The sequence below is a fragment of the Metarhizium brunneum genome, chromosome 2 (genome assembly GCF_013426205.1).
Source record: "Metarhizium brunneum chromosome 2, complete sequence".
Taxonomy (NCBI): Eukaryota; Fungi; Ascomycota; class Sordariomycetes; order Hypocreales; family Clavicipitaceae; genus Metarhizium; species Metarhizium brunneum.
In genome coordinates, this window is record NC_089423.1 from 6,171,145 (window position 1) to 6,273,624 (window position 102,480).

General features: G+C 53.3%; 32 protein-coding genes across 32 annotated transcripts; 18 read left to right on the top strand and 14 right to left on the bottom strand.

Annotated features, from left to right (window-relative positions):
- Window positions 1–3,355: 3,355 nt before the first annotated feature.
- On the top strand, window positions 3,356–5,491 carry MAL13 (Maltose fermentation regulatory protein MAL13; the record flags this gene model as incomplete). The annotated part of the gene is made up of 2 exons (XM_014689458.1): window positions 3,356–4,585; window positions 4,649–5,491. 2 exons carry the CDS (start codon window positions 3,356–3,358, stop codon window positions 5,489–5,491), a joined length of 2,073 nt encoding a protein of 690 aa, XP_014544944.1.
- Window positions 5,492–6,422: 931 nt separating this feature from the next.
- G6M90_00g048300 (uncharacterized protein) lies at window positions 6,423–8,206 on the bottom strand (the record flags this gene model as incomplete). Its single annotated transcript, XM_014689459.1, has 2 exons — window positions 6,423–7,374; window positions 7,440–8,206. The coding sequence occupies 2 exons, from the start codon at window positions 8,204–8,206 to the stop codon at window positions 6,423–6,425; spliced, it is 1,719 nt and encodes a 572-aa protein (XP_014544945.1).
- Window positions 8,207–9,306: 1,100 nt separating this feature from the next.
- On the bottom strand, window positions 9,307–10,398 carry G6M90_00g048310 (uncharacterized protein; the record flags this gene model as incomplete). The annotated part of the gene is made up of 1 exon (XM_014689460.1): window positions 9,307–10,398. One exon carries the CDS (start codon window positions 10,396–10,398, stop codon window positions 9,307–9,309), a length of 1,092 nt encoding a protein of 363 aa, XP_014544946.1.
- Window positions 10,399–11,129: 731 nt separating this feature from the next.
- Window positions 11,130–12,865, top strand: G6M90_00g048320 (uncharacterized protein; the record flags this gene model as incomplete). The annotated part of the gene is made up of 3 exons (XM_014689461.1): window positions 11,130–11,396; window positions 11,472–11,513; window positions 11,576–12,865. 3 exons carry the CDS (start codon window positions 11,130–11,132, stop codon window positions 12,863–12,865), a joined length of 1,599 nt encoding a protein of 532 aa, XP_014544947.1.
- Window positions 12,866–13,640: 775 nt separating this feature from the next.
- Window positions 13,641–15,788, top strand: bbp-1 (Branchpoint-bridging protein; the record flags this gene model as incomplete). The annotated part of the gene is made up of 5 exons (XM_014689462.1): window positions 13,641–13,972; window positions 14,029–14,246; window positions 14,483–14,706; window positions 14,774–15,079; window positions 15,171–15,788. 5 exons carry the CDS (start codon window positions 13,641–13,643, stop codon window positions 15,786–15,788), a joined length of 1,698 nt encoding a protein of 565 aa, XP_014544948.1.
- Window positions 15,789–16,992: 1,204 nt separating this feature from the next.
- On the top strand, window positions 16,993–20,259 carry PFF1 (Vacuolar membrane protease; the record flags this gene model as incomplete). The annotated part of the gene is made up of 4 exons (XM_014689463.1): window positions 16,993–17,315; window positions 17,371–17,637; window positions 17,691–18,608; window positions 18,663–20,259. 4 exons carry the CDS (start codon window positions 16,993–16,995, stop codon window positions 20,257–20,259), a joined length of 3,105 nt encoding a protein of 1,034 aa, XP_014544949.1.
- A 139-nt stretch (window positions 20,260–20,398) lies between these two features.
- On the bottom strand, window positions 20,399–22,614 carry RSP5_0 (Flagellar radial spoke protein 5; the record flags this gene model as incomplete). Its single annotated transcript, XM_066130440.1, has 8 exons — window positions 20,399–20,824; window positions 20,940–21,026; window positions 21,102–21,278; window positions 21,347–21,547; window positions 21,620–22,142; window positions 22,265–22,436; window positions 22,497–22,528; window positions 22,601–22,614. 8 exons carry the CDS (start codon window positions 22,612–22,614, stop codon window positions 20,399–20,401), a joined length of 1,632 nt encoding a protein of 543 aa, XP_065986362.1.
- A 464-nt stretch (window positions 22,615–23,078) lies between these two features.
- On the top strand, window positions 23,079–24,161 carry G6M90_00g048360 (uncharacterized protein; the record flags this gene model as incomplete). Its single annotated transcript, XM_014689465.1, has 2 exons — window positions 23,079–24,021; window positions 24,088–24,161. 2 exons carry the CDS (start codon window positions 23,079–23,081, stop codon window positions 24,159–24,161), a joined length of 1,017 nt encoding a protein of 338 aa, XP_014544951.1.
- A 2,885-nt stretch (window positions 24,162–27,046) lies between these two features.
- G6M90_00g048370 (uncharacterized protein) lies at window positions 27,047–27,683 on the bottom strand (the record flags this gene model as incomplete). Its single annotated transcript, XM_014689466.1, has 2 exons — window positions 27,047–27,381; window positions 27,458–27,683. 2 exons carry the CDS (start codon window positions 27,681–27,683, stop codon window positions 27,047–27,049), a joined length of 561 nt encoding a protein of 186 aa, XP_014544952.1.
- A 2,068-nt stretch (window positions 27,684–29,751) lies between these two features.
- Window positions 29,752–30,648, bottom strand: G6M90_00g048380 (uncharacterized protein; the record flags this gene model as incomplete). Its single annotated transcript, XM_014689467.2, has 2 exons — window positions 29,752–29,854; window positions 29,945–30,648. The coding sequence occupies 2 exons, from the start codon at window positions 30,646–30,648 to the stop codon at window positions 29,752–29,754; spliced, it is 807 nt and encodes a 268-aa protein (XP_014544953.2).
- Window positions 30,649–31,895: 1,247 nt separating this feature from the next.
- Window positions 31,896–33,040, top strand: G6M90_00g048390 (uncharacterized protein; the record flags this gene model as incomplete). Its single annotated transcript, XM_066130441.1, has 2 exons — window positions 31,896–31,936; window positions 31,993–33,040. 2 exons carry the CDS (start codon window positions 31,896–31,898, stop codon window positions 33,038–33,040), a joined length of 1,089 nt encoding a protein of 362 aa, XP_065986159.1.
- Window positions 33,041–33,397: 357 nt separating this feature from the next.
- Window positions 33,398–35,569, bottom strand: LYSLP (Lysophospholipase; the record flags this gene model as incomplete). The annotated part of the gene is made up of 3 exons (XM_014689469.2): window positions 33,398–34,734; window positions 34,820–35,380; window positions 35,485–35,569. The coding sequence occupies 3 exons, from the start codon at window positions 35,567–35,569 to the stop codon at window positions 33,398–33,400; spliced, it is 1,983 nt and encodes a 660-aa protein (XP_014544955.2).
- Window positions 35,570–36,790: 1,221 nt separating this feature from the next.
- On the bottom strand, window positions 36,791–38,233 carry pos5 (NADH kinase pos5; the record flags this gene model as incomplete). Its single annotated transcript, XM_014689470.1, has 1 exon — window positions 36,791–38,233. One exon carries the CDS (start codon window positions 38,231–38,233, stop codon window positions 36,791–36,793), a length of 1,443 nt encoding a protein of 480 aa, XP_014544956.1.
- Window positions 38,234–39,408: 1,175 nt separating this feature from the next.
- Window positions 39,409–40,909, top strand: G6M90_00g048420 (uncharacterized protein; the record flags this gene model as incomplete). The annotated part of the gene is made up of 4 exons (XM_014689471.2): window positions 39,409–39,608; window positions 39,692–39,935; window positions 40,011–40,459; window positions 40,537–40,909. The coding sequence occupies 4 exons, from the start codon at window positions 39,409–39,411 to the stop codon at window positions 40,907–40,909; spliced, it is 1,266 nt and encodes a 421-aa protein (XP_014544957.2).
- A 779-nt stretch (window positions 40,910–41,688) lies between these two features.
- Window positions 41,689–42,324, top strand: G6M90_00g048430 (uncharacterized protein; the record flags this gene model as incomplete). The annotated part of the gene is made up of 1 exon (XM_014689472.1): window positions 41,689–42,324. The coding sequence occupies one exon, from the start codon at window positions 41,689–41,691 to the stop codon at window positions 42,322–42,324; it is 636 nt and encodes a 211-aa protein (XP_014544958.1).
- Window positions 42,325–45,767: 3,443 nt separating this feature from the next.
- On the top strand, window positions 45,768–47,547 carry G6M90_00g048440 (uncharacterized protein; the record flags this gene model as incomplete). The annotated part of the gene is made up of 5 exons (XM_014689473.2): window positions 45,768–46,052; window positions 46,121–46,367; window positions 46,441–46,520; window positions 46,591–47,445; window positions 47,512–47,547. 5 exons carry the CDS (start codon window positions 45,768–45,770, stop codon window positions 47,545–47,547), a joined length of 1,503 nt encoding a protein of 500 aa, XP_014544959.2.
- Window positions 47,548–49,549: 2,002 nt separating this feature from the next.
- NT5E (5'-nucleotidase) lies at window positions 49,550–51,375 on the top strand (the record flags this gene model as incomplete). The annotated part of the gene is made up of 2 exons (XM_014689474.1): window positions 49,550–49,670; window positions 49,754–51,375. 2 exons carry the CDS (start codon window positions 49,550–49,552, stop codon window positions 51,373–51,375), a joined length of 1,743 nt encoding a protein of 580 aa, XP_014544960.1.
- A 493-nt stretch (window positions 51,376–51,868) lies between these two features.
- On the bottom strand, window positions 51,869–52,732 carry G6M90_00g048460 (uncharacterized protein; the record flags this gene model as incomplete). Its single annotated transcript, XM_014689475.2, has 1 exon — window positions 51,869–52,732. The coding sequence occupies one exon, from the start codon at window positions 52,730–52,732 to the stop codon at window positions 51,869–51,871; it is 864 nt and encodes a 287-aa protein (XP_014544961.2).
- Window positions 52,733–56,543: 3,811 nt separating this feature from the next.
- On the top strand, window positions 56,544–58,394 carry G6M90_00g048470 (uncharacterized protein; the record flags this gene model as incomplete). The annotated part of the gene is made up of 3 exons (XM_014689476.2): window positions 56,544–57,850; window positions 58,042–58,183; window positions 58,239–58,394. 3 exons carry the CDS (start codon window positions 56,544–56,546, stop codon window positions 58,392–58,394), a joined length of 1,605 nt encoding a protein of 534 aa, XP_014544962.2.
- A 922-nt stretch (window positions 58,395–59,316) lies between these two features.
- Window positions 59,317–60,983, top strand: PHO8_1 (Repressible alkaline phosphatase; the record flags this gene model as incomplete). The annotated part of the gene is made up of 3 exons (XM_014689477.1): window positions 59,317–59,544; window positions 59,616–59,715; window positions 59,794–60,983. The coding sequence occupies 3 exons, from the start codon at window positions 59,317–59,319 to the stop codon at window positions 60,981–60,983; spliced, it is 1,518 nt and encodes a 505-aa protein (XP_014544963.1).
- Window positions 60,984–61,760: 777 nt separating this feature from the next.
- On the bottom strand, window positions 61,761–62,173 carry G6M90_00g048490 (uncharacterized protein; the record flags this gene model as incomplete). Its single annotated transcript, XM_014689478.2, has 2 exons — window positions 61,761–62,030; window positions 62,087–62,173. The coding sequence occupies 2 exons, from the start codon at window positions 62,171–62,173 to the stop codon at window positions 61,761–61,763; spliced, it is 357 nt and encodes a 118-aa protein (XP_014544964.2).
- Window positions 62,174–62,842: 669 nt separating this feature from the next.
- G6M90_00g048500 (uncharacterized protein) lies at window positions 62,843–65,518 on the bottom strand (the record flags this gene model as incomplete). The annotated part of the gene is made up of 4 exons (XM_014689479.1): window positions 62,843–64,381; window positions 64,444–64,845; window positions 64,917–65,299; window positions 65,377–65,518. 4 exons carry the CDS (start codon window positions 65,516–65,518, stop codon window positions 62,843–62,845), a joined length of 2,466 nt encoding a protein of 821 aa, XP_014544965.1.
- A 2,185-nt stretch (window positions 65,519–67,703) lies between these two features.
- On the top strand, window positions 67,704–68,610 carry G6M90_00g048510 (uncharacterized protein; the record flags this gene model as incomplete). Its single annotated transcript, XM_014689480.1, has 2 exons — window positions 67,704–67,842; window positions 67,958–68,610. 2 exons carry the CDS (start codon window positions 67,704–67,706, stop codon window positions 68,608–68,610), a joined length of 792 nt encoding a protein of 263 aa, XP_014544966.1.
- A 533-nt stretch (window positions 68,611–69,143) lies between these two features.
- On the top strand, window positions 69,144–69,859 carry G6M90_00g048520 (uncharacterized protein; the record flags this gene model as incomplete). The annotated part of the gene is made up of 3 exons (XM_014689481.1): window positions 69,144–69,171; window positions 69,266–69,528; window positions 69,689–69,859. 3 exons carry the CDS (start codon window positions 69,144–69,146, stop codon window positions 69,857–69,859), a joined length of 462 nt encoding a protein of 153 aa, XP_014544967.1.
- Window positions 69,860–75,505: 5,646 nt separating this feature from the next.
- Window positions 75,506–81,825, top strand: mak1 (Peroxide stress-activated histidine kinase mak1; the record flags this gene model as incomplete). The annotated part of the gene is made up of 2 exons (XM_014689482.1): window positions 75,506–81,547; window positions 81,607–81,825. The coding sequence occupies 2 exons, from the start codon at window positions 75,506–75,508 to the stop codon at window positions 81,823–81,825; spliced, it is 6,261 nt and encodes a 2,086-aa protein (XP_014544968.1).
- A 1,051-nt stretch (window positions 81,826–82,876) lies between these two features.
- On the bottom strand, window positions 82,877–84,440 carry DET1 (Broad-range acid phosphatase DET1; the record flags this gene model as incomplete). Its single annotated transcript, XM_066130442.1, has 3 exons — window positions 82,877–83,763; window positions 83,854–84,300; window positions 84,386–84,440. The coding sequence occupies 3 exons, from the start codon at window positions 84,438–84,440 to the stop codon at window positions 82,877–82,879; spliced, it is 1,389 nt and encodes a 462-aa protein (XP_065986359.1).
- A 1,263-nt stretch (window positions 84,441–85,703) lies between these two features.
- Window positions 85,704–86,309, top strand: Prkrip1 (PRKR-interacting protein 1; the record flags this gene model as incomplete). The annotated part of the gene is made up of 1 exon (XM_014689484.1): window positions 85,704–86,309. One exon carries the CDS (start codon window positions 85,704–85,706, stop codon window positions 86,307–86,309), a length of 606 nt encoding a protein of 201 aa, XP_014544970.1.
- Window positions 86,310–86,746: 437 nt separating this feature from the next.
- On the bottom strand, window positions 86,747–88,788 carry cct3 (T-complex protein 1 subunit gamma; the record flags this gene model as incomplete). The annotated part of the gene is made up of 6 exons (XM_014689485.1): window positions 86,747–86,839; window positions 86,898–87,535; window positions 87,608–88,198; window positions 88,281–88,489; window positions 88,573–88,639; window positions 88,764–88,788. 6 exons carry the CDS (start codon window positions 88,786–88,788, stop codon window positions 86,747–86,749), a joined length of 1,623 nt encoding a protein of 540 aa, XP_014544971.1.
- Window positions 88,789–90,588: 1,800 nt separating this feature from the next.
- G6M90_00g048570 (uncharacterized protein) lies at window positions 90,589–92,124 on the bottom strand (the record flags this gene model as incomplete). The annotated part of the gene is made up of 4 exons (XM_014689486.2): window positions 90,589–90,969; window positions 91,021–91,126; window positions 91,185–91,505; window positions 91,547–92,124. 4 exons carry the CDS (start codon window positions 92,122–92,124, stop codon window positions 90,589–90,591), a joined length of 1,386 nt encoding a protein of 461 aa, XP_014544972.2.
- Window positions 92,125–93,095: 971 nt separating this feature from the next.
- On the top strand, window positions 93,096–94,619 carry mis15 (Inner kinetochore subunit mis15; the record flags this gene model as incomplete). Its single annotated transcript, XM_014689487.1, has 1 exon — window positions 93,096–94,619. One exon carries the CDS (start codon window positions 93,096–93,098, stop codon window positions 94,617–94,619), a length of 1,524 nt encoding a protein of 507 aa, XP_014544973.1.
- A 135-nt stretch (window positions 94,620–94,754) lies between these two features.
- Window positions 94,755–96,097, bottom strand: pi038 (Deoxyribonuclease Tat-D; the record flags this gene model as incomplete). The annotated part of the gene is made up of 3 exons (XM_014689488.1): window positions 94,755–95,707; window positions 95,782–95,959; window positions 96,041–96,097. The coding sequence occupies 3 exons, from the start codon at window positions 96,095–96,097 to the stop codon at window positions 94,755–94,757; spliced, it is 1,188 nt and encodes a 395-aa protein (XP_014544974.1).
- Window positions 96,098–97,158: 1,061 nt separating this feature from the next.
- On the top strand, window positions 97,159–100,068 carry rnr-1 (Ribonucleoside-diphosphate reductase large chain; the record flags this gene model as incomplete). The annotated part of the gene is made up of 4 exons (XM_014689489.1): window positions 97,159–97,177; window positions 97,242–97,399; window positions 97,465–99,961; window positions 100,025–100,068. 4 exons carry the CDS (start codon window positions 97,159–97,161, stop codon window positions 100,066–100,068), a joined length of 2,718 nt encoding a protein of 905 aa, XP_014544975.1.
- Between the last annotated feature and the right edge of the window lie 2,412 nt (window positions 100,069–102,480).

Here is a 102,480-nt window from a genome sequence, read left to right on the forward strand (position 1 = left end):
GACGGCGGAAACGACACTGGGCCATGAAAAAGCACGATGGATGCTCTAAAATTGGGGGTTGCCATGCCCGTTATTCTGAAAATAGACTGGGGAAACAGAGAACTGCTGCTGACAGACTAACAGGAGTCTGGTGTTCCTACGGCGCACAGCAGCAATGTTTAATGAAGAGGACGCAGGGGAAAGCCGCAACCACAAATGCATTAACGAACGCCAACTCGCTTATTAGAGCGCCATGCTACGTAGCAGCATTTTGTTCCTTTCCTCTTCCCACCAACCAACATACGACAAACAAGAAGCCATTGCGGGGCATGAGCATGACGAAGGACAAGGCTTGCGAAATGAGTGTCAGGCAAAGCAACTTTAGTACCGACCTTGCTTGGTACCGAGCCAAAGTCGACGATTGCAAGCATGGCCTTCTGGAGCGCCGTAGACTCTAATCTCCCTGGGCATTGTTCAGAGTCTAAGGCATAGGCATTGGTGCGACCAAGTGAGGCTGTCAAAAGAAAGCACGTCAGTAATCAGGTCATGTTTTGCAGCATGTCCTACAAGGGGCCTTTCCCCCTCGGCTGCTTTGTCAGTCTGTCACACTGCTGCGTGATACTTGACTGAAAAGAACCTGCAGACTTTGGGATGAGGACGAAGCGACTCAGAATCTAGCTCATATTACTGTCGATGGGCAAGAGGAGTGAGTCTCAGAAAATCCTGTCTACTCCGTACGCGAACCTGACTGCATGTGGATCTTATCCCAAAAAGAAATGCAGAACCAAGGGCAGAGGCCAGTTGACACCAAGGGCGGATGCCATTAATTTAAGGGGAAAAATTACTCCGTACGGAGTAGTATTACAGTGACTTACACCAGAGCCAACAAGGCAGGCATGGGATTCAGATGTTGCTTTTGGGACTACTCCGTAGAGACATACACAGATGGATGGAGTCGGAGAAGTATTGACTACTCCGTAACATCCATAGGTAGGGGTTAGTGAGTCTCAGATCGGCTACTATGTCTCGACTGATCAAAGAGGGCGATTCGTTCGAGGTTCTTCTTTTTTCAGCGTTTTCGATGGGATTGAAAATGATGTCTGAAATGCCAGCTGGGAACAACGACAAGTCCATTCCTGCCTCTAATCAAGTTGCTTGGCCCCCAATGGGCTACGACGACTCAAATGGGGGCGAGAGCCGCAAGGGAGACAAACAATGCCGTGGGGCATAGCATTGCTATTCCCGCTCTGCCTACTCCGTGCAAAGTCTGTTCCAAATAAACTCCCAACACTACCACTAGTACTAGTACGTACGGAGCGTCTCTCGCTTATTTGTCGTCAAGCGAGGATGGAATGGAGAGAGACGGGATTGAGCAGGGCCCACTATCACCCGAGACCGAAGGAAAGGTTGGAAACGCTCCCATTTCTTCTCAAAAGCATGGAGAGGTCTGTAGCAGTGGGCAGTGAGTTATGGGAGGGTAGGAATGGGGGCGGTACTTGTTAGAATGGTACAGTCCCAAGCGGCATATTGAAGAAAGTCGCATGACCAATGGGGATATTCAGCTTGGCTATTTGACTTGACACTTTGTTGCCAAATCTCGGCATACTACCTGTTGCACACAGCTATGGCAGCATCGACTTGGAATTGGACGAGGCTGACCAAGATTTAGACAAATGAGGAACGCACATAAACTATGTGTACGGAGTACGTGTTAAACAGGTGGATGGACTGACTGCATCGTCTACCGTCTCAGCGAAGTCATGACGAGGAATAAAGCGCATGCTTTCGAGGTCCATTAACGGAATACGGCTATTCCGTAAGCCGAGAAAAATCACAGAGGGAGTCAAGGAACTTGCCAAATGCATGAGGAGGATGAGACAATGGACAGCGTCTGTGTGGTAGTAAGGGGATAGCAATGACTCCGTAACCGTACTCGGTACCCAAAACTGCGAGAGCCGTGGCTGGCTGGCGATTTCGCGACCTGGATGAGCCTCTCGGAGTCGCCGGTGGGGCGAGGTCGCCCAATAGTGTGGCACAGAACAGATGAGTATTCGCACCGTGGAGCGTGGGTAAGACTGTGATGATGTGACGGTGCTAATGACGACACGACACCGTCGGTGGCTAACACGAGATGCTGACGAGAGAGGCGTCCGCGAAGGCCGCTTGAGGCCACCAAACTTGACGAGTCGACAGGTCCTGGCCTGCTTCCCACAAGCCTCGTCACTACTGGCCATTGAATTCATCTCCACCCCCTGCCCACCCATGTGCGGTTGCTTCGATTTAATTTCTCCTTGGGAACCAAAACCGGGGCCCGGTGCCTGTTCTGGCGTCGCTGGCCTGTCGAACGCATTCCGCAGACTCCAGATGTCCGCCCTGTGTGCGCTTGGCCGAGCCAGCGCACACCAACCCCAAGCCTTCAAATGTTGTGGTCAACGGTTTCTCTCTAGGCTGCGCCGGTCCCCCAGCAAGTCTGCTCACGGTCAGCCAGGTGGCCTGTTGGCGTGTCTGGGCCTGTGCTGCCCTTTCTTTTGTGTGTGTCTCCTGTGGACAAGGTTGGTTGATTGGTTGCTTGGCTGGATCAGTCTGCCACACCAGACTTTTTTATGCCAAATTGTATGTACATACATATGGAGTACAGAGTCGGCACTCGCAGATTTATGCATTGTGTCCAGAGTACGTACCCTGTCCTTCCCACCCCGGAACCCCGTCCAAGTAAAAAAACCCCACTGGCCCACGCTCAGCCTGTTGCCCAGTCTGCTCGTCCCTCTCGTGTTCCGACTTCGACTGCCAACCCTTTCTTTCCCCTTTGCCATCACCGTCGCCGTCGCCGTCACCGTCACCACCAGCATTTGGTGTCTCGATATCACCCGCAACTGCGCTGCACGGCTCATACAACTACGACGACTTGGTCAGCCCAATTCCCCTGGATATCGTTCTGCGGAGGTTTCTGGCCTTCCCCGGACTCTGCTCAATCAAACCCCAAGAGTCCCCCCGCGAGGGCCCGCTTCGAAAGGGCCGAATAACACCTGCAGGCCTGAAGCCACCACCACCCTCTGCTCTGCTCTGCTCTGCTCTGGTGTCCATTTCCTGCGGCTGCACCCATCGACACCCAGCGGCACGCGACAGACCTTTGGCAATTTATTTGCCCTGCTCAACTCTCCCCGCAATATACCCCGAGATCCGCCATCTTGTCGACGTTTCATCACAACGACATATCGATACAACGACTCTGCCCCATTCCATCTGTTTTCGGCATTCTGCGATTCGCCTGATTGTCGGTGCTTGTCCTGCCGCCTGACGACCTTTCAACGACGAGGCATCGCCTCTTGCTCCGCCGTATTGATTCTCGTCTCCCGCTCTTCCGCCATTCGCCATCATGTCACAAGCCGTCAAGAGAGCCTGCGATGCCTGCCATCGTCGCAAGGTGAAGTGTGACGGCATCAACCCGTGCCGAAATTGCGCCTCGGCTCAGTTGTCGTGCACATACAATGCCATCCCACAGAAGAAAGGCCCAAAAGGCTCACGAGCCAAAGTAATCAGCGAACTTCGCGAGACGCAGCGTCAGACCAGCCTGTCGGCCAAGGTGCAAAGCCGGATGAATGGCATCGCTTGCCCGCCCACAACCTCAGGCTTGGCTCCTACTCCAGGCCTCCTTACCAGTGAACTTGTCAAGGAATGTGCTCAGTTCTTCTTCGATAATCTTTATCCACAGGCTCCGATCCTCGACCGGCGACAGATTGAACAACAAGTTCTGTACATGGAGCAGAACCGCGATGCCTACTGCTTAATGACATCTCTTTGTGCCTTCATCATGCTTCAGCCAGGCATGTCTATGCCTGCGGGTGACCCATACAGCCTGGACATGGTCCCTGGGGCGAATATTGTTTCCAGTCAGCTTCTTCTCGAAGAATGTCTCCGTGTTCGAAAAGGATACGAGTACCTTGACTCTATTACTTTGAATTCACTGGCTACCAACTTCTTCCTTTTCGGCTGTTTCTCTGGCCAGGAAATGCATGACAAGGCCTGGTACTATCTCCGCGAAGCTACCACCATGATCCATATGGCTGGCATGGATAAGGAGGAGCACTACATGCAGTTTGACGCCGCCGAGGCTTCCCGACGACGACGCTTGTTCTGGCTCCTCTTCTCCGTTGAGCGGGCTTATGCTATCCAGCGCCGACGGCCCATTACTCTTCAAGCAACCATCAATTTGCCTACTCTAGGCGACGATCCTGCCGATCCCCAAGCACATATGCTCAACGGCTTCGTCTTGCTAGTCAACATGTTTCGGCCGTTCGATGATGCCTTCACTGCTACTTGGAACAAAACTCGGGCTCAGCTGACTTCTCAACATGTCAACGGTCTACAGAAGCAACTCAATGAAGTGGCTCAATCCTGTGCTTGTCAGGACTCAAATTTTCAGGACCTGCACACTAACCAACAGTGGTTGAAGAATACCGCCTGGCAGCTGACCAGTGGCGTGGTAAATGGCAACTCAGGTGATTCCATGTCATTCCAGTATCCCATGAATATGTCACGAGAACTACTGGTCAACATGGCATCACAATTCCCTGTTCAAGTTGTTGATCTTATTGGCACCGGACTGGTAAGTGCGAACTGAGAGCGTATTGATATATAATATCGACACTATTTGCTGACGTCTCCGAAGATTGAGAAGCTCTTGGAAATGTCATCATCGATGGCCGAATACCTCGCCATGCAGCCTGCTTCGCGAGACCCTTTCGCCATAGGCCCGCGCGAGCACCTGAGTCAGATTCTTTCCCTGGCTGCTGTTGCCCGAAACGGCGACTATCGCTTCCTGCCTTTGCTCCTGAATAAGCTCGGCGAAGTCCTTCCTCGCATCACGAACCCCATGCTTCAGAACGCCCCCGAGAACTCCAACCTTGCCAATATCGATATCTTTGATGGTTTTGGCACTGCTGGAATGGCCCAGCCACCCAGCCAGATGCACATGGCCATGGACAACGACTACGACCGTAAATTCTCTGTCGAGGAGTACGAGAAGAAGTATGCGATGGAAATGAACGGCAATACACCGGAATCCGCCACTCATTCCAACCACTCCCATAGCTCGCCGTCAATTGCGCAGCAAGGCTCGGACATGGGCGGTTCTTTTATTGGTTCTCCAAACATCATGTCGCCGGGGATGGACTACTCTCATAACATGAATGGGTTCCCCTGCAATCCGATGAACGAAATGGTGATGAGCCCCATGGGAAGCTCTGGGCAGTCGAATGGCATGTCACAAGGCCAACACATGGGACATGACCACATGCCACAGCGTATGAACGGAATGGCAGGCCAAAACATGCGGCAACAAGGCATAAACGTAATGAATCCTCTAAGCGGCATGGGTCATATCCAACAAAGACAAAGTAGCTTCCACATGACAGGTCAACCGCACATGGGGGATTTCCATAATCTCCCCCCAAGAGGGAATCCAGACACAAGCAATCCAATGGTTGGCATGAATACAATGGGCGCATATTAGCCGCTTCTGCCATAATGCCGATACGAATTTATATACCCATCTTTGTCGAACGACTGGAGCGACGACCAAAGATCTCCTGATACAGTGCAGATTCTCTTCTGCTTATATTCTTGACCAAGGTCACCCTACGATATCTACTTTGTCTCATTTTCCTTGGTTTTGTCATCCCATCACCAAAGAGCACGGCATTATACTTGTAAGTTGAAGGGGCAATGTGCCGTGCTTTAACTTTTGCCGAGGTGAGAGCTTAGCGGCGCTGAGCGAGCACATGAAGCATTTTATCATCTAGCATTGGGTCTGATGTCTATGTGTTTGCTTATCTTTGATATATATTTGTCTTTATCTGGCTTGGTGTTTCGTTAGTTATCTCTTGAGACATTTGAGCAACACGGCGTACAAGGTGTGGGACTATTGCCATCCAGCTTGCCATGGCGATAAATGGCGTTCGTTTAGCGTTTCCTTTGTTTGGAAGATTTCGGGTTTGGATATAAGGTGGCGCGGCAATTTGGATGATTATTACGCAAGATGGGTTGATGCCATCTGAGCTTTTGCAGTAGGGCCCAGCCAGTATGGACAACAATTGATTGTATTAGACCACATTTATCTTTTCAATATTGTGACGGTTTATTTCGACTCTGGACGCGATTCATCTAACTACTCTGCATTACCATATTGAGTAAAATATGGCCGTATTTCTGGGCCATTGTTCCCGTGCTGCTCTAATGATTTGCCTAGTAGTATATTCATTTCTTTTGCATCATGCTTGTATTATGATTTGCCATGAGAGGGAAATAATAAACAACTTAATATTCATTTCTTCGGTATCCCAATGACAAAGAGGGGGGGTATCTAGGCTGCTCCGGAGACACAGGCGCCCCTCGAGTCAGGTTTTCATTACGGCGTCATTACAGTCATTACCATGATCATCACGTCACACCACCCTCGTCTTCCCCGTCACCGCTCCCACGGCCAAAAGCTCTATCCTCCCCGCGTACAGACTCATCATGTGCGCCACGGGATCTCCCCATATCACGCCTCGCAACTGATGCTCCCCGCACGTCACCGCCACCACGCCCTCGTCCAGCCTCTCCCTGACGGTCTTGTGCTCCGTCACAGGAGCGAGCGGATTGCCTGTCCGCAGAACCGCGATCGTCCCCGCGTTGCTGAGCTTCGAAGGCGGCACTTTCCACTCCGGCCGACCGTGGACCGGGTCCGGCGGCGGCGGCGGCGGCGGGTTGGCGAGCAGCGCGACAAGAGACCGGACGTACGACTTGGACGCCCGCGCCACGGGGTCGCCCTCGTTGACGAAGCTCAGAAACAGGCTCTTCCTGAGCTCCCTCCTCCTGGGCGTCTTGAGCGGCAGCAGGCTGACGGGCGGGGCGCCGAACGTGACGCAGTGTATGCGCCTGAAGCGGCCCGCGAGCAGCGCCAGCTCGCTCTCGATGCCGCTGAGCATGTGGCTGTACAGGAGGGCCGCGACGGCGCCGCCGGCCGAGTGGCCCGTCAGGAGGAGCGAGTACCCTGCCCGCCCGGGGTTCTCCTCCAGCAGCTGCCTTAGGCGCGCGGCCACGGGGCGCACCGTCTGGCGGGCGACGGAGAGGAACCCGGCGTGGCAGTGGTTGTCGTGGTCGTCGAGGAAGTTTGTGGGCGGCGAGGGCGCCATGTTGAGGTTGACGGCCCAGTCGGAGAAGGAGGCGGTGCCGCGGATGGCGAAGACGATGGTGTTTGCGTGGTCCATGGAGACGGACTTGATGCGCATCGCTTTGGTGTTGTTGCGAAGGGACGAGGGGATGTGCGTGTTCAGCTCGTCGGCTTCCGGGCTGGTGTAGACGCGGTGGGAGTATTGGGCGGCCAGGCAGAGGAGGGGCCACGTCGGCATGTATCTGGGTGTTGTTAGGTTTTGTTGAAGGAGAGGGAGGGAAAGGAAGAAGGGGAAACCGGGACTTACAGACGAAGAGGGGGGAGGTTCGTGGGCAGTTTTGAATTGGCATATAGTTCCACCTTGGAGAAATAGTGGCCCGATACCACAGCAGTAGCTGTGTGAGCGACTTGTGAGGGCTGTCCTTTTTCCTGCTGTCGAAAGGGACATGTCTCTTTGAAACCCAGGGTTTGACAAGTGTGTTTGTCGTGAGTTGGCCATGGTTGAGATGGATCATGTGTGTAAGGTTGGGGTTGGGGTTGAGGTCTATACTGGACGAGACTGTTTTGAGAAGCGGGCTCCCGGCATAGGAACAAATTCCTTTCGTGGCCTGATAGGCTCTCGGAATCAATCAGCGTCATGACATTGTCGAAACGGTGCTTGATGTCATCGTATGCCGCGTTGGCAACGTTGGTGGAGGGTGTAAGTTGCTTTCGGGGCCCAGGGGTATGAGTGCATATCCATTCCAGTGCCAGGTCGACCATGGACTCGGAGAGGCGGCCGACGTCGAGGCCTTTCTGTTTCCGAGGTGCGCGCAAATCATATTGGGGATACGATGCTTTGTGGGTTGAGCATGGAGCTGGGAAAGGTGGATGCGGCAAGTTTGTAGGCGGGCTGTAGTTGAACTGCGGCTGCGAGGCTTTGGAATCAGGATAGAAGTTGTATTGTGCTGGGACTGGTGCAGGAGATGATGTATACATGTTGGGAGGACATGTAAACGAGGCTGGCTTGAGGTTGGACGTGGACGGCCTGGAGCCCCTGGACGGCCGTTCTGGTTTGGAGCTGGAGAGGCCCATGGCGAAAGACAGTCAGTCATTGAACGTTGCTCAATGACGGCGATGGAACTTGTGCATTCTAGCCGAGACAATCTTGTCGGTGGCGAAAACCTTGAAATAAAGCAACTGGGAATAGAGAAATTGAGTGACACTATTCACGAGTCACAACGTTGAGGGGAAAGTGGTGTTGTACAGGTTGTTGTGCAGATTGTGCAAGTGTACTAGTTGTACAAGTTGTAATACAGGCGCTCACATGCCGCGGCATGTCTCACAGCCCTACTCTGTAGTATTGGATGTTGCATCACACCAGCGCTGTCGACTTTAACTGATTGCCAGTACTCCGTAGTATTCTACATAGTAAGATGCTGAGCACACGCAGATGACAGTGACAGAGCCGTCGATTGATCCTTGAACCTCGTCGCATGCCATGTGATTTGCTGTGCCTCGGGCAGCTGCAGCTACGGCTGTGTCTGGGAGTCTGGGGATGGCGAATGGCAGTGCAGATGTGGTGCGTCGCGGCTATGGTATACATTGTATGGATTGTCTTGGCATGGGCTGCATGAACGATGTGAAACTGCCCTTGGAGCATTGGCTAGCAATGCGAGGTATTGAATACGTGCAGTGTTTTAACATTGGTTTACTTCCTACTGTACTCACCGGTGAGGGGTGGTGAGATGGACGGTGTAATGAAGAATCGAGTTGCTTTTTTTTTTCTTTAATTTTTTTCTTTAAATTGACACGTCTCTTTCCTCGCTTCTCCTCTTGCCATGGCTTCCGTTGAGCCTCAAAACGCGTTGGCTGCATCGTAACACTAGGCAGGAATGGGCAGCTGTTCCGTGTCGCCTCATCTTGGCACGATGAGGCCTCTCGTGCTTGTCACAAGACTCACAACAGCGGCGAGGACGGACGCTCGCATTCCCTCGGTCAACAGATACGTGATGCGTGATGCATAAACAACTATCCGGCAACGGGAGGGCCATTTCGCTGGCGCCAGTGCGGAGTTAAACACCGACTTTGATCACGACAGCGTCTGGCAATAGTGGTGAGCCTCACTTGGACGCCCAACGCAAGTCATGAGAGTGCAAGAACTGGTGATACGTCTCAGCATGCAGACTTTTACCTTATCCTTCGGTATCAATAGCATCCAACTCTGCATAAATGCTCTTCTTGACATCCTCATCGGCCCAGCACATATCTACCGCATTTCTCCCTAACTGCACCATTTCCGCCTTGGACAACCCGCCATAGTTATATGCCTTCTCCTGGTTGCCATCGATCCACACGTCGTGCATATACACAGGATCATCGCTATTAACGCAGTACTTGACTCCCTTGTCCAGGAGCTGCCGTAATTTAGGAAACAGGGCTTCCGTCGCCGTGCGTCGGTGATAGGCATGCGGGCAAAGGGTCAATCCGATTCCCCTTGTTCTGAGGCCCTCAACCAGCTCATCACGATCGAGGGCGTCCAGTCCGTGGTCTATCCTTTCAACGCCCACGTCGAAGATAGCCTGTCGGATATGCTCATGAGTATCCTTCTGGCCGAAATCGCAGTGCGTTGTGAGGTGAAGCCCATCCGCCCTGGCACGGGCAAACGCATTCTTGAACAGAATCGGCGGTCTCTCGTAGGCATTGCTCGCCAGTCCAACAGCGTGAAACAGGCCGAGTCCTCCGTTGCACGTGGCCCACGGCAGAGCAGTCTCGTAAGCAGCCTCGCCATCCTCCACGGGCTCGTCGCGCAAGAAGCAGAATATCCACTGCGACTTGACACCGTACCGTTCTGCGCCGTCCCTTTGTGCCTTCAGGTAGCCGTTCAGAACGGCCTCGGCGGCAACCCCCCTCCTGGTGTGAGCCTGAATATCGAAGAATGGCTCGACGTAGCGCACCTTCATCTCCTGGCAGCGCTTCAGGTAGTCCATGGCGAGGTCGTAAAAGTCTTCTTCTTGAAGGAGGACCTCGCAGCCGGCAAAGTAGGCTTCCAGGAAGGTGGGCACATCTTTGCGGCCGCCCAGCTCGGGGCGGTGGTTGTATGTGACCTGGTAAGATTCAAGCAGCTCTTCGTAGGTCTTGTAGGTCTGGTCCTTGAACCGTAGTGGGATATTGTTGCGTTGGGCAAGGGTCCAGCGGAGAGGAGGCCGGAGGGTGCCTTCGATGTGAATGTGCAATTCGACCTTGGGAAGGGAGGAGATGAAAGGGGATATCTGTAGGTTGTTCATTGTGGTGGTGACGATATTGGCGGTGGTGTTGGAAGGAGGACAAGCTGATGGCACAATCTGTTCCGCTTTCCGCCCTGTACGGATTCCACCAAAATGATCAACTACGACAGGTCTGCGCCGAGTAGGTCTGATGAACCTCGGCCAGCTCCGGTCACGGCTACTGTATCCTTATCATGCCCGTCGTCATTTGCGGCCAGGCAACGCGCTCTTTGCGGCGGCCAAGTGGAGAGACTTGAGGTCACAGGTCAAACCAGTTGGACCTGCTTCCGTGCTGCGTACTCGCCAGATTTCTTTCCAAATACGCCGGATAAGCTGCATTGGCCGCAAGAAACTTCATGATCCCGGCGTTAACGTGTGGAAATGGTGGCAAAGAGTGCTGATCCGTGGCTATGGATTTGCAATAGTCGTTGTTTGATGGGGGCAAGTTCGGATGCCTAATGTCGCTATTCAGTCTGCACATGTGGTCCTCCTGACTCCTCCATAAGACCCCCACACTTGGGACTTGGGAGGCTGAAGTTCTGAACCAGCTTGCATCTCACTTGCATCGCATTCCACACGCCCCCGCGACTCGCTACCCCAATCTGGGATTGGCAGTTTTCCTTTTGCCCATGCTGGCTAGTTGGCCTGCCATTCTCTCCTCATGGAGAAGGCGATAGACGTGCGAGCATTGGGTCTCCCGAGTCCCGAGTCTGTAGAATCCGTTGTGCCGCTCTCGTCTCCTTATTGAGAGAATGGCCCTCCCCTCCGACGATAGCAACCCTGGCATTTCTCATCTGCACGCTTCAGAATCCGATGCTCTGCTCGGACTTCGCACTATGGCTGAACTCTCGCAGGATCCGTCTCGTTTGGAGCCTGCGCCTGATGCGGCTGTGGCTCGTCGTGTGCTGAAGAAGATTGATCGAGCCATAATCCCGGTGCTATTTGTCACGTATATGCTCAACTTCATGGATAAGATCATCCTTTCGAGCGCGGCTGTTTTTGGCCTTCGAGACGACAATGTGAGCCCCTGATTCTCGACACCTCGAGCAGCATGAGCCTACATTGGAGAACGTATTGCTAACATTATCTTGCAGCACCTCAAAGGACAGGAGTATAGCTGGGTGTCCAGTATATTTGTACGAGTTTTCTATGAGGCTCTACCAAACATCCTTGAAATACTGACCCCAAAAAAATCTAGTACTTTGGCTACCTTTTTTGGGAATATCCTACCACAATTTTGATTGCCCGTCTGCCCACGGGTAAATACCTCACCGCGAACACGGTGTTTTGGGGGGTTGTCGTCACCCTGACGGCTGCCTGCAAGAACTTTGGCGGCCTAATGGCTGTTCGCTTCCTCTTGGGTGTGGCCGAGGCCACCATCACGCCTGGTTTCATGTTCCTGACGTCGACATGGTATACCCGTGACGAAATGCCCACTCGTGTAGGCATTTGGTTTGCAGGCAACTCTGTTGGCGGCTTGGTGTCAAGTCTGCTTGCCTTTGGGATTGGGCACATTGAGGATAATGTCCACCCTTGGAGGTGGATGTACATCATTCTTGGGCTGGGAACCTTTCTCTGGGCGATTCCCATGTTCTTTCTTCTTCCAGATAACATTTCAAAAGCCAGATTCTTGACACCCGACGAACGCCAAATCGCAAAGAACCGCGTCATCGTTGCTGGCACAGGTTCCACAGAGAACTCATCCTGGAGATGGGATCAGGTGGTAGAGTGCTTGATCGACCCCAAGTCCTGGCTGATCTTCTTCATCAGCCTCTTGACACAGATTCCCAATGGCGGAACCCAGGGCTTCTCCAATATTATTATCCAATCCTTCCATTTTACCAACCTCCAGTCAACGCTTATAAACATACCCTACTCCCTGATTACAGCCGCTGTGATTGCTGGCACAGGCCATCTATCAGGTCGCTTCCGAAAGCTAAACTGCCTCCTCATCGTTACGGTAGTGATGCCCTGCGTCATCGGTGCTGCCATAATATACCGCAGGACCGCCGTATCTCACGGTGTACAACTCTTTGCTTACTTCCTCCTGTCCACTGGCCCTGCAGCAATGCCACTCGCCATGTCTCTTGTACAATCTAACTTTCGCGGCGTCAGCAAGAAAATGACAATGACGGCCATGCAGTTCATCGCCTACTGTACGGGCAACATTATCGGGCCACAGCTCTTCCGCCAGACCGAAGCGCCTTCGTACGAGTCCGCTTTCCAGGCTATCATGATTTGTTATGCATTGGCTATGACTCTGGCGGTATCGCTCAGATTCTATCTGCAGTGGATGAATGCGAGGAGGACGAAGAAGGAGGGCTTTGACGGTAGTGCTGGTGCGGCTGGAGCGGTTGCTGATGGGAAGATGCCGATGCAGCTTACCAGTAGAGATGTTGCTGAGGTGGTGACGGAGATTCAACTACAGCCTGAGGATTACGAGGATGTGACGGACTGGAAAATGGCGGGCTTTAGATATCGTCTGTAACTTACATGTAAAAGGGTAGGTGATATATATATATATATATTGTCAATTTGTTTTTTTAAAAAAAGGCAAGATAATCATGGAAGACATCTAGTAACCTTGTATTTTAGCCTGACCTAGTCCAGGGAACCACACCTAACCACGTAATACACCACGAACGCATCGCGATACGTCAGTCACACTAGCAAAAGAGCTAGCTAATAGAAAGTAACACCATGTGCTAGTTTATCCTCATCACGTAGGGATATATGCACACACACACACACACACACACACACACACACATATATATATATATATATATATATATCGAAAATTGGCGGCCAACGGGAAAATTAATCTTCGACTAGCCCGTCAAAGCTACTTATTTAAGATTTATTGGATGGCTATAATCTGAATGCGTCTAGAAGCTGCCTGGCCTCAATAACTTGACCGTATTCGGTTGCTGGTGCGTTGCTGGACGGCCACTCCCAAGTCGTTGCGCCAAAAAATGGGCGTGGCCACGCCCATTTGTGTGCTGATCCCCCCAACGTTGAACTATGTATGTACGTAAAAGAGTGGAGCCTTTCCACGCTACGGAGTAATTCGAGCAACAAGAGCTGCGGTGGCGGTGGCGGTGGCGCTTAGAGATCCGCCCGGAATAGCCTTAATCCGAAACATGCCAGAAACCAAGATCTGCGTGGAAATTCCGATTCTGATTTCGCCATCGTATGTTCATCAAAGAGCCTTGTTCCCTCAAGTCGCGACAACACAATTTAGTCGCCAACGAACATTCACGATGTCGTGGAGAAATCAAGGCATCACTGGCTCGAACAACATTCCTCTTGGGAAGCGCCGCTTCGCTGAAGAGGATGGGGTTACTGACGAAGAACCGAGTCGGGGTCGCGACCCAGAACCCAGAACTGAAGCAGATGGTCCTCGCCGACGCAAGAAGCGCAACCGATGGGGCGATGCATCCGAAAATAAGGCTGCAGGCCTTATGGGGTTGCCTACTGCCATCATGTCTAACATGACGAGTGAACAGTTGGAGGCCTACACTCTGCATCTTCGTATCGAGGAGATCAGTCAGAAGCTGCGCATTGACGATGTCGTCCCTGCCGATGGGGACAGGTACGTGTCTTCAAACTGCCAAGTAAGCATTGTCATTATTCTAATAATCTCGTCAGATCGCCTTCGCCCGCTCCTCAGTACGATAACCACGGCAGACGTATCAACACGCGAGAATACCGGTACCGCAAGAAGTTGGAAGACGAGCGACACAAGCTGATTGAGAGGGCTATGAAGACGATTCCTAACTACCATCCTCCACAGGATTACCGCAGGCCCACTAAGACCCAGGAGAAGGTCTATGTGCCTGTGAATGACTACCCGGAAATTAACTTCAGTATGATTGCTAACCCTTTAACCCTAACCAATGTTTCTGCTCCCCCCGTTTTGGTGTCCCCTGTTTGGAGTTTGGCCAGTATCGCTGCGACCTTGCGAAGGCGCTTTGAGATAACTGGTCCATCATCGAAATGGGCCTTGACTTTTTTCCTTTGCGTTGCCCTATTCCCCACGTAACATCGAGTGTGAAACAGATTTCTTCAGATACTAACACGTAGCTTTTTTCCCCTCATAAAGTTGGCTTACTTATCGGACCCCGTGGTAATACACTCAAGAAAATGGAGGGGGACTCTGGTGCCAAGATTGCTATTCGAGGCAAGGGCTCCGTCAAAGAAGGCAAAGGCCGGTCGGATGCTGCGCACTCCAGCAATCAGGAGGAAGATTTACACTGTCTCATCATGGCCGATACAGAAGAAAAAATCAACAAGGCGAAGCAGCTTATTCACAACGTCATTGAAACCGTAAGATCCCGAACCATTCTTTCTATATATACTCTTGGTTGATGATTTGCTAACTGACCCATCATAGGCGGCGTCTATTCCTGAAGGTCAAAACGAGCTGAAGCGTAATCAGCTGCGAGAACTTGCTGCACTCAATGGTACTCTCCGAGACGATGAGAATCAAGCTTGTCAAAACTGCGGCAAGATTGGCCACCGCAAGTACGACTGTCCCGAGCGTCAAAACTATACTGCCAGCATCATCTGTCGTGTTTGCGGCAATGCGGGACATATGGCCCGTGATTGTCCCGACCGACAGAGAGGTGCTAGCTGGCGAAATGATGGCCGGCCTGCAGGTAGAATCAATGGCGGTGATGCCGTTGACCGCGAAATGGAGGTATGCACATGTCTTTCTCCCATGTCCCCTCGCCCTTCCCCCTCCTCTTTTTTTTCTTTAAAAAAAGCCCCTGTGCTAACTTTTATTATAGCAACTTATGCAAGAACTTGGAGGAGGCTCTGGACCTCCAGCCCGAATCGAAGCTGGCCCCGGTGGCGGCGCGGATCAAAATGGAGCGGATGCCAAGCCTTGGCAACGTGGACCAACTGGCGGCCCTGCTCCCTGGAGATCCCGTAACCACGACTCCAACGACGGAGAGTCTCGAGGATCTGGTGCTGCGCCGCCTTGGGCCAGGGAACGAAACCGCGGCGGGCATGACCATCATGGGGACCGTGATCGTGACAGAGACCGTGATCGTGACCGTGACCGCGACCGCGAAAACGGCTACGGCCAAGGTTACGGTTCATCTGGATCAGCAGCTCCTCCCCCATGGCAACAGCAGGCTCCTGGAACCCAGGGTGGGTATCCTGGATATGCTGGGTACGGCGGTTACGCTCCTCCTCCTGGTATGGGTGCGCCGCCCGGACTTTCCCAGGCTGGTGCCGGACTGGCAGCTCCTCCCGGCCTCGCCGGAGTAAATGCCCTCATTCAACAGTATGCCGGAGGCGCTACACAAGCTCCTCCACCTCCTCCACCTTCAGGTGATGCGCCGCCTCCGCCTCCGCCTCCTCCCGGAAACCAGCCCCCTCCTCCGCCTCCTGGCGCTTGAGCAAGCTCATGATGGAGTTCGGAACGCAGGCGATGGTGTATTTACTGCTAACGAAGAGCGGCTTCCTTATTGGGAGCAATCAGTTTGTTTATTCACTTACGGGTACAGGACAGTCTGGCGTTTTGAACAGCTTGGCCTAGGAGGTTCCGTCCTAGAGAGAATGGGAACAGTCGGGCAGGTTTTTTACTAACAATTCTTGCCTTCCAACTCGATTCTTGAGACAACTCGACAAGTAATTTGATATAACCTAGCATGTAGGAGATGGTACGACCGAGCTAATGCAGCACTTTATACCGTATGCAGTGTAGCTGAGTGTTTCTTTTTAATAGGAAAAGTTGGTAGTCGTAACTGAGACTCTCGTGAGATGTGAAATGGCCACGGCCGTGATGACGTTGCGACGCTCGGGTCTTGGGCTCGGCTTAAGATGGTGAGTGGCCGCATTCGGTCGTACGAGATGACGGTCTTGGCATTAAGCCGACCGTGGGTTTCGAGTGGCCATGAACGTAGTATCGGCCATTGCGCCTTTGTTTATGCTTCACAAGAGGCAAATATTGTTTCAGAGACGTGCATACAAGACGGCCTGTGTCATTTGCCTTTGCTGGAAATCTAAATAGAAAAAAAAGGCAAAGACTGTCGGCGGTTATCATTGGCATGATGGGCCTAAAACATGACACCAGACATTATCCAGTCCCCCGTTCATATCGGTTGTGCGGGGTGACGGCCACTGGACGGACAGTCGAGGTCGGAGACATGCAGCTGCACCGGCCGACGTTTTTAGCAAGCTCCAAGCTCCAAGCTCCCCGAGCTCCAAGTGGACATGGAAGCTCCATGTCACGTCCTGTGCACCACCACCTCGACATGCAGTCTGGACATCTGGACCTTTCAACCTGCCGCGCATTCCATCTTCCCGCTCCGGCTCCAACCATCTCTCCCGTCCCATCCTGCTGCAGGTTTATTTTTCCATCAATCAACCCTATAGGCGGCCTTTTTTTCTTTGCAGAGGAGGATATTTTCATTATCCTGTGGCCCGGCGCTTCGTCCTAGTCTCTTGTCCTAAAACGCCACCGAGCGCGCTTCATTTCCAAGGTCGCTTTCGCCATGTTCTTTGGCACCGCGTAAGGGCGCCTCTCTATCCAACGTCTCGCCTTTGCTTATCGTGAATACGCTTTCGCCTGCGTTGCACAAATTCGTAACTAAGTTCGCCATGAAGCTCGGTAATCCGTTTGTTTTCCGGCCAGGCCCGGTCAGCTTCTGGACAACCATTGTCTATCTCGCCATTATCATACCCTTGATTTATGTCCAGGAAACGGTGCCGCCTGCGCCGTCCGAAAAGGAGCTGCCGCAGGGCGTCAATTTGACAGAAGCGTGGCTGGATTTGGAGGTCATTACTAGATCATACCATCCTTTTAACAGCCACTCGAACGATATAGTTCGCGAGTATCTCATGCGTCGATCCAGGGACATTTTGGAAAGAAATGGGATTGACTATACTACGGATTTAACAGGTGGTGTGCCCTGGGAAAGCAGGTTCGTTCGGAGCTGCTCTGATGATGGAAGACGTGTTGCTTACCAGCGTGAACAGGTATTTGTCTTCGGCTGAGCATCCCGTCCAGGCCGCCGAGGTCTCTGCTCGCCCGCGCGGGGCCACGCTCTTTGATGATCGCATTTCAAACGTGACAATGACTAATCCTCAGCCGAATAATACCATGGGACGGTACTTTGAAGGCAACAATTTTTACGTGTATATTCATGGTTCTGAGGACCCGGAGGGGGATTGGTGGACCTCTGACAATGTTCAACGAGTTGCTCGCAATGGCGCTGGCGTTCTCGTGAATTGCCATTTTGACTCGTGAGTCTTCGTTAGGTTTCGGGCATGTCAAGCTTGTTACTGATAGATTCAAGGGTATCTACCGGCTATGGCGCCACCGATGACGGCATGGCATGCATCTCCCTGCTGCAATTGCTCAGTCACTTTACCTCCGAGGGCCATCAACCGAAGAACGGCATTGTCTTGCTTTTCAATAATGCCGAAGAGGACGGGCTACTCGGGGCCCAAGCTTTTGGATATAGCCCCTTGGTGCAGTTTTGCAATACATTCGTCAACCTGGAGGGGGCGGGAGCTGGCGGTCGAGCCATGCTGTTCCGAACGACGGATCTCGAGGCCGCTGAGGCGTACTCCAAAAGCCCTCATCCCTTCGGATCCGTTGTAGCGTCGAATGCTTTCGAGCGAGGTGTGATTAAGAGTGGCACGGATTACTCGGTCTTTGTGGACAACTACGGCCAACGCGGTCTCGATATCGCTTTCTATTCGCCTCGGTCCCGATATCACACAGAAGAGGATGATGCGCGGCACACGTCAGTCGACAGCATCTGGCACATGTTATCAGCTGCTCTCGCCACGACCGAGTCCTTGGCAAGGACCACCAGCACCCAGTTCAACGGTCCGCGCTCTGATGGCAGAAAAGATCTGGTTCAGAGTGGCCGCCCAACGGCTGGTGTTTGGTTTGATTGGTATGGCAGTAGCTGGTCCGCGTTTGCGCTTAGAGGGCTATTTGCGTGGACTCTCACCCTTCTTATTACTACGCCACTTGTTCTTTTTGTGGTGACATATCTGCTGGTTCGCGATGACAAATGGTACTTCTTTGCTACCAAGGTTGATTCTACTGTAGGAGACGGTGAAGAAACCGTGTCATTTGGCGGATGGAAAGGATTCGTCCGATTTCCGTTTGCTCTAGTCGTTGCCACTGCCTTGACAATTGGGTCGGTGTTTTTGCTGGCCAAGGTCAATCCATTGATTATTTACAGCAGTGAATATTCTGTGTAAGTGTTCCGCGGTTAATTTCTAGGCAGAACGATTTTACTTACTCTCTGCAGGTGGGCCATGATGATTTCATTGTTTTACTTTGTGTCGTGGCTTTTGCTTCGTGGGGCTCACTTTGTGCGCCCAAGTGCTCTTCAACGGGGCTTTACGCTGATCTGGCTCTTCATCATTACTTGGGTTCTCTCAGTTTTCGCAGCCGTTGCTGAGGATCGCATGAATATGGGTGCTGTATACCCTTTGGCATTCCTCCACACCTTCGCCTTTGCAGCAGTCTTGATTTCACTCTTGGAACAATATGCACTTCCGGCCAAGCAAGATTTTGCGCGACAAGTCAGCGGCGAAAACGAAGAGGAAGAGGAACAAGAACAAGAACAAGAGAACCTATTAGGTGATGGCGGTAACGACGCTAACCAGCAAAATAACGAGGAGAGAGGGGACACAGATATTGCTGCTACTCCAACAGAAACGACACCTCTCAGGGCTGGCGAAGAAGGTCACGGATCTAGCGAGCAGACCACCACATTTGCCAACACATATAGGAGACCCGTGCCAGAAACTAGAGTTGAGACTCGTAGCGGCAACAACAGAAAACGCAGCTTTCCGCCTTACGAAAACGAGCAAGCTTGGTCCGGTCGACTTCCCACCTGGACCTGGTTTATCCAACTCCTTCTACTCGTTCCCCTATATGTGACTGTGCTCGGCAATCTGGCACTGGTACAAACCACATCCATAGGCAAGACCGGAACAGATGGTAGCAGCTTACTTGTTCCGCTGATGGGGGTTGGCATCTTAGCAATCCTCCTTCTCCTGCCACTCACGCCGTTTATCCATCGCGTCAGCCACCACGTCCCGCTCTTCCTTCTCCTCGTATTTATCGGAACGCTTATCTACAACTTGACCGCCTTCCCATTCTCCGACAACAATCGTTTCAAGTTTTACTTCAAGCAAGTTGTCGACTTGGATAAAGGCTCCAATGTTGTCACCCTCAATGGGTTGGAAGAATTTGTACGCCCTGTCATTAGCTCCATACCCACGCCAGCTGGCCAACGAATTCACTGCGATGAAGACCCCTTTCTCTCAAACTTGAGGAATTGCCAGTATGACGCGTCTCTCTTACCTCCGGACGTGGCGGATGGTGAGGAGTTGGAAAGCCTGATATCCATCGAAGCGTCGAAATCCAAAAATGGAAAAACAATCCTCGTGAGCCTTGATGCGTTGAACACTCGCGTCTGCTATCTCGATACCTCGTTCCCAATCTTTGGCTTTTCGGTTCACGGTGGCGCAAAGCGCGATGACCGGTTCGGCTCATTCCCACCTGAAGGGCTTCAACAGATTCAACTTTGGAGGCGTGATTGGGAAAAGGGTTGGAATGTTACCCTTCACTTGGGTGGGCATGTGCTTCCCATGAACCAGGATAGTGTAGAAGCCACGGAGGTCGACGAAGTAGATGATGACACCAGCGGCGGAGAACTAAAACGAAGAGCAGCTAAGGAACTTATCGTGACGGCGAGATGTGCCTGGTCCGATGCCAACAGTGCAAACACGATCCCGGCATTCCACGAGGTGAAGCAGTTCATGCCTAGGTGGGCGGTTGTCGCGAAAAAAACTGTTGGTCTCGTGGAAATCACCAAGAAGATCAAGGTGGCGTAATCCGCGCGTAAGAGAAGAGGAAAGTTGGCACGTTTAGTGTGTAGGGAACATAATCACTTGTAGTAGTAGTCATTGCTCGAATATCAGTACGTTGTATGAATCGGACGCATTTTGCGGGTGCAAAGACGCAGTGTCTCATTTACGCCCTCATGCCTCTATATTCCTGTCCGCAATCGCCAATCTTCTGATAGACGGCATGCAGCTTCTCGCCGTTGTGGCCATGCGCAAAGGCATCAATGGCCATGATGTCGGCATTGCTCAAGTTCCATCCAAACACGTGGAGCGCATCGGCGCAGCGATCCGACACGCCTAGTCTCGTCCCGACGAGGACGGCACCCACGGACGGCTGCTGCAACACCCACCGGCTCGCGACGTCGGCAATGCTCACGCTGTACTTTGTCGCGAGGAGAGACAGCGTGCCCAGAAGGGACTGGAACTCCTGCCACGTGCCCCAGTGGTTGATCATGTCGAGGTACTTGCGCTGCGACGGGTTGAGAGGGTTCGAGGGCGAGTATATGTCTGGCGGTGGTTGGTTCAGCCACTTCTCCGTTAGGAGGCCGCCGCACTTTTTTGGGGGGAGAGGGAGGACGTTAGCTGCCCGTTGTTTCTGACGAGGCTTGGTCTTCTTTGTGAGGGACGTTGCCCTGTTGCTTTTTGGGCGGGGGGGCTGAGGAACGCACCAGGGAGCCGTAGGTGAGGAGTTTGAGGTTGTACCGCTCGCAGACTTGCGTCATGCCCATCAGGGGGCGGGTGTCGATGGGCGAGAACTGCTTCTGTCAGCTGGATCGTTTTCCTGTAGATGGGACGGAAACGGAGCATGGTAGTAGTGCAGGGGCGCGTACTTGTACTTGGTTCGATACGATGCCCACCTCGCCCGTCTTGTCTATCAGATACCTGCATATCTCGTCGGTGTGCTCTGCGTCGAAATTGCACAGGCCCACGGCGGACAGGTACTCGGGGTGGGATTTCGTGATGCCGATGAGTTCGTGGAGTATCTGGAGGTATTCTTTTGCTTCGTACTAGACGTCGGTGAACACGGCGGTTTGGCTTTCGGGGGAAAAAGGGGGGAGAAGGAGAACAGACGTACGTCGTACCAGTGGAATTGGAGCAAGTCTACGCGCCCGCCTAGACGCCTGCAGCGCTCTCTCACGGCCGCCAGGACGTACTCTGTTGTGACGGGCGTGTTGAGCGGCTTGAAGACGCACCACTTTGTGGCGGCGTATAGTTCGGCCTGTGTCGCCGCGGGGAGTCTGTTGCGGAAATCGCCGTAGACGAGTTCCGCATCCCCCTGGTTACAGCGTCAGGAACAAAGGGAGACCAAAAAAAAAAGACGTGGGCGGTTGGGAATTCTCGCACGTACGTAGTGGTCGGCCATGTCGGCGGCGACCAAGCCCGCCTCGACCAGCTTCACGAGCTTACGCTGCTGCTGGTGCCAGTTGCCGACCCCGAAGGCGGGCGAGGACAGCTGCCAGAGGCCGTTGAAGAGGCGTGGCAAGCGTCTGTTTCCCAGGGTGAACTTCTCAACGGCCCCGGCGGGCGGCGAGGCGAGGTGGATGATGCGGTCCCCGTGGGTGGACGACGCCTGTTGGATGGCGGCGGCGTCGGCGAAGAAGAGCTGCAGCGTGTCCCTGGCCTGTCTCTCCGCGCGGCCGAAGGGGTACTCGAGCCTCGAGCTGGCGCAGTACGTCTGGCAGGATGCGAAGCTGGCCAGCAGCGCTTGCAGGTCTTCCTTGAGCTTGGTGCTCTTCTCGGGCGCCGACTCTTTGAGCGCCTGCATGGCCTGGACGGTGTCGCCGGCGAACTTGTCCACGTTCTGGGAGAGGGGGGATTGGGCCGTCCATGAGGCGCGCGCTTGGATGACGGAGTGGACAAAGTGTGTCAAGCTGATGGGCGGGCAGGTTAGGCATTTGATGGTCGAGGAAGAGAAGCAGAAGGGGGGACGTACTAGGTGAGGGATTCGCTGGCGAGCTTCGACGAGAACAGGCATCTCGTGAGGGCAAGATACTCGATGCATTCTGGGGAGCATGTGTCGTGGGCTGGAAACAGCTTGGCGGCCTCTGTGAGCTCGGGCGGTGTTTCTTGGAGGCGCGAACGGGCGTGTTCGACGAAGAGTTTCTGGATGCCGGGGCCTTGGGAGAGGAGCGCCCGGAGAGACGAACGGAGGTAGGCGGGCGGCACTGCTTGGATTTAGCTTTGCGGGCTTGTTGTACGAGGTGGGCTTGGTCCATGTTGGTTACGGTTTGATATGAGGACATCGTCCAATACGTTCCTGCGGCCGCCGAAGGTCAGTTGAACTTGCGAGAGTGTGGTGAGACAAGGGGAGGAGACGGCGCTGACTTACACGTGGCCGCCCATATTATTCTCAAGAGGCTGCTTCAAGGGGAGGCAAGGTTGAGGATTTCTTGTTTACGGATTAGCCCGTTGGATAGACTGTTTCTGAGAACAGGGAGCCAGGCGCATGTCGTGTGGTGCACATGCCGGATGTGCGATTCCCTCCCCGCATGAGGGGGGTTTGCGCCATCGGCTGTCTGACATGAGCTACTACTCCGTCGTCTTGGTCATCTTGCATCCTGGTGCTACATGACTACATGATACAACTTGGCTGGGGAGACACTGGTTCGTGGGAGGAATCCGACTTTGCCGTAAAAATGGCCGAAACTCCAAGCAAAAAATAAGAGGACATTATACGGAGTACGGAGTACCGTTGCCCCAAAACCGCCTCGGCTCGCCCCACAACTCCAGGCTCAACGACATCTCACAGCGACGGCCGACCTTGGCCGTTTGAAACCTCGTCCCATCACACCGCGGCATCAGCAGCCATGCTGTCGTCCATATGGAAGCCCTCGGAGCAGCTCCGCGGCGCCGAAAGCCGCGCGCTCATCTACTTCGTCTGCGGCAACCCCGGCCTCATCGGCTTCTACGTCGACTTCCTCGACGCCCTGCGCAACCTCCTCGACACCTCCCAGTCCGCCACGGCCTACGACATCTACGGCCGCAACCTCGCCGGCTTCTGCGACCATGAGCACGAGCCCTTCACGCCGGACAACCCGCCCTTCGACGTCGACGGCCAGGTGGACGCCATCTACCAAGACGTCGCCTCGCGCCGCGTCAGCACCGAGGACGGCAGCGGCAGCGGCAGCGGCAGCGACAGGCCGTACGACTTTGTCGTCCTCATGGGCCACTCCATCGGCGCCTACATCGCCGTCGAGATCTTCCACAGACACATGCAGGACCCCGGCCGCGCGCCGCACCTCCGTCTCCGCCACGGATTCCTCCTCTTCCCCACCATTGCGTCGCTCGCGCTGTCGCAGAGCGGCACGCGCATCAACTACATGCGGAGCCTGCCCACCATGGAGACGCACTTTGTCACCTACGCCAAGGCTCTCCTGGGCCTCTTCCCGCAGGGGACGCTGCGCTGGATCATCCAAAACGCCATGGGCTTCTCGCCGCCCGCCGCCGACGTGACGGCCGAGTGGCTCAAGAGCAGGGACGGCGTGCTGCAGGCGCTGCACATGGGCAAGTCGGAGCTCGACACCATCTTCGAGGACAAGTGGGACGACGAGCTGTGGGAGGTGTCTGCCTCGGCGGCGGAGCTGCCCGCGCCAAGGTTCTTCATGTTTTACGGCCGGGAGGACCACTGGGTTGCGAACCATGTGCGGGACGAGTTTATCGAGCGGAGGCGCCGGGCTGGTGAGAAGGGTGGCCGGACGAGCATTACGGTTGACGAGGGGAATATCCAGCATGCGTTTTGCACCAAGGAGCGTAGGTGGATTTTTAAAAATTCATGTAAAGGGTCTGTTGTGTTGTGCTAATGATGTTTTCTTGCAGATACCAGTTGGACTATTGCGAGAAAGGTGCATGCGTGGGTGGTGGAAATTGATCGAGCTGGTGCGGTGAAATAGCGTTGGCCTGAGTGAGCGCGTATTTATATTCTTTGGTGTGGCGCTGTTTTAAAATCATAAGCATTTATTGAGGATAGAATTTTTGTACAGCTGTATATTCTTTAGACGAGAATCGCTTGTTGTTGGCGAAGAGAGGCGAGCGATGGGACGGTAGGCATACCTCGACGTGGGCCATGTTATCTTGATTCTGCGTGAAATGAGGTAACACTTTGATGGAAAGTAGAAGCAGGGAATGTCGAGGTCCGGAAAAGACATAGATTACAGGGAAGCAAACTCTACAATGTTATTCTGTGTGTATTTGATTGGGTGAGAAACCACCGCATCATCTCCGCGATCAACAACAAAGCAGTGTTACGGAGTATCCCGCCCAAGGAGTTCCAAGCCAGGATTCTGATAGACACATGATTCTACAGAACAGACGCATGAAAAGCGTCGAGAAGTCACTGATTTGATCCGGGGCGTCTTGGCCAGTAATGGTATATTCACATTCACCTCGTGTTGGAATAGGAATTCATCGAGTGCAAAATCAAGTTGGCTTGCGGACGATATCACAGAGTAGAAGAAGTTAAAGAATGAGAAGAGTCGAGTGACGGAAAGAAGAGATCACGGGACGGGTTGCTAATGGCCTTGATGCGGCACAAGCCGCCTGCGCTCCATCATTGATGTCTGTTGACGATTGTAGGCGCGCGTAGTTTGGAGAATTAGCCGCTGATAAAGTTTTCACCCAGCAGTAACCATTTTTCACTGCCGTCACAGATTGAAAAGGGCGATTTCGTGCTAGGAATAGTTTCATAGAATCATAGCCAAGGCCGGTAGCCTGAAATGGATTTAGATATTGGGAATAACCGGGGTTGCTCCTGGAGACAGCGACATACATACGGAAGACATCATGGACCACTCAATCGACCATGTCCATCAGCGTGTCACGGTCCACGGATCAGGGAAGCAGGCAGGCTTTGGGAGGGGTCAATCCGCAAATAGTCAAGCATCCTCACTGTTTGCCGAAAAAAAGACTCTGCTGAAGCTGCGAAATGCTACTAGCTGCGAGGCCATCCCTCAAGCAACGCGCTACCCTACCGTAGTGGTGTAGCATCGTCTTGCCAGTTCATCGCTTAGTGCGTGCAGGTCAATTGTCATTGCAAGAGGCTCTGGGCCAAGCTCCAGACTACCGGCGCTAGTGCCTAGTCTGGCCCGACAATGTTCAAGGTTCCGCCCACGCCCCCTCCACAACAAGTGTCTGCAGAACAAGTCGATCTCAACCCGCCAACCCGCCAACCCGCCAACCTGACAGGAGATTTTGGCAGATTAACACGCCGCACGCCACACGGAAGCAGGGACCCGACAGACCCTGTGGCGCGGCGCTGGATTCGAGGTCCTCTCAGCTTCCACGTACCATCGACGGCTTATGTTGGAGAATCCCAAAGGGCCTACCCAACTCTCCTCAATCCAAGAGGTAATGGAAACACGGCCACAGAAGCAGGCATACGTAGTAGGTCAAAACCAGTCACGCAACTCGTCACGGACGCGGTAGAACCCCACGCAGAGTGACTGTTTCTGTCCACTCTGCGCACAAAGCGTCTGCACGTCACGCTAGCAGAAACTATCATGGACCATTTCTTTCTCTCCTGCTTCAGATTATCCACCCCCACGAACGTGGTGGCAAAACCATGCCAAAACGAAAAGGACAACTCGACGATAGCTCGAGACACCTGCTCCGTACTCCGTAGTCATGACGGAGTTGAGCTAAAAAGGCTCTGACCATTTCCGCCGATTCCAGCGCGCAACTAGCCCAGAGTCGTCAATTGGTCTAGTCCTTTCGGGGTCCCGAAGCCACCCTTTATTCTTCCCCTGCTTCCCCACGTCAAAAAAGTGTGGGCTTCAAAAAAACAGACATGGATGCTTTCTTCTACAGCACTTTCCATGGAAACCGTACGTTCTCTACTATGCACTACTACTAGTATCAATGCCGAAACTAACCTCCAGTTGGGAGCTTGCACGACAGAAACCGTCCAAGGGCGTGGATTAAACAAGGAACGGCAGTTCACGCGAGCGCCTATCCTGATGCGTTAATCCCCTGTTCTAAACCATGCCCTTCATCGGCGGCGGAATCGATCGAATGCCCAAGCTTTCCTTCGGGGGGTCATGAATTGAGACGCGGGCTCTCATTCATGATTCATCGTTGTGCTTGGGAGCTCCAGTGACCAGAACGTATATTGTGTCTGGTCGTTTCGGCACATCATGAGTTCCAGTTAACCCCCCACATCTGTCGCGGTGTCAATATAGATGCATGTACGATGATAGGCCCTGTATCGTATTAGAGTTGGCACTGATGGCAGCGCCAAGGGGCGAAAAAAGTTTAATCAACCCGCTGGCGTCGGCGTCTAGGCAAGCATTGCAGTTCGAAGGCGTGAACGATGCACCCCCGGCGAATCTGGCCATGGGTGGTGGTTGGCCCGTCTTGGCGCTGTCAGATCAGATTGCCGGGCTCAACTGCTTCCAGGGGGCAGTTAGTCGTCTGGGTCATCATGGACAACAACATCTCCGTCCAATGCGTGGAATGCAGAAATGGTTTGCAATACAATGATGCGGTCCCTCGTCACTCAATTCCGGGCACTTTCAAGTCACATGGGGCCAAGATGATGAATATCAAGTCGAAGCACAGAGGCTCATTAGCATTACCCAGATAACTGGTTGTTTTATTTCGAGCGAGTACACGACCCCTCAGTAAAAGGGGATTTTTAAAGACCCATCCACAGTATTTTGCAATATGCTTCATCCTTGACAGCGGTCCCCAGGATGTATACACATCTCCCATTAGCTTGATCCCGTGATACTTCAAGGTCCACCTTTGATCGTGTCACCCAGATCCCCGCGGATGAAGCTTCTTAGAGAGCCAGGGCACCGATGGCGAGCATGGCAAGGCCGCCAATGGGGGCGAGGCCAGCGGCACCAGCGGTGACGGGAGTAGACGGGGCGGGAGGAGCGGTGCCGTTGGAGGCAGGGCTGGAAGGGGTGGCAGGGCAGGGCTGGCTGGCCATGGTGGCATGGCACTCGGTATCACCAGCGGCCTCGGACTCAGAAGGCTCGGCCATCTCGGTAGGATGAGCCTCAGTCATCTGGGTGGCCATCTCGGTAGGGTCAGCAGCAGAGGAAGCAGCCTCGGAGCTTCCACCGTCGGCATTTCCAGCGCAGAGGTTCGTGGTAGCCGGAAGAACCTTGTCTACGAGTCGGTCCTGTTAGTCATGGTGGTTTTCCATGTCAAGCTTCAGTAGGTAGGACGAAGACATCAAACTTACTGACGGCCGTTTCGGTGCCACATTGTTCAATAACGCAAGGGGTAGCAGCACCCTGGATCGTGGAGAAGTTTTCCTTCTTGCAGATGCACTTCAAGTCGGTCCCTTCGCAGTGGGTGGACAAAACAGCTCTCTGAATGCAGGACAAGGCGCAAGAGGGAATATCACTGATGCTCTGAGCCGAGACCAGGGCGGCCATGGAGATAGCAGCGACAGCAGTGAACTTCATTTTGAAGGTATTGAGAGGGTTTTTTTGAGGTTGGTGGTGTACGAAAACAACGAGTGAATCGAGGATACTAAGCGAATGGATGGATGGAGGAGAGGCAGAGGGGAGGGAACAGATGGGAAACCGGGGACGGGATCGTCTGCTTTAAGTAGATGAAGGACGCAGCCAAGGTCTCTTTCACTTGACAACTGGGGGAGGGAGAGGATACGGCAGAATACTAGAAGCTTTCCATCGGCTTCAATGGCACTTGCATCAAAGGGGCTGGCTCTCCACCAATATCTCTCCAGCCAGCCCGTATTGTACGAGCGGGCTGGGGGCGTCCTCCACACCCCTCCCTCTGTAACTATGTAAGTTACTATGATGCGCATGAAATCTTTGTTTCCGCTCCGGGGTAAAGGCGAGATGGATCATGGCTCCAACTACGGTTGATCGGCCGCTGGCCCCGGGTTTGGGGGAAGAAGGAAGAAGGGGGTGTATGCAGGTAGTGGAGAAGCCATTGAGGTCGGTGTGGAAACGCAAAGCAAAGCAGTGAGGGAGTGACATGATGATGCCCGGCCATGTTGGCTTCTTGCCGGGTGCTGGACTTGGTGGAGGTGATGCTAACTACATCTAATATTGGCGCAGCGTGACCGAGAGAGGCCGACGATCCGGCGAGACGAACACCGGCGAACAAGACAGACCCGGCTTTGGCGTGGCGCAGAAACATACATTCATGCTGGAAACGGAGCTCGGGCAAAACTGGCACTTGCGGAAAGCGATACGCTTCTGTTGTCGTCGCGACATTGGCAGGGTTTGACGGTTGAGGTTCGTTGAGTGAAGAGGGTTACAGCGCGCCGCACTGGATAGAGGGCGGACAGGCTACCGAACTCACGAAACTTGCTTTGCTCATCAAGAATGCGATTTATTGTCGTTGCCCATAGCTTTTCTGCAATGCCACACGGCTCGGGAGCCCAGGCACAGCAGCGGCACGAAGCCGGGAGGGGTTCGAGGCCACGGAGAGGTTTCGAGGAACAAGCTTTCCAAGAAGCCATCGAATGATGCCTATGAACCGTTACAGTCGGCAATGACGGTCGAGAGTAGCCAGATGCGGTCGCTGGATGCAGTTGTATCTACTGGAAGATGACCTGTACATGAATGGATCAAATGCAATGCAACTATCCGCTTGCTGCACACGCCCCCTGGCGCAAGTGCTGTTGAAGTCGATTTTGAACCGTACTTGCTCCCAATCCAGTATCATGCCAATCGGTGCCTTTTGCAGTGGCCAGCCAGCCCGGATGGCGTCTAGTCGATACAACTTCACCTCTTGCACTAGTTGACATGCCCAGTACAGCCATTGCCACAATCTATGCGCGGCTTGGCCGAGACATGCCTGCATCTTCTGGTCAGGTCCATGGAACTCGGCTTCCGCATGTCACGCCCTGGCCATCACATAAGCGGTGCTGCCAGACGGCAAAAAAGTAGCATGCCATGCTGGCCTTTCAGAAATGATGCTACAAGGCGTCCCCAGCTCGCTCCAAGTCAAAGTGTAGAACATCTTGTCCACATTGCTAGCTAGACATGGCCCACGCAATACTACGATCCATGGCATTCCACGACATGCGAGCCCACATGGACCATTGCTAGCTGAAGTTAAAGGGTCTCTTGGAATTCGCGCATCTCTGCAAACATCCCCAAAACATCAGTTGAGGCGCGGCGCTACAGGCAAGTCGTCCAGGAAACACGAATATCACGAGACCTGCTCCGGCGTGCGATACTTGCAAGACAAGAGTATAGTCTAGAGTCTCCCTTTTTCACCCTTGCATTGCCCTCCATGTGCAAAACTGCAGAACCGATGCCCGGCCGAGCCCGCCAACTCCTCTCGAAAAAAAAAAAAGACAAATGGTCAATCCAAACGTCGGCCAAGAAAATATAAACGTGCTCTCCGTTTTGCCTGCTAAAATGAAAAAAAAAAAGGATTCCCAGACCCCCAGCGTCACTTGTTTAAACTATCCCCCCGAACGCCCACGCCTTCAATGACTGATGGACGACCCCTTGCTTGTACGGATATACCCAGCTTGTCCGGAAGATCTCCTCACGCCCATCTTTCGTAGTCGGGAAAGTAACAGCTGTGAATCCTTTCCGCATAGTCAATTATCGTAGGGTAGCTTTGCACAATCTTGGCCGTGGCAGGGGCACTATAAAAAAAAGCGGTTTAGCAAAACGTCCCAGAGGAAGAAATGCTCCAGGCACCAGGACAATTTAAAAAAAAAAAAAAATCCACTCACGCGGTGCAGACCAGAGCGCCAGCAATGAAGCCGTAAAGAGTCGCATCAGCCTCGGTGGGCTCATCACCGCCCAGCACCCAAAACGGCGCGTCGTCGTCGTTTGTCCTTGTCCGCCGGCGACTCGCCGTCTTGACCGACTCCGTCAGCAGGGCGTTGACGCCGTCCCAGGCCTCCTCCGCGAGCAGGCGCACCTCGTCGTCCGCCAGGCGCCCCGTGCCCTGCTGGTACAGGCCGCCGAGGACGGCGCGGCGCGCCAGCCAGCCGGCGACGAGGTGCAGCGGCCACGGCACATGCGCGAGGACGTGGTCGCGCATCTCGGCGTAGTTGTCGCGCCACTTCTCGCGCGCCCCGTAGAAGTAGACCTTGTCCTCGAGCAGGGCGCGGATGGCGAGGTCGTGGGCGCGCTGGGCGGGCGGCAGCCCGGCGTTGAGGTCGGGCAGCGCGCCGGCCGCGACGAGGCTGCGTATGATGAGCGTCGAGTCGCCCGTTGCGACTGGCGCGCCGGAGTCGGGGGCGGCGACCTCGACGTAGGGTATTTTTCCTTTGGGCCCGGACCGGGGAGAGCCCCCGCCCAGGTGGTACGGGACGCGGCCGAAGCGCAGCCTGGCTTCGAGCTTTGTGACGAACGGGGACCAGACGTAGGCGTTGGTGGGCGGCGAGCCGCGGAACACGGTGAGCTGGTGGGCGCTGTCGGGGGAGGGCATGTTTCTCGTAGTCGGGGCGCAATGGTGGTGAGGGCCGTGGCGCGTTGCTCTGGGTGTGAGCGTGTGTCTGTTGGCTTGGTGATCGTGAGGTTGTCGTGGGTGGTTGACTTGGGCCGTTTGCGCGGGGAGCTGCCAGTTGACCAGTTGACGTCACAGGTGCGCGCGGCTGTCAGGTGTCAGCCGCAGCGATGCTTTGACACATGCGTGAAACAGAAATAGTAGTCAGTTAATCTGCAGCCTCAACATAGCTGGTTGACGGATTACGATAAAAAACGCCGTTTTCCCACGTATAAAATTACTCTTCATCACACGTCTTCATAACACGTCTTCATCACACGTTGACCATCTGTTCGGTGACGAATTCCTGGCAAAAACCACCGGTCGACCGCATGCAGGGAAAGCAGGGACTGGACGAGGGTAAAGGGCCGCCACGCCCTGGACCCTGTCGGGCGGATCGCCCGGTTGATGGAACAATGCAATTCCTAAAATTGACTTGTCAGAAAAAGACTCTCGAGGAAACCAAAATATCTGCATTGAGTCATACCGAGGACTTATGCGCTCAAATTCGGTGACAGTCAACCTGTCGGCTATGGCATTTCACAATCTGGTGGGGCAATAGCCGGCGTCAAATACCGTTTCTGACGCAGACAGCTGCACCAACTGCATGTTGCCGATGTGAAAAAACCCCACATTTGCCGTCGCTCCGCCGGGGCAGCCGTTGATCTTGCTTGACTGGGCAGGGGATTGTGTCCCTTTCAAACATGAAATAAATGAGTAAATTCATATGTTTTTTCTTAAAAAAAGATGGCCGAATTGATCGTTTTATTGATACTTTGGAGAGCAGGAAACATGAAGAAAGATGGAAAGGCTGAGCCCGAGTTTGTCTTGAAAGAAACAACATGGCTGCCAAGGCCCCAAGTGTGCGGTTTATGCTTTTCCTGGGTGGGGCAGCAGAGAGCGGGGACGACGAGGCCAAGATACGAGCTCGGTGGGAATATTCTGCGGGAACAGCAGTGCCTCATCTGGGATGAGATGCCAGTGGCTATTATTAATGCAAATTTTAATTTTAACACATCAAACTTGTATATATAAGTAGTGTCCAGAGCCCTGAACGTGGTAGCTTCAACCAGACACATTATCATCTACGCTACTCACCAGTTGACCTTTTACGCTCCCCCTCGTCTTCGATTGAACCCGCAACCATCATCAGCTGAGTGGGAAAAAAAAGGCCCAGGAACAAGGACACAATGGCGAGCAAGTCGTTCAACGTCGGCGTCATCGGCTACGGGTGAGTTCCCAACTCAGCGCCTGAAGCGCCAGAGCTGACAGCGAGGGGCAACGAAGCATGTCGGCCAAGATCTTCCACATCCCCTTCATCGCGACGACGCCGCAGCTCAAGCTTCACAGCATCGTGCAGCGAACCCCGCGAGACGGCAACTCGGCGCCGCAGGACCACCCGTCGGCCAGGCACTACACCGACGCCAAGCAGCTGCTCGCAGACGGCGAGGTGGACGTGGTGGTGGTGACGACGCCGCCCGACACGCACTTTGCGCTCACCAAGGCGGCGCTCGAGGCGGGCAAGCACGTCCTCACCGAGAAGCCGTTTGTGCCCACAGCTGCCGAGGCCGAGCAGCTCATGGCCCTGGCCCGGCAGCGCGGGCGCCTCGTGTGCGTGTACCAGAACCGGCGGTGGGACACGGACTTCCTGGTCGTCAAGCACCTCGTGGCCCACGACGTGGTCGGGCGCGTCGTCGAGCTCGACTCGCACTTTGACCGGTACCGCGCCGCGCCGCCGACCAACTGGAAGGGCGCGCTGGGCATCCCCTCGGGCGGCAGCGCGCTGTTCGACCTGGGCGCCCACCTCGTCGACCAGGCCTACGTGCTGTTCGGCATGCCGCGCGCCGTCCACGGCCGCCTGCTGGCCCAGCGCTCCGGCGCCGCCGACCTGTTCAACCCGGACGCCGTCGCCGCCGAGCTGACCTACCCGGACGGCAAGCTGGTCCACGTCCGCATCAGCTCCCTCAGCGCCGAGACCGACCAGCCGCGCTTCTGGCTGCGCGGCGCCCGGGGCAGCTTCCGCAAGCGCGGCCTCGACCCCCAGGAGGACCGCCTCAAGGCCGGCGTCGCGCCCTCCGCGCCCGGCTTTGGCCGCGAGGACCCGGACTCGATGCGCCTCGTCCTCGTCGGCGAAGACGGCGCCCCCCGCGAGGCCAAGGTGCCCGACCTCGAGCCCGAGACCTACGCCGCCTTCTATGCCGCCTTTGGGAGGGCCCTCGAGACCGGCCGCGACGAGGACCTCCCCGTCAAGCCTTCCGAGGCGCGGGACGTGCTGCGCATCCTCGAGGCCGTGGTGGAGAGCGCAAAGACTGGCAGGGACGTGGTATTTGCTTGAAGACGCGGACGAACACTGCGCGACTTTCAGGGGGCTGATACGCGAGGGGGAAACGCAATAATACTGCTCATCGACCCTACTCCACGTCCGGGCTCTTCTCTGTACATCGTGTGCTGGCCGTCATGCAGTCACACTAAAAAAAAAAAAAGGTCAATGTGCACGAATCAGACTGCCGCCTGGTACCTCTTATTATAGCATCCCGTCCAACCGTACAGTACATGCGTGTATGCTGGTATTTTGATGCAGCCGTTTAGCCAAGACCCTGACCTCTTGCTTCAATTCTAGACCCAAAAAAAAAGTAAAAACTCCAATCCTATTCCAACAATATCTTTTATAAAAATGAAATTCCTCAAGATTCTACAAATTAAACGCCGTAACAGCCATAACCACCAGCCCCACGGTTGTCATCATCGCGCTCAGCTCCTGACCAGCAGCACCCGAGTTCTTGGAGAGGATGGGCTTGCCATAGAGACTCGGCACATACGGCGCGGGCTTCGTCTCGTTGAGCGTCCCATTCCAGCAGTAGTTGGCAAAGCACTGCCTACACTTGTCAGGCACAGCCGTCCTGGTGCGCTCGAAGCTGCGGGCGAGCATAGCGCAGCCGACGCACACGGCCCAGTCGGGGTCGCGCGTGCTGTTGAGCTGCGTGGCTACCGCCCAGCCGTTTTGCACAATGGCGTCGCGCTCGTCCGACTTGATGGCCATTTGAAAGGTGGATATGTTGGACTCGTAGATGTACGGGTAGTTGGGGATGTAGACGATGAGCGGCGACGGCGCGGTGAGGTTGGACGAGTCGCAGCCGAAGAAGGCGGGCCTCGAGTTGAGGCCCAGGTTGACAAAGGTGTCCTTGCCCGGGACGGCGGGGAACCCTGTCCCGTTGGCAACGGAGGGTTGCAGAGAGCGCTCGTAGGTGGCGATGGCGGACGCTCCGTCCGGCCAGCTGCTGTCCGTGTCGGCGGAGGAATCGATTGAAAACACCACGTCGACGCGTCTCTCGCGGAACAGGTGCGGGTGGTAGGGGACGTTTTGCAGATCCTCCCCGCCGTCGACGAGGGTGAGACGGGTCTCGTTGGCGCTGGGATTCTTGGCCGTGTTCCAGCCCTTGAAAGGGTTGGGGGTCCAGTCTGCAATGTCATTGCTCTCGTCGCCCAGGGCATTCAGGAAGGTTGTTAGAGCGTCAACGACGAACTTGGGAATGTCTTCGGGGACGTATCTGCTGTTTCCGTCCTTGATATACATGATAATCTGGTTGAATAAACTGCTCGAGGTGCCCATGATGAACCCGGCATTATCGAAGCCAACAATACACTTTTGGTTGCCGGGAATCGAGCCATTGGTGAAGTTGGAGCCGACATACTGAAGAGGCACGAATCCCTGGAGCGAGGGGTCAAAGGAACCAAACTCCCAGGGGGTGAACTCGTAGATGGTTGAGTTTGACGCGATAATCTTTTGGCCGGGGGCGCGACCGTCGGCAACAATCAAGGGAAGCGGGTTCTTGCCGGATGAGAAGTCCGGGTCGTTTGCGATGGAAGAGTAGGTAAACCCCGGACCGCCGTTGGTGGCATTGATGAGCTGATATGCAAGCATGCGACCCCAGTAATCAGTAATGGACCGATCGAAACCTGCCTTGTCCTTGGCATCCACATCGTCCAGGATCTCGCTGTAATACTGTAGCAGGCTGTATTGCTCGGGACCTGCGGGTTCAGCAAGATCAGCATGTGACTTTGACACATGGAATGACGGGGTCTGAATGTCGTCTTGTCCGCCCTCCCCCCTTACCTTTGAGGATGGAATCGTCAAACTGCCAGATTTGCGGCGCGTTGACGGCGTCCTGGACCGAAGTGAAGTTGTTGGTGTACATGCTGCCCACCAGCCAGCTCCCGCCAGACAGACCAGAGATGTACGTCGCACTCTGAAGCAGGCCGCCCAAGTTGCCCTTTGTCTGACTGCCAGTCGAGCGGCTGTCCCAGGCGGCAACGGCACCGGCACCGTTCAGCATGGCGCGGTAACCGCCTCCGGAGACGGCCAGCCCAATGTTTGGCAGCGCGGTCGGGTCGCTGGCGGCATTCTTGAGGTAGGCATCGCTGTCGAAGTCGGGGATGGCAATGCGCTTCAGGAGCTCGCGGATGGGGGCGACGGTTTCGTTTCGGCGCTTGGGGAGCCATTCCCTCTCCTGGGACGACAAGCCGCCGCCGTCTCGCACTTTCGGGCGGCTCGTGGGACAGTCGACGGGCGACGGCGCATAGCCCTTGGGCGACTGATCGGTGGCGCGTTGGATGAGGGACGTTTGGCGGACGACGACGTCGGCAGAACCCGAGGCATCGTGCTGGCGCGGGAGATCTGGTGCAAGGAGGGCAACGGCGTCAGCAACATGTGACGCATCTCGGGCCAGCGGTTGTGCGGTGGCTGCGCGTCGGGGCATCGAGAAAACACATTGAACCTACCTTGGACAACGGCCGCGGCTACTTGGGCGGGAGCCAGCGCCGTCGCCGCGGCCAGCAGGAGCGACAGTTGACTTCCAATGGCCATTTGTCCCCCGCCGGTGCTGCGCCGCAAAAGTCAATTGAACAGACAGACAGCCCGAGAGGCGACGAGGGAAAAAGAAGACGTCAATGAGAAATGAAAAAGACTGTGACGGGGAAGGGGGAGCGGACAGGCACAGCCAGTGGCAGCGCGAGCAACCTGAGGAATTAATACGACTCGGCTTGATACAAATACTAGTAGTCTGGTGCTCCGTACTCATGCGTAGCCAAGCGGACAAGCTCTAGTGTCTTGGCCGTTTGGTCTTGGCGCCGCTACCTCGATGGAATCGGACTCACTTCTCTGCACCATCCCCGCCTGGTCGTTGACGGACGGATGAGTCGGCCCCAGTTGGCCAGTCGGTTAGTTCAGTCAAACAAGAGCTCAATCAAAAAAAAAAATGACACCTCGATGCAGTCTCCTTGCGTGGCGGAGACTGAGAGAGAGAGAGAGCGAGGCCAGGCTCGGCCTCCGGACATGGCTGGCTGGCTGGCTGGACCAGGGGCTGTTGTAAGATTGATGCCAAAAAAAGGAACATGAAATGCTCCGCTAGTCAAGGATAGGTTATCGAATGCATAAACACAACCAACAAACCATTGTTGCCGATTACTACACAACCACTTGGTCCAGCGGAGGAGGCTATGCACATTGTCTTGGCGACGCAACACACGGACAAAAGACTCGTAACGTCTGTTGCACTTGGCACGTACCAGCCAACGCTTCTGTCTCAGCCCATGACGTACGATGCGCTGGTTTCAAAACACTGGCTGATACGGTGCAACCAGACTTGGCACCGGATTCCCTGTGCCCAAGTAGCTGACATGCTGAGGGCAACTGTCACGAAACATGTGTACAGCAGCTGCAAGTCTACAGCACACACGTATCCATCAGGACGAATCCCTTGTTCGTACTGCCATGGCAGCGAGAGCTGGCGTAGGAAATGCCCATTGCGCACCACGCCAAAAACACTTGACCAGACACTTCGACTGAGTACAGAGTAGTTATTAGGTTGGCCAGTGCCATTTGCTGCATTACCCTTCCCATCCCTGCCGTCAGCCCTTTGCCCAGCCAAACCAATTGCACCGACGTCGAATGGGGTATCAATTTGCGCTGTGAACAAAGTCAACTCGCTATGCCAGACTCCAAACGTACCCAAGCGTCACTACTCAATATGAACCACCGTGCCGTATATAACCCCTGGCGTCGCCGCTTCACGCATCCTCTGATCCCCTAGTCAGAAAACTCATCGCTTGGCGGCTCCCTCCCAAACGGGTGGTTGAATTTCAACAACCCATTCAGTCCGCCTACCCACGGATCATCATCCTCTGTACGGATTATACATGGCACACCGCCATGCCACTCCTCTCCCGGCCCGGCTCTACCAACAAATTCGCCCTCGACGCGAATCTCTGAACCCGGCAAGACACCGGCGCATCGTTTCCCATCAATGTTAAGATCTAGCTCTCGACCTCTATTTTTTGGGCTCATTCGTAGCGTGACTTTGGTATCGAGGGGCAGCACAAGCGATCTGAAGCTCAGACTACACGGGGATATAGGCGTGATGAGGAGTGACTTGACAAGTGGGTGAACTATAGGCCCGCCGGCGCTGAGGCTGTATGCTGTTGAGCCAGTCGGCGTGCTGATGAGGATGCCGTCTGCAATGGTCTCTGTCAAAAAGTGGCCGTTTTGGTATATATCGACAATGGCCAAGTGCGGGTGAGATCCTCTGTGGACGGATATCTCGTTGATGGCACGGAGAGAGGGTGACGGCTCCTGGGTCCCGGCGATGCTGGATTTGTGCTGGTGGGCCAGCGTATCAGACACCTGGTGGTTAATGTTATCCCCCGAGCGATCAAAAATGTCGGCTTTGAGTCGGTGTCGCAGCAAAATCTTGGATGCCCGGCCAACACCCAGGCTCTTTCCGCGCAGCCTCTCCCACCCGGCAACATCAGCCGGGGTGTTGGCCGCCATACGCTCATCCCTCCCGTTGTCTATGGGCACAGCAGCATCCTGCACTGAAGCCACATCACTCCCACTCATGTACATTTCCCTCCATGCCTTCCTATACTCGCTGAAATTCCATTCCCCCAGAAAGCCCAGCGTGCCCATGCTAAAGGACAAGATTGGAGGCACGGAGCCATGCAGTTTGAACAAGCTCGCAGCTCGAAGGACCGTTCCGTCCCCACCAAAGGTGGCGATGACATCGATTTTGCCCGCAGTGTTGGACCGGCTATCGGATACGTAGATGGGGAACGGGAGGTGGTTGCGAATAACGGCCGCAATACGCGGCTCCACGACGAGATTGACGTCTGGGTAGTCTGTGCGAATGTGTTTGGCAAACTTGATGACAGACTCGGTCACATCAGGCGCGTAGAGCTTTTGCACAAGGAGTAGATTCCGAGGTGGCCGCGGCCAATGGAGCGACAACAGCGACGAGCCGGGTTTCGTGCTCTGAAGGTAGCGTGGGAAGGTGCGGTCGGGAAGCTCATTAACGCTATGGACTTGTGCGCTGCGTAGGGGGAGGCTCGTCGAGAAGTTGTGGCGTGAGCTGCATGTTGGTGTTTCTGACGTTGTTCGCCTTCGTGGCAGTGATGCTGGAGCTCTGGGTTGTCCACCGAGACCGGACTGGCGTGTGGAGGCGAGAAGCTCCTGCAGCAGCTGACGCCTGGACATATTCGCCTACCATTGTCTCCCTTTTCAAGAGACAAAGCAAAGGCAGGATCTGGAACTAGCCGCAGTCAACTCCTAGTTTGAACATGCAAACAATGGTGCGCCTCGCGGTGGCGGGATTGCAGTGCTAGGATTTAGCCTTGGAAGGCAGCCAGTTAGGCAAGCTGGTGGTTTACCAGTGGACATTTGCAGCTGGGTGGTTAACTGCGGGGACTGACCGCTTGCCTAATCTTGTCAGGCAACGGCAAGAAAGCTAGCATCGAGGAGGCGCCATTGAATTTAAACCAACAGCCAACATAGTGACACTTCGGGACACGAGAGAGAATATAACACGACTCATTTGCACCTCTTGAGTTCGAATGCACATCACTTGAATCCGTGCGTACCCAGCCTGCTTTCAGCTGAAAGGTAGCCAAGATTCTGTTGGCATACGGAGTACCCCGCTGGCAGATTGACCAGACTGCTTGCGTGGTTGGCTGACGGAACTCGGCGATGGAAGCTCTCTAAATGACAACCTCTGATTGGCCGCCTGCCAGGTCAGCTGAAGCTCTTCAGGACACACGGCCGCCACATGCAATTTTCAGGCAGCTCATGGCCTAAGGAGCGTTGGGACTCGGGCTAGAGGCTGACATGGATCGTCATCGCGTCACATGTGCCGCCGCCTAACATTGAACGACTCCCAACATCAATCTCTTTCTATCTTCACGTCACCAGCACAATTTCTTTGCTCCGCCCAGGCTCTTTCGGGACGTGGCAGGCCAGGTCAGGAGTGTACTGGTCAGTACACCTGACTCTTGCCACGCGATTTAGAGAAGCTTCCAGGCAGTATTCCTAACAGCATATTCACAACACCAGTCGACCGGCATAGAGTAACGCTGGGTCGATCCCGCCACCCGCCCGACAACTTGGGCACCCTGCAAGGTACGCGATTGAGCGAAGCATTTGCATATAGAGCTAGCAGATTCCTTCACTTGAATGCAACTCAATTTTATCCGTCGTCTGCATGAGCTTCCTGTGCATTGCTGCTAACTGTCTCTCGCCACAGAGTTCCATGTCCTTGCCTACTTACTCCGTGCTTATCCGGCCTTTCCGCTCAGACCGCTGTTGCGCCCACACTTTTGCATCTGAAATTCGCTTCACCGCATTGGTGCAGTATCAATCATTTTCAACAGGTCGTCATGCCTGAGTTCGCGGAGAATGACAGCCCGGAGAGCAATGCCCCGACCCCAGAGATTGCTGCAGGGTTCAAGAATGACGAGAAACAGCCAGCCAACTCATCACGGTTTGTCCACCCTTCGGGCAAGAGCGGTCATGGGCTTGGTATGCAAATACTACGGGGCATTGCATTCACCGTTTACTTTACATTTTGCTGCTTTGCGTGAGTATCCTTGTCTCATCCGCCGTGCTGCCGGGGCTCAACGGATTGACCATGGTCGTCTAACGAAACCTTTGGCTTCATAGAATCGTCGTCACTCAAACTATCGGTGCCCCATTGTACTTTATCAACCGCGAGTGGTTTTACGCATACATGGCCATGACAAAGCAGTCCTTTGCACTCACGATTACTGTCATGACTCATATTTGGGGCCCTGCTCTCGTTCGTATTAGCGGTGATGAGTCTGTAGCTGGACAAATTTTGGCCACTCCTGGTGGCGGCGTCGAGTTCAAATTTCCGGAACGCATGGTTATGATTGCAAACCACCAAGTAAGTTGACATGTGGTGATGGTATCACCAGGAGAGATCGCCGCCAGACAGGAGCTAACGCCAGTCGCCGCGCAGATTTACACAGATTGGCTGTACTTGTGGTGGGTTGGTTATGCAAATCGGCCAGGAATGCATGGGCACATCTACATCATTCTCAAAGAATCTCTAAAGTACATACCATTCATAGGAACTGGCATGATGTTTTACGGTTTCATCTACATGTCGAGAAAGATGGCTACGGATCAACCCAGGCTAGCTTATCGATTGAACAAACTCAAGCAGAAGAAGATTGACCCATCGGGCAGGGCTTATTTTGACCCCATGTGGCTTCTTCTGTTCCCGGAAGGCACTAATCTGTCCAGAAATGGCCGGAAAAAGTCTTCTCAGTGGGCAGAAAAGAATGGTCTCAAGGATCCCGATCATGTCATGTTGCCCCGAAGCACAGGCATATTCTTCTGTCTGAATGAGCTGAAGGATACAGTGGATTATGTATACGACTGTACTGTGGCCTATGAAGGAATACCGTAAGTTTGGGTCACTGCCGTCCCTAGGAACAACGAGACAAGACGATACAATTGCTGACGACACTCACACTCAACAGTCGAGGTAAATACGGAGAAGAAATCTTTGGGTTGGCAAGCACATACTTTCAGGGCCGCCCCCCCAAGTCGGTAAATCTGTACTGGCGGCGATTTCGGCTTGCTGACATCCCCCTCAACGACCAGAAGGAATTTGACATCTGGCTTCGGGACCAATGGTATAAGAAGGATGCGTTAATGGAGGAGTATCTCAAAAAGGGCCGTTTCCCAGCCTTGACCGGAGGCAAGACCGAGTATGTTGAGACTGAAGTCAGAACTAGACACCCGTGGGAAATCTTGCAAGTATTCACCGTTATGGGAACCGCTGGGTTGCTGTGGCACAACGTGCGGAAGTTTCTGTCAACAATCGCAGCCAAAGTGGGCACAATGGTATGATGGCTGTGAGATGGGAGTGCGGAGAGGCATTCATGAGTAAACCATTTGGGACACTTGCATAGCTGTGGACAGGTATAAGGCGACGTGGAGGCTGGGCTTCTCTAATTTTGTATACGTTTTCAGAGTCAGGAGTCGGTTTTATGGGCGAGGATGGACGCAGGTCAAGACACTGTGACACTTTTGGAGCGTGGAGCGAGATGGCTGAAATTGTGCGGACTCTCTATTTAGGAGTTGAATGGCGTTTATGAATAGACTCAGCGATTGCATGTCATGAAGATGAATGCAAGATTGTGCATATTCGGAGGCTTCTGCAATGTGCCGAGTTGGCAGTGGTTTCTGCCCTCTATCAGGCAGCTCGAACGGAAATCTTAACAGACTCGAAAATCTAACCTCACTGTCTTGAGAGACCTACGACAGAAGATCTCGCTCGTCTTTGCAGCTATGAAGTCCCTCGATAAGACGCTCTCTGTTAGTCAACTACTCCTTAACCCAATCGCCGGTAATGACGCCGTCTCTCCTACGCAGGTCGGGTCCATCCTTCTCCGCGGGCAAACCTAGTTACGGAATTCTCATCGGTTCAAGAGTCCATCATCAGAGCAAACGGGGCGTGAGAAGAGCCATATCCCGATGCGCAAGCACGTCCGGTGGTGCTGGTAGGCTGTGGAGTCTGACCGCGCCCTTCCAACACATTGATAAGACAACATCTGGACTCCCTCTGTCAAATGAAGAAGCTGCGAAACAATGACTTGCATGTGACCATCAGTTCACCAGCTGCAACAATGCTACCCGCTTCCGCATCGCCAACCACCCTGCTGCTCATCGATATCCAGCAGGGCATGAGGCACGCGACGCACTGGGGCCCAGAGAGAAGCACGCCCGAGTTCGAGTCCAAGGTCGAATCCGTGCTGCACGCCGCTCGCGCGTACAACCAACGCCGGCCAGACAAGCCCGTCCTCATCATCCACGCCCACAACCACTCCGCGAGACTGGCCTCGCCGCTGCACCCGGCGTATGTATTCCCGGACGGCGCAATCGGCGTCGCCCCGATGGCCGTCGCAGCCCCCGTCGCCCCGGAGCCGGTGCTCGTCAAGGACGTCAACTCCGCTTTCATAGGGACTGATCTGGAGGCGCGCTTGAGAGCGTTTAACACGGCGCAGCTGGTCGTCCTGGGGCTGAGCACCGACGAGTGCGTGAGTTCGACTGTGAGAATGGCCGCCAATTTGAAGCTTCTTGAAGGGGATGCTGCGGGGAGCCCGGCCGAGAGCAGGATAGTCTTGTTGAGCGACGCCACGGCCGCCTGGGCCAAGGGCGGGTTCTGCGCCCGAACTATTCATGAGGTTCACCTTGCGAGCTTAAATGGCGAGTTTGCGAGGGTGGAAACGACCGAGGATGCGATCGAGGCCGTCTTGCGTTAGCCGCCCATTCGTCGTGTCGGCTGGCAATGCGGAAAGAAGGCCATCATGGCTATGGCTAGTACCGCCGGGAGCAAGGACATTAAGACCTGGGATGAACCATCGTTTTGCGAGGCTCGCAGCGTGCCAGCTGATTTGAACCACTGGTCGAGTTGGGTATTTTGCGAATCACGCGTTGCAAATACAAGCAGTGGAAATGTGATTTCCAGATATATGGCTATTCTACACTCCTGGTGTATTTTCTCTCGCTACGTGTCTTCAGCTTTCGTAGTTGCTTAACCTGCATGTTTTTTCTCGGCACCCCTCTCTCCGTGGCCGTGGGTGCCTTGAATGCTGGTCGCTGGCTACGTGTATAACGTATCTCATGTTATCATCTTTGAGAATGTCTTTCAATCTAGCACTTCCTAAGAAATCACATCGCCTACTAGCACAAACTTCCTTTACGGCACCGCGTGGTCTTGTCCGCAACCATGATATGTGATCCGGTCTCGTGGATATTCGTTGGATGGAATGTACCTATTAGATCCTGTGTAGTTTTACGACGGAAGTAAAACCAAGCATTGTCACTAATGTTGTGTTGATAACGTAGTTGGAAGTAGCCCCGGTTAGAGAATTTATTGAACTCCGTCGGCTCGTCGGCTCCTTGCTGGGTACTCAACACAGAATCCGAAGTGCTCCATTCTATATGCATGTTAGCGCATGCAATATTTAGAGTTCCATGCAAAAGAGAGCTCGGGACACAATGATCTCGAAACCCAGGAGCAACTATGCTTAGTGTGTATGCTTGATGATCTGCAGACATCAATTTATTGGTTCATTTATACGCTTGACGAGCTGAAGAGATACTGGAATATACAAAACGAAAAGGGTTCCGCTTTTCGGGTCCAGATTCAGTGACATTACATCAAAAGGGGTTGAGACCATTCGACGGAACAATTTGTGGCCTTGTGAAGACTCGGAGTGCAAGACGCCATCTAAAATTCACTCTTTGGGCCGAGGGAAAGACCACCGCCAGTGTTGAAGGTGAGGTAAAGCATGGCTGCTGGTGTTGTATACAGTTCTAATTTCAACAACCCCATGGACCACAGAAAAGCAAAGCAGTGCCTCCAATATGCCGTGTGTTGGTGGCTGAACGAGTGTATTCCCAAGTGTGTCAACTTGGTCGACCGAGGCATCCCATGATGATTGATGGCCCGGTTTTGGTTATTTCGGCGTGATGCCTCGGCAACTATGATATTCTGCCGAAAGGCAAAAACGGCATATAGCCGGTATGGTTTGCTGGGAACAAAGTCGGGGAACAGACACCGGGTATGAGCATGTAGTTGAAGTAGGCTTGGCTTGGTCCTTTGCCATCACGCCAACAGCTCTGGATTGGCTGTGCTTCTTTCAGCCCACAAACTTCAAGCCCATCAAGGTCCTGGACATCCGCTCGATAGGAAATAGGCATCAACTTGGCGTGCATTCGGAAGAAGTAGGGACTGTCTTCCATAAAAATAAATCATCATTCGAGCCTATTGGATTGTGAAATCGCGTTATTGATTCAGGCTGTATCGAGATGGATCTCTTGGACCTCGTTTGTTGGCAGGAAGCAGGTTGGCGTGGCGTTGATATCTAGCAGGTTTTGTGGCAACTTTGAACGCACTAAATACGAGCCAAGTCATGGCCGACTTGCTGCTGTTTGCCTGTGGATTACACCTCGGCATCCTTCCTCACGGAATGCCCCTTTATTGGCTGTCGATTGGACTAACCGAACCCCTCCAAGTGTTCTCAGGAAAGAAAGAGGTGATAGGTGGCGGGACGAGCCTGAGATGGCGTTCCACAGGTTGTCGGATGTGGCAAAGGCCGTGCGAAGGAGGTGTTTAAGAACAAAACGGACGCCGTTCGCTGCTCGTTGATTGAGTTGTGGCTGGTTCCTTTGCTGAAAATGGACGAGTCACGACACCAATGGAAATTTAAGTACCTTGGCAACTTCTTTCCTGTTGTGCGAGGACAACAGTAGTACGTAGCGGTGCACTCTAGAGATCCATGCCAAGCCCCGCCATCTGTTATAGAGCCATGATAGGTTTTGATGGTCTGTTCGGCTGATTTCTAATTGGTGGGACGGAGCCAATCTGGCTCAGGTCCCGATGCGACGGAGAGTGTCCCAAGATGCAGAGAACTGGTGAGATGAAAGAGCGAGAGCGGAGGTTGCAGGCGATGTTGTGAGCTGATTGACGAGAGTTGAAGGTCACTTGCATCACGCCCACTTCAATCGTGCCAACCACGTGTACTAGTCGCCGTTTGCTCCTTCCCACTCAGCATCCCTCATCTCATGGCGAGCTGAGGAAGGTATGACAGGATGGCTGGGGTTGAGACAGGCCAATTAAAATTTAAAGTACTATCAATTGATTCTGCAGGCATCTGGAGCCACTGGACTTTGTTTTTGCCATTCCATACGCCGTACTCCGTACCAAGACTTGTGTCGCATGCCCCGTGCCTTTCCGGTCGCGTACAATGCAAACAATGCACTCGTCAAGAGACCACGAGTCTCGCACAAGCGACTGAGACGCCTTCCCCGCAGCAGGCGGCGCCGGCAAGATCATCGGAGAACACCTTGTCAAGATATTGCCATCCCCGCAAGCCCAGGCCGCCAATTTTTGGCCTCCTCCTGGTCCCGAAACGGCCAACACGCCCGGCGCATCCCAGCAGTTCCAGGCTCAGCGACCCGCTTCCCCGCAACACCTCAACCTACTAGTTTCTGGGGTAGAGCTCTTGGCTTCGCTGTCCGCCACCCCCCCAGCGGATCACCGGCGTGGAGCAAGGGAACGAGGCCGAGCATTCTACAGGTAAATCTCCAATCTCTGAGGTCGGCAGATGGAGTCGCTCGTTCAAATCTGGCGCTCTAGCCATCCCCAGTCCCCACCAAGCAGTGTGCTTGCTAGGAAGCTTATTGAGAAGGTAGTACGGAGTAAGTGCTACGGAGTTGTGCATGCAATGACGGAGTAGCCGCTGACAAGTCCGCAAAGAGTCAACCAGGTCTCCCGTCAGATAATAGCTTTCTCGATCCTCCACCTAAATTATGGATCTAGCGCCAGTGATAGCCTCCAACCTCCTTGCTTGGCTTGGCTATCCACCATTTCAACAGCGAAGGCTGTATTGTTAGTTCCTTGGGTCCTTGATGCCAAAAAGTGCCGAACTAGAGCCGCCAGGAAGTCCGGATAGAAGTTGCCCGTCTTCGCCAGGAATTGCTCGCCAGAGATTTGCCCCTAGCCGTCCCCGCTACTATATATCTTTTACTGCTCGCCCTCATTTCAGTCCCAAAAGTCTTCATAACCATTGCTAAGAAAACTTTGTACTGTTCTGGACCCAGTGGCTTCATGCAATTGCCCGTCTGCGTCATCGCTTTTGTCTAATCAACGGGTACAATAACGGTGAGAGTTTATACTACCGTTCCGCGGGGCTCAACCATGGCATCTCGTCTCGAAGATGCTGAGAAGCACATGGTGGAACACCGGGATCTTGCCAGCGCGTCTAATGAAAAGCTTGAGAGCCAACTTGCAGAGGCCGGTGATGCCGATAGCGACTATGGATTTACAAAAGTTGAGCAGAGGAATATCATTCGCAGAATCGACCGTCGACTGGTTCTTACCGTTGGTTTTATGTACTGCGTTAGTCTTATGGACCGGACCAATATGAGTGCCGCCAACATTGCGGGCATGAGTGTTGAGCTCAAGTTGATCAACAATCGATACGTGAGTTGAAGAACCAATTATTGAATAATAGCAGGAAACATCAAGCACGGCCAGCTAACGCTCTCTAGAACATTGCCAATCTCGTCTTTTTTGTGACGTATATTATTTTCCAGCCCCCGTCCACTATACTTGTGCGAGCAATTGGACCGCGAGTTCACCTTGCAGCAATAACACTTCTTTGGGGGGCCGTCATGATTGGAATGGGGTTCGTCCAGAACTTCTCCCAGCTAGCAGCCCTCAGAGCTGTGCTTGGTCTCTTTGAGGCCGGCTTCTTCCCGAGTTGTGTTTACTTGCTCAGCACTTGGTACACTCGATGTGCGTATTATGGAAATCATATAGACCTCTCAAATAAGGGACCAGAAGAACATGTTACTGACTACAACTATAGATGAGATTGGCAAAAGATACTCGGTATTTTATGTTGTTGGATGCTTAGCATCTGCCTGTTCCGGTATTTTGGCTTACGGCGTAAGTACATGTGCTATGCGATACCAATCATCAAGTTATCGATGGCAGCTAACGTTGCTTCTTCTCAAAGCTTATGCAGCTCAACGGACGGGAAGGCCTCACAGGTTGGCGCTGGATTTTCATCATCGAAGGCGCACTGACTTGTGGCCTGGCGATTGGCTCTTACTGGCTTCTGGTCGACTTCCCAGATTCCACTCGCAAGACTTGGAGCTTCTTAAATTTGCGAGAGCGGCAGTGGATTGTCAGTCGTGTCCAACGTGACAGAGGTGATGCCAAGGTTGAGCCATTCAACCTGGGAAAGTTCCTCCGAGGCGGAACCGACTGGAAGGTTTGGGTTTATGCCATGATCTTCTTCAACACTACGACTATAAGCTATGCTCTTGCTTATACGCTACCAATTATCCTTGTTTCCAATATGGGTTTCTCCGTGGGGGCAGCTCAGTGCCTTGTTGCCCCTCCTTATGCTTTTGCTGGCATCGTCATGTTCACCATGGGCTGGCTTGGAGACAAGCATCGCATTCGTGGACTCATCATTATTGGCAACATGGTACTGTGCCTCATTGGCCTGCCGATAATGGGCTGGCACTCCAAGGCTGCCGTACGATACTTTGGCGTTTTCCTCGTTACAGCCGGCGCCAACAGCAACGTTCCTGCTACGATGTCTTTTCAGGCCAACAATGTGCGTGGCCAGTGGAAGCGAGCCTTTTGCAGTGCCACGCTTGTTGGCTTTGGCGGCATCGGCGGCATTTGTGGCAGTCTTGTGTTCCGAGAGCAGGACAAACTTACTGGTTACAAACCCGGCATGTATGCATGCATCGCCTGTGCGCTTCTCAACGTTATCCTGGTTTGCGTTTGTGATTTGGAGTTTTTCCGACAAAATAAGAAGGCCGACAGAGGCGAGAAGTTGCTGGAGAGCGACGATAGTGTAAGGCCACCCGCCCTATTGCATCTCGATGGTGCGTGAGAGAACCCCAACCCTAACCGTGCACAGGAAACCTCGGCTACCGATTTCAGATATACCTATTAAACCTTTACGACGATATGTCTGCGACTTTGACGCGATTAGTATGCGAGTGTTTAATTGCCTAGGGATTTAGTGCTTTGTAATACATGGTGATTACGATGACAATGGAAATACAATAGTCGCGAGTGACTTGTGTGCTACCCGCCATGCAAACGGATGAATCAATTGTGCGGACCACAAAGGCATAGTGGTCAATCACTCATTGTATCCAAATCAGTTTGTCATTGTTGGCAGAGAGATACAAATAGCTCAAGTTTGGTGAATTTATGGCAGGCAAGATACCAAGTTGAATTTGAGCTTGCCCGATGTACAGCTTGACTTTGCGGTGAAACTGCCCGCAACATGAGTAATCTCGTCTTTCTTTTCGTGCCCCTGGGTGTCGTATTCTTTTGGCTGGCGGCATTTGCTTGCCTGAAGCGCAGTACGCGAGCAGGAAACAGACATGAACGTCTAGACTCGGCCGAGCGGCAGGCCGTGGCTGAGAATGGCTTCAGCAGTTTGGCGAACTCGATAGCGGCTACCGAATCGGAATCGTTGCCAGAAGCAGAACCAGAGACGGAAACAGAAGCGCCACAGCCACCACGTGAAAGGCCAAAGACCACTCACATTGATATTGAGGGAGCCGGAGGCCGGACCCGAGACGGCATTAGACGGGCCATAGGAAACATATTCGATGTAGGGGGGCCGAGATATGCGCCTTTGTATATACATCCTGGTTCATCCGATATGTCGCCGTCGTCGTCGTCTTCTTCTTCTTCACCTTCGCCGTCTTCGCTGGAGTGGCGGCCGTCGTTCTCAACACTGCGGAATCATCTAGCAGGAGTGTTTCGTTCAAGTACTAGTTCCCCAAGGGATGCCGAAGGAACTGCGTTCCGCGGCGAAAGAGTCTCTGAAGAGTCGAATATCATTTTCAACATGTCACTGTGAGCATTCAGAAGATGCGAAGAGAGGAGAGGTTGCGTTACTGTTATAAGTCTGGTGGCTTCGTAAAAGGCGCGTGGGGGTCAGGTTCCGGCTATACGAGTTGGGCGGGAGGTTATGGAAACACAGCTTGGGTGGTTTGGGGAATGGGCAGTGTCAGACTTTATTTTCCCGTGAAGTCGTACATGGACAATTAGCCACGGCCGCGGGGGGGAGACTTGTATTCGAAATTCGGAATGGGCCAGGTGCGGTCCGTAGAAACAATATTGGTACGTGTACGCCGTTACATGTTGACGACGAAAAGGCGCTAGCTGGATGGTGACTGAGCTTATCACCAGGTCTGCTCAAGACATCCCAGGGGTCATATTAAGCTTATCAGAATTAAACGAGAAGGTGGCGAATGAGTTTATTTTGGCACCAAACAATTGGCTGGACGTGTCGGCGACCTCCTGCCGGCCTAGCCGTCGCTTCGCCTGATAACGACACTGGAGACAGCCAAGTCGGCCGGTTTGCTGACCAAAGGATTCCGCTGCAGCCTATTTAAGTATCGAATATTGTTGTCCACGTGTGGTACGGAGTACAGCTGAGACATTTTCCCTCCCTCCCGTGTTGGTTGCTTGGTCCTGGACGGCGAAAGCCCACCTTCCCATCTTCGTCTTGGACCTCAGACCAATGACTGCATCCACGTGCGGACAATGCCGCCGTCGTATCGGCTAGGCACTAGGTTTTAAACGACACGATTCTAGGTCCAACCCGTCGCTTTTGCCAGATTGCCGTCACTATTTTGACCTCTCTTCATGCGCCTCACCCCGCATACATCGTCAGGGCACGTGGCCGCCGTAGCTGAAGGACAAGGTGTGTGACGCCGTTAAGTAACATTGAATGGCGCCGACCGATCAAATAGGCCCATTCTTCATTTGAACTTTCCGTCGCCAGGGCCTGAATCTCATCTTGCACAGCCGTGTTCGCTGTTGTTGTTGGAGCTCGTCCGGTTGCATTGGCTCTGGGAGAAGGGCGCTCTATCCAAGAACCGACGCACAGTTGATCTCTGGCATTGTGAAGTAGTACTGGCATCCTTCACAACATGAAGATCGCTGCGACGCTGGCCGTATTGGCAATTGGCCCTGTTGCCCTCGCCGATGATGTTCTTTACAGCAGTCGCTTCTCGAAGCGTGGCTTGCTCCCGAACGGCAATTACAATCTCTGTATGATGTCTCCGTTGCCAAAAGCATCGACAGCTTCACATGTGTATTGACACGAGATGGCTCAACTAACCTTGAACTGCTAGCATTCTTTCACGTCAACGACGTCCATGCCCATCTGGACCAGTACACCAAAGCCGGCGCAGACTGCACAGATGCCACAAAAGGCTGCTTCGGAGGCTACGCCCGCATCAAGACCAAGGTCCATGAGCTGCAGAAACAGAACCCTGACCACCTGTGGCTGAACGCAGGCGATGAATTCCAAGGCACCCTGTTCTATACGTTCTATGGTGGGGAAAAGATTGCCGAGACTATCAACGACCTGAAATTCGATGCCATGACCCTGGGCAATCACGAATGGGACGGAGGCGACGAGAATCTTGGCAAGTTCTTGAAGAACTTGACTTTCCCCATCGTCTCCTGCAACGTCAAGAGCACCGTCAAGGACTTGAACGAGACCATCAAGAACTACCACATCTTCGAAAAGCATGATCTCGCCGTTATTGGTGCCACGACCGAGACCACGCCCAACATTGCCAATGTTGGCAAGGGAACCACCTTTCTTGACCCGATTCCAGAGATCCAAAAGGCCATTTATGAGATCCGTAACACAACCAAGGTCAAGCGCATAGTCGCACTCACCCACCTCGGCTACGAGGTAGACCAGAAGCTTGCCCAGCAAACGGAGGGCCTCTCACTCATCATTGGCGGCCACAGCCACACATTGCTGGGCAACATGGACAAGGCCGAGGGAAAATACCCTACCATTGTCAAGGACAAGGGCGGCAATGAAGTCTTTGTCGTCACCTCCTACCGATGGGGCGAGTACCTGGGCTCAATCGAGATGACCTTTGATGACAACGGCAGGGCCTTGTCCTACCACGGAGCACCCATCCACATGGACAACACCACCTCCCTAGAAAAGAACCTCCAAAAAAACATCACCGCCTGGAGAGGCCCCTTTGAGAAGTACGCCGCCGAGGTCATCGGGAGCACAAAGAACGTCCTGGACCAGACGGCGTGCCAAAAGGGCGACTGTCTGCTGGGCCAAGTCATGGCCGACGCAATGCTCGAGTACCGCCAGAACCAGACCAACGGCACCGCCGACAAGCCCGACTTCGCCATCATCAACGCCGGCGGCATCCGGGCCACCATTGACGAGGGAAACATTACCCGCGGGCAAGTCATCACCTCGTTCCCGTTCGGCAACGCCGTCACCCAACTCAAGTACTCTGGCGCCGATCTGCGCAAGATCCTCGAAGGCTGCGTCTCCCGCGTCAGCCAGTTCAATCAGAAAAAGACATCCTCCTGGTTCCAGGTCTCTGGCAACATTGTCGTCGAGTACAACGAGAGCAGAGACGCCGGGTCCAGGCTGGTCAGGGCTACCGTCGGCGGCAAGGCGCTGGACGACAAGACCGACTACAATGTCGTCACGGTCGATTTTGTCGCCGGCGGCGGCGATAACCTCCTGAAGCCTGCTACCGAGTTTGTCACCCTCGAGTCGCTGGACCAGGTTCTCGTCGCGTACATCGGGGCGCACACGCCGCTTCAGAACGCTCTGCAGAAGCGTGTTGTTTCTTCAAACGGCACGGCGGGAGGGGGTGCTGGAGACGGGGGCAAGGCTTCAAATGGAGAGTCTAAGGGTGCGAGCTTGCGGGCGCCTCGGCTTTTGGTTGGCCTGTCTTTTCTGGAAGCGCTTGTTTTGTGATTGACTTTGGGCAATTTGACGATGGATGTACAAAACGCTCGATTCAACAATAATATAAGGTCCTTGGTTCTCCAAGAGGAAGGCAGGGACTAGTGGCCACTATATATACATGAAAGAAACGCTCGTGCCTAGGCTCATGCTATAGCACGTGTTCTAGTTGTATAGCCAATAAGTCCCCGATCGGAGGGCCCCTTTGCTGGGCTCGCGATCTTGTTGGGCTTTCTCCGTGTTACTGTGACAAGGGGTTCAATATAGAAGGCTTAGAGCAAAAGGGCTCAATTCAATAATAATCTCGAAGGGTCTCTAAGGTCTTGAGTTGCTAAAAGGCAAGAAGGGAAAGGTGACCGCTTTATATACATAAAAGGGACGCCCGGGCCTAGGGCTCTGGCCCGAGGACGTGTTTAAGCTGTGTAACTTCGAAGTCCCGTATCGGTGAAGCCCCTTTGTTGGGCTTCACGATCTGTTGGGCCTTTTCCGTGTAACAGTAACAATTTCAAACAACGTTGGTATCTGCCACGTAAGGATTGAATCCTTCTTGGGATGCTCCTAAATTCCAGATATTGTCGCACACCCAATGATCGATGTCGTGGGTTAGGAGCGCTTTTGGAATCGTTTCCATCATTGATACGTACGGTCTTGAAAGTCCTATTGAGTGCATCCAGTCGTTCCAGCGAGTCCGAAACGATAGTCTCCGTTCAGGCCTTTGTAATGGTGGCATGGGGTTGATGCCTCTTTGACTAAAGCAGTTGGCGACTTTTCTCCAAAGGCGTTCGTCTTTCAGCTTGTGGACAGCAATAACATTGCTTCCATAGACTGCGTGCGAAATCGCATTAGGGTGAGTGCCGGCCCTTGCCCACGCGAAGTCATGTTCTCTAGAGTCGGAATCGTCGTAATCAAACTTCTCGTCGCCACGAAAGTTGACAAAGTTTGCCGTCTGCGATCCCTTGTGCATTAGGATACCGACAGCTGCGTCCTCACCGGTGAAGACATTAAAGCTCTCCTGCAGCGAAACTAGTAATTGCACCATATCCCAGGTGAGTGTGTACATTGACCCATGTGCGAAGGTATTGTATCCCGAGTCTGAGAAATAGAGCTGTCCGATAACGGTTCGGTTTACAGCAGCTGTTAGATGACCCGTCTTGTTGGATAACCTAGGGACCAGGTACTTCTCCCAGAACGCAGGAGCGTTGATCCAAACATCGGTGTCTAATTTGGTCACAAATTCGTACTTGGATCCATGGTTTATAAGCCATTTGTATAGTTCAAGGGTTTTGATCGTATTGGCGGTCATGTCATCTTCGGGTATGTGGTCGAGGACAATCAAATCGCCAAATGTGCGATTTTCAAACCGAATCATCTCACTCCAGCCGGGGCCTGGGTTGGACACAACAAAACGAGGATCAAACGGGACATGTCGAAACAGCCGCATCCACGTTGATCGTATTAACATTCGTCGCTCAACATCCTGGGCCGCACATATAACTGCCGCCAGCCATGGACGACGCACTTTGTGGTCTGATGCGTCGTGAATTCTTTCAAGCGGCGAGACAGGGAACGGTATCAATGAATATTGCGGATTGTGCGAGGTTTTGATGGCTTTTTGGTGAACGACTGTTTCGACCGTCCAAGTTCGGGGGCCTGAACGACCGTAGGCAAAAAAAAGATATTTGATGAGACTTAGAGAAATTAAAACGCTAAAAGTAACGAAACGAAATTGCCGCTTTTTCATGGATTTTAAAATGGCTAGCCTTGAATATGTACGTATCTGCCAGGCTAAGTTTTTGAGTGCCATTGTCAGACCGCAAATCGGCGCATGCAGGCACTGCCTGGAGTGTAATAGGGAAGTCTGAAAGTGGAATGCATAACGATTGAAAAGACGAAACATGAAAGTTTCAGTCACGAGACCGTGGTGGGAAGTGGGAGAAGCTCACAGCCCCAAGCACATGCAGGCTTTTGTGTTGGGACATGCAGCATTGAAGTATGTAACGTCTGTGTGGTACTTCTGCCGAATGCGCCCGGGGACTTGGCGCCACACCGAACTAGCTTTACGCTACTTTGTGCAGTTCCGCAACGGTTATTACACGGAATAGGCCTAATAAAACGCAAAGCCTAATAAAAGGGGCTTTACTAATAAAAACTTTTAAGCTATATATAAAAATATATAAAAATATATAAAAATATATAAAAATATATAAAAATATATAAAAATATATAAAAATATATAAAAATATATAAAAATATATAAAAATATATAAAAATATATAAAAATATATAAAAATATATAAAAATATATAAAAATATATAAAAATATATAAAAATATATAAAAATATATAAAAATATATAAAAATATATAAAAATATATAAAAATATATAAAAATATATAAAAATATATAAAAATATATAAAAATATATAAAAATATATAAAAATTAAATTTAACTTTTTTATTTTAATATTTATTTAAAAAAGTAATTTATAAATATACACTTCTCTAGCTAGTTAACCTAAATCAAGACCTGAGTTTAAGATAGCAGCGAAAATACAGTACCTACACCAAGGGGGCTATACAAACAAGTTATTTGTACATAATGGTCCCAGGGGCTCTAGCAGCCGCATCCACAATTATCGCAGTTGCCTTGACCACAAGGCATGATGACATTTGCAATCTTGCCAATTCGAGCAACGGGTCTACGAGCCAAAGCCTTGTTCCTCGGCTGCCCAGCACCGCCTTCCGCTGGGGCCGCACTGTCTCCAACAGTAGCCGTTGTGGCTGCATCCATACTCTCCACCTTTCCAGCATTGACGTTCGAATATCTTCTTGTCGCCCCTTTTGCGGAGGAGGCTCTCCGGATGGTTCAGACACTTGCGGACGCTGTCGGGGTTCACGCCTGGGGGAAGTGTCTGGTGTCTTTGTCAATTTTCATGACCCCGAGAGCGCCACATTCAGCGTCTAGATCCTCAATGCTTGCCGATGCAGAAATTACCCCTTGGAAGTAGATGACGGCAATAGCTACTACCCCAAGGAATTGCATATTGATCAAGTTGGTAGATTTTGCCACGAGGCTAATTGTTACACAGAAAGGGGCCAATGTCAAAGGTTACACAAGGGCTACAGTCACGGGACTAGGGCAAAGTCCCTCACCGACTTCTTGTATTTAAAGAGGTCTTTGGTCAACGAGGCCTCGAGGAAAACTAGGGACCTTTGATACCAAAGACTGTTATTAGCTGAATTGAGCCGAATTGCTCTAAGCCCTCTATTGAGCCCTTCTCACAGTCCAGATCCTCAATGCTTGCAGGTACAGCAATCACTCCCTGGAAGGAGATGACGGCAATAGCTACTGCCTTGAGGAATCGCATATTGATCAAGTTGGTTGATTTTGCCACGAGGCTAACTGCCAGAGCTCAAGTGGGAATAAAGATTCAGAGTAGGTGCTTTCTTCGAGATTGCAAATCGGAGTATATCATTCTCTGTGTAATTTTCCAGGTTAAAGCAGGAATAGTTGGGTCTATTTATACTTTCCAAGACGCCGGTGACTGAAAATCAAACAAGGGAATCCCCGACACATGTTGCCACATGGCGGGAGCACAACCAACGGAGCCATTGTTTTATGAAAGTGACAAGCACTATCAAGGCACCTGTGAGTGAAGGTTGAAGCTTTTCCCGTCTGGACAAGGTGCATGTGGATGCTGCTCCCAGCAGGATTATAGTGGAGTGCCGTTGCAAAACGACCAGCCAATGGCTACATATGTGCTTGATTTGGAACCAACATGCATGAGGTCTACGATGGGCAGAAATTAAGGTGGCTCGAGCCCGCAAAATTTGCAACCCTTGCATGAATCTCTCAAAGCCAGGTCATAGATTTGTCTAAAATGTGTTTATTGGCTGGACATGAAAGGTGGCTGCGTTGGACACCGGACGTGACTTGAAAGCCAACCCCGATCTCTCGGCCGCTTTTTGCAATGCATGGCATAAAAGGATGCCAGGGCACCTCGTCGCGTGATGTATAAATCTCGTCACGAATAGTCTCTCCTCCTGTTTTTTTTTTAGCATTTTATTATCTCTCATGATATCTTGGTATATCACATTAAACGGCCCGAAGAGTAACTACATAATATTATCTCGGGGCTAGTCAGAGTCGTACCAGACAATAAATTTAACTTGCAAACAAAGTTCTACGCTGTAACCGCGTCCGGCGCAATTATTACACTAGCAACATGGCAACGTCTTACAAAAATATTTCTAAAATAATACTATTTATTATTAGCGCAATATTTGCTCTGTACGTTTAACTTAATTGTTTAATAACGCGCTTGCTCTTGTTGACAGAACACTGTTAAGGGCTGGTATATACATATATATTAGTGTATTAAGAAAGTATTTTACAGGTTCTTTTTAGAATACATACTAGATTAAGGGCAGGGTCACTGGGCTTGGAACAGAGGGTTCAATTCAAACTATAATCGCCTTTAGGTTATCAAAGGTCCTTGATTTTCCGCGAGGCGCTGAGGGATGGAAGGCCCCTACAAATACAAGAAGTCGGTGAGGGCTTGTGCCTGAGGCAGCCCTCGCTTGTGACCGACTTCGGGCCTCGTGACCGTTGCCGTTGTTGTTGTGTAACCGTGCGTTGACCGTTGTTGGCCCAACGCCCTTTGTTGTGTGCAACCGTGTGACAGTTACTTACGTGACGATCGATTTTGTGTACTGCTGCGCTTGTGCCTATACTCTTGATTATTGATAAGGTGTGATTTCTCTTGAGAGTCTGCGAGTAAATAATTTAGAACATTAAGCAGAAGTCTAGGTAGAAGCCCCATCGAGGTTATTGAGGGCATCAGCCAGGGAGCCTCTCGAGAGGCAGCAGGGCAAGACGACTGCGGTCTTGATGGCATGGGCGCTGCGCCACTCGGGCAGCTTCTTCCATCACAACGAGCATTAAAGCATCCAAGTTGTTACGTTTGTCAACTCACACTCAAATACAAGCTGTCGGAGCCCAAAAGTTAAAACTGCCATCCATAGAAAAGAGCGGTATTTTCCATATCCTCTCCGTCCATAACTCTTGGATATTCATCATCATCCCTTTTCTACCTCAAACTCCGAAAGTTGATGGTGCGTTGCCGTCCATCCGCCGCCCTTCATTCTCCTTCATCCCATACTAATCGATTAGTATCATCATGTCTGAAGGACTTCTGACCCAAGAACAGGCCGTTTCCAAACTCCTGGCCTTCATCTTTTCTGGTGCCATCGGTCCTGCCAAGGGGAAAGCTGTGGGCTACTCTCTGGTTGCTACAAAGCCTACTGAATTTTCGTGGTGGGTGGCCTTGGAGGATATCGACGGGCCAGACGTGCCTCTTGACCGGTACTGCGTCAAACTCGACAGACGATCCAGGCACATTTCGCCCCCCGAACCCGTCGTGCTTTCGAAAGAAGAGTTGTCGGATGCAATTCTGTCCGCCACTGGACAGCACCTAGCCTCATCTGCCAGGTTCACTGATGGTGCACTGAGCATCTCCTACAAGGTCACTGTCCAAGAGACTCCAGATGTCGCCTACGTGGTACAGCTACGCCATCACGGCAATGTAGCCTCTATGGACTCGCTGATGACCTTGATATCCAAGACTGTCGGCCCTCACATCTTGCCAGTGCCCCCCGTATATCCGATACCAGGGGAGGGGAGACGGCAACAAGTTACGGGCGTAGGAAGGCAGATAACACGACTAATTCCAGGCGTTGTGGCTTCAACGACGTACCCTCACCTATCTCATGACGAGAAGCTTTCTTTTGTACGAAAAATGGCCCTCGCATTCCAGGCCTGCTGGAGCATCCCGATTCCGCAGCGTCTCATCGGTGAGCTTGTTTCCACCAAAGTTGGGGACGACATCATCCTCAGCGTTGGACCCGATCGACATAATAGCCTCGGCGGGCCCTTTCAGTCTGTACGCGAATATCTTCAAGCTTACATCAGGGCCTCCATTATCGCCTTGGAGAAGCAGGAAGGCATCCAAGAATACAAGGACAAATATCTGAAGCGGATCAAAGATTTTGTTCATGACCATATGCACGAGATTCCGCCGATTGTGGAGGATGTCCCTATTGTCGCCATGCACTCTGACATGGGACCTCACAATATTATTGTGTCGAGCCAAACGCCTACGAATTTGGAGGCTGTAATTGACTGGGAATTCGCTGCAAGTGCCCCATTCGCGACACTTCACCGGATTATTGAGATGATGTTCCGCGAGTCGGCCGCAAATGAATTTGGCCCCGAGTATGGCCGCGCCAGTGAACTTCGCGAGGCTTTCTGGGATACTATTCCCGACTGGAAGTTGTGGGTTGAGAGCGAGCCTTGTCGAGTCTTCTTGGAGTGGTTTAGGTTTGGTTTGTTCATGAAGCCTGAGTGGCGGCCAGATGATCTTGCTGAGGAGGATGCACGAGAATTCTGGCGGGAAAATATTCGGGTCGTTGAAGGCATGTTGGAAAAGTATATCTAGGTAAGCAATTCACGCTCGTTCAACCTTCAGCCGGGCAGTAAGATGCTTGAGTCTGGCTGGGAGTTTGATTTTATTGAAGGCTCAGATACGGGGAGGCATCAAGTTTGTCGGGTAGTGAGTTTGCCGCAAGGAAATAAGTAAATTCCATCGCTATGACGACGAGTGACTGACCTGGCGGTAGACTGGCCCAGCCATGCGCATTGCCCGCAAATCGCCCGAGACTTTATGGCCCTCTCAGACGGCGACGCCATGTCCTTGACGTGCGAGTTTGGCAAATCTCAGCTATCCGGCGCCACGAATACCCCAAAGTCACGTATCTTCTAGTTTGTGTGTAGCCAAAAGAAAGAAATGGCCGGACCACGAGCTAACTCCGCATAGGCTCTGATTAGGCCATCTGACAATGCACCGCTGGCGGACGAGGCGCTACAAAAGTCTATCCATAAGACGTATACTGACGCGTACCGACTGACCGGGTTCAAGGGTGGCAATTGGGCCTACGCGTCTAATGCCAACGATACAGTTGGTCTTTCGTGAGGGTTGCCAGAGAACAAGATGCCGCACGAGCAACGACGTCTGGGAGTATACTATTGGGGCTGGGAAAGCATTACGGTGTGAAGCGTGAACATCGTACTGCCCGGACACATATTTATGAACGTGATCTAGTTGCATCAAGATGGGACGAAGGAGGAGGCGTTTTTGGAAGAAGTTAAAAATTTGGGCCCGTGGATGGGCGCAGGGACCGGCGCACGGTATGCTTTGCTAAGGAAGCATGAATAAGTGATGGCTTCGATGTTTGTAGTGGCAGACGAGCCGCGCGTCGAGAATCTTTACACCTCCCGCTGGCTTGATGGCAGATGTCGTGCAAATGCCAAACAGTTGAGCATCCCATTCACACAGACAACTTGGATCCTCAACGACGAATGCAAGATGCGCACATACAAACCAGATGACAACAACTGCCATGTAAAAATTTGGCAAAACCAACAAGTCTTTACGGACATGGCACTTGCGTCACCCGACATTTTGGGGTGAGCATTATACTCGGCTGATAGACCAAGTGGGCTGCTAGTTATTGCGGTTCAATGTTAGTATCCTATTTATGCCCGGCTTTGAGATGGGCCCTGGTACTTTTCGTGTCAAACATGGATAAGGTTACAATCGCCGCCAGCGTACGGTTCTTGACTGGGACGATTCCTATACACTACGCCAGGAACCTGCTGGGAGACTTTGGCCTAGAGGCTAGAGCCCATCAATGACACATGTACCATGGAGGTATGTATTAAAATGCAAAGTGTAAAGGCTAATTCATGATGGTGGAGTCGTTGTCGTATGCTATGGATATGTATATAAACATGTTGTTCCCTGACTCATTCACATAATGTCTCTCGTTCGACTTTGACTTCAAGTAGCAAATCCAGAGCCCGTGACCGCTACGCCTTCAATTGGCTACATCGGCATGTTGTTGCGCGCAATTCTTACGCTCCTCGCGAGCGCCTTGAGCAGCCCCGCGTTTGCGGCGCCTGCGGGCAAGGTTCGAAGTCATAGGGTCCGAAATTTCATCTACGTCGTCCCTGATGGATTTGGGCCTGCATCGCAGACCCTCTGGCGAGATTATATCAGCATCATGAACAAGAATGGGACGGAACTGCGGCCCAACTCGACAGCGACCGATCTCGATGGCATCGTAAGTGCACCTCCCTGGAAGATTGTGAACGGGACAAGAGTCGAAAAAAAAAATGCTCACACTGCATCAAGATGATTGGCACCGTGCGCACCCAGTCGTTTGATAAATTTGTTACGGATTCAGCAGCCGCGGCTACTGCTTTTGCGACTGGCCACAAGACGCATAATACAGGTCAGTCGACTGAGCCAACCACATGCTGCTCGTAACGGGCCGTGAAAAACAAGGGAGGGTTTTGCTAACTTATCGCAGGGATCGGCATCGATAGCGACGTCAAACCGGTAGCATCGATCCTCGAGGCAGCACACCTCGAGGGCTTCAAGACCGGCCTCGTCGTCACGTCGCGCGTCACCCACGCCACTCCTGCTGGCTACTGCGCACACGTCATGAATAGAAGTCTGGAGGTCGAGATTGCCAGCCACCAAATTGGGCAGAAGCACCCCCTAGGATCGGTCGTGGACCTCATCATGGGCGGCGGTCGTCGCCATTACCAGACAAAGAGGCCGGGTGGGAACAGCACAATTGACCTGATTACATGGGCCAAGGGTCAGGGCTTCTCCTACGCCGGGAATAAAAGAGAGTTGGAAGTGTTTTCGCGCGACCTGGGCAAAGTCCCCCTGCCGTTCTTGGGTCTCTTCGCCGACAGCCACATGGCCTATGAGCTGGATCGTGACAACGAGAAGGAGCCGTCTCTCCTGCAAATGACGCAAACCGCAATCAAGACGCTGTCCGATGCTACCACGGCCGGTAGAGACGGTAGGGACGGTGTAAGCCGTCCCAAGGGCTTCTTTCTCATGATTGAAGCTTCGCGAATCGACCACGCAGGCCACGCCAACGACATCGCCGCGCATATCCACGACATCGCCATGTACTACCAAGTCATGTCTTTCCTGAGGAAATTCGTCACCGAAAACCCCGACACCCAGATCCTCTCGGCGGCGGACCACGAGACCGGCGGCCTGACCCTCGGCACCGGCTACAACCCTGCCATGCTGGAGAGGGCTAACCATACGTCCGAGTACCTCGAGAGGGCCTTTGCCTTGTACCAGGGCCCGGACAGAGCAACTTACTTGAGGAACGTTATTCTTCCCCAGTACGGACTTGTAAGTGCCTCTGACAAAGATGTTAAGAAGTATCTTGATGTTCTCAAACGGGACGGCATCTCCGAGATGGGAAGTGTCATCAGGCGTGACTTTGCGAAATCAGCCGGCATCACGTGGGCAACAGATGGCCATTCGGCCGTCGACGTCCCTCTGTACGGCTTCGCCGTTGGCGACAAGGCGTACTCGCAGATGAAGGAGTACTTGGGGCCTCACACGGATAATACCCAGTTGGCACTGTACATGGAGTCGGCGCTCGGTGTTAACCTAAACAAGGCTACGGAGGCTCTGAGGGAGAACTGGGTCAAGTTTGAGGGGTATGGCGGCAAAGGGGGGAGATGACGAGAATGCGGAGGCTCACCTTATTCTAATTGAGGACCGGGAGATGTTTGTGCCAGACGAAAGAGGGACTCGTGAACATGGTGGACGTTTATATCATGGGTTGATTTTGTAGTCATCCTGGATTATCTTGTACCATGCTAGTCTCAATTGCCGCGATACGTGGAATCGACATGTTAGCAACGACTTCTGGTAACGACGTGATGGTTCAATCTGCTCCCTGCGTTGCAGACTAGAGTGAGATGTATGAAATAGCACGCCATGAAATGAGCCCAGCCACGCAGGGATGGGCCGTTCCTGCCACATCTGGGCCAAATAAAACGCAGCAGGGGCGCGGGTCTTCTCAAGATCCTCATAGGAGTATCCGTTATATGCTATCCTCAGTACGGCATGGTGCAAGAAGTGACTTGATGTAAAACTGGATATCCGGGATATTCGGCCATGGGCCTCTATTGCTGGCTCTTGGTGCTCCGTGGCTCCGTGGTCAAACCCCATGACCATGGGAACTGGTCGGGCATTTGATCAGGCCAAGTTGTTGCAATCACTTGATGAACTCTTGGTAAAAGATCCCGTATGCCTCTAGTGTGGCGTGCAGTCCTCTGCAACGGGCATTAGCTGAGTTGTGACCCTCCATCATGTCAAGCATAACTTACCGTGGTGTATTAGGGCTCCAATGGCGTCACTCCCAGGCAAGTCTTGAGAACCGTAGATGGGATCACCGGTTTGCCAACTGGCCTCGGACATGAACGCAGTCCAGGGATCAACGCAGCCAACATTCATCTATTTGGCAATCTCCCCACATGTATCAGCGTACTGCTCCGTGACGACGTTGGAGCGGTTCAGCTTCAAGTAGCCTCGACTCTTGACGCGATGATCCAGACGTCTCTCCTCTATTAACGGCGGGATCACTAGCAGAAGCCGAGGGTTGTGAGCCTCAAGGGCAGGGTGAGTGAAGAGCTTGACTAGGTTCTTCTTGTACCGGTCCAGTAGCACATGCTCTCCATTCTCAGCGTCCGGGAAGCAGGCGTCGTTGGATCCGAAAATGATAGCCTGGCACCCCCTTTGTTAGCGACACTGCCTACTAGAACATTATTAGCAAGACGTACCATGAAACGGACGCTGGTTTGTTGGGGATCTGACATGATCTTGGGCAACACCTTTAAACCTTGCTCGGTGCCAAGTGGTTGTTGCATGTTGCATGGAGAAGCGGGGCGCTGGATCGAAGACAGATGATAGCTGCCTTGTCGGAAAAGTCGCAGGAACATGCTGAATGTAGCTTAGCCGTTGCCGTTTAGTGGTTGATTAAAGTTTTAGTACTCGGTCTCTCGCAGGGAATTCGGCGCATGAGTGGAGAATGTAACGGAGCACCAAGCGGAGAACGGCACTGGAAGCCACGGTGAGTAACAATTTCTACAGTCACATTTCGGGCCGGCCCTCATCCGCGATTGGCCGCTGACACTACGAGCCAATTACGACTTACGGACGCATTCAGCAGGAATCACGCCTCGATCCTCCCGTCTGGAAGCCACAATAACGACTTGACGCCTTTGTCAACATTGACTTCATCCCGCAGTACTAACCCCATGCCAACGTGAGCCCCTGTCGTGGGTGTAATTTGTAAACAATGCCGCACAATGACGCTGTTGTATTTTAGGCCCCCTAGGCTGCGGCTGAATTCAATGGTTTTTAGCCGAAGCTGCTAGATGGTCAGCGATGATGGTTTCTTTTTCGGTTTCCCCTACCGGGTACCGCCTGCGGGCCGACTGTATGAGGTTGAATACAAGACTAGCCAAAAGGTCAAGCTGCCAAAAGGCGCCCATTGTATTTTATTCTTTATTTCTTTCCTATGCCCATCGGTCAACCTACACCTCTTCATTCTCCCAATCCTTCTCCTCAAACATTGGTTCTTTCCGCACTCCGCTGACTTCAAGCTTCTCCAAAAACTCGGCGGGAACCGAGGGAATGTATTTCCTCTCCCGCTCCCGGTTGACGCCCCCAAATCCTGCGCCGTACGAAACTAGCATGTCTGTGACGGATGGCAGCGTAAACGGTAGCATCAGCGCAGGGTCCATGAGCAAGTGTTCGGGTGCGTCTTCCTCCTCGTCTGACGCGTCGTTGGCGTCGGGGTTGCGCGCACTTGCCACGCTTCCGGGGGTGTCGAGCAGATTGCCGCTGTTTGATCTGCCCTTGACCGGTGTCGTGGGGCTGCTGCTGGCATCTGGGCCCGATTTGGGCAGCGGTGATGCCGCCCGGCTGCGGCGTCTGTCCCGCTTGAGTGCAGCTTCCTTTTGAATCGCCACTAGATACTTCATTGCGCTTTTGGGGAGCCCCTTTTCGCCGACTTCTGGCCGGTAGTGGGTGGCTGCGTGTATGAGCTGCTGTGGTGTGAGCCGTTTCAGCTGTTGAAGGGTGCCCACGAGGGCTTCCAGGTCGTCTGCGTCAAGCGATGAGAAGCACTGGAGCCACTGGAGTAGCTGGATGACGGGGGCGAGAAAGCGCCGAGCGGCATCCATGACCGTCTCCCCAGAGGCCCTCGTGTCGCCGCCTTCGTAGTGCTCCGCCTGTCGATTATTCGTTCGCGCCCAGTCCTCGAGGATGGAGACGTTCATGCGAATCTGCATGGCCTTGGTTCGTGCCAGGTACTTTCGGTTGGACATGATTCTGTTGAAAAGCTCTGCGCCAAGCCAGTACAGTAGTTGCGAAACAATCTGTGCCGTGATGACTGAGTGGATGTCATAGAGGTCCAGTACGAAGAGGGTCGAGGAAAGAAGCGATGTGACGTTTCGAGGCGCTGGCTTTGCGCGCTGCTTGGGCGAGGGCGGCCTGAATCTCTTTTCCAAGGGCTCCTCCTTGACTGTTTGTTTCCGCTTGAAGAGCTTCCATTCGTTCTGAAAAGTAATGTCCTCGAAGCCCGGGATCGTTTCGTGGTCGAGCATGGCGGCATCCAAAACCTTGTCGAGGCGTCTTTCGGCGTCGCGGACAATGAGGATAAAAATCTCATTGATGAGCTCGGCGAGGTGCGCTTGAAACTCGGCCGTCGCCTCAACGAGGCCCGCATCCTTTTTCAGGTAGTGCAACAACAGCGTGGCGTTGGAGATCCAGAACGCCAGTATCGTCATGTCCCACTGACACCTCTCGACCACGTCATTAATCAGGTCCATTGCCGTGACGAGCAGCTTCTCCAGCAACTCGGGGCTGGCGTGGTAATGCGCGTATCTCGCGCTGAGGAATATCATGTTGGCCGGCACGGGCTTTTGTGTCGGCGAGCGCTGGGGTGTCATTTTGGTGATGATGATGTCGAGTATCCGGTCGAGCTCGTGTTCTTGAAAGACAAACATTTGGTCGTGCAAGCAGCGGCTCCAGTCAAACTCTTGCTGTTCCTCCTCAAACTCGTCGGCCGGCTAGCCGCAACGTCAGCACAGGAAAACACACGCCCCTAACGACTTTCCGGTATTATACGCACCTCGGGCTGGTCGTCGATTCCCACATTGCCCAAATCAACCTCCAAGTCTCTGGCACTGTCCATCATCAACCTCCTGCGCAACTCATTCTCTGCCATTTCCTCTTCGAACCGGTCCTGCGAGAAGCCCGGGTTGTAAAAGTCATCGCCCATTCCGGCATTTCCGATATTGTAGCCGTTGTCGTGCAGATAAAAGGACATGTCGCTGTCGGGGGGGACAAAGTCAAAGGCTGTTCGGCCAGAGGAAGTCTTCTGGTCAGAGGATGCGCCATTATCCAGTAGTAGTTTTGCGATTCCCTTGTGTCGGTTCGTCATGGCCCACATGAGAGCGCTCCATTGATTCCGGTCCTGCCTATTGACGTCGGCTCCAGCGTCGATGAGGACCTTGACGACGCTTTCGTGTCCCTATTCAGGTATTAGGCCATTATCGTCGTCGTCGTCGTCATTTAGACGCCAGGAAAGAAAACTCTACTCACAAAGCAACTCGCGTAAATCAAAGGGGGTGTCCCATCCTCGTCGGCGGCGTTGACATCGATTAAGGGCTGGCCGTTTCCACCAAGCAGCCTCTTGACTTTGCCCACGTCGCCATTGCTAGCTGCCATGATCATTGCCTTTTGTAGCATGTCCTTCTTTTCAGATTCAGACAACTTGTCGTCATTGAGAATAGTCTGTTCATCCTCGAGTCCGTGGCCGGCCTGATGAGCTGCTGCTTGGGCTTTCAACATCTCCATGAGTCGCGTGTCACTATCCTTGGGAGGTTTGGGAATATCTCGCTCATAGTCGGCGTCGTCATTCAGGGACAGGTTCCCGAAATTTAATGGTTTCGCCAACGCCGGCGTTGTGAGAAACTGGGATTGACCTTGAAAGGGTGTCAGACATTGACCGTCGGCGCGCCAGCCCTCACTGTGGCTCGCTTTGCGTCCTAGACTAACTCACCTTGCCAGCCATCGTACATCTCGGTCTCGGGGATGTAGTCTTCCATCGGAGCATGTCTTCGGTCGTCTAGGGACGTCGGAAGGTCGGCGGGCATGGCTCGTGGCTTGGGTTCGCCATTATTGCTCAGGTGCTCCGAGTCCATGGCGGAAGGAGGGGCAAGACCACACTCGGCAGCTCATGGAACTTGGGCTGCCCTTGATGACAGTCAGACGGCGCAGCACTGTGGGGATGGAGAGGGAAAAAGAAAACTGCTGGTAATAGGCTGGGAGTCGTCATGAGCTGTCCCGTGTCAGGGAGGCTGTTTCGCGAGCCGTCGTCGTGTGAGGTGTTGGGAGAGAATGGAGCCGGCCAGATCAGGTGTCTGTCTGCCTGCAAGGAACCGATGGGTTGAGTTGAAAGGTGAGTTGCGGCACGTCGTCATTTAGCTGGCTTGGCTCGCCTGAAAGTTGGTCCGTGCGCCGCCCGAGCTCAAGGAGACAAAGCCAAAACAGCACAACCACACAATGCAGGCTTCAAGTGTTGCCCTTGCCACCTTCTCAGGCTTCGTACATGATCCCGAGGTAACATAGCCCACAATCTAGGGAGTACATACATGCACTGATGCAGCGTGCACATATCACGCTCGGGTGAGAAGGCCGATATGTTGGAGCGTTTTTTAATGTGCCCGTTCGATCAGTGCGGAGTCGTGTTCCTCGTCGGAACCCCGTCTCCTTAATCCATGCATCGACTTTAGGACACGTGAACATCGCCTCAAGTATGGATTTCGACCATCATTTTGTGGGCATAATTGTCGGTCCTTCATACCGACCTCATTTCGTCAATCGCACGGGGCAAATAAACGGACTGGATACTTACCAATGTCCACTAAAGCTGATAACATGGCTATCAGAAAAGACCAGAGGGTTGATGGACAGCCCAACAAAGGCGGCACCTACAAAATGAATACCGCACTCGGTTTGCTTTCTTTAGGTATCGATTTCCCGTCAGTTGTCTCTATGCGCACCTCCTTTCATTTCAATCAAAGGCAAAGGTACGTGCTCCACAGCTTGGAACAAACAGAATAATCACCACATGTCCACCCTCGCAATCAGCACCTCCAGGCGGCGCGCTTGACACTACTTTTGGGGAGCATGGCAAGCCTGAGTTGCGTAAAAGTAGTGTCCTCTTCCCCCTCGGCCCCGGGTGCTTGGGGCTACCCTGGATCGGATCCCGGGCCGGTTCGTGATGGGTGCCGGGGCCGGAAAGCACCCGAGGCTGACGGCCGCCGAGTCCGGGGTTGCTCCAGACTTGGTACTGGTGGAAAACGTGGTTCGGTGGGTGGATGGCTTTTGAACTGAGGGCTGTTTTCTGGGTCGCGGAGGATCTTATGGACTGGTTTGCCGAGACGTGCCAGATAATACTTGGGCATATGCATTACTTGCCATCAAACCATGCTCGATCCAGTACGGAGTACTCGTGGGGTAACCGACACGTACTTGAGTAAGTATGAAGCCAGTTTGCGGAGCGGGGATGTTGATTGCCACTCTTAGTGCCTCTAGCTGACGGGAGAGAGGAGTAAATAGTATTGATGGTACGGAGTACTAGTCAGGCACCTAGCAAGGGGACAGCAGAAATACCGGACACTCTGCCCACGTGAGTGAGTGGTGCGTGTTTGGCTTTTCTGTCACCCGCGGGCCTGAGGTGACTACCCTCGATGGATCGGGAAGAGAGGGTAAATTCAGCACCCAGCCTGTCTGCGGAGTAGGCACCAGTGGCCCTACATCTAGGTACTTAAGTGCCTTCCTCGTACCACGGAGTACGGAGTACCAAGTTACATTATCCAAGTCTGACGTGATTGCCGGCATAGATTGTGACTTCTCATTCCACCACCCACCAATCAATGGCGGGGGCGGGGCTCTCGCAGCAGCCTCCCGTCCTACCACACGGAAATCCAACCAGTCACGTACCGAGAAAATGTAAGCTCCCTTGCCAGCTCAAACTGTAAGACGGAATCACGGCCCCTCTCGACCTCATGTCGTCAACCATCAGTCTGCGTGGCCATGAAGAATCCGAAGCAGCCCCAAAAACCGGCAGCTCCCAAACATGTCTTCTAGTCCATCCGCCCATCCATCACTCATCCACGACGTCTTCATCAGCCGCAGACCGCCAGTGTGCTCCCCTCAAGCCCAGCGCACCACAACCTCCATCTGTTGCCGCCAGAGACTTGGATTAGCCGCACACGCTCCAGACTAGCTTCAATACAGACCAGTCCGCCAGCAAGGTTTGCACCAACGCCTTCGTTGAGCAAAGCACGAAACTCTCGGCACAACAAAAAATCGTTAAATAGAATGGCGAGCGCAACAGGTCTCCCCGAGCGGCCACCAGCACGCGAATCCATCGTCGCGGCTGAGACGGAACCGCTGCTTGGAAAGCCCGGGGATGCAGTCTTGCCCACGGGAGCGAGCATCATGAGGGCCTTTGTGATTGGTAAGGCTCTCCCCCGCCACTGCTTGATCCCACGAGAAAACCAGAAGCCCACTGTATCCGAAAGAAGAACAAACCCGCAGTCCTCGTCACAGTCCCCGACTAACCGCGTCAACAGGAACCGGCACCCTCGCCCAGCTCGGCGTCGCCATCATCTGCGCCGACATCTGGGCACACATGTTCTTCAGCCCCATCATCTTCTTCTCCGGCCACCCCATTGCCATGTCGGCCGCCGTCTTCACGCTCACGCAGTCCGTCCTCGTCCAGCAGCCCATCTCCAGCGACACGCCTCACCAGAAGCGCGTGGGCCAGTACGTCCATGCGGCGCTCAATCTGTTCGCCTTTGCGGCAATCGTCACCGGCTTTGCGATAATTGAGATCAACAAATTCCGTAGCAACGGCCCGCACTTTCACTCTGCACACGCCTACCTAGGCGTGTTTACGCTCGTCGTCCTCGCGGGGCAGTACGTCGTCGGCCTCACCATGTGGGCTACGCCGCGGCTGTACGGGGGCGAGGAGAGGGCCAAGTCGCTATACAAGTACCACCGGTACGTCGGGTACTTGATCCTGCTGACGCTTTTGGCGACGGTCGTGGCTGCCACCGAGACAGACTATGTGCGCTCGGTGTTGGGCGTTAACTTTTGGACGGTCCTTGCGGGCAGCGTCCTTGTTGTCATGGGCGTGTTTCCCAGGATTCAGAAGCAAAAGTTGGGACTTGGTCCGAGACAAGAGGAGCGCCCTGTCCATGACTTTGAGAGTGCTACTTCTTAATTGATGGAGGTGTCTCGCGATGGGAGCGTCATATGACCCATTTTCGAAAGAGTGTACGTTGTTCTATCATACCGAAGCAGAACTCGGTAAGCGTTGGATTGGTGCGGCGTTAGGTGTCATCGTGTCACTGCATGTGTTGCTAATCACTTTGATGTAGGGTTTATTTACTTTCATAGTATAGCTAGGGTCGGTGTGCAATAATACGTTTTATGCCCTGATAAATCCAGCGACGCAGGCCTGAAGTCTTACTTGGCTGCCCCAAAACCACGACTTTTGCAGGGAGTGGCGTGGAAGGGAATGACTATGCATATCGTTTCCCGCATGTATCATTCTCCTCATGTCCAAATGTACTTCTTCGCTTTGCCGTCCAATTCATTCTGTCATCCTATTACTGGGAATAGAAAGTAGACGCAAACATGGACCGAAATGTCTATAAAGACGCATACAACCCCCTGAATGGCACCTGCATCGCCCCGACTGCAACACCTTTTGGAGGGTGTTGCAGGAGTTCAAGAATAATCTAGGCGGCCAGAATGATTTACACCTACAAATGGACACGATGTACGTCGTGTTCTCTCTTTGGCATACTGTGTGTGCGCGCGCCATCTTTTTGACACATTCACACAATATGCGTGCATAAACTCATGCGTTACAGTTGTTTGCGGACACCATTCTGCCCGCCACCAAGGCGGCGATGGCCCTGTAGTCGTGACAGAGAACGTTGTCCAGGACCTCTTCGAGACCGTGCACTCAGCCATCAACCCGTCGTATCAGACCGCGACCTTCTTGTCCACAGATGGGAAGACGGATAGCACGGGTAATTACTCACAGGAAGATATTGCCTTGCTTCAGTCTACCTTCTCCACGGAAACCTCTGCAGGCGATGACTTGCACATGGGCAATGGGAAAATGCCTCGCGTCAGAATGATGATTCACCCAGCCTGATTCGCGGCCCTCAAAGAGTCGGGGCCTCGAATGCAAAGATTCCAGTTACTAATTCCGCGTCTCGCCACGATGCCTTGCTGAATTCAACTACTGGCAGGGAAATACCATTATCGCAACTAACTGACACGAAAAGCACGGTATGCCAAATGAGTTCCCCGAGGCGTTCAACAACACGCACCCTTTCCGCTCCGACGGCATCCTCATCACCATGACGCACAGTGAGCGTCTTGCTCCAGGACGCGCTTCTGAAATACTGGCAAATACTGCGCGGATTTTGCAAGGAAACGCTCGAGGTCGTACATGAGGCGGCAAGCGTTCCCGCAGACACAGGGGTTGAGAGATATGCCGTAGGCCAAGGAGTAGAGGGCCTTTACGTGGATTCATTCTGCCGCGGTGCGCTTGTTTACTGTACGTCATGGGAGGCCCTTTGAATCGGGCGGTCTGTTACGGGGAATGGGATGAGGGATGTATTTTGCACAAAAGGAAAGGAAAGACACCGTCGTTTAGGTTGGGGGTGTTATGTCTTCGCGTTCCTTTTTCTTTTTTCCCCTTTCTCACGTTCGCCTTTGTCTATAGATGTTGGCGCCGGCAGCCAACTGTTCAAGTGCCCTTACCAAGGACGACGTTGCGTAAAATCTACAAAAACGCACGTGTCCATACCGTCGAACCGGACGCGATACGCCGGCAGGACCAAACTCCCGCGCGGGTGTCTAGTTGATTAGTCCCGAGAAATGGAACCACTTACACGACTGGTTGCGCTGCACTGGACGAGGTCATGGGCGGATTTTGGCTACTCTTCGAACACAAACAAGTGTTTGGATCGGGGCATGAGTTTCAAAAGGGCCGTCTAGATGCGTCACTGCCCACTTAACCAAGACTCAAACAAATGTCGGATGCAAATGCCGCATGTGAATCTTGGCCCCCAAGGCGGATAAGAAAACACCAGGCGCTCTGCCTATGTAAGCGGTGCGTGTTCGATATTTTTAGCCACACGCGTGGGCCTCGTAAAAACGTAGTCAAGCCATGCTAGTGACGAAAGCCGCGGCGGGACGAGGCAGATCGTGGCATCCAGAGACGCGGCAGAATCGGATGTTTCGCGTGGCAAACAGAGCCTCAATACGATACACGAGGCATCGACGGGATCTAAGCACTAGGGACTTATGAGGCTGGCTTGCCTAGTGGCACTGTACAGAGTGTTGGTACGATGTATGGGTAGCTGTGCTAGTTCGATTCGAGAAAGCTTGAATCCATAATTCCAGCTTGGTGGTGGATTTCCGAATCAGCATCATGCAACTCGCCATGGTAGCGACTAGTAGCATGAACATTAGCATCAACATCCCCATGGCTCGACAATACTGGACAACCATTCACACCAAAAAAGGGCACGTGCCAGTACTGGATCCAATTCCCTAAATGGGATGCTGCTGGGATGCCAAATGGTGCGCCACTGACGCAATCCGGCAGCATTAGTGTGGGACTTGAGTGCTTTCACCCTAGGTTTGACTTGTCAGAATGCGTCACACGGACACAGACAGCCGGGAGGGAAGAGACAAAGAGACGAAAACCTGGGCTTTGATCAACACACCATGAGCAACCACTTGAATAATGACGGGTCTAAGCCGACAGACAATAGAGAGTACGGGTCCCCCCTCCCTCTCCCCCCCGATACCGAATGGGGTACTTCGAGATGCTAGGTCGACGCTTCAGCCACGCGCGCGGCAATCGAAAAAGAAAAGAAAAGAAAAGAACGCGGCCAATAGTATTCCCAAACGAAAACAGTCGTGTCGTAGAAGACTCGGACAGAAGGCCACGCACGTGGCATCCCCTTCGCGTCTCCTTGGCCTCAGGAATAGATTCATTTCATTTCGTAATGGATGTATCGCCAAGTGATGTTCGTTCGTGTATCTCGGGGTTACACGAGCAAGGGACCCCTATCTTCTGACTTGTCGGTCTGGTGAAGACGCGGCAATCTGCATGTGTGTGGTGTTCTGCTTGCTCATCATTAATAACAACAACTCGAGCTCGTGCGGGGAAGGCCAGTCTCAAGTTGGCGTCGTGCATACCGGCTTAGATTTGCTCTGTTGCAGACGACTTGTCAAGCTCTGCATCCGACATCGCGCAAATGCCCGCGTTTTTGCCTCGGATGCCATCTCTGCGCCCCTGATGTTATAGGTGACATGTATGTATCAAAGACGTCTGGTGCTAGCCGGCTAGCCGGCAAGCGTTACTTGGTGGCTTGCAGCATTCATCTCTCCCTCCCTGGCTGGCATCGGTCGAGTGCAGCCGACGCCATGGCGATTATCTGGGGAATTCCAGTCAGTTGTCGGCGCTCCTTGCTTTTTCAATATACTCGTATCAATTGCGATAGTACTATATAGCCCCCAGCTGCAGCCCTACTACACCGGGTTCGCCAACGCGGGCAGGCGCAAGCGCTGAATCCAATCGCCGAATTGAACATATGAAACTGGCTGGTTCCGGTGCAGCCGCACAAACAGGCCACCAGGTGGAGGCAGTTCGGAAATTGGTTCCAAATGTCGTCTCCATGGCAAACAATCAATGTGGCCGAAGCGTGACACGACGTGACTGCGTGACTGCGCACCGTTTCGAGGCAAGGGCCGAGACGAAGCATTTCGACATCTTGGTACGGAGTACTATGTCTTGGCTAGTTTCTATTTTTGGTGTAACTCGGCATTTAGGCGCCATCTGCTGGCGTCAGACACTTCCCATCCCTAACGCGGCAGAGCAGGGAGGACGTATCTATACTCCGTACACAGACAGACCTGAGGTCCAGACAGACTGATAAGATCCACCGAGTTTCGCATCTCACCACATCACTGGGTATTAGAAAGACATCTCTGTGAATTCGTCAATTGCCAGTTGCTTGGTTCGCCGGTAGCTACCCAGCTGAGAATGCCCCGCCTAAGTAGGGATGGGGCATTTTGCCATCGCCATAGCAATCATCATTTGTACGGGCCTTGGATTTGCAGTGGAATTCAACGACAGGGCTGAAGTCATGTTGTGATACAGACGTGCACAGCCTCTCAACGCTGCCTCCTGCTTGCACGTGTCGTGAGGGATGAATCGGTTAGAGGTGGGGAGAGAGGCGTACGTAATTCGTAGCCCCCCGAAAGTACCTTTACATCGCCTGCTGCACTGTTGTGCTGGGATGCGTGTCTACCTGATGTTAGCCGATACATCCTGACAGGGCTCCTGGTAGTTCGGCGGCCACCTTGCACCTGGGAACGGTCTTTGACTCAACGCTGAGCCGGCAACTAATAGCTAGAGTTGCAAATTAAGCACTCCGCAGCATAATAAAAGCTCCTAGTGAGCCACCGTTGAATGGGTCATGAAGTCTAGGGGAACCTCTAAGTTTCCCAGCGCGTGGGCCTTGGGCTGCATGGCAACGGACCATCAGGCTTTAATCCGTAGGCTTGGGTTTTCTGGCGCGTGGGGTTTGGAAAACTAGTGTGAAGAGCTCGTGATGACGAGGACCAGTTGATGGAGATGCACGGGACAGCCGCAAAGCCCAGTTCTGACCAAGAGTCTTCAAGGCCTAGTTGAAACGACCCGAGAATCCAGGAGGCGCCGAATCCAGTCGAACGTTCGAGACGACGAGTCCTCCTTTTCAGCGGTTTCTGGAGGAGGAGAAGCCATATCGATTACACACTTTGCCAAGGCCAAATAGCTTCGAAGCAGCGCCGAGATTTCGGGCCCATGATTTTTTTATTTATTTATTGCCAGGCGGTACGTCTGCAGCTTGGTCGATGTTTGATGCTGCATTTCCTACAGAGGGCGCCGGATCAGAAAAACTTGACGACTCGACGTGCATTGATTTTGCGACTGGGTGACCTACTAGCATGCCTTGTTGAAAGTTCCATTGCTCTTCTTTGGACCCCGGACTAGTCAGCCAGTCATTGGGCGAGACGCTCACATTGTCCTTGACGATTGCTGACAGGTTGCTTGGACATGATAGGCCCAGACGTTGCATTCGCCGTAGAGAGGAAAAGTCGGAACACGACTTGAGATCAACGAGCTCGGGTTTGCTGATTGGAACATTATTAGCCAGTTGTTCATAAGTTTTTGATGGAGAAGCATCAGTGCCTACAGTACGGAGCATATTCCGTACATGATTGTTGACCCGATATGTGGAGTTGCGGTGGGAGTACTCCAGGGGAGGGCGAGAAAACTTGGAAGATAGATTATGGCTGCAATAATCAAGTAAAATTAAAGAACAAGGAGAATGCACTCGGTAGATGCTGTCATGGCCCAGGAATTTCAGGCAGCCCCCGTTGTTCCTGTTGTTTTGTTCGGAGTGCACATGTGTCAACTGGTAGTATGTACTAGTACTAGTAATAGTACTATTACAATGGCCGCAGGGGCAACGACAGCGACGGCACTAACGATGTCTGACCAGTTTAGGCCCTGGACTCTCGCCTGGATTGCGGGCCAACATGGTCGAGGAGAGTCTGGTGTGGCTACTGAATTGCTGTGCGTGGGTGACAGGGACGTGAGTGACGAACTGGTTTTTTTTTGGGTCTGATATGACAACGGAGGAGAATGTGGCTTCCATTTTGGCCCCCTAACCCTCCTTCCCTCCCCCCTTGACCCCCCCCGGGCTGTGGTGATGGGGATGTGCGAGATATGAACGAGCTGATTGGGCGCTGTGGTAACGGAGGGCTTTGGCTGGCCTTGGGCCCTGGCCATGGACCTCTGGAATTAATTCAATCGCCCACTGGTCCGTGCCGTCACCTACGTCATAGTTGCCCCCCCGGTCGCTTCTCCTGGCGACGGCCACTTAGGCAGTTGACGTCTGTCTCTCCAGGGTTGGAGACGATCCTTGGAAAGAAAAAGTGACAAAATCGAGACGGCGGGCAGGTTCTTGGTGTTCTTGCGCGCAGGGCCTACGCGCGTAGAGACGCGGGCGGATGTATGAAGAGCCATTTGATTCATGAATTGTTTATGTATAAATATGTGTAGTATTCAGTGTACGTTTTTGAAAAACAAAACAAAAAAACCTCCGAGGCCATGGACAAAGCCTGTCAGTTGTACCGACATATGGCCTCTTTTTGCTGACCTTCTTGGCCCGGTGAAAAGGCGCGAGGAGCATCAGAGCACTCAAGCGCCTCGACGGCCCCCCGGGAGCCCCCTTGTCATGCAGATGCACCACTGAGCACAGTCGCCCGCCCGCCCGCCTGTCCGCTGGCCCACTTGCAGCGCTTGAGGGCTTCCGAGGACGCAGCCTGACGTTGTGGCCATCCTTGTGTCCATTTTTGCGTCAACCGAGTCACTTGCAAAGTTGCACAACCTCGCGCTTTTGCTGCTCTCGAGCTCGTGGCTTCTGCTCAATCAAGTCCAAGTGCAGTTCCTCGGTCATTGACTCTAAGCACCAAAGCACCAAGGCCCTAGGCAGTCCTCGAAGCCCCCTCGACCCCAGTGTTGACGGGCACGGGCACGGTGCCAGACTGCTCTCTGCCGCCCTCCCTCCCCCTTCATTGTTACTCGTCCAGCCTTCTACGGCCTGGTGACGTGACGTCTGTCCTCGGTCGTCTGACGTCTCGCCTGTTGCGCTAACCCGCTCCCGCTGCTTGCATTGCCTGTCTTTCCTGACGGCCTTCTTCACCGTTTGTTCTCTTTAGCAACTCCTGGCCTACCGGCGACCTCCAAGGCCTTGGGCGGTGACGGATGTACTGACCAGAGTTGTCCGCACTTGGCACCGGAGAACATCACGAGAATTGCCCGTGGGTGCCTCTTGTCGTCGGTTGTGCAAGACAGCTGGACCGGTTGACTGTGCTGACAGCAGAAGCAGCTGCAAATCCCGCCGTTGCGAGCCTTATTGACGTTTGTGCATACAAAACGGCCTACTTACATATACCCGCCTCTGACCTCATGCACACTGCCGCCCACCGAACTGACCTCATAACTACCAATCACGAGCCTTCTTATATGAGGCATGCACAGCCTTGACTCTCCTCCCCTGGACATTAACTACTACATCTCGCCCTCGACCTGTGTCGACTCGACGACGCCCGACTCGACGCGTGCCACCGCAGAGGCTTCCACTGTGGCCGCCGTCAACCCAGCTTCTCCTCCGTCTCCGTCGCATACATCGCCCACGACTCGCAAGCTAGCTGCTGGGAGTGGTATCACCAGAGATGGAGTGATTGTGGGCAAGTTTGTATTAGTAGAAGAAGCAGAAGCAGAAGACGCCGCACACATTTCCACTGGGCATGCACGTACTAGAATGGCTCAACGCCGCTCCAGCTACCCCTTCTCTTCAGCGTCCGAACTGTCGGGCAGGGGCCTGCGAGAGTGGCAGAGCTCAAAGGAACGACGATTCCATGGCGACGAAGCTATCGCTCCTCACACGGCAGCAGAAGGCAACTGCTCGCCTGCAGGCACGGATTTGGGCAACCATCCTCCAGCAGCAGTCCTGGCTACTTCGCAGCAACAGCTCAATGAATATCGCGCCAGGTTGGCTCGGGACCAGGAGATCCGCGAACTCTCACTTAAAGGTCTGCTCATGACGCAGTCGGAAAAGACCCGAGTTTCTCCCATCCTAGAAGAAGCAGCAGGCATGTCTTCTCCGCCAATGCTCACGGCGGCGCTCACCACCACCTCGACCGAGTCTGGCAACACCGTCCGCGGCACCATGACCCCGGCAGCAGTCGCACAAACACCTTCGTACCCCTTTCCCCGAATGGCCAGATTTCCTTCCCATCAAACGTCGTCCAAATGGGTTCCCTACCAACCGACGGCGAGTCCGTTATCACGGCAACAATTCCAGTCGCCCTTGGAATACCGCGGTTTGCTGGACAAGGTTTCATCAGAGTCATCCACGCCAGCATCGAATGTCGCGTTTGAGCCGCCAGGAGCTGCCTCCGAGAATCCTCATGGTTTCGATTTCCCCTCTCCGAACCTCTACGACTTGTCTCTGATGCTGTCTGCTGAGCCTGGGTTAGATGCGTGGTGGAATACAGTGGTACAAATCATGAGGGACATCTACAAAGCAGAGCGAGTGACGCTGGCCATTCCTGCCGACACGACTGACATTGAAAATGTTCCTTGGGGTCAAAAAGCCACATACAATGAGCATCAAGAAGACGAGCTGAGCCTCGGCTACCTGGCAAAGGCGAGTAGTGCTTCCGATGGGGCAGCGGCGTTTGACGATAGAACCGCAGACTCGCCCTCTACTGCAGCCCCCCGGCCAGGGTTGCGGACCCGCCACTCATATACCGCCTTTGAGGAAAACAAACACAAGTCGTTGGACCAAAACTCAATAATGCCGCCGCCGAAAAGACCGACTAATTTATCGAGAAGTAAGACGCAGTATCCTTCACCGCGGGTCGCGGCAGAGCTTCATGATGACTACACCAAGTTGAATAAGGACGCTCTGGATGAGCATGACGCCACGGCCGAGACTCAACAGGCAATCCCCAGCTGGGAGGCCCCGTTCATGGCCCGCTACGAAGGCCAGGGACAGGTCCTGCCTGTTCTGCAAGCCCTGGATTATGAAGCTGATCCCCTAATTGACCATACCGGTGTTATGCGAGTGCTCGAGCGTGGTCGACCCGTGGCTCTAACCCGAACATATCCATACCTTCCCAGAACAAAGCCCGACCCTAAGCAGACCGTTGAACAGAAGTCAGCTTCCAAGGGAAGCAGTGCAGATTCCAAGAGAATCAAAAGACCGCGAACCGAGTCCGTGTCAAAATTGTCGACGATTTTCGCAGGAACAACACAGTCCAAGGGTATGGGTAATAATCATGTTGGCGACAAGCTCAAAACGACCACTATATCATCGTCATTGGACGACGAGGATCCCCGGCCACCAACCCCAAAGTATGAGGAGTACGAACAAGCGCCGCCGTCCCCGTGGTCCCAATCACCAGCTCCGTCTCCTGCCGTTCGAGCCGACCCGAAGGAGAACCCCTTCTTCACAGATGCCATGGTCGACGAAGACTCTTTTAACCCCGGCTCACCCCCCACGAGCTACACAGGAATGCGTCCGCCGGAAGCGATTGGCGTCGATAATTCTTGGACTGTCCTTCACATACCCCTGACCCACGTCCTTCTCTCCAAGCCAACGCGGTCATTCAAGCTTGATACGGCGGCGCTTGAACAAAAGTCACATTTACGAAGCAGGGATGAGCGGCATGTAAGCGCTGAGGCCGACCAAGTCTCTCCCGAACAAGTAAAACGAAACCGATCGTCCCCCATCGCTGTCCTCTCCATCCTTAGCCCGATTATACCTTATCCTTCCAATCTGAGGCACTCTTTAGAAAACCTGGCGCCGCACATGGCCACTTCTTTCTCGCTTTGTCGTCATTACAGCAACCTTGAAACCGAATTAGCCGGCCTTCGACGACGACGGCCTTCGACAACCGGCTTCGGGGCGGTTGCCCCGTTCGGAAGCCATGTCGACGGCGGCGCGTTTCTGGCATCGGCGCAGGCTCTTGTTCATCAGAACTCTCTTGGAGGAAGCATTACCAGTCCCAGCGACTATTCGGCCATCTCGAAAAGTACAACTGCCTCACCATTGGTTACACCTGGCTGGGAACACGGCTCGCTGAATCATCTTGTTGACCGGCGCCAACCTCTTGGTAGTCCGTCAGGTTCACAAGCCCTAGAGAGCTATTTCGCAACCAAGCAAAGACTAGTAGTAAAGGAGGCGTCGACTTCGGCGACTCAACGGCCGCGAACTGTCTCCAAAGATAGCTCCCCCAGCGAGAAAAGGCATTCGTCTCTGGCTGGGGTTCGATTTGGGAATGAGGCGGCTTCTAGCCCCCAGCAGCAAGTGGTTGAAAGAGGCTATTTCGAATCTGAAGATTCCATGACGAAACCCCAAAAGGAGGAGGAAGAGGATGAGGAGGACGCCGGTGCCCCGAGTAGCAGTGGTGGCGGCGCTTCTGAGCTGGTGAGTGACAAGACCGAGGACGGAGGCAAGGCAGACCTCAATACCAACAACAACGACGCATCTCACTATGGTCACAGTGTGTTGCATAGCTATGGCGCCGACTTTTCTTCAACCTTCCAATCGCTGCCTCCGAGCTCTAGTTTGTCGGCTAGACTGCCTCCCACCCCAGCCGTACCACCGCGTAGCGGCTCGTTGACGTCCATGGCTGGAGACATGCCACCTCCATCCGATAGGTTAAAGGGTCTCATACTAGACTCGCTGCCTGCCCATGTCTTTGTGTCATTGCCCCAAACAGGCGAGACTGTGTGGGTGAATAGTCGCTTCTTATCGTATCGTGGGCAGACGGTAGCAGACCTGTCGGCTGATCCATGGGGGAGCATTCATCCCGATGACCGAGCGGGCTATCTCAAAGCCTGGGGCCACTCGCTTCGGACAGGCGAACAGTTTTCAAGATCCGTTCGTATAAAGAGATTTGATGGTGCATACCGCTGGTTCTATGCCCGCGCTGTGGCGTCAAAGGACAAGAGAGGAGTCATCATGCAATTCCTGGGCTCGTATATGGACATTCATGACCAGCATATTGCCGAGCTAAAGGCTGCTCGACAAGAAGAAATCGAGGCTTCCGAGGCCAAACACCGACTGCTCGCAAACCTTATCCCACAAATCATCTTTACGGCCACCGAGGATGACGCCATTACGTTTGCCAATGACCAGTGGCTGTCCTACACCGGGCAGAGCTTTGAGGATTCGCTCGGTCTTGGGTTCATGGACCACGTACACCCTGATGATCTAGCGAGATGTCGGATTCCAATTGAACACGGAGGTCAGCCTTTGAATGACGCACAATCACCTCCGGAAGAAAAGGGTCACGGTGGAGCATCGTCGTCGGGAACCCAGACTACGCCAACGGCGCGCAATGTGCAGCAGCAGCCAGCTGTTGGCAAGTCAGGAATGCGAAACGTGCAGCCTGCGCTGTCCAGAGCCAGCAGCTCCGGTTCCGAGTCCATCTACTCCCTCCCATCCGCCGAGCTCACAGAACTCGCACGAAAGGGCATAATCAAGGTGACGACGGATACAAGCGGCAGGCTGTCATACACTACCGAGGTCCGACTGCGGTCTAAGACTGGCGAGTACCGATGGCACCTCATTCGTTGCGTCGAAATCGACACGTTTGATTTCGGACGGGGAGCCAGTTCTTATTTTGGCTCTGCTACCGACATTAATGATCACAAGCTTCTGGAGGCCAAGCTCAAGGAAGCCATGGAATCCAAAGGTCGGTTTCTGAGCAACATGTCTCACGAGATTCGAACACCTCTCATTGGTATCTCGGGCATGGTGAGCTTTTTGCAGGACACAACGCTCAATGAGGAGCAAAGAGACTACACCAATACAATTCAGACCAGCGCCAACAGCCTGATCATGATTATTAATGACATTTTAGACCTGTCAAAGGTAGACGCCGGCATGATGAAGCTAAAGTACGAGTGGTTCCACACGCGGTCTCTGATTGAGGACGTGAATGAACTCGTATCAACCATGGCCATTGCCAAGCGCCTCGAGCTGAACTACCTTGTCGAAGCAGATGTGCCTGCGTGGGTAAAGGGCGACAAGGTTCGAATTCGCCAAGTCCTGCTCAATGTTATTGGAAATGCAATCAAATTTACGGCCGAGGGCGAAGTGTTTAGCCGGTGCAGAGTGTATACCGAAGAGGACCCGGCAGTTTGCAACGAGAATGAAATTATGCTTCAATTTGCCATTACCGATACAGGCAGGGGCTTCACAAAGGAGGAGGCAGAACTGATCTTTAAGCCATTTAGCCAGATAGACGGAAGCAGCACCCGGCAACATGGCGGAAGCGGCCTGGGACTGGTGATTTCTCGACAACTTGTTGAGCTTCATGGTGGCAAGATGGAAGGCACGGCTATTCCTGGCAAAGGGTCAACGTTTACATTCACTGCTCGATTTACCTTGCCATCGCCCGAAGATCATCCCAACATCCCAATTAGTCCTGGATCAACCGCCTCCACTGGATCAAGACAAGGGTCGTCCGAAAATGTTAACCATCAAACTACAGGACTTTCCGCGGTTGAAGAGTTGCGAGGCAGTAGTAGTAGCCCAAGGGAAGGAGAAGAAGAAGGGGCAAATCCTAAGGGAATACACTCTGCATCCCCCGTATCCGCCTGTGCAAGTGGTAGCCTGGAACCTCCGAGTCGCCCTCCGAGATATCTCACAGGCCCCCCCTCGACTGCTTCTGGCCATTCCGGTCTGGCTCGGTTTAGTGAGGCAGCCAAGGCCAGTGGACAGGACTTGTCCCAAATGAAATTGGAAATGGCCGTGGACAGAGGGTCGCCGCCGAGACCGTCAACGTCAGAGGTTGGCAGCCCTCCTCCAAAGAGTGACTTGCGCCCACCACTGTACTCAATCTTGATCATCTGTGCGCAGCACCACAGCCGCGAAGCAACGACGCAACACATTGAAATGACACTACCCAAGGACGTTCCTCATCGGATCACGGCCATTGCTTCCATCGAAGACGCGGAGCCTTTCCTTGGCGGCGAAGATGCCATGCGATTTACTCACATCGTTCTCAACTTGGCGTCTGCCGAGGCCATCATTGATGTCATGGATCGAATTACCAAGTCGCAGAAAATCGAGGGAACCACCATTGTGATTCTCTGTGACTCTGTACAACGACAAGCCGTTCAGAAGCTAGCTGCCGATACGAAGCACGAGCGTTTCCTGTCAGAGAATCTCGTTACCTTTATATACAAGCCTGTCAAGCCGTCGCGATTCGCAGTCATTTTCGACCCGGAAAAAGTACGAGATCTCAGCACGGACAGAAACCGATCTACGGCGCAACAGATGGTTGAGAACCAAAAGGCCAGTTACCAAGAGATTGAGAAGCGCATGGGCAACAAGGGGTACAGAGTGCTGCTTGTGGAGGACAATCCTGTGAATCAGAAGGTGTTGAACAAGTATTTGAAGAAGATTGGAGTCGAGGTCGAGGTTGCTGTTGACGGCGTCGAGTGCACGGAAATTGTCTTTTCCAAGCCTCATAGCTACTACTCCCTGATTCTGGTAAGTTACTGCAGGGCGAAACAAAATGTTACGAGCCGAAAGCTAACGTATTATGCAAGTGTGACCTCCATATGCCACGAAAAGACGGCTACCAGGCATGCCGTGAAATACGAGAATGGGAGAAGCTGTCGAGTTTGCCCAAGCTGCCAATTATTGCACTGTCAGCTAATGTCATGTCTGATGTGCAAGAAAAATGTGTTGCGGCGGGTTTCAGCGACTACGTGACAAAACCCGTCGACTTTATCGATTTAAGCAGGGCCATGGCCAAGTTCTTTTGAGACGGAAGGAGCAGCCCATGAGTCAGCAGCGAGTTGCCCCTTGTTCATTCTACTTTACCTCACATATTCTTTTTTCCCTTTTTCTTCAACACTGTATTCTTCCTTCCGTCTTAAGAGCAGCGAGGGGATAATCTTCCCGGTGTCGCTGGCATATAAGACAGCATGAAACACGCCGGGGCCTTTTTTTTTTCCCGTTTTTTCCTTTTATTTCTATGCCTCCTATTAGGAGACAATTCAAAGCGAGCGATAGCGGCCGCGATCACCTGCTGATACACGAAAGTCTGGTTTCACGTGGTGCAAAAGCAAGCACGCTTTACGATGTTTTTGTCCATTTTCTAGCATGACGCATCACTGTATGGGATCGGTCTGGCTTATACAAGGGGGAGTGTTTAATACCCCTCCCACGTGGGTGTTTGTTGAGAGGAAAAAGACGTGCGTACCTGTTAATGAAGGATGCAAGTGTTTGGTGGACTTGCTCGTTGACGGATATTTGTGTTTACTGGGTCTGGGTTGATTCGGGTTCTTTTTCATTCCATGTGTTATTACAACGTGCGCATGGCCTCTGCGGCCTCTGCAAAAGGGTATGGAAGGCGCAAGGTAAATTCTTGTCATGTATTGGAATTGTGTAGAAAGACGTCGTCGGGTAGACGGCGCAGAAAGAATTGATTTCTTGTGGGATTAGATTGTTGGTGTCGAGGTGAACATGGTCGATTTGCCAAGCTAACAGTTTGTCTGGACACATGGAGCCTTGGTTTGCCGGGCACATACTCCGTACATAGGCTTTGGATGGTTCATTCGGGTCTCGGAGGCGGTGTTCTGTTGGAGTTGTGGCACTCGATCGTATCTGGGGTCAACTTTTTCTAATCATTTCTCACTTGGGGAGTCTGTCTTGAGAACTAGTTCCATTCTACTCATCAATCAGTCGGTCACGCCATGTATTCAATCTATGAAGCCCAATGTGTATACGCTCTGTTTTCCCGCCCAACGCCAGCAATGCTATGCCCAGAAAAGAGAATGAAAAAGAAGAAAAAGGAAAGATGTACAGCGAAATCTAGTACACGCTCCCACGAATGCTCCTGTCCTCCTTCTCAGCGGCATCCAGGTCCTCCATATCGGAGCCCGCCGCGGGCGGTGCGTCTCCCAGCCGATTGGCATGCGCGCCCATGCAATGAGAGGTGTCGCCGTTGCTCCTTGGAGCTTGTTCCTCGCCATTGTGGCTCGTCTTTCGGCGGCGGCAGCGGCGACCCAGGTCGGACGACACGTCCGAGTCGGAGCCGGCGAGGGATGCGTGGCCCGAGTAGGTGCCGCCAAAGTCGCGGCCGAGGTGTAAAGGGGGGGACTTGAGGCTGCGCAGACGGTCCTCGGCCGTGATGTAGGACGGCGTGCCGTCTGGCGAAGACATGACTTCGTCCAGGCTGCGTGTCTTCTCGAGCGGCGCGTCGCCCAGGACGTGCTGGTCGCTGTACTCGTCGTCGCCGTCGCCCATGCTCACGGTGGATTTGTGCCGGTGGCGACGGGCGGATATCATACCTCCGTTGGCGGCGGCGGAGGCGGCGGCGGCGTGACCGCTGAGCTCGTTGTCCTTCTGGCGCAGGGCCTCGAGGTCGTGACGCCTCTTATAGTGGTCAGTGTGGTTGCAACCGTTGGGACAGCCGCCCCATTTCCGGGTCACGACAAAGGTGCGTGTGCGGTCGAGCTTGGAGGTGTCGTCCTTTTCCTTTTCCTTGATACTGCTGCTGCTGCTGCTGTTGGCGAGGGCTCGTTCTCGGCGGAGTTCAGACCACGTGCGGAGCTTGGTTTCGAGGAGGAATTTGCCGTTTTCTTGCTTGCGCATGATGAGGAACTCGCAGTGGTCAACGTTGCGGAGGTCTTCAAAGTATTCGACTGTGAAGTGGTACCATTTCATGAGAAAGACGCGCGACATGAGGCCGTGAGTGACTAGATGCGGAGAAAACAAGGACAGAGGAGGTTAGACTTGGTTCATGATGAGGCAGAAAAGAAGGCGAGAGTGGTAATAACCTAAGATACAGACGCTGGCAAAGTCGTCGTCGCCGAATTGGCGCCATAGACTCTCGTTGAAGCCGCTCACGCGGTCGTAGGCGTCGGCGGCGCTCTCGCCGTTGGGGATGCGGTAGAAGAAGTGTCCGTAGTCTGCGCGCTCCTGCCACATGCGCTCCATCTCGGCGCTGCATGGCTGGAAGTTGCCAAAGTCTTGCTCGCGCAGCCTAGGCTCCTCGTAGACCTTGATGTTGGACAGGCGGAACGGCGAGGGCTCCGGGTCGTCGGACGTCAAGGTGGCGAGGAGGCCCTCTGTGGTTTCGCGCGTGCGTCGGTAAGGCGATGTGAATACCTGGAGGGTGTCGTCTGGGCGGAGGAGGTTGCGCAGGCGGCGGCCGGCCTCGTGGGCTTGGGACCAGCCTTCGGGCGTGAGCTTTACCCGGTGGTCTGGGACGGTTTGGTGGATCTCGCGGTTTTCTGAGGAAGAGGAGAGACAGCATTTAGTAATTTGGCAAGTCAAGACGGTTAGAAGAGGCTGGATGCGGCTGGCCAAGAGACGTACTGTTTCCTTCCGACTGGCCATGTCGAATGAGTATAATTAATCTCGGCTTTGCCATGGTTTTGCAGGTAGGGGGTATGTGTAGTTTGCAGAGGACAAGAGTTGGGTTGGGCCGTTGACGTCCGGGATACAATCTTTCACGACGTTGAGGTGTTGGTATTGCCGGCGGGACGGTTTGAAAACAGGCTGCAGGAAGTCGAGTCGCAAATAACGAGGTGCGGGTATATTAGATGTAATGAATGAGGGCACTCTTGGAGAAGCAGGCCATTCGAAGCTCTCGGTAGAGGTTGTCGAAAAGCAAAGAGGCATGTGTACGGAGTATGATGGTGATCGTATGTTGGAGCATGTGGATTATAAATGGTGACTCTAGACTGGAGTTGACGGACCTACACAAGTACCCCGATACCTCTCCTCAGCGATGGCAACAGGCGCCTGACATGTACTGACTACATACTTCACTTGTTTCTAAGTACCTTAAACCCAAGGGCCTGTCGCACGTGGGGCATCCCGGGACCCCAGCATGCTGGCGCGAGTAAGTATGAAACCATTTGCAACCGCTGCCTAATAAATCCTTCTCGCGTGACTTGTGTGTTGTCTTGTCTGTCGTTGGTGGTGCAGCCGCCGCGGCCAGATTATTTTACTTCTTCCCGTCCCGCTCATGCATAAGATGATTCGATATCGGCCTGGATTTGGGGGCCACAGGACTGTACCTCGACTACTTAACGTATTAAAGTGGTTGCGCGCACCATCTCGGGGAAAAGCATGTGGGGCTCCGCCTTCTTGACGTCCGGTCAACCTCAAACATCCACACACCACCCGAGTAGACCTTTTCGCAATCCTTTTCTCAGCCTTGTCAGAAATCATCCCTCCGCAACTTTAAACTTTGCCGTTGCCAAGAGCCGCCTATAGACTCGGGCCCCTTTCGCACAGCTCGCCTCCCCTATCTTTATTTATTTGTGTTCCTCCGTGTTTCACTCCGTTGTTCGGCCCCCCGGAGCGCTAGGGCATCTCCCGTCTCTGAGACTCTCGTTTTCAACACTCCTGCTTCTCACCAGCCATCACCACAGCCGTCTGCCATCACGTCACATCGTACTGCATCGCGCCGCATCGCCTCAAACAAGGACATACGAGCCCGCGCTCGCATCGTCTGACCCCGTTTTGCGCCTCCGACTCCCCGTCCCGCCCATCACCAACAAAAACCACAACTCTGGGAAAACTACCACCCTCTCAGGGAGCCGAGTCAAGCCCCCCCCCCTCAATCAAGTCGACGCAAACAAATATTCTCCGCCAAACACCCTCACAACCCCGGACGCATCCCAAAATGTCCGCCCCAGGCCCCGAGTCAATCCCAACATCGGCAGACCCGCGCTCCCGCCGGGCCACCAAGAAGCGCGTCCTGTCGCCCACGTCCTCCCAGGCCGCCTCGCTAACAGCCCTCTTCGCCAAGCCCGACCAAAACATTCCCCTCCCGTCGTCCGCCGCGGTCAAGAGGGCCCCGCACATCCCCGAGATTTACACCAACGTCCAGGGGTCCTCGGCGGGCGCTGGATCCGGCGAGTTCCACGTGTACAAGGCCTCGAGGCGCCGCGAATACCAGCGTCTGAGGGAGATGGACGAGACCCTGAAGCGTGAGAAGGACCAGGACCACTTTGAAAAGAGCCGCGCCGAGAGACTCCAACGAGATGAGGAGAAAACCAGGAAGAACAGGGAGCGGAGGGAGAAGATGAAGGCGCGGAAGGCGAACAAGGGAAAGAAGACGGGAGGCACCGGTGTTGGCCGTGGTGAGGGAGCCGAAGACGCCGCACAGGGCCCGAGTAGGCACGGAGGGGATCCAGACGTGCAGGAGGACAGGGGTGAACAAGATACAACGGCCGGAGGAGCGGCGTCTTCAGCGCCTGTTGGCCTTGTCATTCATGATGATGACTGACCGCATTTGATAGTTCACAGTACATACGGCATGGCCTTGATTTTGATACCCGTGTATATATACGCAATGCATAGCAAACCACATCAATTCATTGATGAAGAGTATGAAGCAGTTTACTTGCAGTATAATACTGCATCACATGTTGCACACATCTTGTTCGTAATCTTTTTTGTTTGTTTGTAACAAAAAGAAAACCGTCTACCCAGCTGAGGGAGTCGTCTCCTCTCGAGCTACCCGTACACCTTGAATTTTTGTAGTCTATGGCGAATTAACCCTCCAGAACCCACACTTGCTCCTCTGGCGGCGAGAGTATAGGGGTATTCTTGTTGCAAACCATACATGCTTTACTCCCTTTCTTTCCCTACCGTTGTATCCATTCCGTTTGGTGATCAAATCGTCTATCCCCTTGTCTCATCGCTCACTCTCTAATGTCTGGCTTAGTCGTCACCTCCACCAACACCAGGAGCGCCACCCAGTTGTGCCTTCTTGGCGCTGCAAATATCGTCTACTCTGAGCAACAAGCATGCGGCCTGCCAACAGTTAGCTGTGATGAATCCTCTCTCGGCTTCCAATTTATAGGCGACTTACCTCAATAGCCGTCTTCAGACTCTGCAGCTTAATAGCCTCGGGCTCCCATACGCCGTACTCTTTCATGTCCACAATGGTACCCGTGTCGCCGTTGACACCCCACGAGCTCTTTCCCTCGGCCTGCTTGGCACGTAGGTCGGTCAAGACACGCACTGGGCTTTTACCGGCGTTCTGGACCAGAGTGCGGGGAATCACCTCGAGAGCATCCGCAACAGCCTTGTATGGCCACTGCTGGACACCCTCGATGCCCTTGGCGAGCTGTGCCAGTCTAACTGAGACAGCCATCTCGGTGGCGCCGCCGCCGGGGGACAGGCGAGGGTGGAACATGACGTTGCGGGCAACGCCCATGGCATCCTGCAGATTGCGCTCAATCTCGTTGAGGACGTCCTTTGACGGACCGCGTAGGAGGATGGTGCAGGCCTTGGGGTCCTGGCACTTGGTAAGGAAAGTGAAGTACTCGTCGCCAATCTTCTCAATCTCGAACAGACCGCATCGCGTACCGACGTCGGAGTCCTGGAGGTCGTCCACTCTGTTCACAATGGTGGCGCCGGTGGCTCGGGCTATTCTGTTGTTGTCGGTCTTGCGAACTCGTCGAAGGGCGGTAATGTTGGCCTTCATGAAGTAATGCTGGGCGAGGTCTACGGTGCGTCATGTTAGCAATACAACAACACATCTTGATAGACAAGTCATTGAACGAAAAAAAAACACACCTGATACGCCCTTTTCGGTAATGACAAGGTCGGGCTTGACGGCAATGATGGCTTCGCACATGGCCTTGACCTGCTCCTCCTCAATCTGCAGGATTCGGTTCCAGTCCTCCTCCTTGGTAATTTCAATGTTGGTCTGAGACTCTCCCTTCTTATACTCCAGAGGACAGTCGAGAAGGACGATACGGGGCTTCTCAATGCGTCTGCGCATCTTGGGGTGTGTGATGTCCTTGTTCAGCATCAGACCGTCCAGGACTCTACTGTCCTCAATCTCGCCGCCGGGGACCTTTTCGATACGAGCATAGCGCTTGATGTCAACTTCAGTCTTTCCATTGCCAGTCTCCCAAGTAACGGTTCGCACGGCCTGAAGGGCAAGTTCGCACATCTGGTCCATCCATCGAGAGACGAATTTTGTACCAATAGAAGACGAGATGAGCTGGTTCATGGCCTTGTCGTCATCAATGTCGATCGGTAGTGAGATTTCGTCAATGATCTTGATTGCATCCTCGAGGGCACGTTTAAAGGCGGAAATGATGACGACGGGATGGATGTTGCGTTCGAGTTGAGGGAGAGCTTGGGCCAAGATTTCACCGGCTGCAGCAGCGTTAGATGTGACGTGTGGGTTGGGCGTGGAAGCATGGGCTGCAACGGTGATGATGCTGATTCCACTGCTTACCTAGAATGATGACGGTCGTGGTACCATCGCCAACTTCCTCGTCTTGTGTTCGGCTGAGCTCAATCATGCTCTTAGCCGCGGGGTGCGACACCTCAATCTCCCGCAGGATAGCATGTCCATCATTGGTCAAGACTATACCGCCCATAGGGTCGAGGAGCATCTTGAGCATGGCCTTGGGGCCAAGACATGATCGAATGATATCGGCAACACTATGAAAAGACGCACAAAATTGTTTAGCGGCTGGTGCTTGGATGTCGAGGCAGGGTGGTGGCAGGGTGGTTAGGCAACATACGTCTTCGCAGCGGCAATGTTGGACAGTTGAGCTTTTCTTCCCGTTTGCCTCTCACCGCTGTTGGTGTCTGCAGATATCAAAAGTCAGCATGGCAATGTCGAGATGATGCAGCTTTGGGGACTCGAAAAGCCGGCGCATCACGAGGCACCAGGGGGGAGGGTTGCCAAGAAAAAATAGGACAGCCAACTCACTCATAACCAACACTGGAGCTTGCATGATGGGCAACGTTTGCACTCGAGCGATGGGATAAAGATGAGAAGTCGAGAGCTACACCACGACCGAGCAGCTCAAGGAGAAAGCAGAGAGTTGCCGGAGAGGAGCCTGGGTGTAGGTGGAAGTAAAAGGCAGAAGCAAATGGCGGATGAGGAGGGGCCAAGCGCCGCAGACAGAAAATGTTCCCACGATGCTAGTTGTGCACCAACCAGGCAGGGATATACTTGGCGGGGAGCACGTCCTTGAGCGGAAAGCAGCCTTTGGAAGGTGGTGGTGGACAAGCCACTGGGCGCGATGAATGGCCGTTGCTGATTGGCTAGTCACCTTGCTGACCCGACCTCTGTGCAGGCTCGTTCCCGGACTGCGTACGGAGTACCGCACAGCACCGGCTCAGCGCTCCTCGAGCCGGCGGAAGCTACAGGGGCAACCAGACTGCCCTAGTCAACGTACCAGACAAGTCGACATGCAGACGCTCCGGCGGCCACTTTTCCGCTGAGACGTTCCCATCTTGAGCCAATCACAGCCAAGCAGAGCTCAACAAACCTTCATACTGTTCTTCCGAGAAAAGGCCATGGACTAGGTCACCAGTTTGAATCGGCATTATGGGCACGGATGGATGCAAATGGAGACGCGAATTGTCATGCCCGTCAGCGACTAAGTGGATGAGCCACTTCAAGTACTAATATCAATGTCCGCGTGATCAGCTTGACTATTCGGCCCCCCATGTTTTACCCCAACCCAACAGCGATTTCTTTCTTACGGTTCTAGCGTGCTCCTTCCGGAGTTTGAGACGCCACGACTGTTCCACACCCTTCACTACTCTGTATGTACGTTTCCCGAGATTGGCGGAGCACCGATGTCCTTTGACACCAGCAGCCTTGGACCCTGGGCTTATTTGCCTTGGCTATGATGGCATGTCTGCTGTTTTGGATGAACAACCTGGAACTTCACTCTCGTAGTTACTCCGTAATATCTGGGGTGCACAATCACGCCGTGTAAACTTGCTTAGTACTGCGGCCAACCGGTGTTCGGACATCGGAACCCGAGCATCCGCAGCCTTCAAAGTCACCATCCCCCACGGGTTGCCTGCTCAGCTTACCATGCGCACCGGGTTTTGCCATGCATATTTTGTCTGAGATGTTTTGCTCGTCGTAAGCCTCGAGCTTACTGCACCACTATGCACTAGCCAAATCCGTTCCCTGGCCTCTCCTGCTCTCATCGGAGATCCTGATAGCTGCTGCAGGACCTTCTCAGCCTGTTGGTAACCCATACGGGATTCCTGTGTCTCAAAATACTCTCCCCTACTCCATTGCTGGACCACTGATTGATCCCAGTCACGGCTCATTCTCAACATTGCCGTCATCGTGCGCATACCCGCACCTCTGCCTTATCCATGAAGAGTCGAAATCCTCCACCCAAAAACCTGTACCTTCAAAGCTGTCGTAAATTTCCCTTGCCCCGTCAACGGAACAGTAGAACAACAAGCCTTTAGTTCCCAATAAGCCAAGCAATGAATAGATCCGACTCAACCGGAGTTAATGAGTCCTCACCGAGACGCAAATAGATTATACACGGCTCCGCCTTAGGCATGGCCGTAATCAAATCCTCCAGCGGCACACAAAATGACTGATTTTCGGGACTTGTAGCCCCATGTGTAGTTCATCGTTTGGTTACTCCTCACCGTCGAAGCTCTCTTGGTCGTCAGATTCCCAACGCCGGAATGGGTGGTGCATCTGATAGAACCCCCCTGCTCAACCGCACCTTTCTTGAGCCCCAAGACTCGCAGCGGTAGTTACCATTCCCTCAATTCAAAGACGATGTGGCCGATGGCGCAATATCATTCCATCCCTCCCCGGGCCGAGATTTGATTTCCACAATACAAGCCGATCTGGCCATGGCGGCTTGCACCTCCTTCCACATCAAGTTATCTCGTAGGCACTGCTTTTCAAATTCGGGTGTGATGAAACACCCAGTTCCTTCATCATCATAAAAATCATATGGTGGGAGCGTTCCCATTGTAAGAAATTCATGCCCGGAGTTGGGGTAAACTACATCTGCGTTCTTTTTCGAGCACTCAAAGCTGGGGATACCACCTTTGCTATATCGTAGCACCAGACGCAAGCTCAGTAGCTGCGAGTCGGACAGCTCGCCAGACGAATCGGTCAGCTCTGGGCGTGAAGTCACCTAGACTTCACCCAGCTTCTCGACCTGTCGACTATGTATGGCGAATACTACCCATGATTGCGCTCCGACATATGGGTTGTCGGGGTCATCGACCACGAAGACTGGCTTCGTGATTTTGACCCAGGTCCAGGATTGGATGACACCTGATATGTGCGGGCTAAAGGATAAGTCAATTATCGTTCTTGGTGGCAAGCTCCACGGAGATTTTGACGTACATGTCAGTTTCAAAGATTCCAATTGAACCCCAATCATCGTCAATTGTCATGATGGTATCCAGTTCATTGCCCAGACAAGCCAGATTATCAACGGGCAAGGGAGACTTGCTTGTCTTGAAGCTGATGGCCCTCGCGCTTAGGCGTTTGCACCCGTATTTTGACGACGAATTTTGCAGCCACTGTCGATAACTGACGTGGGAGGTTGGATGCCATAGTTTTTTCGGTGCTCTGAAGGACTCCAGTGCAACTTTCGTAGAGCCGCTTCGCCAAAAGGGGTTATCCAGCTGCAGTGCAGCTTGGAGTCGATTCGAAGATGATTGCCTATCGTTGCCAGTTAGCTGCTTGGCTGTCTCTGTGCTCACCTCTTGAAATCGTACACATGAGGTATCCGCATAGCAAGACGCGCATTGACAACATCATCTAGCCACCCAAACGACTGCTCTGCTTCATCTGTTGACAAGGGGCCGTTGTCCATCTCCTCACCGTTGGTTCGCTCACAGTCGTCAGTGTCGCCGCCAGTACCAAACACTCTGCCACAAAGCCGCTGTAAACCAGCTACGTGAGTCAAGTTTTCACCTTGATTCGGTTGGCAAGACACATTGGCCGCTCTCTTGATGTAGTCAAGATATTGCCGTTCTTTCGTGAACGTATGTTGTAGGCCCAAGGCAAGGATTTCGTGGATACTTCTTGAGCCTCGGGATTGAGCGGCTCGTGTGTGAGTAGCCCTGCGAGCGTGCGATCTGGCGGCGTTGATCTTGGAATGATTTTTGCCTGAATCCGTTGTAGTCTCGCATCCGGTTCCTGTGATTGTAGGCGTGCTTCGACCAGAGCCTTCGATTTCGGGGCCGTCTACGTCGCATTTTTTGATGCTAGAGGAAATGCTACGAGTGCTCTTTCGGATGCTCTTTGGGCGTCTAACTGCGTAGCGATTGCGAGCCATGGCGCTTCCTTGGCTGAGGAACAAAAAGCTCAATCAACGTGTGATGCTTGAAGAGCCGTCATCTGCTGTAATGACGGTGTTGCAAGATGGAATCACACATCCACAAACAGCGTGATGAGCAGATGTTGGAGAAAAGAAGTCAGAAATGAGAGTATTGAATAATTCCAGACGAGGCTGGCAATATGTAAGAGCTGGTGCTCATTCTATCTGGTGACGAAAGAGTGAGCTGGCCTGTTGCGAGGTGCAAGTTGCCGAACAGCGGCCCACCTCACAGAGAAGAGAATTGCCTGCCTTCGTTGACAGCTGTGAGGTTTTGCATTCACTGCGGTGCTCCGGGCCAATATACGATGAGAGACAGTGAATCTTGGGGTCCAGACCCAAAAAAAATATACTATCTGCAGTGTGCTCGTGTACGTATACTTGACCTGTAACAAGAACTCCCAAGTTACTTTTTCCTCGAGTACGCCACGCATGCTTGTGAAGGCGTCAGAAGTATCGCCCTTGAGCCGTGGTGAGAAATCCATAGCAACCATGCGAAAATGCTACAATCAGAATGCACCTTCAAGCCCATCCCTACACAAGGTGACCCATTTTGGTATACGTGAGTTGATGAGTTTGACGAGTGGAAGATGTGGAAGATGTGGCCGTGGCTGCGCGTGTGCGTGTGCGTGGGCCCACGGGGTTGGCGCATAAAAAAGCTAACATTGAAAGACGCGTCCAGGTCAATCAAGCCCGTCGTCTGCCGCGGGCCGTTCGTTTCGCTGCAACGACATCGCGTGCCGCTTTGTTTGGTGGGGCCACCGCTGCACCTCGACCTCTTCAATACTTTGCGCCAACTCTCCCGGCGGTACAATTCCCGACTATATAACAGTGCAATGCCTCTTTCATGACTTGGCCATCGATAGCCCTCTCCAACTCGGCGCGTTGCCCGCTCATGCTAGCCCCCGAGCCCCCAAGCCCCCAATGCCGCCATGTCCCGTCTCTCCATAGCAACCAAATCCCGCCTCCCATCGTCTCTGCGCGTCGAATCCACCAACACAGCCGCCATCAAGGCCATCAGCCGACTGTCTCGCGAGGCCCTCATCCTCCTCGCCCTCGATTGGCTCGACGGCCCATCCCTAGCGTACACTGCGCCTTATCTATCGGCCCCCAGAGCCGACGATGACGAGACGCCAGAGGACTCGGCGGACCTCTACCCGCCCTGCAAGTCCATCGAGGAGCTGCACGACCTCTACACAGATCTGCAGCAGCAGAGGGGCTCCAGGCGCGATGTTGTCAGTCGCATATTGGAAGGGGATTGGCGCCATGGGCTGACGCTCTACCAACTTGCCATGATCGACTTTGCCTACCTCGACGAGCACCCTACGTCTCAGAAATGGACGGCATACAAGATCCAGCCTTTGAATCTGCCAACCAAAGACGCTGATGATGAGATTCTCAAGCCAGACGAGAAGAGTCTCAACCTGCCGAGATTCCATCCGTCGACGTTCCTACAGAGCCTGCAGGAGCAGGTCCTGCCTGACATCAAGGCTCACTATCACTTCTCACGACCGAAAAAGTTTCCTCTACTGCTGCTGCGCATATTTGCCATTGAATCGCCGTATAATACAGATTTGGCCCTTTCAGGCCTCAACGGCAGCGGCAATTCTACCAGCTTTCATTCTTCCCGTACCATTTACCTAGCTTTCCCGGACGGCTCGCCAGCATTGTACATAACCAGAGCACAAGCCACCGGGCCAATTAGCCACGGAGAATCAAAAAGCCTACACAGCCTCATTGCGAACGGCGTTCCGCAGGCGCTTTCGCGTCCTCGGGAGCGATACACTCTCAAGCCCACGAGTCTCGTGAGCAGAAATCTGGAGGCGCTCCTGGACAAGAGGGGCCCGGGGCGGAGCAATGCCGCAGGAGGCGGATGGAGCATCTACGCAAACGAAAAGGACAAGAAATCGCCGCTGGACACGCTCCTCCCCACACCGCCACTATCGAGAGAGTCGTCGTCGAACGCGGAGACGGCTCAGAAGCGCTCAAGGCCGCTGTCACAGCATGAGCGCGCGGCGAAGCGAGCCAAGACGGTGGCCGAGGCGCGCTTCGGCAACTCTGGCATCGTGTCTGACGGCAAGGGCATTGAGCGGTTTGAAATTATTATGCAGGATCCGTATCCCGCGATAGACGGTCTGTTTGTACAGGACTCTGAGGACGAGGATGACAGGCGGAATCGGCAGACGGATAGACGGAGGAGCAAGATTGATGCCGCGCTACGGCAGGCCTTGGGTGATGGTGAAGAGGAGGAGGATGAAATCGATCCGACGCGGTGGACACCGATTGTGAGGATCAACTTTCAGGGCCCGCATGTCTTTGCAGGAATACGGCAATTAGTTGAAGCTGGGATCGTGGACGGCGAGCGAATGCCAGGATGGATGACGGGCGAGGATGGCGTGACCACGGGCGTTGTGAAGAATGGTTTGATACGGGGCCACAAGGGTTCAGGATTATGATGCAAGGGCGGAGTTTGAATTGCTTTCTTGGGTATATGGTGTATTTTATATTTCTATCGTTGATACCCCCTCTATGTGAATGTGACTATGGCCAATGTATATATATGTATATATATGTGCGTATGCCTCACTTGTCTATGTCGTTTCCCCGAGTCTGAATACGTGGACGGTGTTCTTCCAGGCAGCTTCGCAGACCTCTTCAACGCTCACGTCCTTGATGGCGGCAATAATCTGGGCAACGCGCTCAATGGTGCACGGTTCGTTTCTGCCCTTGATCATTGCGCCTTCTTCCCACTTCTCCTTCTTCACAATCTTGAACCGGTCCGGTACCTCGGGCTGCTTCTTCTGATTCTTTTGTTTCTTGGGCTGTTTTGCCTGCGGCTCGGGAGCGGCAGCTTGGGGCGCTGCCGTTCCGTTCTCCACGGGTGCCTGGGCGGCCTTCCTCTCTATGAGGTACTTGTATCCTTCGTGGCTGGGGCGGACTTCGCACCACGGCCCGTCCGTCTCCATCATGAGCCTGTCGAGGCGGACAGCCTTGACGACGCGGCAATTCTCCTCCGTCTTGAAACTGCACCCGTTGATGCCAATGTATAGTCCCAGGTCCATCAACTCCTCCATCTCCTCCATGGTGCCCGTAAAGCTGTGCACGACGCCACCCTTGTCTAGGTTTTCTAACCTCTCGCCAAATACGCCTTTCAAAATGGCGACAAAGTCACCGTGGGCAGCTCTCGAATGTAGGAACAGGGGTAGTTGCGGCTGCAGCGAGGCCGCGACGCGGAGCTGCGCTTCAAACGAGTGCTTCTGGATTACTCTATTGCAGTAGTTTAGTCGGTCATAGTCGAGGCCGAATTCGCCCATGGCCACCATGTGCGGTTGGCTGGATGACCTTGCTTGGGCCACGACCGTGGTGAGTAGTGAGATGGCATGGGCCGATCTTGCGGCGTCAGGATGGTGCTCTTCTGACATGGGAGCGTAGGGGTCGCCTTCACACGGAGTCGTGTGCTCGCTCTGCTTCTTTTTGAGGTCTGCCGCGCCAAAGATGGCACTGCTGCATGGGTGGATGCCGACTGTTGCGTAGCAGGTCCCGGCTGGTTACTCGCCGTTAGCATGATATGTCTATGAGATTCAGCGGGGAAGAGGGCGCGGACTGAAGAATACGTACGGTATTCTTCTGCCAGGTTTAATGAGTCTTGGGAGCTCTTGATGTCTGATCCCGTAACTATGAGCTTGGTACATCCTACTTGTCGAGCGCGGTCGATTACTCCTGTGAGGTCATCGGGGTGTTTTTGGTGGCCATGATATCTGCCTCTGAAGATGGGGTCGGACAAGTTGATTCCAATCTACTTGGTGAGAGGCGGTCAGGATATGATACATCTAGAGCCACGGGCTGGCAGCTTCGATATGGCGTTGTGGTGACCTACATCAACATATCTGGGCTTGTAGGTGCCGTTCGGCGTCTCCCCCGCCTGAGAAGCCATTGTTGCACGGCGTAATATGCTTTTTGGAAGGGAAGTGTTATTTCGAAGTCGTCTCAAAATCATTGAGAAGGGTGTTTACGCCCCTTGTGTCTTTCCTTGGTTCATTGATTGAGTCACACAAGGAGTCACGGGCAATTTTCTTATGAACACGTGCAACTCTTATTGGAGCTTCAGGACGGCCTGCAGGCGCACAATCTGCCACTTCTCACTGGAACCACCCAAGTCGTGCCTGGCAGCTAATCCCATCTTGGCCATCGTCGTCAACATGTGCTTCGTCAGGTGATCCCAGTGGCCTTGATGGCTGCGAAACGGCTTAAAAATCCATTAATAATGGGGTGCGTCTCACGTGATTCCGCGCCAGATATTGAACGTAGTATGACGGGTGACAGGGGTGCGCGCTCCTACACGATGCCCCGCGAAAGTGGATGAGGGCCAGACGCAAGATACATAAAAGCATTTCAACCTCCGAGCCGAAGAGCCGCAGGTCCGAAACTGCAAGTGGAATTCGAGAATGCGCCGAAATTAAATCGTCCATTGACTCTTGGGTCCGCCAGGGACATATCCAGGCAAACCAGGCACAAGAATCCGCCCTTGAACTTGGCAATATTGTAACAGTGCTTTGTCACCGCCACCGAAGCCCTGATCACTCACGCTGGAGCTGACGACGGTGCGTGGGGCCCGTGTTTAATGGATTCCACGGATGGATGCACTGGCCACTGGCCACTTTAACCTAGCACAGTTGACCAGTGCCGTTTCTTGTTGTCGCGCTAGCAGGTGCGTAACGCGTGCTGTGCAAAACACGCGCCGCACTTAAGAAGGCTTTCAACGTCCACCTGTACGAGCATTTTTCTTTTCTCGCCTCTACACAAACCACTCTTGGACAGTCGACGGCATCATTTGCCGGTTCTAACTCCATCTTCTCTGCTCCTGTGGACCGTGGCAGCTGCTGGTGCCCTGGTAGACACTTGCAATAATCGAGGACACGTTTGCCTCGAATTTGAATTTATTATACCCCTTGGATCCTCATCGCCGCTCAACCCTCCCGAGGCCACGTCGTCACCATGTTTGTCAGAAAGCGCGGTACGTATATCATGTTCTCAGCTCCACGACTTCGCAGCGAGCCTCTTTTGCTAACGCCCTGCAGATGGTCGCCAAGAGCGCGTCCAATTCGACAAGATCACTGCCCGCGTCTCAAGGCTGTGTTACGGCCTAGACACGGAGCACGTTGATCCTGTTGCCATCACCCAGAAGGTCATCTCTGGTGTCTACGGCGGTGTAACCACAGTTCAGCTTGATGATCTTGTAAGACCACTTCCCGTCAATTTACCATCGAGCTACACGTCAAAAATTCTAACGCTTGTTACCAGGCTGCTGAGACCGCGGCTTACATGACCGTCACCCACCCCGACTACGCCATCCTCGCCGCCCGTATCGCCGTCTCCAATTTGCACAAGCAGACCAAGAAGCAATGGTCTTCTGTTGTCAGCGATCTGTACCACTACGTCAATCCCAAGAATGAGCGTGCCTCGCCCATGATTTCCAAGGACACGTACGAGTGCGTCATGAGACACAAGGACGAGCTCGACTCGGCCATTGTCTACGACAGGGACTTCAACTACCAGTATTTTGGCTTCAAGACCCTGGAGCGATCATATCTTCTGAAGCTCAACGGTAAGATCGTTGAACGACCTCAGCATATGATTATGCGTGTTGCTGTCGGTATCTGGGGAGACAACATTGAGCGCGTCATTGAAACCTACAACCTCATGTCAAGCAAATTCTTCACCCATGCCTCACCTACACTCTTCAATGCTGGTACTCCTCAAGCCCAGCTTTCTTCGTGCTTCCTTGTGGACATGAAGGATGACAGTATCGACGGCATCTACGACACTCTCAAGACTTGTGCCATGATTTCCAAGATGGCCGGTGGCATCGGTCTCAATGTCCACCGTATTCGTGCCACTGGCTCTTACATTGCTGGTACCAACGGCACCTCCAACGGCATCATTCCCATGCTCCGTGTGTTCAACAACACTGCCAGATATGTTGACCAGGGTGGCAACAAGCGTCCCGGTGCCTTTGCAATCTACCTGGAGCCTTGGCACGCTGATGTTTTCGAGTTCCTCGACCTCAGAAAAAACCACGGCAAGGAGGAAGTCCGTGCTCGTGACCTTTTCCTTGCCCTCTGGATTCCCGACCTCTTCATGAAGCGTGTCGAGAAGAACGGCGACTGGACTCTGATGTGTCCCAACGAATGCCCTGGCCTTGCCGACTGCTATGGTGAGGAGTTCGAGGCTCTGTACGAAAAGTACGAGCGAGAGGGCAAGGGCCGCAGGACCATTCGGGCTCAGAAGCTCTGGTACTCCATCCTTGAGGCTCAGACCGAGACTGGTAATCCCTTCATGCTCTACAAGGATGCCTGCAACAAGAAGAGCAACCAGAAGAACCTCGGTACCATCCGCAGCTCTAACCTTTGCACTGAGATTGTTGAATACTCTGCCCCTGACGAGGTGGCTGTCTGCAACCTTGCCTCTCTAGCTCTGCCTGCTTTTGTCGACTACGACGAGGGCCGCTACGACTTCAAGAAGCTCCACGAAGTCACTCAGGTTGTCGTTCGTAACCTCAACAAGATCATTGATGTCAACTACTATCCGGTCCAGGAGGCCCGCAACAGCAACATGCGACACCGACCTATCGGTGTTGGTGTTCAGGGTCTTGCCGATGCTTTCCTTGCTCTGCGAATGCCTTTTGAGTCTCCCGAGGCTCGCGAGCTGAACAAGCAAATCTTCGAGACCATCTACCACGCTGCCTTGACCGCCTCCATGGAGCTGGCCAAGGAGCAGGGCCCTTACTCTACCTTCAAGGGATCTCCCGCCTCAGAGGGTATCCTTCAGTTCGACATGTGGAATGTCACGCCTTCTGACCTGTGGGAATGGGACACTCTCAAGCAGCAGATTAAAGAGCACGGTATCCGCAACTCCTTGCTCCTTGCTCCCATGCCCACTGCTAGCACATCGCAGATCCTCGGCAACAATGAGTGCTTCGAGCCCTACACCTCCAACATTTACCAGCGACGTGTCCTGGCTGGCGAGTTCCAGGTTGTCAACCCTTGGCTGTTGAAGGATCTCGTCGATATGGGTCTTTGGTCTGATGCTATGAAGAACCGCATTATTGCTGAGAACGGTTCCATTCAGAACATCCCTAACATCCCCGCCGATATCAAGGCTCTCTACAAGACCGTCTGGGAGATTTCTCAGCGACAGGTTGTCCAGATGGCCGCCGACCGTGGTGCCTTCATTGACCAGTCCCAGTCTCTCAATATCCACATGAAGGACCCTTCAATGGGCAAGATCACCAGCATGCACTTTGCCGGGTGGAAACTGGGTCTCAAGACTGGCATGTACTACCTGCGCACGCAGGCTGCTGCCGCTCCTATCCAGTTCACTGTTGACCAGGAGGCTCTCAAGGTTGCTGATGCCAGTGTTGGCAAGGACAGACTTCCCAAGAAGCGAACCGCGCCTGCTGGCACCAGCTACATGACCTCTGTATCTGCTGTGCCCCGAGCCGCTCACCTCAGAAAGGAAGACGACATCAATGCTGTCAATGCTAACGGCATTCCTACTCCTAGCAACACTCCACCACCTGCTGGTGCTTCCCGCCCCATTGCTTCTCCGAGCAAGCCAGCTGCCATCAAGGCTGACGTTGATGAGGGCGACAGCCCCAAGGTCCTGCCCACTGAGCCCTCAGAAGTTATCAAGGATGAGGAGCTTGCCGAGCCCGGGACCAAGCGTTCTGGCCAGTCTGAAGATGGCGACGATAGCGGGGAGCGTGAGCGGGATATCTACTCGGAGGCCGTCCTTGCCTGTAAGTATCTACTCACCTTGCGCAGTCTAGGTACAGCCCTGTTTACTAACTGATGTGACATAGGTAGCATTGAGAACCCCGAAGCCTGCGTCATGTGCAGTGGTTAACTTGTAATAAAAGGAGACATGGAATCCCTCAGGGGATAAGTGTAACGATTGGCTGACGAGTTGGGTACGACGGCACGGATAAGTTGATATGGGGTAATGTTTCGATTTGGTTATTTTTTTCTCTTTTTTAAAAAGGGCATTCAGCGAATCAGTATATCGAGCGCAGGCGTGGCTCTTTACAGTTTCTGTGGAAAGTTTCGCGTATAAACGAAACCTGGGGTTATTGTCAAGGCCTGCATTTCCTTACTTTGTCCTATTATTGGCATTTTTGTTTTATAGAGAGAGACGGCCTAATGGGTGTCTTTAGTTATCGCAGTGTTGCATACGCGTAGCAAGGATTAATTTCACGAAAGGTATCATACAAGCACCACATGTTTTGTTTGCCAAGTACGAGCATGAGTTGTAAGAGGAGCCCTGTTTCCCGGGTACAAGCAAGGCATGCAGGAAGCCGATCGTTTTGCATGGTATTGCATTGCACCAAGACAAACAAGAAACAAAGTCGCGGATGTCGTACATGTGTAGATGAACGACAAGATGAGACATGGAGGAGCGGAGTAACAACAAATAAGATACCGGCTCATGAAGAAGGGAACTGTATGACTCTTTCGTACAAGGTGAATCGGTGATCGGATTGATTAAGATCAGCCCCTCGCTTGCTGGGTTGCACTTGGCACGGTTGTGTTGGCCGTCTCGACGGGATGATGCGTACTCTGTAGTCGGGAGCCGTCTCTCGTTGCAAGCTTTGGGGCCGTAGGCCATGCATGCCCAATTGACGACATTGCTCCATCGAGCGGGTTGCCGCGGCGCGTGCCGAGGGATTATCGAAAAGCTATGTACATACATGCAAGGCTGGAAGTACGGTGAGAGAAATCGCTGACGGAGATATTACGCACCTGGTGGGGGGTACGAAAGGCGTGGCTGTTCGGGTGTCGCGATTTCGATTGAGTGCGATTCGATTGAAAGCAAAAGTCGAGGGAAGGGGCTTTACGTCACCCGGCAACAAACAGGACATGCATGTCCGACATGGATTCGTGCCGGGGGCCCCCGTGAGACAAGGTCGAAAGGCGGTGCGGTTGCATGCGGGTGGCAGAGGAGATTGCCGATATGACGTCCATGATTTTGTGGCCTCGTCAACCAGACCTCTTGACGGGGGCAAGTTTGCAACTGTTAGGCGGCTGGTGATACCACCGATTCCGATTGCTGCGCCTGGCGTTTGGAACCAGATGTTGCGAGGCTATAGCATTGGCGATACATGCACTCCCTGTGGGTGCTGTTCTTTTGTCGCAAGACAAGTCAAGTTGGTTATTTTTTGATATACACTCCCAGGGTCAGCTTGTTTTTTCTATTGTTGTCTGTTTTAGTGCGATTGGTTCTGCAAAACGTGCGTGGCTGGGCCGTCCTGCATGTCCAGCCCACTCAGAATGCATTGGATATTGGATCATGAGATTTGGCTGCGCAGTGCGCAGTGGGAATTGAGGCAGGTTGAGAGCAGTGGTACTTGACACCTTACATATGCCTGTATGAAAATATTATTGATGTTATGCGGTACCCGGGTTGTCGGGGTTGCTTGGTTGCTTGGTTGGTTGTAGATATGGTGGCTCGCATAGCACAACCATCCGTGTAATAGTGATGGAGTAACGGGGTACGCACCAGGGCCCGCAAGGCCCGTTTCTTGATTTTATAGGCCTTCTATTGCCGGTCATGCGTGTGTGCCCAATGAATTTGTTTATACCAAGTTCAAGAACAATTCGATGACGGACCTGCCACCCGTGGCCGTGGCTAGAGGAGCAAGCGTTACGGGAAACCCAATGAGTCGTCAAACCAAGTGTAGTCAATAGCATGCGTAGAGGTGGTGAATTTCGGTAGCTACAAGACAGCACAGAACACCCATGACGGAGCCTGTCGTCCGGATTGACCTGCAAGGTACGCCAGGGCCCGAGCTGCCCAAAGAAATAAACTCGGGGTGCCGTTGGAAGAAGATGGCCCGGGTCCGGGGCCGAAAGCGCGCCACGACACTTGGATGCAAAATCTTCAACATTGCTCCGTTGACCGCGCGCTGTCCAATGACTCCCCGTATGCTCAACCCGTGTCAGTACGCACGAGCACTGTTTTTGCAACTCTTCATAAAGGGCGCTTGGAATCTGGAGGCATAGTCCGGCTTGCGCACCTGTTTTACCGATGCCATTTGTCGGCCTAAATGTCCCTTTCATTTCGTCACGCTCCACGCGATTGTATTCGGTTGGAGGCACCTTTCAACCTTCATCTCCTTTTGGCGGCCTCTGGACCAGGCCACCTTCCCATCTGCGCTGAAAAGGCATCCCGCGGGCGAATTTGTCTGCGATGCTGCATATTATATCCCAGCAGACGGTCATCGGAGCGCCGAAATGTGGAGGTGCTGAATGCTCTGGTCGG